This window comes from Odontesthes bonariensis, chromosome 16 (assembly GCF_027942865.1).
Source record: "Odontesthes bonariensis isolate fOdoBon6 chromosome 16, fOdoBon6.hap1, whole genome shotgun sequence".
Lineage (NCBI taxonomy): Eukaryota > Metazoa > Chordata > Actinopteri > Atheriniformes > Atherinopsidae > Odontesthes > Odontesthes bonariensis.
In genome coordinates, this window is record NC_134521.1 from 38,112,950 (window position 1) to 38,257,128 (window position 144,179).

Sequence of the window (144,179 nt, forward strand, 5' to 3'; positions counted from 1 at the left end):
CTTTGATTTTATTACCACATAATGACAAATCTCACAGGATTCATTCATTGTTGCATCTTTGAATTTAAAAGTGGATGGATGGATGGATGGAAGGAAGAATGGGTGGATGGATGGAAGGATGGATGGATGGGCGGATGGATGGAAGGGTGGGTGGATGGATGGATGAGTGGATGGATGGATGGATGGAAGGAAGAATGGGTGGATGGATGGATGGATGGATGGAAGGAAGAATGGAAGGATGGATGGATGGATGTGTGGAAGAATGGATGAATGGGTGAGTGGATGAATGGATGGGTGGGTGGATGGATGGATGGATGGGTGAGTGGGTGGATGGGTTGGTGGTTGGATGGGTGGATGGATGGGTGGGTGGGTGGATGGATGAGTGGATGGATGAGTGGATGGATGAGTGGATGGATGGGTGAGTGGGTGGATGGGTTGGTGGGTGGGTGGGTGGATGGATGAGTGATGAAAGATAGTTTAATAAGGTATAAGAAAGCCCTTCGTAAAGCTAGAACTGCTTATTATTCATCATTGATAGAAGAGAATAAGAATAATCCCAGGTTTCTCTTCAGCGCTGTAGCCAGTCTGACAAAGAGTCCGAGCTCTGCTGAGCCAGTTATTCCTTTAACTCTCAGCAGTGATGATTTCATGAGCTTCTTTATCAATAAAATTGTTTCTATCAGAGAGAAGATTGATGGAGTCCTTCCCACTATTATCAGTGATGTATCATCAAGTACAGCAGCTTTAGAAGTATCTTTAGAACCTGATTTGTATTTAGACGGCTTCTGCCCAGTTGATCTCTCTGAACTAACAACAGCAATAGTCTCTTCTAAACCATCAACTTGTGTTTTAGACCCAATCCCAACCAGACTGTTCAAGGAGGTTTTCCCATTAATTGACACTTCCATATTGGATTTGATCAATCTGTCTTTGTTGACAGGATATGTACCTCAGACTTTTAAGGTTGCTGTAATTAAACCTTTACTTAAAAAACCTACTCTTGATTCAGAAGTGTTGGCTCATTATAGACCTATATCCAATCTCCCTTTTATGTCTAAAGTTCTTGAAAAAATAGTTGCAGCTCAGCTTTGTGATCATTTCCACAGAAATAATCTGTTTGAAGAGTTTCAGTCAGGATTCAGAGTGCATCATAGCACAGAAACTGCACTGCTGAAAGTTACCAATGATCTCCTCTTAGCCTCTGATAGCGGACTTGTGTCTGTGCTTGTCCTGTTGGATCTCAGTGCTGCATTTGATACGGTCGATCACAGTATCTTATTACAGAGACTTGAACATGTTATTGGGATTAAAGGAACTGCATTAGGCTGGTTTAAGTCATATTTATCTGATAGATTTCAGTTTGTTCTTGTAAATGAAGAATCTTCCTCACACACCAGAGTAAGTCATGGAGTTCCCCAGGGTTCTGTGCTTGGACCGATTCTTTTCACTTTATACATGCTTCCATTAGGTAACATTATTAGACAGCATGGCATAAATTTCCATTGCTATGCTGATGATACTCAGCTGTACTTATCTATAAAACCAGATGAACCCAATAGGTTGGTCAGACTACAAGCATGTCTTAAAGACATAAAGACCTGGATGACTCAGAACTGTCTGCTTCTAATTTCAGACAAAACTGAAGTCGTTATCTTTGGACCTGAGCGTTTCAGGGAGAAATTGTCTAGCTATATAGTTACTCTAGATGGTATTTCCTTGGCTTCTAGTTCTACAGTGAGAAACCTTGGAGTTATTTTTGACCAGAACTTATCATTTGACTCGCATATAAAACAGGTTTCTAGGACTGCCTTCTTTCACCTTCGTAATATTGTTAAAATCAGGAACATCTTGTCTCAGAGTGATGCAGAAAAACTGCTCCATGCATTTGTTACTTCAAGATTGGACTACTGTAATTCTTTATTTATGGGCTGTCCCACATATTCTCTGAAAAGCCTTCAGTTGATCCAAAATGCTGCAGCCAGAGTTCTGATGAGAACTAACAGGAGAGATCATATTTCTCCAGTTTTAGCTTCTCTTCATTGGCTCCCTGTTAAATTCAGAATAGAATTTAAGATTCTTCTCCTCACATATAAAGCTCTTAATGACCGAGCTCCATCATATCTTAAAGATCTCATTGTAAGATATTTTCCTAACAGAGCACTTCATTCCCAAACTGCAGGTTTACTTGAGGTTCCCAGAGTTTCTAAAAGTAGAATGGGAGGCAGAGCCTTCAGTTATCAGGCCCCTCTCTTGTGGAATAAGCTGCCAGTAAATGTCCGGGAAGCAGACACCCTTTCCACTTTTAAGACCAGGCTTAAAACTTTCCTTTTTAGAAAGCTTATAGTTAGGGATGGCTCAGGTAATCCTGAAACATCCCATAGTTAAGCTGCTATAGGCCCAGACTGCTGGGGGGCCTCATCTGTCACACCTTTCCTCACTTTACTCTCTTTATGTATATGTGATATTATTGTGGTCATTAACTCGTGTTTCCCTGTTCCAACAGATATCCTTTGAATGGTGTTACAGTGTTTGTTGTCCCCTCTTTTCTGTCCTCTCAAACCCCAGCTGGTGGAGGCGGATGGCCACCCTTCCTGGTTCTGGTTCTGCCAGAGGTTTCTTCCTGTTCAAAGGGAGTCGTTTCTCTCCACAGTCGCCTCAGGCACGCTCAGGCCGGGAGATTGGACTGAAGACAAGTTTCAGTGCAATCTGTTGGTTTCCTTAGCTAGGAAATTGTTTTTTAATTGGCTCTATATGAATGAATTGGATTATTTTTAAATTAATTAATTGGATTTCATTGGATTATGATTACAGTGAATTGAACTCCAATTGGCTTGAATTGGACTGTATTATTTAAGTACCTTGAGATGACATTTGTTTTAATTTGCCACCATGTAAATAAAACTGAATTGAATCGATCAGCCTGTAAGTAAGTCCCCTTTGTTTACTGTGGGTTAGGTCAGTTTGATTTTGTTGAATTTAGTATGGAGTTACTTTGTTGGTTAAATTGCTGTAATGACTAAAGTTCAGTTTTATTAATTCGACCTAATTTAAGGGCCCCATGTAGTTTTTTTGGGTAAATAAAACCCATTTTTCTTGGAAAACTTGCTGTCCTCATGTCTAACCAGTGTGGTCTCTCACATAGACAATAGTGTTTGTTCATGAAAGTACCAGGGATTTAATCATTGTGGCAACTTTAATACATTCTATTGTGCTGTTTTAAAGGAGAAGGTGGGAACTGCTGGTTGTGAATGTCAGTGCTTGAATTCTTAACCTTCATATATGACCTGTATGTGTCATATATGTCCCAGATTTACATTGACCATTGTAATATAACTAATAATTACTGTTAACTGTAATCAACTGTCCTTGGACACTTATTAACTTTCGCTAATAACTTAACTAACCCAGCTCCTGTTTGAACCCCAACAATCCAAATACTCTGGGTGGCAGGGCAATAAGAAGCAAATAGACCTCCCCTCAGGGCTGAACCTGGCATCCCATAACACCAAAGCTCCATGGCTCGCAGAAATCTGTCAGACTCTTTCATGGATGTCTGCTGCCATGGTCACTGGTTCCTGTTCTAAAGTATGAAGAGCTGAACAGGCCCTAACATGACACACCAAATGGACCACCTGCTAACAGATGGAACAGTAGAAGCTAGAAAAATATCACAGGCTGAAGGAGGAAATTAAAAAGCCGACTGGCTCGAGCAGATCCTGGAAACCAGGAGATCAGAGATCTCTGTCCAGAAGACCGCGGTTCTAAGCTGAGAGACGCCATATAACAGAAAATATGTTTCCCTCTTTGGGATTAAGAAAGCATTATTAATTTGATTCAGAAATGGTATGTTTCCACAAATGTAGTTTTTATTCATATTTACATACAATCAGGATGTGAAAATGTTCTGTGTAGAGACGAAAGTTTGCTATTCTGGAACATTTAGAAATCATAAAGTAGCCTTCAAAATTACTTATTCAAATCGTAACAAATTACTAGACAAAGTAGTAATGTGTGTTTCCGGGAAAGATTTAGAGTAAGACCTGTTAGTGCACAAAGACGACACTCGTTTTAAATGAACTTCAAACTTTACTGAGCCATATTCACAAAACCACCATTACAAACTCTCGGTAGGAACGACTCCCCCCCCCGGGCGCACATGCGCATTAACAGTTAACAAACTCCCCCTTTTTCTTTAAAGAAAATAAACTCAAGTATAGTACTGTTCAAAGCACAAAAAGAAAAAAATACTGCCTTCATATTTTGAGTCCATTAAATTTTTTCTTGTTCTTTTATTCCTTGAGGTGCCATACGCCTTCGCTGAAGGCCTTTAGGAGGAGGAGAGCTGACGCTCCTTTCTTTGTCAAGCAGTCAGCAAGCTGGTCTTTGGTCGCTGACCACATGATGTGTCGAATGATTCCGGACTTGACAAATCACTGAACACGACAAGCTGTAGGGAACTGTCTTTGCCAAGGTGCTGGAATTTCAAAATCACTTCATCAGATTTGAGTTTCTGTATCAGTTTGTTTATAGAGTGCAGACTTTGAACAGTAGCAGCTTTCATACTGGATGCTAAGATGGACACATCACACATTGCATCTGGCCTTGTTTGTCTTGCCACCCACAATATTTGGCCAATTTTTGATCTAAGCATGTCAATTTCTTGATTTGTTAGGGGAGCATCTCGCTCAGCAGCTCTAGCCGGGTTCACAGGAATGGGCTGGAGATTCTTGATGTACATGCTCTGCTGTACCTGTACTGTGTCATTCAGAGAAGAGAACTCCATTCCAATATAGCTGAAGGTGTTGTGCTCTTCCCGTCCAACTTGGAAAGCTGTTTTTAACTGTGGTATGACTTTTGTGGCGAACCTTTCAGAACCTCCCCAGATAAAATCATCCACATGACAGCCGAGTACTCCCATGACATTGGAGGAGTCATCTAGCCAGTAGAAGACTGCTGGATCAACTTGTGACACGACTGCTCCCAACTGCTGGATTGTGTCCTTCACTTTATTATACCAATAAAGAGAGGCATCTGCTAGTCCATAGACACACTTCTTCAGTCTCCACAGAATGCCTCGGCTCTGAGCCTCTGGTGGTGGGCGAATGTAGATGCTTCGAGTCAGTTCTTTGCCTTGCAAAAAAGCTGCTTTTATATCCATAGAATTCAATTGCCATTTCTTTTGACATATGACGGCCATGATCATTCTTAGTGACTCTGAGGCACATGTTGGGGAATCTTTTGGAAGTTCTTGAATATGCATTTCCTCAAAACCTCTGGCGACTAGTCTAGCTTTAGGTGTGACACCATCAGCGGTTTCCTTCAGTGTACACACCCACCTTGTGGAGATGCATTTCTGTCCTTCGTCATTCACTTCCTCAAAGACATCATTCTTCTTCCAGTTGCATAACTCTGCTTGTTTTGCAGCATCAAAGATCCCGTCATCGACCATCAGAGTGTCCTCTATACTGCTTTCCTCACATAAGACAGTGTGCTCTGCTGGTACTGTTTGAACATTGTCCATTTCACCCAGATTTATTGAGCCTGTGGAACCAGCAAGGTCCCCAGATCCACTGAACTGTACTTTGTACCAGTTTCTGTGTTTTCCAGTGGCCTTTCCTGCACGACTTAGAATCGTTACTGTTAATGTTTGTCCACTTTCTCTATCTGTATATGTCACTGTTTGTCCAGCTTTTAGTCGCACATCTCCATGTTTTGTGAGTGTGTCAGTCTGTACTGTGTCAGCATTCGGTCTGTTTTCAGGAGCAAGTGGAGCGGCTTCAGCATGATTTTCTGGTTCTGGTGGATCATGAGTATTGGTCTCTTCTCCGCTGTCAGTATTGTCATCCTCGTGGTTAAGTCCAGAATCCGGCAATGTTTGTTTGTCAGTCACCTTTTGCTGAATGTCCATATCTTCTAGCACTGTTTGTTGGGCATCAATCTTTCTCAGTCTGGTGTGATGCACACGAACATAGGTGCCCCCGTGCCTGACAAAGACTACCACACCATCTTGGCCGATGACCACCCCTGGACCTTTCCACTGTGGGAAGTCAGCTCGTTTGTAGTATACTTTGTCCCCAGTTTCGTATCGATCATCATTGGCTCTCAGTTGTTTGCGAAGGGCTCGTTTGATCCTTTCAGAGCACTCCGCTTCTGTGAATGCTTGGCGTGCTGCATGTAGAGTTGTAATATGCTGAGCCATCCAGGTATTCATTGTAGGACTTTCAAGTGCTGGTGGTTTATCAGTTAGAACTGACGGCATGTTGGGATTTTGTCCAAACACCAGTTGGTGTGGGCTGTAGCCATGCACATTGTGCAATGAGTTCTTTGCCATCAGGGCCCAGTCTAGAGCCATTGACCAGCTGCATTCATTTTCTTTTTTCACCTTCAACAGGATGTCGGTGAGGGTGTGGTTATGCCTTTCCAAAAGGCCATTGCTCCATGGGCTATAGGCTGCAGTGGTTTTTAGTTCAATGTTGAATTTTTCAGCCATATCTCTCATTTCTTCATTGTTAAATTCACCACCGTTGTCACTAAACAGCTTATGTGGGGGTCCATGCACACTTATCCAGCAGTGGATGAGATGCTACACGATGTCTTTGGGTTTCTTGGTTGTCACAATACTCCCTGCACTGAAACGTGTGAAGTGATCAATGACATGGAGATACCATACCCCTGGTTCCAACTCATGTAAGTCTACAGCGACTGTCTCATTGTAGGTTGAGGCCATGGGTAGGCCCACTGCAGGCTTTGGCTTTGGCTTGCTGTATCGTATGCATGTGTCACATTTGCTTACAATGTCATTGAGAATTGCAAGGCAGTCGTCATCATGGTTGCCTGCGCAGTCCAGCAATTTTTTCAGCTTTTCTACAGAGGCATGTCCAAATTGTTTATGTAGTTTTAACAGAACCTTCTGTTTTTCCTGTTTTGTCATATTTTCAGTCACAGTCAGAACTTCTTCATCATTCTGGATGTCATTGTCTACTGAATTATCGTTTGCTTTTATGTTAACACAATAGTGCCCTGAGGAGGTCAGCTCAAGTTTCACTGGCTGCTTGAACATAGTGGCTTTATCATTCTCAATGTCCAGGACTGCACCTGCTCTTTTCAGTGATGTTTTGCTCAAAAGCAAGGGAATGTCGACTGGCACAACTTCTGTTTCTATATGGCATTTAGTCTGACCGATCACAGCGAGAATTGTCACACGCTTTGTGGAATGAACAACTCTACCATCTCCAAATCGGAATGCTTTGGTACTGGTGTGGGTCTCAAGCTCACTCTGCTTCAGTCCATCAACATAGTTGTCAAGCCATTTTTCTCCACAAACCGTTCTGGTGCAGGCAGTGTCAATGACAGCTGATCCTAAAGCCTCCACCATGAATATCTCTGTTTCAGACAACGTTTCCTTTGACAACAAAGTGATGTGACACTCATCAGTATTTTCTGTGTGGCTCTCAACATTTTCTGTTAATTTTGCCTGTTCGTTTTTGTGAGGACAGTCCTTTGCCCAGTGGTAAGTGCTCTGACAGATAGCACAATGTGATCTTCTTCCATATTTGTCTAATGGGTTTGACCCAGGTGGCACAGGAATTTGACTTTGAGAACTTGACTTTTTTCCAGTAAATCTGGTGAAGTACGCACAGTCAGGATCACTTGATGCACTAGCACCATCTAGCGGTGAATTATCGCCAAATATCCTTTTCAAAGCTGATTTCATGGCACTGAATGTTACATTGGAGCAAGCGGTAAGAGCCAATTGTTTGTCTTTAACTGAAAGTCCAGCGGTATCGAGTAATTTAAATGCGAGAACAGCATCAGGTAGTTTCATGTTCAACTTACTCATTTTGTTGTATACTCGTTCGAATGCAACGATGTAATCCAACATGGTAACATTGCTCTCTCTTTTGATTTTGTCGAACTCCGTGTAGGCATCGTACTGACGGTCTTTTTCCTCTTTCAAATACACCGTGTCCAATTTCTCCAAAAGCGTTGTTAATCCCTGATCTTTGTTCAAGTCATCCGCGGATATTTCCAGTGCTATACTCCTCACTCTTCCAGTTAGCGATAGGGCTACCGCTAGCGCCTGTTTCTTCTGGTCCAACTCGGTAACTAGCTTCCAGATCTTGATTTCATTCTTCCAACTTTCATAATCCGACTTGTTTTCGTCAAACGGAGGCGGCACTTTGTAGCTATGTGCCGACATCCTCTGCTACCAATGTTAGTGCACAAAGACGACACTCGTTTTAAATGAACTTCAAACTTTACTGAGCCATATTCACAAAACCACCATTACAAACTCTCGGTAGGAACGACTCCCCCCCCGGGCGCACATGCGCATTAACAGTTAACAAGACCCCCGTTATGGAGAATGCTGGCTGGAGCAGAGCCTGTGAAGTCGGAGTTAAATCAAGAAAAAGGAAGCATGTTACACATTCTGTACAGTTAGTGGTAGCCTATAGTAACTGTTTCTAAGACAACAAAATATTGGCAATTCATCTCATGAAGCTTTTTTAAAACATTTTTTATCACAGCAAACGTTTGAATCACATCAGTTTGTTTGTGAACTTAAAATCTCTAAAATATTCTTTTGTTAAGTTTCCATTTTTTTGATATTGCCAGTATAGCTCTTTCTGTTTTAGAAAAAACAAATGCATGTTGGATCTCTGCCTCCAAAGCTGGAGGTGCACTGAAGCTGCACGCCTCCCAGAAGGGAAGACGATGCATCCAGCATAGGGAAGAAGGAAAACAATGGGCCTCTTGCAAGATCATTTTCATTTTCATATTCTTATTCTAAATTTCTTTTTTTCACATGGTCTCGTACAAACACGCCACATCAGATTCAACAAAGCTGTTAATTCTGTCACCTGTAGTTCGTAATGTCACCGAAATAAAGAAGAAATGGTTTGATATGAAAATGGCTTTTAAAAAAAAAAACGTCTCGCCATGGCCAGGCGCTCGATGACTGCAACTAAAGCCGTGCAATCAGTTGTTGCCTCATCATGATGGCACTTTGATGGGGCGGTCCATGAGGGGGGTCTTCTGGCATGTTGTCTGGCTGGGCTGGTTCAGGTGGAGACCCTCGTTCATGGCAATATTGTGCAAAACGCAGCATGCCTTCTCTGGGCTATAGAGCAGTTTGCCCCCCCCTCGCTGTATGGAGACACACCCACCTGGCCTTCAGCTCACGGGGGCTTTGATGCGTATATGTGTGCATTGCTCCGGTTATGTTTGGCAGTCCAGCCACGGCATGAAAGTTCCTCTTAATCTGCACTTGTTGGACAGCGGTGTATGGGAATGTGATGTACCACGGGTGATAAACTGATGAGAGCTTTGATGACCAAGGGGAGCGCACGACTCACAGAGGACTGGGACACCCCCGATCTGTCTCCAATCTCCCTCTGAAAGGTTCCAGTGGCCAAAAATCCAAGGGTGGTGAGGACCTGGACCTGTGGTGGAACTGGGTTTGATCTCTCTGGAGTTGTGGCTCTGCTGCATATGTACAGCAGCACAGTCCTTGTTTTCATGTTACACGTTACTTCAACTTCTGCACACATGAATTGTTCTGGTTCATTTGACTTAAAAAAGAGGTTTGAATACTTCTGTCAAGTAAAGCTAACTTTCAATTTCACAGTGAATCAATAAAATCTGTCAGTAAGATGAAAACATTTTCAGTGTGTAAGATGAAAACATTTTGGTCGGCTGGTTAAGCTCTAATGACTAAAAGTGTTTCATCTAAAGGAAAAAAAAGAATGAAATGTTTCAATGCTGTGAAATAACATGATTTCTGAAACAGAGCGAGTGGGGGGGCACTTCATCTCAAAGCCACTCTGTACATAGTCAGGTTGCAGATAAAGTTTAATCAATGACATCGAGGAGGACAAAATAACTTTTCCATTTGCATCCTTTGTGGATGTAAACTGCAATCGTACATGTTTGCCTTTAGATTTAAAACCTGAGCTGAAAGCATCTGATCTTTCTGAACAGCAGGAGGAAAAGCAGCCAGACGCAGCCCCCTGTGACCCATCTTCACATCACCAGGCGAACCTGGCCTCTCCTGTCCAGCTCGACTAAACCGAGGTGCTGCAACACCTTCAGCTTGGCTTCGCTAACCTTCAGCTTCAACTGCTTCATCTTCTGCAGGCTGAGGGATCCACTGCAGAAAGAGAGGAAAAGACCATCAGAGTCCCACACTGGTACATAAGAGCTTCTATAATGCAAACCCAAAAGAGGCATAAATCTGCTCTAAAATATATATTCTTTTATTTCTATATCCATGTGGCCAAAACCAATTCATTCTCAGAGGAGATGAAATAAACTGAGGTGCTCTGCAGTGATGCCTTAAGGGGATCATCTGTTCAACATTATTTAACATACTGATAAAAGTAAAATCATTTTTCCTAATACTGAAACACGTAAATGTGAAATAAAGAAAGAATGTAGTACAATTGAACCTGATTGTTACACGTTTTCATTCTCCCAGTTGGCCTATAAGCTAACTGATGTCAAACATCATTCAGTCTTTCTTCTTCCTGCATTTGTTTTCTTTGCCAAAAGGTTTTGGTTAAACTTTCAGTTTTTGAAAAAATGTTGCTGTCGAAGAAAAAAGCAGATTATCTTTGTGACCCCAAGGTTATCATAAGACGGACTATAATAATGAAAAAGTCCTCTGAAATAACAGAACCTGTCATGCTAATGTTTTACACCTCGGGTGGTTATTTTCCAGCACCGACCTGCTGCCCCTGCTCAGATGCTGCTGCAGCTCCTGGTAGAACGCATTGATGTCAGCCAGCTTGATGTTAGAGCGTACACTGAGAGGAACCGCTTCCAACAGGGCTGCACTCACTTCTTTATGCTCACAGCCTGAGGACATGAGGACATGGACACACTCGTCAGGCTCAAAGACGCATTGCCATGATGGAAAATACAAAAACCGAAAAAGTATCTGTGAAAAAGAAAAAGATCCCCCCTATCAAAGAACAATTGAGAACTGTTGTTCAAGAACACTTAAAGATTACAAGGAAGTCAGGCTAATTGAAGGCAAAATACAAAGAACTTGGGGGTAGACGGACACTTTTGCACAGACTGACTTCAGTGACTGACTCGTATTGAAAGGTCTGCTCCACCACTGCCTGAAGGATTTCCCCATTTGTTGTCGTCTACAGGGGTGTGTATAGGAGAAATAACTGATCTGAAATACCAGAGCACTGATCAATTCAACCCAAGTGTCCTTTAACAACGCATCTTAGCACCAAAGCTTCATCTTAGTCTGCTAACTAACTGCTAACTAACTGCTAACTAAAACACAAGGGTTATATGGGAAACCTATCATCACTGGCTGCGTTCGAAAGTGCATACTTCTCCTACGAAGGCTAGGCGTCCACTATTCCGGCACGTCAACGTAACTCGCCGGATTGGATGCCTAGTTGTCGCCGTGTTGCTACTACAGTGGGTGTGTGGGGCGTGTAGAATAGCTCCGGGGGAAAGTAAATAACTTGTGATTTTAACCAACCGAAGTTTCTCCCTCTAAAAATTTGAGTTTGAGGGAAATGAATGTGTATAAATCGTCAGCAATGGAACATTATTTCGTATTTCACCATGGCTGTGGATCTGCGAGCGAGGAGAGCTGCTGTGCTGCTGCTGCGACACGGGAGAACACATGATCTACTGTCATTGGATAACGCACTCCGTCTGCCGTGGCAAATTTGCATAAAGTTCGGCCGAGCCCAACTTTTTGACGTGCCGCAGGTCCGCCGCTCGCCGTGCCGGAATCCCAGCATGCTTTGCGAGCACGGCGACAACGATCGGCCGGATTTCATTGAAAATGAATTGAATGCGTTGGATACGGCTTGACGTGCCGGAGTAGTGGACGCCTACCGTAATCCTACTAACTTTAACTTTTTTAAGTTCCCGGATGCATACTAGATTCTCTGAAATGTTGGGTATGCATCATGAGGTTACTACTCATACTCAAACTACCCAAGATGCAACGTAACGTGACGTCGCCGATCGTCATTTCCTGTCAAAACGGCAGTTTCAAGCTAGCTACAACGAGGGTAGGTTCACTTCCTGTTTTCAAAACAAAAGCACCAATTGTATCGTAATGGCTTTCCCTTTCCCTAATGATAAAATGATTTTGTGAAAATAACCGGAAGTGCGTTGCTCACTGCGGCTAGCTTTAGTAGCGCCGAATTCGTGGGAAGAAAATTGTAAACAGCCGGTATTTTGTCAGGTTTTCAACACGTTGGGGATCTAAATGACTACTTTCTCGCCTGAAAATGTTTCAAATGTTGCTAAAGTTATATATTTACTGAGTTTATAGCCCGAGCCGAAATCAGCTTCAGGCCGGCTGATTTCGGCTCGGGCAGGAGCGAAGTGCACTGTGTGTAAACGCTCTGCATACTGTCTGATCGATGAGTATGCTGTTTGCAAGTATGTAGTAGTCGGTTTCGAACACAGCCACTGTCAATGAAACCCTTTCAATTCTACCATTCTACACCTCAGACTTGAAGAAACTATAAATCTGAACCAAAAAAAGATTTGATTTTTGTTGACATGTATTCTCCTACGTAGAATCGCCACCTTAACGTGGTGGAGGGGTTTGAGTTTCCCCACGATCCTGCCAGCTGTGTTGTTGGGGATGTTAACCCCTGGAAGAGTCGGGGCCTGAAGGTTGTCGTTGCATGTCGAAGCGGTAACCGGAGCCCTGGTTGGTGGATGCCAACGGTGAGGGAAGCCGTACAGCTGAAGGTACAGAGTGGCTAAAAGGGCTGCAGCATTGGTGGTTACTGAAGTTAAAGGGGAACTGTGGTATTTTCAACATTAAAGGGGAACTCCGGGGCATTTGAAGCGCAATCCCATTGCTAGAGGTTGTCAAATACTGACAGTAGGACACAGACTGGTGCAAATCGGCGCTCCCTGTGCGGAGATTGCGCTGTTTGCGCAGCCTGTCATGCGAGGCTAATACGTGGTGGCTAAGGGGCAAGTGCTAACCCTTCCACGTAAAACAACAACTTGCACACTGCAGAAACGTCACAGCACTTTATAAACCATCCGACAATAAAGTCACAAGCCTTACCATCAAAACCATATGCATGGTTCTCACATTACTGGCATGGGGACGTTACAAAACAACTTTATAAACAGCATGTCACTTACCTCTTGTCGGCAGGCGCGCGCATGTGAAAGCCCAAAAGAGTCGATGGACGATAATCCCATATACAAAACAATTATCTTCTCTAGAAAAACTGCGTTCAAGTATTTAAAACATTACAACAATACATGCCCAGTAATATTGTTGTAATGTTTTAAATACTTGAACGCAGTTTTTCTAGAGAAGATAATTGTTTTGTATATGGGAGTATCGTCCATCGACTCTTTTGGGCTTTCACATGCGCGAGCGTACAAACAAGAGGTAAGTGACATGCTGTTTATAAAGTTGTTTTGTAACGTCCCCATGCCAGTAATGTGAGAACCATGCATATGGTTTTGATGGTAAGGCTTGTGACTTTATTGTCGGATGGTTTATAAAGTGCTGTGACGTTTCTGCAGTGTGCAAGTTGTTGTTTTACGTGGAAGGGTTAGCACTTGCCCCTTAGCCACCACGTATTAGCCTCGCATGACAGGCTGCGCAAACAGCGCAATCTCCGCACAGGGAGCGCCGATTTGCACCTCTCTGTGTCCTACTATCAGTATTTGATAACCTCTAGCAATGGGATTGCGCTTCAAATGCCCCGGAGTTCCCCTTTAAGCCTCTTTTCTGAGTCGTCTGCAATGTTTTAGAACCCCCCTCACCGCTTTTTTGATGTTTACTGCTGTCTCCGGTATTTGCCTAATTTTGATTCTTCTCAACCTGCTTCAGAACGGCAAGTCATGTGCATGTCCAAAAAGGTCCGTAAAAGCACCATAAACGTCCGTTTTCAAAATAATCAACTCACCGGAGTGGTTACTGGTGTGCACTGGTAATCCATATCAAATTTCGTTGCGAAAAGTTGCTTCTGTCGTGTTTTATTTGACATTTTGTACTGGATGTTCGTTGATATTACTCCGCCACCGCTAAGAAAATAGTGCGAGCATGAACGAGCTGCCAAATAAAACACGACAGAAGCAACTTTTCGCAACGAAATTTGATATGGATTACCAGTGCACACCAGTAACCACTCCGGTGAGTTGATTATTTTGAAAACGGACGTTTATGGTGCTTTTACGGACCTTTTTGGACATGCGCATGACTTGCCATTCTGAAGCAGGTTGAGATGAATCAAAATTAGGCAAATACCGGAGACAGCAGTAAACATCAAAAAAGCGGTGAGGGGGGGTTCTAAAACATTGCAGACGACTCAGAAAAGAGGCTTAATGTTGAAAATACCGGAGTTCCCCTTTAAAACTCGGGTGTGGAGGAATTCGGGGGAGACTATGGAGAAGGACTTTCGGTTGGCCTCAAGGGTGTTCTGGCAAACCATTTGACGACTCAAAAAGGGAAAGCAGGGACCTTCCCAGATTGTGCTTGACCTAGGTGGAGAACTGCAGACCCGAACTGAGGTCAGCAGTGGAAGGAGCACTTTAAAGGATCTCCTCAATCCGGCTCCACTGAGGAGGCAGAGTCTGAGGACTTGGGAGAAGACTTGTCCATCACCTTGGTGGCAGTCGTGAAGGTCGTCAAAAAGTGGACGAGATTCGACCTGAGATACTAAAGGTTTTGGACATGGTGGGGCTTTCTTGGCTGATACGCCTCTTGAAGTCGCATGGAGGTCTGGGTCAACGCCTACGGAGTATCACACCGGGGTGGTGATTCCTAATTGTAAGAAAGGGGACCAGAGTGTGGGGATCCCACTACTCAGCCTCCCTTGGTAAGTTTACTCCAGGGTGTTGGAGAGGAGGCTCCAACCAATTTTCAAACCTTGTGTTCAGGAGGAGTAGTGTGGCTTTCGCTGCTTTTCTGGTCCCTGTACAACCAAAGCCAGGACCGTCAGTCTGGTCCCTGTACAACCAAAGCCAGGACCGTCAGTCTGGTCCCTGTACAACCAAAGCCAGGACCGTCAGTCTGGTCCCTGTACAACCAAAGCCAGGACCGTCAGTGTGCAGTGGAGCGGTTCGTAGTTGGGATCCGAGGCCACGGTTCTCAAAAAGGTGGAATGTTCTCTCGGGGTTGGGGATGGCAGAGGAGTTTAAGTATCTGGGCATCTTTTTCAGGAATGACGGCAGGTTTGAGTGAGAGATGGACACAGACTGGGAGAAAGGGGGAGGAGCTCCAACATCCAGAGGGAACTCAGAGTGGAGCCACTGCTCCTTCGCATCGAGCTGAGGTGGTTCAGGCATCTGGTTAGGATGCCTCCCGGTTGCCTCCCTTTGGAGGTTTTCCGGGCAGGTCCTACTGGGAGGAGGCCCCGGGTTAGACCCAGGACTTGCTAGAGGGATTATATGTCCGTTCTCGCCTGGGAAGGCCTCGGGATCACCCAGAAGGAGCTGGAGAGTGTCGCTGGGAGGAGACCCGACCTTGGATAAGTGGATGGATGGATGAAGTGTATTGAAAAGGATGACATGGAAAAAGCAAGTAAAGACTGCTCTGATTCTGCTAGGGAAACACAAGCCTGTGGTTTTACTGTGATAAGAAAACAAAAAACTGCATTTAAACCCTCATATTTGAGTAAAAGCACGTAGGAAGAATTTCATAAAAGTGAAATTCAAATTTCCTCACAATTCCACAGCTAAACATGTAAAATGTGTAAAACACTCACTTTTTGGATGCTGTTTGCCAGCAGCTGGTATAGCAGGAGACATCTGTAAGAAAAAAAATAAGCCACCAATCAGTGGTCACCGTCACAAAATGTGTTTATTGACATTTACAACATGAGTTTCTGAATGTTGTTGCAGTGCAGCCCAGTAATGTGGGCAAAGGGTCTTAAAGATGGATTTTAGTTTAATAAATTTCAGATTCACATTTATTTTAGTCACCAGGGAACTTTTCATTACAGTAATCAGATGGTATCACATGCTGTCAATAGGAGTGAGACATGTTGTTTGTTGCTGCCAGCTGCATTTAATGCGCTTCTGAAGTGGGAATTCTGAAGTTGAAATCAGATAATGTTCAATCTTTGCACATTTATTTACAGAGTGGAGAAAGAAACGTATTGGTTTGCTTTGTTATGGAGCTGTGAACACAACTGAAAAAACAAACAGATATTTTGTGAAATGTTTATAAGACAAAAGGAAATATTTCACATCAATATGGGAACCTGCCTTTTTACAGAATCGCATGAAATGCAAGTTTGGGTGACTGAAAATTGCAATGATGAATGTGAAAAAGATAAATAACGAGGTTCCGTGGTGAGGTAGTGTCTGAAAGCTGTGGAAACATTGGGCCGCATGCAACAACCACTCGTACAATCAGATTTGCTCTCAAGTCGTGCGTTCGTATTTTGAGTTTAACTTTGGGTTTGAGGTGGCTCAGTGGTTACAGTCCGCTGTCCAAAAACCAGAAAGTTGGTAGTTTGATTCCCACTCTCACCACTCAAAAAAAGATTGGTGAAACTGACAGCTTGTCACGGCTGAGAATGAAGGCTAAATGTAACTGCAGCAACGTTGCTACTTTACGGTCGCATTTTTACGTCACTCGTAAAGACTCGTTTACGGCAGTGCTAAGGGAGCATGCACGGATACCAGCAACATGACAGAGGCAGAGAGGACCATGGGAAACACAACGGAAACACAACCCAGGGAACTCCATAGTTTGGATTTAAAAAGTCAGACACCGACCAGACAACGGTAAAAATGTGCCGCCAACAAGTCGGCACCAGCGATTCGATTGCTGCGTGCCGGGCAGACATCTCGGGTGGATGTCGATGCTCCACCTTAAGCTCAACCTGAGACTGAGCTGGTGTTTCTCCCGGGGAAGGGCTGCCCGTTCAGAGACCTGGCCATCACCATGGATGACTCCGTGGTGACATCAGCCCGGACCGCGAGGAATCTGGGTGTGACCCTGGACGACCAACTGTCGTTCTCGCCAAACATCGCATCAGTGACCCGTTCCTGCCGATTCCTCCTCTCCAACATCCGGAGGATTCGCCCCTTCCTCACCGACAAGGCAGCACAGGTGCCTGCGGCACAGGTGCCACATCTCCCGCCTGGACTACTGCAACTCGCTCCTTGCTGGCGCCCCGGCTTCTGCCATCAGACCTCTGGAGCTGGTTCAGAAAGCTGCTGCTCGTCTGGTGTTCAACCTCCCCAAGTTCTCCCACACCACTCCCCTTCTCCGCTCTCTACACTGGCTCCCTGTAGCCGCTCGCATCCAGTTTAAGACTCTGGTGCTGGCCTACAGGGCAGTGGAAGGAACAGCTCCTTCATACCTCCAGGCTGTGGTCAAGCCCTACACCCCCGATGTGATGTGATGTGATTCCAGGTTTCAGTCAGGCAGAGAAAATCCAAACTATTAGAGGAAAAGAAATCCTTGAGGATAAAAATCTTATTTGTCACAGATGTGGTGTTAACTAATCCCGGCCTGACGGGCCCAGCCTGCAGCAGGGAACAGCCAGCCAGGCCTTCAGCTTGGTCAGACCCCCGCTGCGGATACCCCGGCTTCCTTCCAAGAGGTGGGTCTGTCGGAGTAGGTAAACTGGCACCTCAGCCAGGTACGGAGGCACAGAATTTTGTTCATTATTACCAAACCTGATCAATAAGTCTGCCCATAGACAGTGTGGAACTGACATGTTGACTGAAACGGATTAAAAACAGCAAAACATACACAGAGTAGAGAACGGCGCCATCTTAGCTGGGGCTTACCTCTGCTGTGGTGACGGCTGAACCCAGCAGAGCTGCTGACTCCTGCTCCGACTCCGTCAGTGAAACAACCTGAAGAATTCAAACACTTTACAGAGCTGCTACATCTTGTTGTTTAATGATGGCCTAAGACATTTGGTTTATGTGGGATTAGTTTTTAATGTATCACAATTATAAAACAGGTTTCTAGGACTGCCTTCTTTCACCTTCGTAATATTGTTAAAATCAGGAACATCTTGTCTCAGAGTGATGCAGAAAAACTAATTCATGCATTTGTTACTTCAAGATTGGACTACTGTAATTCTTTATTATTGGGCTGTCCTACATATTCTCTGAAAAGCCTTCAGTTGATCCAAAATGCTGCAGCCAGAGTTCTGATGAGAACTAACAGGAGAGATCATATTTCTCCAGTTTTAGCTTCTCTTCATTGGCTCCCTGTTAAATTCAGAATAGAATTTAAGATTCTTCTCCTTACATATAAAGCTCTTAATGACCGAGCTCCATCATATCTTAAAGATCTCATTGTAAGATATTTTCCTAACAGAGCACTTCGTTCCCAAACTGCAGGTTTACTTGAGGTTCCCAGAGTTTCTAAAAGTAGAATGGGAGGCAGAGCCTTCAGTTATCAGGCCCCTCTCTGTGGAATAAGCTGCCAGTAAATGTCCGGGAAGCAGACACCCTTTCCACTTTTAAGACCAGGCTTAAAACTTTCCTTTTTTATAAAGCTTATAGTTAGGTCTGTTGAATCTGATAGTGTGTCTGCTAGTGTGTCTTGTTCTGCCTCCACCTCTGGCACCCTCTATACTTTCATTACCCCCTACCCGAACCAGGGTTTGCATCCCCACCCCGCTGTGACTGGTGTGCAGTTGGTGAGAGGCTGAGGTAGCTTGTGGCTGTAAAAAGATGGTTGTTGTGGTGTGAGGAGCAGATCTATATAGGGAGTATAGGGAATTACTCACTGAGTCTGGTCCTTTACTTTATTTTATTATTTATTTTTTCGTTAGCACAAGTTTCTTGTGTTTACCTTGAATAGGGATGGCTCATGTGATCCTGAAACATCCCATAGTTAAGCTGCTATAGGCCTAGACTGCTGGGGGGCCTCATCTGTCACACCTTTCCTCACTTTACTCTCTTTATGTATATGTGATATTATTGTGGTCATTAACTCGTGTTTCCCTGTTCCAACAGATATCCTTTGAATGGTGTTACAGTGCCGCCGTCGCGGTGGCCCCCTGCCCCCCTCCCCACCCCCCCCACCCCCCCCCCCCACCCCCCCCCCCCCTCCCTATCCCCCCCCCCACCCCCCCCCCCACCCCCCCCCCCCCTCCCTATCCCCCCCCCCTTTTCTGTCTTCTCAAACCCCAGCTGGTGGAGGCGGATGGCCACCCTTCCTGAGTCTGGTTCTGCCAGAGGTTTCTTCCTGTTAAAAGGGAGTCGTTTCTCTCCACAGTCGCCTCAGGCACGCCGCTCAGGCCGGGAGATTGGACCGAAAAACAAAAAGTTTTCAGTGCAATCTGTTGGTTTTCTTAGCTAGGAAATTGTTTTTGAATTGGCTCTATATGAACGAATTGGATTATTTTATGAATTATGATTATTATTAATTAATTGAATTCCAATTGGCTTGAATTGGACTTACTATCTAAGTGCCTTGAGATGACATTTGTTGTATTTGGCGCTATATAAATAAAAATGAATTGAATTGAATTATGATGCATCTATTTTCGCAGTAAAAAATCTCTCGACTTTGGTTTTGTTTGCAACAAGGAGAGTCAAAAAGATAGAAATGTTTTTGCAAAGGTTTCATAATGGCTGACAAAGAAACCCCGACAGCATTCCCAGCTGGGATCTGCTTCATGGAATCATTTCTTCTCAGCTCATCTGTAATATTGTAATATAGTTTAGTAATTATGTAATATAATGAAAACATTCTAAAATACCCAAAACATTTGGATATTCATTTCTAACCCGACCCCGACTTGTTTGGAGAGCTGCTTGGTCTTCCTGGTGTGATGCCTCTTCAGAAAAGCTTTGACAGCTCATGGGACACTCACACAGGTGGACTTCACTTCACTCATTATGGGACCTTTGAAGGTAACTGGTTCCTTTAGCTTGTAACTTTTTAGGGGCTTCATGGTAAAGGGGATGGAAACATACGCACATGCCGATTTTCAGTTTTTTTGATTATCTTTTTAATATATTTTTTTCTCATTTCATTTCACCAACATAGACTATTTTGTGCAGATCCATCACATAAAATCAGATTAAAAACATTTAAATTACAGGTTGGAATGTAACAAAATGAGTAAAAAGCCAAGCCGCCGTACACACACATTTACGTGTTAAACAGAATTCATCATCACTGTTGGTACCTGGAAATCAGACGTCTGGTGGCAGTGTTGGATCACCTCGCTGACAGCACTGAGGTTGCTCCTGATGGAGTCCATGGACTCCTTCTGGGTCCTGCTGATCTCCCTCACATTAGAACACAGAGCAGAGTGTTTGGCCTTGATCGTCTTCAGATTTTCTAGCATCACGACCATGTTGTCCTGCAGACAAAACGTCCACTGTCAGTGTTAGTGGAAGCATTGAGACTTCTCTCCTGTTTTTATCCATTTCCATTCTGAAAATGTGTTCCCGTGTGCTACATATTCCCTCTAAGTTAATAAGATTTCAATCAAAACGGCACCTTTAACGTTTAAAATTGCATAAAATGCAGTCATTTTTCATGCATAATCCAATAAGTTTGATTTGAATAGCGTAAAATATAAGATATATATAATATAAAAGTGTGTCAAATACAGTGCTGGAGGCACGTTAAACGCTACTGTGTCAAACTGCCTGAAGAAGTCCTGCTTTTTATGGCATTTTTCCATAGTTTATGAGCTCTTCTTATCGTTTTGGAACAGCATATAAATTCAAAGAGAAGCAAACCGAAGCTTCGAAGACTTAACTGGCACTAGGAAATTTGAGCACATTACGCCGATTTTAGCATCTCTCCATTGGCTTCCCGTCCATTTTAGAATTAATTTTAAAATTCTTTTATTTGCTTTTAAAGCCATGAATGGCCTTGCACCAGTGTACCTCTCTGAGCTTCTGCAGCCCTACGCACCCAGTCAAACCCTCAGGTCAGCTGACCAGCTGCTCCTGAGGGTTCCTAAAACAAGGCGGAAGCTCAGGGGGGGCCGAGCATTTTCTGTTGCTGCCCCTAGGCTCTGGAATGAGCTGCCGCTGCACATTAGGCAGGCCCCTTCCTTGTCCTGTTTTAAAAGTCGTCTTAAAACACACCTCTTTTCTTTGGCTTTTACCACCGTCTAGGTTGTTTATTTTATGTGCAAAGTTTTGTTTTACGATGTTTTTATTGTGTTTATTTTAATGTACAGCACTTTGGTAACCTTTGTGTTTATTTAAAATGTGCTTTATAAATAAATTGATTGATTGATTGATTGATTGATTGATTGAAGCAATGCATTGCTGGGCTGTACGGCTCGGCTGTTTTAGAGAATTAAATATGAACCCTCCATTTAGCAGAGAATGGGATTTGAGTTTCCCTGGAACTGATCCACAAGAAGAGTCCCACTGGGAGGAGGCCCCGGGGAAGACCCAGGACACGTTGGAGAGACTATGTTTCTCGGCTGGCCTGGGAACGCCTCGGGGTCCCCCCAGAAGAGCTGGAGGAAGTGGCCGGGGACAGGGACGTCTGGGCTTCTCTGCTTAGGCTGCTGCCCCCGCGACCCGACCCCCGGAAAAGCGGAAGACAATGGATGGATGGATGGATGATCAACAAGAAAAAATATTTTCAGCTCATATTTAAGTGTAAATTCATGCGACTGTGGAACCAACAGGTGGGTTTGTGGAAGTCTGAATGTTTGGACACATTGTAACTTTGTTGCCTGTGGAACATGCAATGACAAAGTTTTCAGATTACTGAGCAGGTTTTATTCTGTGCACAGAAAGCAGCCGTTCACTGATGATGGACTGTTAGTTATATTCGACCACTTTGTTTTAGGCTACGGCTACACGGAAACGAAACAAGGTTTTTTTTTAAAACGGGTACGAAAATTCTTGCAACCACACGGCAACGCTGCTGCAAAGACTCAGGTCCAGACGAAAACGGATGAAAACGATGAAACGATGCAGTACACACGCCACTGTGTCACGCCACGCTGTGAGACAATAGAGAAGTCTCACAGCGTCAACGTTTGACTGACGCAAAAACATTTTCGCTGTAATAATGGAAACGAAATGACCTCGTTTTCAAACTTTCCCACTCTGGAACTCGTTCTCAAAAACTATCGTTTTGGGGTAGTGGGAACGCCGGCTCCGTGTGGCCGCGACAGCGAAACGATAAGAAAAAGTATCGTTTACAGTGAAAAACGTTTTCGTGTAGCCGCAGCCTTAGTTTTCTGTGCTTGGTGGTTAATGTGAATGGCTTAATGGTGAACATTTATCATGTTTTCACACATCATGCTTGAGTACTTTGTTTCTCGGCACCCATTGAACTTTAATTACTACGACTGTGTGGTGTGGAACCTGCAGACTGTCCCACTCTGGGATGGTTTCAGAGCACCTTGAGTGATATTCACAACAACAAAGTATAATCTGTTAGTGGACAGCAGGGAGTTTTTAGCTCGAGGCACGAGTGGTCTGATAGGAGAAGGGGTTACTAAGGGTTACCAGCCATCACGCTCCTGATAAGCAGCTTTTAACTGAATGGAGAAATGACATCACCTCAGCAGAACAGCCATTCTCTGCAGTGTTGTTGATGAAGTCCAACCTCAGCCGTCTCTCAATGTATTCCAGGTCTGCCTCCGACTTCAGGAACTGGAAAGACACTCAATGTTAACCTGGAAAAGGGTCAATGACAGACAGCTCGGGGGTAATTCACACGTCTGTGCACCCCTCATCCCACAGACAGGAGGATTCTGGGTAACCGAGGCGGACAGGCGTCCATGCAGTGCTCTAAAAAGGTGAGTTAGCATTTAGCCTCTGGAGAAGTCACCCTCCGGTGGGGAAAAAATAACGTTTACAAGCTTAGTCTCCTGACAGCAACATCATCATTGATGTCACTAACTGTCGCGCTCATGTAAGGCTCCGGTGTGTTGCCGGACCGAAGGTCCGTGGTTGTAGCAAAGTACCCAACAGCTGTGAGCACCGTCTCCAGGTGTCCCCACGGTTAGCATGCAGCATAGGTGTCCCCACGGTTAGCATGCAGCCGGCCGTGTGAAAGGCCTTTAGATGCAGCGGCATCATGTCCCTTAGACACATTCTACAGTCCAGCAGGTCGCCTCGTGAAAGCGGTCTTTGCCGTTTTCAAATGCTTTGACAATACTATTGCACTACTAACCATCAGACACAGTAGTGCAATGAAGTCAGAGCACCTGCCAACGGCTGAAGCTTCACCCAATGAACAATCTGCAAAAGTAGTGATTCAAAATGATAAAGCTCTGAGGAAGAATCAGGAAGTCAGGGATGGACAGCAGTGTGACCCAGCAACACTTTGATCTTAAATCAGGTAGGGCTGTCGCGATAACCGCAAAATGCAATCACCGCGGTGCTGAGAGGACCTCCGCGGTGCGTGTCCAGGCCACCGCCACCACCGCCCACCGCACGCCCCCTTGCACGCGCAGAACAACTCGAGAAACTAAAAGAGTTTTTAAGACTGCACAGTAATAATTATACATTGTATATTCCCCGCAAGGCAGGAGAAACACATTAACACAGCTTGGTGCCGCGTTTCTGTCGTCATCTTTGCATATAGGCACCGCACACGCACACACGTCTGCATGCTACTCATTGTGGTCTCATTCTCCCTCAGCAGCTGATATTACAAGAATATGCCTACTCAGTGTCGTAACAATAGAAGTTAAAATAAAATGCAGTGGCCTACCTTTATCTCGGCTTTACTCCTCTGCCTAGTCCGGACACTTTATGGCTTTGAATCTTCCCTTATTATCCATGTTTAACGTTGTAAATGCGACCGTCTAATATCAACAATAAACTAGCTTCCACAGAACCACAGCTTGGTGTGCACATTTGCTGTTGGGAAATACCTGATCATTTCAACAAAACTGTGTAGGTGAAACGTATTCTCAGAGTAGTTTGTGAATTGTCTGTTCGCGGAAACAGTTAAAGTTCAGCTTGGGTTGGTTGGTCGGCGGCAGTCTGTTTAAAAAAAACTGTATCCCGGACACGTGAGCTCAACTGCTGCACTGATCTGCTTCGTTTTTCTCCGTCATTACTAAACGAAACGTGCGCAGGTCTGCAACAATGTTGATATTTGCCATGTGGCACTGACAACAATGCAGACCTGGGGTATGCGCTGCTTGATCTCCGCTATGTTGGTCTGTGAGCGAGTAAATGACAGGCAAAGCAAAGTGAAATGTCAGAATCGCTGGGAAAAAAAGACGGATTATGCGCTCGATTTTCATCTAACATTGCGTGTCGTGGAAAGTAGCCTAATGAACAAAAATGCGATATCACCGCATACCGCGCTGTTGAGCGGCTATGAGTCACCGCGGTGGGAATTCCCTCACCGCGACAGCCCTAAAATCAGGACCTGCGCTCTGCCCACCCCCATGGTTTAAAGTTTTAGAGTGTAAAGTGAATATCTGATCACATCATAATCACATACTGCTGGGCAACAGCCCTCTGTGAGGAAAAGGGGAAACTCCAGGAGGCCCGGGCAGTTCTGGACACCCGCACATCTCACCAGACCTCACTGAAGACCCCGAGTAGAGCCATACAAGACCGGGTGGAGAGACTCCCGGTGTAATATATCCAGCTTCCAGCAGAAAAACTGAACACTATGGGAGGCCGCATCGTTCAGCTGGCTGAGCGAGCATCATGGGCTGTAGTCCAGCTCCCAGTCTTTCCATCTACTCCCAAATAAAGGCCAGGAGCTCCTAAAAGACCTTTAAAAAGGAAAAACTGAATACTATTTATTCCTCTGAAAATCAGCCGTGCTGTCAGACATTTAATGCTTACAGCAACCGGCAGGAAAAATAAATTTAATCTCCCTACAGACTGCTGCACCACCCGAGAGACATGAGCCTGTTCTATAGACATGTACACACCGACCACCAACCCCCTGACCATCTGACCACCTGACCCCCTGACCAGGCCAAGGAAGCATATCCAGGGTCTTTCAAGCTTTTCTACTTGGTCTCAAAACTGAAATCTATTGTTTTCATTGAGCTTCGTTTCAACATTTCACGCTGCAGCTGGCCCCGGTTTGAGTCCCGCATCGGACGGCCCTTTGCTGCATGTTGTTCCCCCTCTCTCTGCCTTCACTCCAATACATAAATGTATCACTGGAAGATGGCCCCAGTGTGTGTGGCCTGTCAGCTGCCTTACGATTATTAAGGACAGTGGTACATCCCTGCTGAACACCAAACACTCCTCCATCTTTGTTTTGCTGCTGATAATCTGAACATGATGAATTGCCTGCTCAGCTGTTCTGAGCCACGGTTCAACCTGCTCAGAGGCAGCGTCACCGTCCCTGAGGCAGCTGCGGCCGCCAGCAGGTAAAGCAACAAGTCTGTCCGGCGCTCCCTCCCTAACCCTAACCCACCGTCCTGACTGAACGCCAGCAAGCGAGCGATAAAAAGTGATTAGAAAGCAGACTTTTCAATCAGCCTGTCCTGACATGCCGCAAGCGATGTCGCTCCGTCCAGCGATGACACCGAAAAAAATATCGCCGGCGCTGTCTCTATGTGGACGACATTTCGTCGAGTTGCGCCCCTAAACACTTCTTATTGGTTGAAATCAACACGCTGCTTCCTGTTGACAAGCTAGTTAGCAACAGGTTAGCATCACTCGAGGAGAAGCTGATCTTTACCGTGGAACAGCACCCAATGGTTCATGACCCCCAACACCACAAAGATCTGAACCGAAGGGAGCCAGAGAACTCGGTATTCCAGGTGAGTACTTTCTGAAACAATGGAATCACTCCCAACAAAATCGTCACGCTGCATATCAGGACACCCTCGCCAAATTTTGTCATATGGCGTCAGTTTCGCTGGCTTTGAGTAAGGATGTGTCAGAGGACGCTTCTAACTAAAATGTCTTCATGGCCTTGCTCCATCCTACCCTCCCTCCCGGTCTATGAGATCGGCTGACCAACTCTTGGCTATTCCAGGAACAAGGCTAAAGCTGGGGGGGGGGTTTAGCTTTGGTGGTTGAGGCCCCAAACCTGTGGAACGGGTGCCAACACATTTCAGGCTTCATGACCTGTTTTTAAATCTCCGTTAAAGACACAGCATGAGTTGTTGCTTTGTATGTGGGATTTTGGGTCTTTTATATCTATTCATTTAATTTATTCTCGTGTACAGCACATTGGGCAACGACTGTTGTTGTTATCAAATGTGCTTTCTAAGTAAATTGGATTGAATTGGATGTTGATTCAGCACCGACTGCCCAAGCAGGACAGCTCGCCACACTTTGAGCTGGCGGGGTAAAAAGGGCTTCAGGCTGACAGCATACAGGGTGGGGATGCCTACAGGGTGGGGATGCCTACAGGGTGGGGGTTCCTACAGGGTGGGGATGCCTACAGGGTGGGGGTTCCTACAGGGGTGGGGATGCCTACAGGGTGGGGGTAACTACAGGGTGGGGATGCCTACAGGGTGGGGGTACCTACAGGGTTAGGGTTCCTACAGGGTGGGGGTTCCTACAGGGTGGGGGTAACTACAGGGTGGGGATACATACAGGGTGGGGGTAACTACAGGGTGGGGGTACCTACAGGGTTAGGGTTCCTACAGGGTGGGGGTTCCTACAGGGTGGGGATACATACAGGGTGGGGATGCCTACAGGGTGGGGGTACCTACAGGGTGGGGGTACCTACAGGGTTAGGGTTCCTACAGGGTGGGGGTACCTACAGGGTGGGGATGCCTACAGGGTGGGGATGCCTACAGGGTTAGGGTTCCTACAGGGTGGGGGTACCTACAGGGTGGGGGTAACTACAGGCTGGGGATACCTACAGGGTTAGGGTTCCTACAGGTTGGGGGTTCCTACAGGGTGGGGATGCCTACAGGGTGGGGGATACCTACAGGGTGGGGGATACCTACAGGGTGGGGGTTCCTACAGGGTGGGGATGCCTACAGGGTGGGGGATACCTACAGGGTGGGGGTTCCTACAGGGTGGGGGTTCCTACAGAGTGGGGATGCCTACAGGGTGGGGGTTCCTACAGGGTGGGGGTACCTACAGGGTTAGGGTTCCTACAGGGTGGGGATACCTACAGGGTGGGGGTACATACAGGGTGGGGGTTCCTACATTGGATGGAAGTGGGACACAATTCAACAACAAGTAGATTTTTTCCATGAGGCCTAAAATCTTCACTTTAGGTTCTCACATCAGGAACTTGTTCTAAAGATATTTTACATCTTTTTAAGCCACTCTCACTTTTTGTCTTTGAAAAGATGTCATGGATTAAAAATTGTGTTGCTGCAGTTTGGAGGATAAAATGACTTCTGCTCACATCTGCACACATGTTGACATGTTGACTTATTGATTTTCTCTCAAGTATCCGACAATCTGATGATCATACTTCGTCAACTAAACGCTTTTAATTTTCTAACAAAGCCAGACATAAAAGTTTCAATACATTTTGGACGATTTATTCGGACACTGAACAGATAATGTCAGATGAGCCGGTTAGATTTCAGCCTGAAGAAAACTCCCTTTCAGATCAACACAACTCGGCCATGTATCTGGCTCCGTTGTACAACCCGGAGTTTCAACTGTTTACAACTTAAACTAAAAAACAAACCCCACGTATGCAAAAAAAAATAAAAAATCGATGATTAAGCAGCTTCTGGTTCTCAAAAATGGTTAAAGATCGCCTTCAAACCAGGTTAAAGCGGATAATAAAGCCATTTAGCGCTCAACTCACCATCGCCTCAAGCTTCTCAACGGTTGTCTCCATGTTGAATAGTTCTCAACATGATACGGGCTCTGTGATTGGCCGCTTGTAAGGGATGGCGAAAGCCAATTGGTCATCTGCGTGTGAGCAAACAGTCAACTGCTGCATTCACAACAACAAAGATGTAGGATTTTTTTAACTCCCATCAAGACAAGCGAATGAAAGCATGTCAGAAGGTAGAACTATTCACTCATGGGGGGAACCAGGTTCAACTAGTAGCCTGACACTTTAGTTTGGATTGCATACTTCGAAGGAAATGGGTTGTACGGAGACTAGCCCTTTAAAGTCCATACCAAAAATTGGTGAAGACTTTGGCGGGTTTTGTTGGAGCACTTGAAGTAGCGTCATCTCGGTTCGCTCAAACAGGCTTTATTGTCCCGTTCCCCCCCAGGACTGTCAGCATAAAGTATCAGGAACGCAATGGAGCTGCTCACATTAGCAACCTCTGGCCCATTGACCGCCGGCATAGGCTCCAAAAAATGTAACACTATCAAAACTCAGTACAAATGATATTTGAACCCAAAAATAGTTTAAGACCTTTAACATTACCATCAGGAGCAGAAAAACCCGCTGGTTGCTACTTTCATAGGTTTTATTCACAGGAAAATTCTCCTATGGCCCCATTCCTACTTACCACTTAATTCCCCTTTCAGTGCCTGAGGTCACGCTCTGAGCTTTTGGCTCACACCAATGCAAAGGACACATGTGTAATTGGCTATGATTGGTAACTGGTAAACTTAAAATGATAAAGCAAAAATATGAACTATTTTACTCGTAATTTGTTCATGATAATCCTGTGCAGAATCTCTTCTGGTCCGATCCTGTCACTGCTGGGTGCTCTCTTCTCCTTCTGGCTGAACATCAGTGTTACGTCTGAAAAACATTCAGTTTTCTTAGGTTACTGTGTCCTAATGAGAGCTTACGGGCCTTTACCCCCTTATTCACTAACTAATCTTCCTTTAGGACCACTCAGCACAGAATTCAGACCTATTTCTTGACAGTGGTTGAAGGTTGTAGATTGTGGGGAATTGGTGGTCATTAGGCCGACTCCTGTGTTCCACAGAGAGTTATTTTATAGTACTTAACTTGCCTTCTTGTTTTTTTCAGTCGTTGATGTTCCTCACCCTGGATTCCTATTGTAAGCACTTAGCATTCATTGTTTAATTCCTGTTTCCCCCAACTGCCTGCTCACCCTGCCGCCGACTCAGAACCACAGCCAGTATCCTCCCCTTCCATTCTGGACTCCCACCTGGACCAAGTAAGAACTGATCATTACCTTTGCCTGGACAAATGACCTTATCGGCTCCTCACTAACTGTCTCCCTCCTCTCTCAGATTTCCACGTTTACCCGGATCCTCCCTCTGGCTTCCAACACCACACACCTGTAAATAAACCCTGTTCTAACTCTAATTCTCCCGGCGTTCTTGGGTCCTTTTTGTGAGTCACCTAGCCGTCCGTGACAGTAATCAAAGGCTAATATATATGAATAAGTGGGATTATGCTACCAAAAAGAGTAAAACAATTTGATTAAAACTCTTGCAGCTCCAATTGAGGCCAGACGGCACATATTACCAAAATAAGTTGATGTAACCATAGTGATCCTGCCAAAACAGCTGGGAGAGAGGACAGAGCCAGAGGAAATGAACAGTTTCATATATAGTTTGTATCTATGTCCATTTTAATTTTCTGGAAGATGGCCACCCTTCCTGGTTCTGCCAGAGGTTTCTTCCTGGTTCTGGTTCTGCCAGAGGTTTCTTCCTGTTCAAAGGGAGTTTTTTCTCTCCACAGTCGCCTCAGGCACGCTCAGGACGGCAGACTGGATCAGAGAGAAGTTTCAGTGCAATCTGATGGTTTCCTTAGCTTGGCTACTTTCTTTTTTTAATTAGAATTATGAATGAATTATGAATTAGACTAATTTGGAATTTAAAGACATGGATTTAATTATAATTGTATAATAATGAATTGGCTTGAACTGGACTGTATCTTTGACGTGCCTTGAGATGACATTTGTTGTGATTTGGTGCTTTATGAATAAAGATAAACTGAACTGAGTGGTGTTAGATGGACTTGGAGAGGGGCAGTATTTTCAATGATCCGGACGTCATACTGGTCAATGGTAGGGAAGAGAAAAGTCATCTGCGAGGTGAAGCTGTCGATCTACTCTCCAACCCTCACAAGCTGTGGGTAGTGACTGAAAGACTGTGGAAACAAGGGCAGATGTTGGCTTGCTCCAAATACCCAACTATGTGTTTTCATGGACCAAAAAAAAAGTGATTTTTTTTTTATAGTTTAAAATACATTGTAAAACTGTCACGTTCCATGAGAAACAGGAGGCAGGCAAACATTGGAACAAAATAATCTTTTAATATAAAAAACAAACAAGAAACAGAGCTCCAGTTAGAAAAACGTGCCCAGGGTACAAGGGGAGCTACCCCAAAAACCAAGGACCGTATATACTGGGAGGGGTGATTAGGAGCAGATATTATTATGGGGGTCAATTGACAAGAGATAGTTGTGTCTCAGTGATGGACCGGCGACCCGTCCAGGGTAAACCCCGCCTCTCGCCCAATGACCGCTGGGATAGGCTCCAGGCCCCTGTGACCCCAAGTTGGGTTTAGCGGGTACAGAAAATGGAGGGATGGATCGGTCGACAAGACAAAAGCAACTCAGCAAAATGAGAGGAAACGGCAGGAAAAAAACAAAAACTTGGAAACAGAACAGAACCAAGGACTGAAAATCAAACAAAATACAAGAGAAATAGCTGAAGCAGGAATATTAATGACATAACATACATTATTATCAACTTTTTCATCACAGTTTGGGATCAGTCCTACCAGTGATGTATCATCTGTAAAATGAATAAATGCAGTCTGATATATGGAGTTAGTTTCACAGTTATCATCTGTGTGAAACACTTTCCCTTAAAGGTCTTGCTCAACTTTTTGGTGGAGCAGATTTGAATCAGTAGAACTTGTTAAAAGTTAGTGTAAGCAAACCTGACTGAACCTGTACTGGTTCAGCGAGGTCTAAAGTGGAAAGTAGTGTCTTATGCCATTGGCAAATATAAAGTAGAAAAAGATAAAAGTAGAAATGAACACATTAGAGAAATGCTGAGACATAATTGTGCAGCTTACAGGTCTTAAACTGGTGACTCCTACAGCTACAGATGATGATGTGAAACTAAAAAAGCTCATCCAGCAATTTCTGATCAAAGTGACCTTAGGATAAAATAATAAAATCAAGTAAGGGGACTCCCTACGTCTGTTCTTCACAGCTGATGAAAAGTGTGAATGTTTGCAAAGAAATGAAGAATCCAGCTCACACAGAGCACACCAGATACACACAACTGACACGTTTTATTTGGCCATATTCACATAGATCCTGCAGGTAGCTCTTCAGCCTTCAGCGGTGACCTTAAAAATACAGTAGACACATTTACAGAGACTGCTTTTACTTAAAATACAAAGGTCCTCAACGTACTAACAATAAAAACGGAGCAGGAGATTCTTTCTTACTAAAGTCATGCTGCTGAGTTTTAGGAGGATATCTTCAAAGTGGTTACATGAAAAACTGTCTGTACAGATACTTAAAGGGGCGACCAATGGTTGTTACATTAAGGATGGAGGACTACTTCTACTGTTCACCATGCAACATGAGTGTGGACCTGCTGATGGAGGGCTTTAATCCTGAGCAGTCTGCGGCTGCATGGCAGGAAGTCCCAGCTTCTCACACTGCGTCAGCTTCAGGCTGAGGTGCTGAGCGACCTCATTGGGATCCGTGTACAGCGCTGCAGGAATGTTCTGAACAAGGACGCCACAGCCATGTTAAAATATACACCTACATATGTATACATATACTTTATAGTAATTACCAGGAGTTGGAACTTTTTAATGCATATTTTGCAACATTATTATGATAAAGTTCAATGCTATATGTATTTCTATATTAAAACAATAAGACATAACACTAATCATAAGAAAAGTCTATAAATTAAATGTCCTGGTTCCAGACTTTAGAATGGTGAAACAGCTGCAGTGAAACATGTCTTGTAACTGGGTTAGGGTTATGATGCACCATCGCTCACCTTCAGTTGGGATATTTTGCTTTCCCTTGTGCTAAACTCTCGTAGCATATAATCCCTTCCAGCCTGGAAGCAAAAGCATCATAATGTTAGACATTAATTGGTGCATTAATTGGTGTCGGTAGTGCATTAATTACTGCAACATTTACTCTGGCTCGTACAAATCAACTTGCCTCATGATACAGTCGAGTGTCGTTTATTCTAATCAACACTCCATCCACACGTAAGAAGAAGCGCATCAACACGAAGAAACTGGTGGGCATCACCCTCTGCATCAACACAAGTACAGCAGGTTACTTTATTAATTTATCATATTATTGTACAGCCTAATGAAAGACATAGTTTGGGAATCAGGATCTTCACTGTGAATAAATAATAATAATTATTAATTAACTTATTCTATCGTATATCTATTTTTTTTTTCTTCAACCACCGTTTAACTGTCACCATGTTGTCTTGTATTTTCTACTGGCAGGTTAGTGCTGTTACTGTACGTTACGTACTGTTACTGTACTGTTACGTACTGTTACGTACTGTTACGTACTGTTACTGTACTGTTACGTACTGTTACTGTACGTTACGTACTCTACGTAACGTACTGTTACGTACTGTTACAGTACGTTACTTACTGTACGTAACGTACTGTTACTGTACTGTTACTGTACTGTTACGTACTCTACGTAACGTACTGTTACTGTACGTTACTTACTGTACGTAACGTACTGTACGTAACGTACTGTTACGTACTGTTACTGTACGTAACGTACTGTTACTGTACTGTTACGTACTGTTACGTACTGTTACTGTACTGTTACGTACTGTTACTGTACGTTACGTACTGTACGTTACGTACTGTTACGTACTGTTACTGTACTGTTACTGTACGTTACGTACTGTTACTGTACTGTTACTGTACTGTTACTGTACGTTACATACTGTACGTTACGTACTGTTACGTACTGTTACTGTACTGTTACTGTACGTTACGTACTGTTACTGTACTTTACGTACTGTTACTGTACGTTACGTACTGTTACTGTACGTTACGTATTGTTACGTACATTTTTTTTTAGGTCTGGTCTGCAGGTAGGTCAGTACATGAGTTCCAAAAAGAGTTTAAACTTCTGATCCACCTGACCCCAGAACAGTTTCCCACTCTGCCTCTGTCCATCTTAATGAGCTTTGGTCCAGAGAAGACGGCAGAGTTTCTGGATCATGATCACATGTGGCTTCTTCTCTGCCTGATGGAGCTTTAATCTGCATCTGTGGATGTTACGGTGAGAGCTGCCTGAGAGCTGCCTGAGAGCTGCCTGAGAGCTGCCTGAGAGCTGCCTGAGAGCTGCCTGAGAGCTGCCTGAGAGCTGCCTGAGAGCTGCCTGAGAGCTGCCTGAGAGCTGCCTGAGAGCTGCCTGAGAGCTGCCTGAGAGCTGCCTGAGAGCTGCCTGAGAGCTGCCTGAGAGCTGCCTGAGTCAGCTTAGCTAACATCCTCCTCTCACCCACATCCTCAATGGAGTCCAGGGGACGGTCCAGGACAGAGCTCGCTCTCCTGATCAATTTGTTCAGTCTCCCTCTGTCTCTGTCCGTACTGCCCCCTCTCTGTCCGTGCTGCACCCTCTCTGCCCCCTCTCTGACCGTGCTGCACCCTCTCTGCCCCCTCTCTGTCTGTGCTGCCCCCTCTCCAGCACACCACAGCATAGAAAATTGCTGAAGCTACCACAGAGTGGTAGAAAGTCCTGAGGAGAGTCCTGCACACACCGAAGGACCTCAGTCTCCTCAGCAGGTGGAGGCGACTCTGGCCCTTCTTGTAGAGGGCTGGTGTGTGATCAGTCCAGTCCAGTTTATTGTTGAGGTGGACGTCCCAGGCAGCTCTCAGGCAGCTCTCAGGCAGCTCTCAGGCAGCTCTCAGGCAGCTCTCAGGCAGCTCTCAGGCAGCTCTCAGGCAGCTCTCAGGCAGCTCTCAGGCAGCTCTCAGGCAGCTCTCAGGCAGCTCTCAGGCAGCTCTCAGGCAGCTCTCAGGCAGCTCTCAGGCAGCTCTCAGGCAGCTCTCAGGCAGCTCCCAGGCAGCTCTCAGGCAGCTCTCAGGCAGCTCTCAGGCAGCTCTCAGGCAGCTCCCAGGCAGCTCCCAGGCAGCTCTCAGGCAGCTCCCAGGCAGCTCTCAGGCAGCTCTCAGGCAGCTCTCAGGCAGCTCCCAGGCAGCTCCCAGGCAGCTCCCAGGCAGCTCCCAGGCAGTTTGGGAGGCAGAGCCTTCAGTTATCAGGCCCCTCTCTACCTTTAAGACCAGGCTTAAAACTTTCCTTTCTGATAAAGCTTATAGTTAGGGATGGCTCAGGTGATCCTGAAACATCCCATAGTTAAGCTGCTATAGGCCCAGCCTGCTGGGGGGCCTCATCTGTCACACCTTTCCTCACTTAGCTCTTTTTTCCCCCCCTTTTATTTCCTCATACGACATCATTCTTGTCATTAACTCGTGTTTCTCTGTCTCAGCAGGTGTCCCTGGCCTGGTGTTACGGTGTTTGTTGTCCCCTCTTTTCTGTCCTCTCAGCCCCCAGCTGGTCCAGGCAGATGGCCGCCCTTCCTGGTTCTGGTTCTGATGGAGGTTACTTCCTGTTCAAAGGGAGTTTTTTTTCTCTCCACAGTCGCCTCTTGCACGCTCAGGACGGGAGATTGGATCAAAGAAAAGTTTCGATCTGTTGGTTTCCTTAGCAGGGTAACTTTTTGGGGTTTTTTTGTAGCTTTTTTGGCTAGGAATTGGACGAATTTGGAATTGAATTATCTTGATTTGATTATGATAGTATTACAATTACAAAGGTTTCCCACAGTAATCCCTTGTCCATGTGGTCATATCAGCTATTGATGAATCACGGTTCTTAATGCAGTGCCATCAATGTGTGTCCAGCTTAGGCCTTGCATAGATGCTGCTTTCATACCAAATCACGGTTAGAATCACCTGTTTCAAATAACAACTTTTTAATAACATTAGATCTAAATTGCCACAATCCCAACTTTTATGGATTGTGCTGAAAACCTGAAATAGAAAATTGAATGTATATTCACAAATAAATGTGATTGGTGAATAATCTCTTGGCTTCATGCTGTCTGTAATCAAATAAAAGTTCAAAGTTAATGTAGCATCGCAGTTCCTGCATTTTCACCTTTTATGTTTTGGGGTTGTATCCCTCCTTTGACATAGTACAAACAGTCCCACAGGTAAAGAACACTCACAATTTTGACACTTAACATTGAGACTCCATGGTCATGTAGCTCATCTTCGAACAGCAACACTTCATCAAAAAACAGGATGTGTTCACGAGCTTTCAGCTTCTCTATGTCAATACGCTCGGGGGTCTCAGTCACCTTAAGACAAACAGAAATAAACATTCTCTTTGGGTCTTTCACATCCTGAGAACATTTTACAGTTGATGGTGCTGTGTTCCTTTAGCTAAAAAAATATGACCCACCTTTATCTGCATACCTTCTCCTAACAGAGTTCCTCTGTAGTCTGTGGTGTATGTCCAGTCATACGGTCTCATCACCTCTTTGGAGAGTTCAGAGTCAGATCTGAAATGAGAAATTCATACTAAGGTAACACACTTAGTTATCATATTTCAAATATACACAAATACGAGGTAGTTACCCACACCAACTCAGGTGATGTCTGAGGCTTCAATTGTGTGTGTGTCTATTAAATAAACTGCTCTAAAAAAAATAAAGGGAATAGCTAAACAACACAATCTAACTTCAAGTCAATCACACTTCTGTGAAATCAACCTGGATCCTCCTGGGTCACCTACGACCTCTGGTGGGCACACATCTGGACCCCCTGCAGTTTGCTTACCGGCCTGGTGTTGGGGTGGACGGCGCAGTAATCTTTTTACTGCACAGATCACTGCTTCACCTGGAGGACAGCGGGAGCACTGGTAGGATCATGTTTTTTGATTTCTCCAGTGCTTTCAACACTATCCAGCCATCACTGCTCAGGGTGAAGATGGAAAATGCGGGAGTGGACCAACACCTGGCTGCATGGACCACAGACTACCTCACCAACAGACCACAGTATGTGAGGCTACATAACTGTGTGTCTGACGTGGTGCTCTGCAGCACAGAGGCCCCTCAGGGTACGCTGCTCTCTCCTTTCCTCTTCACCCTGTATACTTCACACACAACACCACACACTGCCACATCCAGAAGTTTTCCGATGACACAGCCATTGTTGGATGCGTCTCTGAGGATAACGAACTGGAATACAGGACGGTCATCAAGGACTTTGTCAGCTGGTGTGAGCTGAAGCATCTTCAGCTTAATACCAGCAAAACAACGGAGATGGTCGTCAACTTCAGGAGGGAAACACCCCACTTCACACCGGTGAACATCCAGGGATTGGACATTGAGATGGTGGAGAACTACAAATTCCTGGGTGTTCACCTCAACAATAAACTGGACTGGACTGATCACACACCAGCCCTCTACAAGAAGGGCCAGAGTCGCCTCCACCTGCTGAGGAGACTTGTATTTTCTACTGGCAGATTAGTGCTGTTACTGTACGTTACGTACTGTTACTGTACTGTACTGTTACGTACTGTTACTGTACTGTTACGTACTGTTACTGTACGTTACGTACTGTTACTGTACTGTTACGTACTCTACGTACAGTTACTGTACGTTACTTACTGTACGTAACGTACTGTTAATGTACGTTACGTACTGTTACGTACTGTTACGTACTGTTACTGTACGTTACATACTGTTACTGTACTGTTACGTACTGTTACTGTACTGTTACGTACTGTTACGTACTCTACGTACTGTTACTGTACGTTACATACTGTTACTGTACTGTTACGTACTGTTACTGTACGTTACATACTGTTACGTACTCTACGTACTGTTACTGTACTGTTACTGTACGTTACGTACTATTACTGTACTGTTACTGTACGTTACGTACTGTACGTAACGTACTGTTACGTACTGTTACTGTACTGTTACGTACTATTACTGTACGTTACGTACTGTTACGTACTGTTACTGTACTTTACGTACTGTTACGTACATTTTTTTTTTAGGTCTGGTCTGCAGGTAGGTCAGTACATGAGTTCCAAAAAGAGTTTAAACTTCTGATCCACCTGACCCCAGAACAGTTTCCCACTCTGCCTCTGTCCATCTTAATGAGCTTTGGTCCAGAGAAGACGGCAGAGTTTCTGGATCATGATCACATGTGGCTTCTTCTCTGCCTGATGGAGCTTTAATCTGCATCTGTGGATGTTACGGTGAGAGCTGCCTGAGAGCTGCCTGAGAGCTGCCTGAGAGCTGCCTGAGAGCTGCCTGAGAGCTGCCTGAGAGCTGCCTGAGAGCTGCCTGAGAGCTGCCTGAGAGCTGCCTGAGAGCTGCCTGAGAGCTGCCTGAGAGCTGCCTGGGACGTCCACCTCAACAATAAACTGGACTGGACTGATCACACACCAGCCCTCTACAAGAAGGGCCAGAGTCGCCTCCACCTGCTGAGGAGACTGAGGTCCTTCGGTGTGTGCAGGACTCTCCTCAGGACTTTCTACCACTCTGTGGTAGCTTCAGCAATTTTCTATGCTGTGGTGTGCTGGAGAGGGGGCAGCACAGACAGAGAGGGGGCAGAGAGGGTGCAGTACGGACAGAGAGGGGGCAGTACGGACAGAGACAGAGGGAGACTGAACAAATTGATCAGGAGAGCGAGCTCTGTCCTGGACCGTCCCCTGGACTCCATTGAGGATGTGGGTGAGAGGAGGATGTTAGCTAAGCTGACATCCATCATGGACAACTCCTCCCCCCCCCTCCATGACACTGTGGGGTCCCTGTACAGCTCCTTCAGCAGCAGACTGTTACACCCACAGTGCAGGAAGGAGAGGTTCCGCAGGTCCTTCATCCCGGCTGCTGTCAGACTTTACAACACTGATCATGTTGTTGCCTTTCCCATGATAATCATACAGAGATTTTTCTTTACCCGTATTATTTATATTTTATTCATTTCAACTTCACAATGTGCAATATTATTTATACTAGGTCACTTTACTTTTTGGTCACTTTACTTTTTAGTACTTGCTTTTTCTCTTTTAAAAAAATGTTTATCTTTTTTAATTTCTTGTTTCATGTCTATTGTTGCTGCTGTGACAAGTGAATTTCCCCGTTGTGGGATAAATAAAGTATAATCTAATCTAATCTAAAGTACAATCTGCTTTGCAGCATCTGTGCTGGGGACTGCTCTGGAGCCCCTGAAGCTAATTGTCAACGAAGAATCCTGCACAAGGTGATCAGAAAATGTACAAAACTGCACATCCTTTGTACAATACAGTGATGAAACAACAAAATTTGTTCCATAAGAGGATTCTTAAGCTTGGCTGCAACACAGAACGGTACAAAAGGTCATTCCTGGCAGCTGCAATAACCATACACATACGACATATCACTACTGACTATTACTTTAATTCATTTTATACAGTGACAATATAATTTCCCTTCAGGTATTAATGATGCATCTTTCACTTTAATCCAATACATACACACGTGCACACACAAACACTGTAAGAGTTTGTCAGTCTTGCCTGCTGTCCTGCCATTCTTGAGCACAGGCCACCTTGACGGCATCTTCCATAATGTTGACTCTCTTAAGGGCATCTATGGCATTGAATTCAATGCCATAGCCATCTGTGTGTTGGATGCGCAGGATGTTGTCCCCAAACAACATCTCTGGAAGGGAAGGCATGTTCATATCTTCCCCTAACCTGGAAAGGTAGATATGAAACAGTTGGTATGAATTAGTCTGGTTTCCATCTGGTACTGACATGCATCTTCAGTGATCTGATCACTAAACTGACAGTTCTTCATGCAGATGTGAATGCACTCAGTATCCATCAAGGATCACCGAGATCGCACCACAGCAGAGGATGATTAGAGACACATAGGGCCACTTTTTTAACAGTGCAAATGAAAATGCAACCATGAAACGAGCACCTTGTTAACAGTCTTTCCACCACAGAAGTGGCAGGGGTTCCTCAAGGACCATTTCTCTTGAGTTGGGTAAAACTGAGTTCAAACACAGTGCATATATCATTCACAGAAAACCTCCACATTCTATTCATCTATGCTGCAACAGTTAAAACATTGATAAAAAGCTTTGAGTGCATCCTGTGGCTACTGCCTCTTATTAATTTAATTTAATTTTAATTGATGAGTCTGAGCAATGTGGAAAAGAGGAAGGAATTTAAAATTTATTGTAAAGAAGCTTCAGGAAGCAATTTCAATTGTGGAAAATTGGTCATATAAATGGGAATTTAGGTTTTCTGTGGATAAAATAAAATAATGTTTTTTACAAGGAAGAGTTGATGGAGAAATTAAATTGAAATTATATGGTCAGGAATTGGAAAGAGTTAAGCAATTTAAATTTCTTGGGTTATGGTTTGATGAAAGAATGACTTGGGTGTACACATTAAGAAAATAATAGATAAATGTAGGACGGTTTTGAATATAATGAGATGTTTAGTTGGTACTGAGAAACAAAACATCTCCTATAGCAGCATTGAAATGGGTGAAATGCCTCTTAAAAGTAGAAGGGAACAATTATCCTTAAACTATTGGTCAAATTTACAAGGACAGAGAAAAGGATGGAGTATCGATATATACTGGAGAAATGCTTGCGGTACTTTTAGCAGTTCAGTGGATAGAAGAGGTTAAACCATTAAAATCAATTATATGTTCAGATTCTAGTTCTTCATTATTTAGTCTTCAAAATAGTAAGTCAGATAGTAGACCAGATATATTAATTGAAATACAACAAACTCTTTATAGAATTAGTATGATGGGGCTTATAGTTAATTTTATATGGGTACCAGCGTATTATGGAGTTAAGGGAAATGAAATGGCAGATAGAATGGCTAAACAGAATGTAAAACGAGTATTGATTGATATTAATGTAAGACTGAGTGTAAAAGAGGTAAAGGGTATTATAAAACAAAAACTGGAAGAGAGATGGCAAAAGTTATGGGAGGAAGAAAGAAAAGGACGTTGGTTGTATTAAATACAAAGGAAAATAGGGAAAATGAGAAGATCAGAAAGAAGTAGGAGAGAAGAGGCAATTATAACAAGACTTAGAATTGGACATACTAGATTGAATAAAAATTTATTCATGATAGGAAAACATCAGTCAGGGAAATGTGAGTGTGGGGAAGATGAGACAATTGAACATGTTATTTTATATTGTAGGAATTATCAGGCTCAGAGAAATAAGTTGGTTAGAAATCTTAGTAGGATGAAAATGAAATTGGATATTGTTGATTTATTGCAAAAATAATTAGGAAGCAGAGGATATGAGGTTATTTTTTAAAACAGTGCAAGTTATATATATATATATATATATATATATATAATAGAATTTAGTTTATGTAAATATGTAAGAGTGTATAAATGTGTGTATATGAGTAGGGTCTATGTATTTGTGTAGGCATATGTAGATATATGGGTGTATATGTGGAGATATACCGTATATATATACACACACACACACTTGGGTAGTTGTCATGTGATCCACACTCGTTACCAGTTGGTGGCGGTAATGCTTCCATAAGTTGTTTGCCAACCGCCATAAAGAAAGAAAGAAAGAAAGAAAGAAAGAAAGAAAGAGAGAAAGAGAGAGAAAGAGAGAGAGACTCATTTACAGATGCATCTTACCTTTCAATGTCTTTGGATTTCATGATATGGTTTTTAGCAGCAGTCACGTTCCATGGTCCAAAAGTGAAGTCCTGTTTACTGCTCTTGAAGCCGTGTGACATCATCGTGGTCAGAGGATCAAACATCAACTACAAGAAAGATCATGGGCTTATAATCACAGATTACTTAAATATTATTAACATATACCTTTTCATTCAAAATGATACCCGAGTGTGGGTCCTGGTAGAATTAGGTCAGATTTTACATTTGGAGTCCAGGCAGTCTAACTTAGTTTACTCATTTTTTATAAATTTCCATTAGCTAATATTTTCCTGCTGCTCAGCTTATTCTTGTTTTCTTGCAAAGGCGAGTCAGGATTGATAAGGTGTTGACATCAGAGCTCTGAGCAGGTCATTCAGGCTTTTCTTCCATAAAGTGGTATGAAGTAGGGCTAGGCGATATGGGGAAAAAGTCATATCACGATATTTATTAAATCAGTTGATTAAGATATATATCGGGTCCATAACTTTTAGCATCCACTTGAACCCCTTATTTTCCACTCTGCTTATTGGTAGCATGTCTTTTGCAATACAGTAAGTTGTTATCGGGGAAGATTAGCACTTGTTCCGGGCCGTGTTTGTAAAAGTTAGCATTGTCTGTCTGTCAAAAGATGGACGAATGTAATCTATCTGAATCAACCATGTTTGATATCTCTATTGAGGAAAAGTTATTCTTTGATAGCTATTGTTTTTGTTTTATCGCCCGGCCCTAGTATGAAACCAAAGCCCAGAAAACACCAAAGCTCTGGTTCCAGCACTAAAAAAATGCTGCTACATCAGCATCATCAGATACAGAGCAAAGCACTGCTCATGTTGGGATGTTAGCCTAACATGCTGTTTTTGGGTGGTGGGAGGAAGCCGGAGTACCTGGAGAGAACCCATGCAAACTCCCCACAGAAAGAACCAGCTGGCATTTACTTTGAGGTGACGTGCAAACCACCACACCACTGTGCAGCCCTAAAATTAATATTTAAAAACAAAATATAAAAATGAAATTCAGTGAAAAAGCAACCTATGTCCAAAGGAAAAACTTTAAGAGACCTTTAAAAATCCTGCAGCTCACATGACTTAAAAAGTTACATGAAAGTCTGGCTTCTTGAAAGAGACATTTAACCACCTTGGATTGGTAGCATGTTTGTAGGCATATCAGCACACGTTTGTATATTTTTGTCAGTGTGATTGAATGCTTTCTTTAATATACATTTTAAATACAATCATTAAATTGTTGAAGTATCTTCATCTATAATCTTATCTATGGAAAACAACTAGTATAACCCTGTATGAGCTGAATCTGACAGGCAGCCTTCTGTTGGCATCAACTCTAAAACGGATCTATTGTTGTGATGTGTGACCTGTTGAATTATGTTGGAAGAAGTGACATTTGTCTTCAAACAGCATAAAGTTTTGGCCAGTCTTTGAACACCAATCATCATTGCTTTTGATGCTGGAATAATGGCACGTGGCTTGATTTCGATGGGTCTAAACTTCAAATGATGAAGATAAATGCTTCCTCCTTGATTTTTCAGATTGAGCTGGTATTGAATTTTTTTATTATTTATTTCACTGAGCTACTGCACTGATTTTTTTCCATGTTTCCATGTGACTTCATATATCACAATCTTCTACTACAGGAGCCTGAATATGATGGATAAAACTATCTGGATCCCTTTGAACCCGACTTAGACTCATTCTTGGCATTTCAAAGGAAAAATCAAAAAGCATCATGCCGTGATGTGCATGTGACTGTACACTGAACAAACACCTTTTAACCCCACCTGTCCTCCCTTCTTCTTACTCTACGGACTTGTCTCGTCATCACTCAATTTTTTCTTTTTAAAAAAAAATGTTGCTCGCACTTTGGAGCCCTGAAATGAAAAAGAACTGAAGCTTTGTTTTCTTTGCCAGACCGTATGTCCATTCTTTTAACTCCTCACATCCACCACAGTTCCATTTAACACAATACTTCATCTGTGCTTGCTTGATTTGATTTGATTTGAAGGAATGTGGCAGTGTGGGGAAGGTTGAGGGGAAAATACAAACGTTTTTCTGCAGTGGAAAACAACAATGACCGTTCAACAAGCTTTAAGATTTCCAGCTGCTTTCATCCAGCTGTTTCACACAACCAATGCATGCACACCAATATGAATTGTTAATGTTATGACATGCTGTTTGGAGTTTTACGGTACACTGCAGTTCATGTACTGTCCAGCTAATATTGGGTTGGGTTAGAAAGCGTCATCACTTTAAGACACCGATGAAGACATTAGTGTTACGTAGCTCATGTGTGAAAAGCTCTACCCATGCTCTGCATCGAAACACAATAAAAAGCTACAGCTAGAAACATTTGATTTTTGAATTTACACTTTTTGAATGAACTACCATGTTTTCTTAGTGATTTGTTTAGTTCAAAGTAAGGGTGATGCAATTCCAATAAGAACAGCTTACAAACTGTGTTTTGAACAGGCATCTGTGCAGTCACCTCAGCTCATGAAACAGCAGACCAACACAAAGGGTTATCACCACTTAACCTAACATCTTGGATGTGTTGAATTAAGGAGACCAATTCATTCCTTTTTTTCACATTTGGTCACCACAATCTTCTCCACCTCAGACATCCAAATTAAGGAAAGTTTGAATATGCTAATGTTATAAATAAACATTTAAATATCATGTAAACGGCCACATGTATTGAATAAATACATGATGACATAAGAATATTATCACTGATAATCTGTGAGTATCATTTCAATGTTTTATCATTAACTGGGCTTCTTGGTTTACTTACATCTGTTTGCTTGGAAGATGAAGAGACTAATAAGAAACAGAAATATGATGGCCCAATCAGCTTGGCTTATTGGAGGACACAGCATCATAGAAGCAGCCTGTCCCATCAGTGTTCTTTTGCCCCATGGGGCAGAGTTAAAGCAACACTGTAACACAGCATGGAACCTGCTATGGACAGACTGGAAACAGTTTGAGCGAATACAAAGTTCCCCTCTGGTTCTGCTGCAGCATGAATATGAGGAGTTGTGTCCTCCCACAGGGATTTACTTCCTGATTTCATGTTCTTCATCACGTTTCTGACACCAGAAGGTTACCATTATAATTTGGGAGTTCCCACAAACCATATTAACATATACAACTTCAGTTAGAAACCAAATTATTTAGAATTTAATTTATCTCAGTATGTTAAAACATGATACAGACATGCCAAAATAGTCTCATGTCTACATTCCTCTAGTATAAGAGACAGTTCAGCTCCATCCAACTAACTATAACTATAACTATAACAATCCAACATGATGTGCTGACCGATGAATGGAATATGAACATGGCGGCTTTAATGAGGACGGCTCAGCGGCATCTGTCGGTTTTCATGACAGATGCTGTAGCAACCAGCAACCAGCAACCAGCCACACTTTCATTTCAAGGTCGCCGGTTAAGGTGGACGCAGGTTAACACCAGGCTGCTTCTACCATGTTGTGTCCTCCCATACACCAAAACATCCACTCCACGTCTCATCAGAAGCCACAGCTAGCTAAACGTTAAAAGCATTCACCAATTATGAGAAACTGTGTGTTGCAACTGACATTAAAAGTGACATAAACTAAATTAAAATTACCTCAGTGCTGTTATTCTCCGTTATCTGTCAAAGAGGCTAGTGGAAAGCGTCACTAAAAACTGTTCGGTTGTACAACAAACACTCATTCTTCTTCTACTGCTTTTCTTCTTCTTCGTTGTCTTCTTCTTCTTCGTTGTCTTCTTCTTCTTCTTCTTCTTCTTCTTCTCCTTCTTCTTCTTCTTCGTCTTCTTCGTCTTCTTCTACGGCAGTTGGCATCCTTTTGTTGCATTACTGCCTCCTTCGGGTTTTCAACGGTTTTTCTCCCCCCGGATTCATTTAGAGTGAATCTTTTAATAAGAACGGAATATATTTTTTGCTTTGTTTTTGGGGTAATTTTTTCCCTGTTTTTCAGACAATTTTTTTCCTGTTTATCAGAGTAATTTTTGTCTGTTTTTCCTAGTAATTTTTTTATTTTTTTTATTTTAGTTTAGAGAGCATTTAAAACAATAGACACATTCATTCCTTTATTTAGAGCTCGATTTAATGGAAGCAAACATAACCGACTTGTTTAGTTTAATAAAGTTTTACTTTGGTGGTCCTGTGATGGACTGGCGACCCGTCCAGGGTGGACCCCGCCTCTCGCCCAATGACCGCTGGCATACCCGACAGTTGGATTAAGCGGGTATAGAAAATGGATGGATGGATGGAAGTTTTACTGCAGCTTGAGTTTGTCAACTTTACGCAGACACCGGAAGACTTTGCGGTTAGAAGGAAAGCTCGTTCAGATCTCTGAGACATAACAATGTTTCTCCAGGATCATCTGGACATATATGGCATATACATATGGTGTAATGATCCCTGGATAAGTGGGTATACTCTCAATTTTAGATAGAGTGACATGTAAGACTACTCTATTTATTTTACCCAAAAATCTGTCAGTAGTATTTACTCACTATTACAAAACTATCATGACCTGATCAGGTGCAGTTTGTAGGTGTTACTGGTCACACAAGCAGCCTGCATGAATGTAAAATATATTCAACATGAGGCAAACATGGTGTTTCAGGTCATTTTTCAGTATTTATTTAAATAAAATACTTAAAATCTTACAGAGGCTACAGTCCTCGCTGCAGCTGGCCCCGGTTCGAGTCCCGCACCGGACGGCCCTTTGCTGCATGTCTTCCCCATCTCTCTGCCCCCTGCTTCCTGTCTCTCTCAAACTGTCTATCCATTAAAGGCATAAAAAGTCCATAAAAATAAAAAATAAAAATAAAATACTTAAAATCTGAAGTTGACAATCATTCCCTTCCAAACATCAAAACCAAACAGATAAACTCAAAAGTGCACTGTCGTAACATTGAAACTAACTATTTAAATTTATTTAAACAACAATTATATGGCATACAATTGTGTTTTATATTTAACGGGGCCTAGTGCCGTGTATAAACATAGCTACTCTGTTATTGTACATTCAATACTAAGCTATTCAAATAATACACAGGTTAATATATTCATGTTTTTATTTTAAACATGTGCAAGGTACAGGGTGGCCGTGCCACTGCCATTTATAAACAAACATCTTGCATACAACACTGAGCTATTCAAATAATCCACAGATTTTAACTTTAAAATGCATGTAGATGGGACAATGAATCCTCAAACCATCTGTGGATGGCACACGTTTGCACACAATTTGTGAGAAAAAACTGTTTGAAAAAAAAAAAAAAAAAGAAATGTTAAAAATCGTCTAATCAACCAAAGATTTCGCGACCCCCCTGCAGTACCTCCGCGGACCCCCTGTTGAAGACCTCTGCTCTAAATCATAAAAAAAATTCTAAATTATAAAAAAACACAGAATTCTAAAATGACTTCTTGATCATTAAAAACTTTTTAATTGGACACCTTCCACTGCAGACATGTGTGGTGATACAAATGAGATTTGCCCTGAACATATCATATGTTGCCTTTATAAGATACTCCAGTTCCAGAGCTGAGGCAAGAGTGCTCCTCATATTCACAACTGCCCCTCTCTGTGTGGGACATTTTGACGTCATTGCTATCCCTAGAACAGTTCTCTAGTCTTTCACTAGACAGAGTTGCTGGACACAGCTCCTCTTTCTGTTCGAATTTGTAGCAGCAGTGTGGGCCCATAGCTTCACTATTCAATGGCGATGTCTCAGGGTTTACAGCATCAGATTCAGGGTTCACATCCTCCTCTGCAAACGTTCTGCAGTTACGGATGATGGGTGGCAAAGGGATGCTGCGTGCCAGCTCCTCGGTGTGCCGGGCAAACTCCATGGTCCTGGACTGCATGACTTTGGCAAGCTCCAATGTCTTAACTGAAGTGAGGATGGGGATGCGTTTGGCTATTTCAAATGCCTTCTGCAGCTTCTCTGTGCCCTCTGTGCGAAAGAACTCGTTGATGGCATTGTCTGTTTCCTTTAGATGGCTGCTGACCATGCACAGCCGCGTCACATTGAGGATCATGGTGATGGTAAAGGCCAGCAGACACACGATGATGTAGTAAAGTCCCAGACCACTGTGGGTGTAGGCAACACGCAGTGTGACTGTGTAGTTTTTAGTATTGGAAGCAACACAGGTGTAGCGGCCACGGTCTGCAAAGGAGACCCCAGTGATGTTCAGGGCGCTCTCCTCTGTGATCTGCCACTTCCCACCTGTAGTCAAAATGCATAACACACGAGAATTTTAAGAAATTGACATATGAGTTGTGTTTGTTTAATTGCAGAAAATTCTCAATTTCTAGTACAAGAAAGGTGACAGCCCTTATTATGTATTATTATGCATGAGTGGCAGCATGTTGAAGAGGCTCCAATCGTACTGTGTTGATCTTTACATCTTTGGATTCTACTTTATTCAGTAAATCACTCATTTTAAGAGATTTATTCGAATTGGCGTGAAAACGGTACTGCCTGAGTGATTTTTCAAGACTTTTATGATGAATAACCATGTCAACAGAGCAGTTAGTTGGCAGGAATATTGGAAAAGCAGAATTGTTTTTTTTCTTTTACATGACTATAAGATCATATACTGAAATCCAATGCTTCTCTACCCGGCTTTTAGGCATGTATATACATACAGACACAGCAGAAAAAGAGGCAAAAGTAAAGGAGATTCATACAAGTGTCTTGTTGACAACATCACTGGGTGCATGCCTATAGAGTTGGCAACACTGATTGGCAGTCACAGGATTGTAATAAACTTTCTCACATACATTTTCATTATTTGAAAATTCTTGTTGAATTAATTTCACAAGCTGCCATATGTAGAAGAACTGACAGCTACTGTACAAGACAGTTTCAGGAATAGTGTCAGGATCTTATCATTTCTTTGCATGTTTGATTTTAGATTCCTTTTTTTCTTTCACTGTACAAAGTACAGCAACATTTTGCACAGTTCTTGATGACGGGACAGAGCTGATTGCCTGAAGGGAGTTTAGGTTCTTCAGTGTCTGATATTGGTGTGTTGAACAAGTGTTGACACAACAGAGTGTGTTCAGATAGAGAATTCTTCAGCTTGGCTGCTACATACAATGATAGCAATAACCATACTCAACGACAGGTTATGATGATTAATGGGCAATAAAACAACTTACTGCAATATTATAATTTCCCTTTGGGATAACTAATATACTTTTTCATTTTCATTTAATTCTGAGTTTTTATTTCCTTCTTACAGATGATGTGGTCCTGTCAGCTTCATAAAAGGCAGACCTCCAGCAGGCATAAGGGTAGTTTGTAGCTAATTGTAAAACAGCTGGGGTTAGATTTAGCACCTCCAAGTGTGAAGGCATTTACACTTGGAGGTGCCTTACCCAGTTGGAAAAGAGCAGATTGCATACTTCAGGTTGAGTGAGTCACTCTTCACCTTAAGCAGAAGAGTATGAGCTGCATAAATTCAGACATGTACACCATCCTAAAACATGCTTATCGCTCTGTCTAGTTCACCTTATTCCAACCTACAGGCTGTGGGAGAAGGATGTCATGACATGCTCATGACTTCTGGCCTAGTTACATTCTGGGCCTTGTTGACTGGTTCATATGAATATTGTTGATAGTTAGAATGAGCGTGTTTATGATAAACTGCGAAAGCTAGGCGCCTCCAGAGAGGGCCACGTACACTTGTTATGATAAAACTGTATAAAAGGGTGTCACAAAATGAGCTCGTCGGACATTTTGTACATTCTGTATGCACATTTGCTGTGACGGTTTGTTCAATAAACTCCCCAATGGACGGCTGACCAACGCGGGATTCGACTCTAATTTCTCCACAACATAATGGTGACCCCGAATTCGTGAGATTTTGCATCTGGATCCCGGCGGAGCGTGTCCTCTGTGCCCCGACAACCGACATCAGCTGTAACAAGCCGGCAGGTGGGATTTTGTTCCTACCATTACGCAGTTGATCTCTGTTAGTGGAGCACAGCTGACGGCTTCTTCCGGCTTCCCCAAATTTAAAAGAACACAGGAGAGAGACGGATTCTGCACACGGTAAGCTCTTCCATTGTTTACTTCTGCGCAGGGGGGCTGCTGAAATTGTTTGGGAAATTTTGGGCCAAGAGGTGCCATATGTTTGAATTGGGATAAAATTGGGTAAACAGCAGCTTATGTGAGTTGTAAAGCAGACAGCTGTGGTCAGTTGGTCTGGCTTGTGTGGTTGTATCGTATTTTTGGGGTAAGTAAGAAGGACTATAGTCGCTGCGCTCCGGCCAATTGTGAATCGGATGAATTCAAACTGGATTAATTAATAGCTGTAAAGAAGCGGGTAGGTTGTTGAGCAACCATCAATGGTACCTCTTGCATTCTATCAGCCATCCTTCAATGCATTGGGGGGAGGAACACTGACGGGAGTACGGGGTACACTAGACTCATTAAACATACGTGAAAATTATTTTCACTAGTCAAGGAGTAAAACGAATACTGATAATTGATTGACTGGCGAACATTAAAGTTCAACGATTGAATCAATCAGGCTTTCAAAAAAAACTCTGAAATGAAAAAATCCAGTTCTATGAGGAGCACATTTTAAGTATATATGTTTATATCATTTTATATATCTGCTTAGAACTCTTTGGAGTTATCCGAGACCTCAGTATAAAGACATTTTGAGAAGAAAATTCAAATTCGTTTATGAAATTGGCCACAGGAGATTATTATTGAGAGGTCACAGCGAAGCTGATAAGTACACGTCAGCATTTGTTGCTTTGGTCAAGAAACCATATCACAAGGCTTGTAGGGAAAACACATTTTGTATTCCATATATTGCCGACACACACATCTCCTGAAAATTTAAAAGTCTAAATGAAAGAAATTGATAATTTAAAAATGTGAAGATTTGAACGGTGACTGACAAAACTTTGATCGACTGACTTGGTGTGAGTGCGTGGGACCGGTCTCTGTTTGTGTGTCAATGTGTGTGGAGTCCTGCTAGTTTGTGTGAATCAAGAAAGAGAAGAAAAGAAAAAAGGTTCTGACTCATATCATCCCTTGACTTTTGAGCATTCGTAGTATTTTAAGTTAAACTCAGATTTGCTTCATTGTTATAATTTGCTTAATTGTTATAGTTGCCACATTAATAACTTGGGGAGATAAGGTGTTGTTGCAGTAATGTGCTGTGAGTTTTAAACGCTGAGTGTTTATTTCTTTAAGATTCTGTATTTTCGTTGCGTGCATCTTGTTATTATTGAATACTGCTGTGATTGGTGTTAAGTTTCTAAAGTTCTATTCTCAACAGGCGAGTGAAGGTGTTTTGGCTTTCAGGGGGACAGAGGGTGCTGCGCGTTCACGAGGCTGGTGTGAAGGAGCGTGCTCTGTCCTTGAGAGTTTCCTGCTGCTGCAAATGTTCGTGTGTGATCACATTTTCTTTCCTTGTGTCTTCCAGGGGCACTTTATGGTTGAACTGTAATAATTATTAGTTTTCTTTAGGTAATGTGCTAATTGCGGAGTTGTTATCAGTCGAGTAATGAGGGTTTCGCAATTCTAGAGGAGAGTTTCTGTCTCTAGTCAAGTTGAATGTGACATTCCTGATAAAGAAAGTTTTTCGCTTATGCATTGTTTCTGTATCTTTTGATTTGTAGTTTCCCTGTCCACAGCGTGTTAAATTGTATTTCTTTCTCTTTCTTAACAAATGCCATTTCGAGGTGAAGAATAGTGCAACTGTTATTTCTGTGTTAAATTGTATTTCTTCTCTGTCCAGCTGAAAGTTTGTATTTCCTCCTTTTTCTCAACTTGTAACAAAAAGTGTGACAAACGCCATTTTGAGTTGGGGTGTGGTTCAATTGTTATGTCTGGTTCAATTGTTATGCTTGGGAGGAGTTAATAACAGTCTAGGAAGTAGATGTAATGGTGTGTTCATATTTGATTTGTTAGAAATTCACGTGGTTCATTGGAGGCAGGCTTAGAGGTGTGTTCATATTTTATTGGTTAGAAGTTACGTGTCTCAGACGTGTTTCATTGGAGATAGATTTAGAGGTGTGTTCAGATTTCATTGGTCAAAAAAAAAAAAAAATAAATAAATAAATAAATAAATAAATTTATTTCATTGGTCAGAATTGACGTAGCTGTGACGTACATTGGATCATCTGGATTGGTGGAGGACATTGTGTGTGGATTGGATCGGCAACATACGGATGTGAGCAAAAGTTGGGGCAACGCCTTTAGCCTGAGTCACTTCAAACAGAGTAAGCATTAACTGAGCTTTCGATTAGCAATAAATTAACATTGGGTAGCATTAGCAATACAGCAAGTATTGATTACCAATAATTAGTATTGATTAGCAATAACTAGCATTGTTTAGCATTGATTAGCGTTGATTAGCAATCAACAGTATTGATTAGCAATAACTAGCATTGATTAGCAATCACTAGCGTTGAATAGCATAATTAGCATTCAATTAGCATTGGTCAACAAGGAAGCTAGTATTGATTAGCAATAAGTAGCATTGATCAGCAATAGTTAGCATTGGTTAGCATTAGTAGCATTTGTTAGCATTTCGTTAGCATTTCGTTAGCCATAATTAGCATTGATCAGAAAGACATTTAGCATTGATTAGCAATAGCAATAAGGCAAATATTGGTTTAAATCTTAATTAGCAAGAGGTTAGCATTTATTAGCAACAGCTAGGAAGCTAACATCAATTGGCATTGGTTAGCAAACATTAACATTAGCAATAATAGTAACCGAACTCCAAACCGGAAGTCAAAAAGCTAAATGAGCCTAACATTGAATTAACATTGGTTTAATTTAAAAAAAAAAAAACCAACCTAGAGCATAAGCTTTCAAAGCTAATGTAGGCTAACCTTAACATTAGCATTGACAACATCCAATCCAATAATTAGCTGCATCTAAGCTAAATTTAGCCGAGCATTAAATTAGCATTGATTAGAGTTAAATAATTAGTTAATTTAAATTGACCTTCAAAAAAAAAAAAAAAAAAGGGGGGAATACGAATAATAAATAAGGAAAATTTAGAAAATAGATAAGTAAATAAAAATAAAAAGTCAAAAGTCAATAGAAGGGAACTAACTAGGTGAAACAATGGATGTAACACCAACAATAATCATCAGCGCCAAACATCCTGAACATTCCAAAGATATTAAAAAGATATCTCTAAAATGGGAAAAACGAACAAAAAATAACGTCTCACCCTGGCCAAAAGGTGGCACTTTTAATGGAGCTACCTGTAAGATTATGGAACAAAGGATTAAAGCTTACAAACCAAAGGACAAAAGCAAAAAGAGACAGGAAAAAAGAGAGCTTGAATTAAAAGTTTTACATTTCTTTGAAAATGCAGAGCTATTTCCAACACTGCCAGGAGCAGCAAACATACAAGGAGATTCTGAAATAAAAGATTATAAAATATCTCATGAACGTCCAGAACTACAAATAGCTACATCAAGCAGTCATGGAGCTCCTGAGCCAGACGCCATCTGTAATTCAGATCAGGCAAGGGGACAGCTCCCACAATACCAAAAATCACCAGAACTGGCACCTCCAGTTCAAAAGGCATCTTCTGAAGAACATAAGAGTCCAACAGCGTCAGCAGCGAGTTTGATAGAAATGACACAGGGACAGTATGTGCCGTGGCAGACGCTCGACCTGGCGGGGCTGGTTGCTCGATTGCCGGACATTCACACAGGTGCAAGTAGATGGATAAGAGCTTTTGAACAAGAGACTGTGCATAAACTGTTGTCTGTGGGACACATTAAGGTAGTGTGGGCACTGTGTTTTGGAACTTCTACCATGGAGGGCATTTTGAGACACAGTGAGAATGACTGGATGTTGAGCCACCGAGCTGATGGAACTGATTTTAATGCATATCGAGCTGCACTCTGGAGAGCGTTACGAGCTGAGTTTCCTGTGGGAGTGAACCTCGAAGCATTAAAGGGGGAGCCACTGTCAGGAACAGAGAGTCCGGTTGTGTACATTGCACAACAATTGAAGAAATGGACACAAGAGTCTGAGGAAGAAATCGAGAAGAGCCCAGCTTGGGTGACATTGTTCAGAGTTTCCATCAAAGAGGCTCTGCCTGCCCCAGTTCAGGGGCGGCTGGAGGATGTGGTGGGGTTGAATTCAATGTCACATGGACAATTCCGAGACCACGTGGGGCATGCAGTAAACAAATACAGAAAAGAACTGAAACGGAAGGAGCAGGAGGAGGATATGCAAAGGGAACTTGCACGGTTGCAGTTAGAAGAACTGCAAGCGAAGCAAGAAGTACAAGATGAGGCCATGACAGCGGGGGCCGCTGAACAGCCATTACAGGGGCAAGTCCATCGTCGACCCGGTCAAAGGTCAAGAAGAGGTGCACCTGGAGGACGAAGGTCCTCGGGGGCATGTTGGGCCTGTGGCGAGAGGGGACACTTTGTTTACAGCTGTCCGAGAGCACCGAGAAACCCGAGTGTTCGGCAGGACCGTGGCCAGTCCCTGCGGGGCGGAGCAAGTGGCCCGGCAGGTCCAAGGCGTTCCTCTGGCAGAGGAATCCCAGTATTGGTTTACATTGACATATAGAGGTAAGAAGTACACTTACATCGGACGTACTCAAGGTGTTTAAAAACCGCCCTCAGGTGTGTCATTATTACAAAACAAAACAAAGTTTTTAAGTTAAATGTGTCACGACTACTAAGTTTCTAAAACTTGAATTTAAATAGGTCACTGTTACTAGGACACAACAAAACAAAGTTTCTGAATTTAAAATTAAATGTGCCACTATTACGAAGTTCTAAAATTTGAACGGAACAAAGTTTCTAATTTAAATTTTAGCATTGATAGCCTAAATTAGAGTATCTATTTATCCCATAGGGAATTACTGATATCTCTCCATCCCACTTGGAGAGAGTAAGAAAAGCGCCATGTCCAAAATAAATAAATAAATATCTAATGAATAAATAAGTAAGATTAAAATACAACAAGTATGATCTTCTTTTGGGAGGATTATGCAATAAAATGCGCTTCCTCTGGAAGGAATCATGAAAGATCCAAAGATCAAAGGTTGAAAGCACAACTGGAGAGGACAACCGAGGCTAAGTTAGCCTTTGAAAATTTGAAACGAAATTAGCAAAAGTCATCCAAAACGGCCAACACTAGTCTATGAGAAGCCATTTTTCTTATATGTCTCCAATAAAAACCATAAGATTTCAGAACTAATAAATCAGAGTAGGTATATTGTGACTCAGGCAGGATGTTTGCAGGTTGTGCATCTTTTGACACGTTCAGATGTGAGAATACAGAAGGGTACTACATCGGGATCTGCGGATGTCATTCCACGTGAGTTTGAAGGAGAACCACATGAGCGTGTGTCAGAAGCTGTGAGATACATTAAACTGAGACCTGACTTAGGAGCAACTCCACTTGTTCAGGCTGATGTCACTTATGTTGTGCATGGTTCATGTTGTGAGATCATTTGGGTGATCATGCAGGTTTTGCAGTTGTGAAACAGGAAGGTGGAAAACTTTGTGACGGTGAAAGCTGAGAAGTGTGAACGGCCATGTTCGGCACAGTTGGCTGAACTGAAGGCATTAACGGAAGCATGTTGACTGGTGGAAGGTAAGGTTACGAATGTGTACACAGATTCTGCATATGCTCATGATATTTGGTATTTGTTTGAAGCAGTTTGGAAGCAGAGAGGGTTCAGGAGGTCAGACGGAAGTCCAGCGCGACAGGAGGTCCAAATGAAGGAGCGGATTGCAGTCATGAAAATTGAAAATTGGCAGTGATACAGTGTCAAATAATCGTAAAGGTAACAAAATGGTCGGTAAAGGTAATAACGTGGCTGATGAAGCAGCGAAAGTAGCATCAAAGTGCCAGCTTGCTGTTTTGGCACCAATGGTGTTACTGGAGCCAGAGGTCGCGCCATCACAAGGATATTGGTCATACATATTGGATAAATAGTCGTAAATTTTTTTGGTAAGAGAATTGATTCATCTGTTTATCATTCCATCAGAGATTAGCTCAAATAATGGTTGAGAGGTTGTTTAGAAAAGTGCAAGAGGCATTCTGCAGCAGCTGCGAATCAAGCAGCGCTGTGGGGCCGTTTATCATCCACAGAGTTAAGGGATGGTTGAGAGAATCAATGGAACCTGGAAAGTGAAATTGAATTGAATCTGTGCTTCAACTAAACTAACTAGATGCTTTGCCGCTTGCACTAATGAGCTTTCGTATGCAGACTCATAGAGTCATGCACTAACACCGCATAAAATGCTAACGGGTCGACCCATGCCGGCACCTCAGTTCCCACTTGAGCAGGTGCAAACAGAGTTGAAAGCTTACATGAGGCAACTAACTGCAATCCACAGAACAATCTATCTACAGGAGGAGTTCAGAGACTCGAGTCTCAAACAGCTGGTTGAGAGGCCAGTGGTGCCAGGCGACCAGGTGCACATCGAAGTGTTCCGAAGGAAGTGGCTTGTGCCAAGACGGAAAGGACCGTACACAATGGTGCGAGCAACATCAACAGCAGTTCAAGTGGAAGGTAGCAACACATGGTACCATTTGAATCACTGCACTAAGGTTCGGGCTAAAGACACAGTCGGAGTTATGTCCGAGGGAAAGGATGAACAAAAGGAAGAGGTTAAGATTTCTGACACTGTGAGCATCCAGGTGTGGGTGTTGGCCGACAGCATGGGCTCAGGGGAACGAAGCCTGGAGATGTTGGACGGGATCCCGCAGACAGGAGAGGCTGGAAGGGTCCCGTGATGAAGCCACCCCGCAGGGAAGTAGCCAGCCTGGGTCAGATGAGTATGATGCAACAATACACACCCACTCAGACCATGCCACGCCACGAACTTTGCCAGCAATACACACTAGAGCTAGTCGTGAAGAGGTATCTGCTAAGCTTGAATTTAAGTTCATGGAGTAAACGATTTGAGGAGGGGTGGATCATGGGTCCGGTGGAGGAGACGACCAAATCACCGCCTCTGGACGCCACGACAAAGGGGCAATCTGGTAAGATCATGTCAGATCGGGTCAGAAGTAGTTGTTCACAATGGTTGTAAGAATAGAAAGATTTTTTGGGGAAGTCTAGGGGGATTTGATACCATTAGCACTACAGGACAGAATAATCATGTTAATCAAAGAACAGACGGAGTGTACATGCACAGGTAGAGTCAGGAAAACAGTGTAACTGTGGAAGAGGGTTTAAGGCAGCACAGAATATGTGGTATAGATGGGCATGGTACACTACGAGAGAACTGACAGCGACGGAGTGTCTCATATGCGCAGACGCTCCAGGAGCATTGCCTGTTGTTGTTCCAGAGCCACACACCTTCAGAGACGGTGCAGTGGTCCAGCAACGGGAATGCAGAGAAGGTAGGTTCACATCGGCAGAGGATAAATGGTTATTGTTTCCTATGTGGGGTATTAAGTGCAGATTGATGTTTGGGCCAAATAAATTACATAGTTATTTTCAAAATAAGGGAGGGCCACAAATTGGAGTCTTCTTGTGCTGAATTTAATCTGAGTACATCACAGGATGGGCCTCCCACTGATTATAGAGTAGATTACGATGGTGAGTTTGAATGCTTTTGGAACTCGCGTAGGTAGTACTACTGTTAAATGAAAACAAGATTTATTGGGATTTATTTATTTGGATCAAAATGTGAAAATATAGAAATGATCATTTTAACTCTATATCTTTTTGGGGATCAGACACACCCAGTGGCTGAGAGTTACTGGATGTGTGGAGATGATGTTTTGTTAAATGTGCTACCCAACAGGGAGATAGGTTTTTGGGCACTGGTGAGGAGGAACACATCAGTTGTGTTAGTGTATGACAAGGTAAAAGAGATGCGAGGTTTGGTTGTGGAAAAAGGGAGAGTTAAAAGATCTAGTGATGGCTACATCAGGGATAAGCACGTTTACTTGGATGCAATAGGGCAGCCGAGAGGGATTCCTTTGAGCTCAAAGCACGCAGGGAGGTTGCAGCTGGATTTGAGGCTGGTTTGCAGGGGATCATATTTAACAAAATGGGGAATGGACTAATTACATATAATACAACCAACAGGGAATTCTTAGCTACACGAGTGAAGGGTTTGCAGGCTTTGGAGAACAACTACATGAGACGAGTATGATGGCTTGGTAGAACAGACAAGTTTTAGAATGGATATTAGAAGGGAAAATTGGTGTTTGCCAGATGGTTGGGGAAAATGTTGTACATTTATACCCGGGAACACTGCAGCTGATAGAACGTTTACAACGGCCGGGAAGGAGTTCAGAGAACGGAGAGAGGAGCTGACGTGTGATGCTGGTGGAGGTGAACGGTGGTGGACTGGTCTGTTTGGGATTTTGGGAGAAGGGGGAGCGATGACAGTTAAGGCGGGAATAGCAATATTGCTGATAGTGAGAATGGTTTCCCTATTGGGGTGTTGCATTATACCCATTCTGAGAAGGTGTTTGCTGCAAGTGATGTTCAAACAAACAGTGGAAGGAATCAGGAGGCAGCTGACCTTGCGAGACCAGGTCTGAGGACCAACGCATGGGAAGAGCGGGTCAACGAATGAAGGTTACCAACGGACGGTTCACAAGTTTCTTTCTTCGAGGGTGGAACCAAGTATAGTCTGACAGGGAGAGGAGATGCTGAAGATCTCTTTGATTGGGAGTGACGTACTGGCGACCTCTCCTCCCAGAGTTAGCTTAGCAGTTCCAGACCCAGCCGGACGGATGGTCGGCCAGAAGCAGATGACACCAGAGTACAGGAGATGGGACGGGACTGGAGGAGCTGCATTACATTGCATTTTATTACTATTGTTGTGTGATAATCCATAATTTTATGTATTGTACTTGATACAAAACGGTGATTAACTGATTTGAAGGTGGTGTATTCAGTTTATGTGTATTATCAATCAAAACTGATCACTGATATGTCCATTGCCAATTGTGTCAGTCAACTGTTCGGAGTGCGACCTTGGTAAAGTGGTCGGTCGCCAAGTGGGGGGGGGCCGTAGGTGAATTTTCCCAAGATAAGAACATGAGTTACGAAAGTAGCAGCCGGTGGGTTTTTCGCACCTATGCACTGCGAACAGTGGACAAGTGTGATGGCAATGTAAAACTTGTAGTGTTGTTGAAACCAATATCGTGTAATTTAATCTAATCATTTAATGTGATTCGAGTAGACACATATATATATTCCTTTTCATTTATTCAAAATGGTTCCGTTGATTGATATTGTAGAATTATTAGAATAATTTAGTGTTGATTATGTTAATTAATTCTTAATTAACTATGTGGGATGATTTTCTTTCATTTTAGATTATTTCTTTATTAAATCACTGATAAGTGATTTCAGGGGGGACTATGTGGGAGAAGGATGTCATGACATGCTCATGACTTCTGGCCTAGTTACATCCTGGGCCTTGTTGACTGGTTCATATGAATATTGTTGATAGTTAGAATGAGCGTGTTTATGATAAACTGCGAAAGCTAGGCGCCTCCAGAAAGGGCCACGTACACTTGTTATGATAAAACGGTATAAAAGGGGTGTCACAAAATGAGCTCGTCGGACATTTTGTACATTCTGTATGCACATTTGCTGTGACAGTTTGTTCAATAAACTCCCCAATGGACGGCTGACCAACGCGGGATTCGACTCTAATTTCTCCACAACAAGGCGGAAACTAAAACCTGCTAAGCCTGTTGTGAAAACAGTGACGAAGTGGACTAGGGAGGCTAAACAGGAACTCCAGGGCTGTTCTCACTTCACTGACTGGAGTTTTTTTAAAGCTGCGGCCACCAACCTCAATGAACTAACAGTCACTGGGACATCGTACATCAGCTTTTGTGAGGTTGTATGTACAGTGCACAGTGAAAATGAGTACACCCCTGTTGAAAAGTAACATTTTGAACAATATTTTAATACACACACAAGTTATTCCCAAAACGTGCATAGAGTAAGTTTAATACAACATCTGTTCAGCTTACAACAGAAAAGAAAGGTCAATAATATAACTTAAATGACCTATTTGTCCATTTTTGTGAAATTATGCTGGTGCAAAAGTGAGTACACCCCTATGTTAAACTCCCTGAGAATGGGCCGTGTTGGCCCGAAATGTCATGAAATGAAAAGGCATTAAAAGGGAGGTCATCGTTGTGCGTTTCATCCTTGCCTTACATTGAAATTTTACATTTTGAGTCTGCACCAGGCTAAAAGAGACGTGTGTGAGATTTGACTGAAATCCTATGGAGAGTATCATGATCTGCTTCAGTAGTCACAGTACATGTTGACAAGCATGTTTCTTTTGGTGAAATTCAGCTTCCTACTGTTGATGGCATCCATACAGCCCCAAACCATGTCACTCCCACTACTATGCTTGACTTTAAGCATGGGGCACTTTTCTTTGTACAAATCACTTTTTACCACCACACAGGCTTGACACCATCGAAAGCAAATTTGTTTATCATTGTCTCATCAGAGACAAACAAACTAAGGATATGGATTGCTGGAACCATGTCCTGTGATCTGATGACACCAAGATGAACAAATTTGCTTTAGATGGTGTCAAGCCTGTGTGGTGGTAAAAAGTGATTTGTACAAAGAAAAGTGCCCCATGCTTAAAGTCAAGCATAGTAGTGGGAGTGACATGGTTTGGGGCTGTATGGATGCCATCAACAGTAGGAAGCTGAATTTCACCAAAAGAAACATGCTTGTCAACATGTACTGTGACTACTGAAGCAGATCATGATACTCTCCATAGGATTTCAGTCAAATCTCACACACGTCTCTTTTAGCCTGGTGCAGACTCAAAATGTAAAATTTCAATGTAAGGCAAGGATGAAACGCACAACGATGACCTCCCTTTTAATGCCTTTTCATTTCATGACATTTCGGGCCAACACGGCCCATTCTCAGGGAGTTTAACATAGGGGTGTACTCACTTTTGTACCAGCATAATTTCACAAAAATGGACAAATAGGTCATTTAAGTTATATTATTGACCTTTCTTTTCTGTTGTAAGCTGAACAGATGTTGTATTAAACTTACTCTATGCACGTTTTGGGAATAACTTGTGTGTGTATTAAAATATTGTTCAAAATGTTACTTTTCAACAGGGGTGTACTCATTTTCACTGTGCACTGTATATTAACAAAGACATTTCACACATACAGCAACAACAAACCCTGGTTCACCCCCAAACTCAGACACTTCTGTGGGGACAGAGCCCTGTACAAACAAGCCAGGAACAAAGAGAGTGAACCCTGAAAAGCTGAGGAACAACTTCTCTGCTAACAATCCACCGTCGGTGTGGAGAGGCCTGCTGGATATCACCAACTACAGACTATCCTCACAAGTGACCTGCTGACCCTGCAGTTTGCCTACCGGGCAAACAGATCAGTGGACGATGCAGTTAACATGGCTCTGCATTACATCTGCAGCATTTGGATCGTCCTGGGTCTTATGCACGGATCCTGTTTGTGGACTTCAGCTCAGCTTCCATCATCCCTCAGACCCTCTGCTCAAGACTGTCTCAGCTCACTGTGCCACCTGTAAGTGATCTACAGCCCGGCAGGAGCCAGCAGGTAAGGCTGGGACACTTCACCTCAGTTCAGACCATCAGTACCGGTGCCTCCCAGGGATGGGCCCTCTCTTCACTACTCTTCTCTCTCTACACCAATGACTGCTCCTCCCTTTGTGAAGCTGCTTAACTTTGCTGGCGTCACCTCTGTCATCGGTCTTATACGTGACGGAGACGAGTCAGCATGTGACAGCAAGTGGATCAGCTGGTGCTCCGGTGCAGTCAGAACAATCTGAACACACTCAAGTCGGTAGAGATGTTTTTGTGGATTTTAGGAGACATCCCCCATCTCTGCCCCCCCTCACAGTCCTCAGCAGCCCTGTGGCCATGGTGGAGAGCTTCAGATTCCTGATCATCTCTCAGGATCTGAAGTGGGAACTGAACATCATCTCCATCCTGAAAAAGGCCCAGCAGCAGATGTACTGATGAGGAAACTTGGTCTGCCCCAGGAGCTGCTGCTGCAGTTCTACACTGACTCATCGAGTCCGTCCTGTGCACCTCCATCACTGTTTGCTTCGGAGCTGCAACCAAGAAGGACAGAACCAGACTGCTGCGTACTGTTAGGACTGCAGAGCACATAATCGCAGCCCCTCTGCCCTCTATCCAGGATCTGTACTGCTCCAGAACTTGGAAGAGGGGAGGGAACATCATGGAAGACCCCTCTAACATAGTCTATGAACTGCTTCTGTCTGGCAGGCGCCTCAGAGTCCTCCAGACCAGAACTAACAGGCACTGAAGCAGCTTCTTCCCCACAGCAGTCACCTTAGTGAACAGTTGAAAAACACTGGTTCATTTTACAGTTTTTATGTATAAATATAAAAAAATGTATTTCCTTTTTTATATTATTTATGACAAGGGCATGTGAGAGACAACAAATCAAAGAATTCCTTGTATGTGTCTACGTACTTGGTGAAATAAAGCAAAGGAAATGTTTTGGCGTAGTCTGTGATTTGTTTTGTGTCGGGGACTTCCCAAACTGAAGTCATTGGTCCTTGGATCAAACTGGACTTTATTCATAAAGACTGCTCGCCCACTCTCCTTCTAGCCAGACCTGCCAGGTTCTGTTGTGATAATATTTAAAAGTAAGGATAACTTTAGTTGAGTTTATGTTAGTTGTGATCTTGCATGCAAGCTAATCATCCTGCTTTTGTTTGACCTGGTATATTAAACATAAGTCACACACTAACATTTGAAGTCTTTGTGAATCAGAACTGGACACAGACGGCTTTAAATGTCCCACTTTGCATCGTCTCTCTGTCATGCTGTAGCATGTTGGCATTTCGCTTTCCCATCGTGCTCACATGTGAGCTACATGTCTGCTGTTGCTTCTCTGGCTAACACCTGACTTAGTGAGCACATGGTCACGGCCGCCCGCCATCATGTGATCTCCTCACCATCAAATGATCGCAGCTGCCAATCCGTCTCATGGTCACTCCCTCATCTCTCATAGACACAGACAGACTAATGGTAGTTTAAACAACAGCGTTTATGGCTGGAAGTATCAACGATTTAATCATTGTGCCAACTGTAAAAAATTCTATTGTACTGGTTTAAGGAAGAAGTTGTTTGTGGTCATTGCACATGTTTACTGTAATAACTACGAGCTGCGAAGATCAATGCTCAGATTTTAGCCTTCACATCTGTTCCAGATTGACACGTATAGGCCAACATATTCTGAGACTGATAATAGGTTTTAGTTATTGGCTTCTGACTTTCATAGGTTATAACTTTCATTTATAATTTTACTGAATACTATTAACTGTCGCTGGTGAGGGAGAAGGAAGTCTCCTCTCTTTGTTCAACCCAGTCCCAGATGAGCAGCAGCAGATGGTCGAATGAAAAAAAAAAACATGAATTTATTTTCATTATCAAAGTTCAAAAAGCATGTTTTGTATGTCTAATATTGCGGGACAGAAGCAACTTCAACTTACGTATTAAGGGTGATTAAATAAAATCCCCAAAACACAAGAGTTTACATTTTCAATGACGAATTGAATGACTTTTTCTTTTTTAAATTCAGAGAGATGTATATGTCAAGGAAGACAACTGCCACTGATGATGATGATGAGAGCTTTTTAAGCCATCATCTGTTCATTAGAATTAGTTACAGTCACACATAGTTTGGTGTCTGAACTGTTCCCACAGCCACATAATGCCATAAAAACTTCTTCATCCTACCTGCTCCATCTTCCAGCAGATGTCCTTTGGAGTTATACCATTTAATGTCCTCGTGTCTTACAGTTATGTTGCACTCAATTAGTATGCTGGACCCCTCCTTCACCATAATGTCCTTGCTGGATGGGAAGGTGGTCATCTGCAGGGATGCAGCTGCCTCTGATTCATTATGAGCTCCATCTGCTGTGCAGCCACTAAGCAGCAGGACTACAAAAAGCATGCATGATGGGCATTTATCCTGAGGTGGTAACATGTTGAGAGGAGTTATGACATCAGTTAACATTCAGACGAGACAAACCTGCAAAACAGGAAGAGTCAGTGGTTATGGCTAATGTTGCAAAGGTGACTGTTGACTTACTTTTTAATTTGGTCCATATTTGCTCCTGTAATCTTTAATAAGCCTTGGTTTATCAATTACACATTTAGTTTTTTTGTTTAAAATATGGATACTTTGTATGCGACTGGGAATACTAAAAAAGAATTAAAAATACCAATCCTTTTTTATCTTAACATGAAGGCCAAGATTTTACCTAAATCTTGCTTGTTTTTTACTTCTAATCTCAAATCTTGAAATATAAAATATTTTAATAATTACAAGAACTTTTAACACCCTTGATTTAATTGTCGTTTCTTTTTCTTACAGCATTTAGTTTTCACAGAGATTAAGCATCATGATGGGATGTATTTATTCCAGTTAAAAACCAATGAAAACATGAGTTACAGCACTTTTCTCCAGAAAACAGAGAAACCAACTGGAACTTTTACAGTGCTGAAAAGCACTAACCTTTTCCTGTGCAAGAAATAAAACTATTTATTTATTATTTAAAATGATTAAATAATAAATTCTTCTTTCCAAGAATATAGAATTAGAAAGGTTGTCCAGCACATATGCCTTAGTTATATAACAAAGGATTTTAAGCAAACCTTCTCACCTTCTGCAGATCAAAACAACGAATCCTCCACAGAATGATACACCTCTGAATCTACAGTTTCATATTTTATATGAAACAAAACACACAATCCGAACGAAGACTGAACTTCTTTTAGGTTTCTTGGTGGTTCATTAACTTCCTGGTTAGAGCACGAGAGCTCTGGTAAGGTTGAGTGGGCGTGGTTCACACGACACGGGTGCGGCACGTGAATCCTTATGATGATAATAATAATAGCATTTAACATAATGATAATATACCTTACATAAGACACAAAGAAATGTTTACTAAAACCAAAAGTAGTCATTGCTGACAGAACTAGATCAAATGTACTTTCTATTATATATACAAATCTGTTGCTGTGATATTCTGATTATGTTTAAGTTGGCTATTCATTGATTAATCACATTTCTATCTATGTTTTGTTAGAAAGAAAGACATATTACATATTTTGAATAAGATATCAACAATTAATACAAGACCAGTAATATAATTTGTTTCTAACCCTTTTAAATTGCTGTTTCCTAAACATTCAAATCATTTTCGCGTTGCCATAAGTCCACTTTCTGTTTCCTCTTTCATAAAGTTTAGTGATGACACACCAGTGCCTACTTTGGTTTATTTAAAAAATAAAATGACTTAGACTCTCACTTTATAAGGTTCCATAACACTGAAAACATTCATAAGGCAGCTCGGGACTCTGTGGCTGGTTGAATAAAACCATGAAAATGTAATCCCGAATCGGTACAAAGACGCTTTTCTCCTTCTGTTTGGTCCCTGTTGAGATTGAGCATCGACGACCTTTATTCTGAAGGTGCCAACCGGAAACCGCATTTTCCCAATATGGCCAACTCAAAGGTTTGTAAACAAAATGTGACGTGGCTAATCCTGTTGGACAAAAAGAAGAAGACCTGATTTACTTTGTTGTTCGATAAAAAAACAGACATTTAATGTAAATATATAAAAGTATTACGGGGAACAACACGGATCCTTCTTCCCTTTATTTCCGTGAAGGAAGCTGCCAGCAGGCTGAGGTAACTTTAAGCTAGCTGCAAGACTTTACACAGCCGTCTTTTTCTGGGTAAATATGTGATTATACACACAAAGCAGAAGGTGCAATGCTAGAAAAACGCTGATTCTTCTCCTTCAGCTCAACTGAGCTGAAGCAACTTGTGATGGTTCATGGAGGCTATCTGATGTTAATAATGCAGTTATTCATTTATGCAGTTATTAAACAGCTGACTAACTGAGGTAAATGTAAGGCATCCAGTTTATTATTCATAGCTCCAATTCCTCTCTTGTATTATGTGTGCCACATGTTTGGGACGTTGTACTTTGGTGCACATATACACATACAGTGAGAATAAAAAGTATTTGATCCCTCTAGCCAAAAGCACTTAATACTTGGTGGAAAAGCCTTTGTTTGCAAGCACAGCGGTCAGAAGTTTGTTGTAGTTAACCACAAGGTTAGCACACATATCAGGGGGAATTTTGGCCCACTCTTCTGTGCAGATCGTCTCTAAATCATTAAGGTTGGTGGGTTGTCGCTTGGCAACTCGGACCTTCAGCTCCCTCCATAGATTTTCGATTAGATTGAGGTCAGGAGACTGGCTGGGCCACTCCGTGACCTTAATGTGATTCTTCTTGAGCCACTCCTTTGTTGGCTTTGCTGTATGCTTCGGGTCGTTGTCATGTTGGAAGACCCAACCACGGCCCATTTTCAGCTTCCTGGCAGAGGGGAGGAGGTTGTCCTTCAGGACTGCACAGTACACGGCTCCATTCATCTTCCCACTGATGTGGTGAAGTAGCCCTGTGCCCTTGGCAGAGAAACAGCCCCAAAACATAATGCTTCCACCTCCATGCTTGACGGTGGGCACAGTGTTCTTGGGGTCATAGGCAGCATTTTTCTTCCTCCACACATGACGGGTAGAGTTTAGGCCAAATAGTTCAATTTTGTTCTCGTCTGACCACAGAACTTCCTCCCAATCACTTTGTGCATCTTTGAGGTGATCATTGGCATACTTTAGGCGGGCCTCCACATGTGCCTTCTTAAGCAGGGGTACCTTTCGGGCACTGCAGGATTTTAATCCATTGCGGCGCAAACTGTTGCCAATTGTTTGCCTGGTAACTGTGGTCCCAGCTGCTTTGAGGTCATTCACTAATTCCCGCTGAGTGGTTGCAGGACGATTTCTCACAGTTCTCATGATCATTGCCACCCCACGAGGTGAAATCTTCTGTGGAGCACCAGGCCAAGGTCTATTGATTGACATGTTATACTTTTTAAATTTTCTCACAATTGCACCAATGGTTGTTACTTTAATACCCAGCATCTTGCTAATGTTTTTGTAGCCCATTCCAGATTTGTGCAGGTCAACAATCCTGTCTCTGAGGTCCTGAGAGAGCTCTTTAGTCTTACCCATGTTGGAGAGTTTGGAATGTGTCTGTTTGTCTGATTCTGTGAACAGGAGTTTTTCATACAGGTGATTAGTAAGAACAGGTGTCTTCAATTCAGGTAACAAGTTGATTGGGAGTGTCTAACTGGTCTGTGAAAGCCAGGACTCCTAATGCATACTAGGGGTTCATATACTTATTTCCCTCAATGAAATACAAATTAATTAATATATATTCTTTAGAGTTATTTTCTGGATTTTCTTTTTGCTATTCTGTCTCTCCATGTTAGAATACATCTACCCTTACAAGTATAGAATGATCATGTCTTTATTAATGGGCAAACCAACAAAATCAGCAAGGGATCAAATACTTTTTATTCTCACTGTATATACAGATATGTGACATGATAGAAGAAGGTTTAGTGCTTTTTGTAAATTTGACCCTTGTTGTGTTGAAGCTGTTTCCCCGTAAAGCGCTTCTGCCTCCACACCATGTTGGAAACATTCTGAGCCAAAATACGAAGCGTGCACATGACGTCATCGCGCAAATGCGTCAGACGTTAGCAGAACCTATAAACGGGATCATTAGGCAGGGGGATTAACGATTCCACGTAATCGGACTACTGGGAGCCGGTACTACTTTGAGAACCGATTCCCATCCCTAGTAGGCCAGGATGCTCTGCACTGTAGATCTGTAAAAGGACACCAGCAGCTTTTCACTCTCTTCATGAAGTGTAGGAGCTGTTGTGCCTTTTTACCCGTTGCTGAGGTGTTTGAGGACCATGACAGACAGTCTGAGATGTGGACGCCAAGGAATTTGAATGCTTGAACTCTCTCCACACACTCGTCGTTTATGAAGAGAGGCCGGTGACCTGTGTTGTTTTTCCTGAAGTCGATTATGAGTTCTTTAGTTTTTGTAGTGTTGAGGATGAAGGGGTGCTGGCTTGTATGTGTTTGACCACCAGTCTCTCAAAACCAGTGGCGGGCTGTGCATTTCACACCTAGGCCTTCAGTCATGCTCCGTCTGAATCAATCCACCCTCAATAACTATTTTATGGCTGTAAAAAACATCTTTTTATGCAGAAATGCAGTATAAAGAGCTGTTCCATTGCAGATAGATGAGTTGTGTAGCCAGAATAAATGCATTAACTGAAGAAACAAACCCGGGGTGCACAAGTCTCCTTCTACTGCAGCAACAGCTGCCACACGCATAAAAAAAGCATCAATAACAACCTTGTATTATTTATTAAAATAGCAACATTTTATTCAACAAAAATCCATCCTCCTTTCTTTCCTCTCTGTCGTACAGACAATCCGTGCGTTTCAGTTCCATCAAGACGTCCTTTTCTATCGACATCGAAGCTATTGCTGAAAGTCGAACATGCCCTGTGGTATTTCTGGCATAAGTTTTAAAGTTTTAAATCCATTTCTTCTCCTCCTTCAGCCATTGTGACAAAACAGCTCTAAAATCAACACAACTATATTTTTGCTGGTGCAGCTCGCTACAGATGCAGTTTGCTAGCTCTGGCTAGTACACTCTCTGACTATCCAATCAAAGGGTATGAATATGTTGACGTTACCGTACACCTGCTAGAGGGCCTTGGTGTCGCCAACTCAAAATCTGATTGGTTGAAGCAACAGTTTAATTGACACTAATGGCCTCCAGGCAGATTTCTTTGACCCTGGCAACAAATGACGGCTGAAATGTGATTGGTAAATGCTTTAATTTAAAAATACCCGTCTGGAAACAGCGCAACCACGGGAAAAGCTATGAAAGGAAGCGGACAGACCATTTGGAATTATTTAATAAGTATTCATGGACAAAATATAATTAACATCAGTCTGTGATTCAGATATTTTTTAGGCCAGCAGAGAAGGCCCTGACAGCCCTGACGGCCCACTACTGGTGGCCTGGGCGAGAAATAAATTGGATAACCCTCGACGGCGGTATCCAGGACGGAAGAATTAAACCAGGTTTCTGTGAAAATCGTGGCGTTGCTGTTCATATGAAACTTTGTTTTCGGTCCAATCTCCCGTCCTGAGCGTGCCTGAGGCGACTGTGGAGAGAAACGACTCCCTTTGAACAGGAACTAGTCCCCATTAAAGCTGATATCGTCCCACCAAAGAAGTTTTACAGTAAAAACAAAATGTAGGTTTTGTGTCACAGTGACATGATTTCAGTTTGTGATGTAGAATGAGGTTTTTTTGTTTATTTCTTTTTTTCTTTATCTTGTCCAAATGAACAAGTACAGAAGTTAATGCTATTCTTCTGATATCAGATCTGACATAGATTACAGGGTACATGTATATCAGAATATTCAGTCAATAAAAATTTGCTTTGATTTGGTCAATGACTTATGTGATTTCCACGTCATTAGGGGACAGTTTCAGAGCTAAATGTACTTCTTATAATGTTAGAAATCTAAAAGCTTTATGCGCACCAGTATCATCTGGCAGCATTCCTTTTTTGTCTTCATGGCAGTCTCTGCATTTTTTATGTAATGCTCTTAATATTTTTTAAACCTCTCCCTTCATACTACCTGCTCTTTTTATGAATGTTATGTCAAGTAATTGATGTATTTTGTGGAAAAGAAATGTCACATAACTTAAAAATGTTAACAAAAAAGAATCAGAACCAACATCCTGCCACCCTGATTGTGTCTAAAGTGCTTCTTAGTGCACCCCTCTGCTGCACATGTAACTAACAGCTGAGAAGTGAAATGTTGTTTCCATGTATACTGAAAATATACAGTTTGATACTGTATCATACCAAAACAACATCAAGGTTTCCAAAGCACTGTGTCAGAACAATTCATAGGGAATTTTATGACTAGCTGTGATTGTCCGTCTTCAATTCTGCAGCCATGTACTGAGACATTTGACAAGATGTCAGACAGCGAAGCTTCCTGTACAGCAGCTGAGAGTCCAAAGGTGGAGCCTGAGGTGGAGCCTGAGATGCATCCGGCCTCTGTGGCTGAAACCTCCGACAACACCTTCCCACGTCTGCATATAAAGTCACCTGATGTGGCCAAACTCGCAGCTGAAGCTGAGACGATACCAAAAGTGGAGGAGCAGACAGCAAAGGTAGCAGTAATAATGTCAAAAAGAGATTCTTTCTTTTGTTGGAATGTATTAGAGATTTTTTTTTAAGCTCACATGTCTGACTGAGAAAACAATGAACAAGCTTTTCCTGTATGTCTTATAACTGGAGAGTAGTCAAAACTTCTAGTTGTCTTGGGCAGGACTCAGAGCAGAGTGCAGCAGATGTGCCCCTGCTGCACATTAAAGAAACATTTAAGAACATCCAAGGTACATGGCCAATATTGCAGAGTTTCTGTATAGATCCAAATCTTTAACAACTATTACATTACTATTACATTACTTATACTATTACATTACTAACATATTCAGCTTATAGGTTTTTACCTCAGCTGTATTCCTCAGACATCACTATCATTACAATGGAAACCTGGCCAAGATAACAAACTTACAATAGGGTTAAATTGCATTAATGCATTCAAAATGCATCATGTCAAATATAAAAAACAACTTTTACAACACAGGAATTCCACTGATATAATAAAGTAGATTATCTGTCTGGTCATCTTGTAATCTAAAGGCCTAAGCTCCGTCATTTAATTCACAAGTTTCAAACAAGCTGCAGGTTGTTATCATTAGTGATAACCCTGATCTCCACCCTAACCCTTGTTTCTCTCACTCATTAAGATGTATGTTTCTTGCTCTGTGTTTGATTTTCTCCCTCCTCCTGCCCTCATGTCTTGTCTTTCAGAATTTAAGTGAGTTGACTGTGTCTCAGAGTGGTTGGGGATACTGGGGTAACTGGGGCAAATCCATCCTATCGACAGCAACAGCTACTGTGGCCACTGTGGGTGAGTGTCCAGCACTACAGCTTCAATCTTTGTTTGCAGTCCAAGTTGTATAAATCAGAGCTGTAATTGTCAGCATGACTGGAGAGTTACAAAGCTTGGCACATTAATGTGAGGTTCGGCCAGTTCTTTGGGTGTTTGGACTGAACTATGAGCACAGATAAAGCCTCATATCAGTAGGACCAAAGCAATCTACTGAAATCATTACAAATTAACATTGGATCACAAGCAAGCAAACGTGTGGATAATCAAGCGTGGATGCTTTGCTTAATGACTCAGATGCACTTGTTTCTCATTAAAACATCATAATAAAGCACAAAGCTGACCCTGCCTTACCACTGAGGGGTGTCTGAGCACAAGTATCTTTTTTAAAATGGTTCCCAATGAGGACAAAATATATGAGGCATCAGTGTCTTTTTTCAGAACACTAACTTTAAAATCTCTGAACGTTTCATCAAGGCACGAGTGTTTTCACCGTTGTTACTCTATTGGCAACCAATCATTTAACAGAATCTGTCACCCTTATAACCCAAGAAAATGGAGGCGATGTCCTGGTTGTGTCATCTGTCACAAGTTGAATCTGATTCATCTGATACAAATGATCATAGTGGGAGAACTTTGTGGATCCTTACCCTGAAGTTGCTGAAAATGTTTTAGTTGCCTTTTTCCTACTTTCTCCTAAAACATATTTTAATCTTTGACTATGTTCAAATTCCTGAAAGCTTTGTTTTTTTCTTTTACAGTTCAGGAATATAAACAGTGCATGAAAGCCAAGTGATTATTAAGTTGTTAAAGCCTTGTTTTAAAAGCCAACTATATCCAACGCTCAATTTCTTTGAAAGACCGCTAACTAAGAAAATGAAGTCATCCAAACATAAACTTGTATGAAACCTCTGCTGGATTTGGAGAGCGTTGTATAGTATAGCGCTCCTCTCATTAGTCCCCATGCCTGCTCATACTTAGAGCTAACATTCATCCTACATCTTGATTACCAATGGACATGGACAGCTCATAATAATAATACATTACTTTTTTTTTTTTAAAAAGCCCCTCTCTCAACACTCAAGGACACTTTACAACACATTAAAAACACAATAAATAAAATAACACAAGTTAAAAAGTCTTAGTACCTTTGTTCACACGTGGAATTAGAATGTGTCTCCACATGTGTCCTGAGTAGGGTTGTTACAACACTAAAATTTCAAAATCGATACCAAAGAAAATATTCGATAGTCAACACCATTTGTAAAGGAGAAAAAAAAAGACAAATTAAGATGAAAATACTTTGATAAACAGCTCTGGATCTTTTTCTACTAGCAGTTCCCAACTGAAAATCGAAATAGCAACAGAAAAAGGAGCACTGCTTCAATCAATAAGACATGACAGCTTGTAGCTTGTATATACTGTATATTTTTTTTTATCTTCTACGTTATATTTTAGTTTATGTTTATTGCTGTTTTGCAGCAGGGATAAGAGGAGAAAATATGGCAGCATTGACAATAAAAGTTGACATGACTTACTGTAGTTTTTACCTAACAGAAAACTAAGGTTAATAAATGTGACCCCAACACATGATCCAGTTTATGTCCTTTGTTTACTCGTCTTCATTCTACATGTTGCTGGTCTGTCCAGGCGAAGGGCTCACTCAGGTGTTAGAGAAGGCTGAGACCTCGTTTGGAATACCGAGTCCAACTGAGCTGATCGCTCGGGTGGAGGAAGAACAGAAACAGCAAGGTAACACACATACACTGAAAATTATTATCTCAACATCCGTACGTTTACCGGTACATTTAGTACGTTTAGCGGTACATTTAGTACGTTTAGCGGTACATTCGTACGTTTACCGGTACATTCGTACGTTTACCGGTACATTTAGTACGTTTAGCGGTACATTTAGTACGTTTAGCGGTACATTCGTACGTTTACCGGTACATTCGTACGTTTACCGGTACATCCGTACGTTTACCGGTACATCCGTACGTTTACCGGTACATTTAGTACGTTTACCGGTACATTTGTACGTTTACCGGTACATCCGTACGTTTACCGGTACATTTAGTACGTTTACCGGTACATTTGTACGTTTACCGGTACATTTAGTACGTTTACCGGTACATTTAGTACGTTTACCGGTACATTTGTACGTTTACCGGTACATCCGTACGTTTACCGGTACATTTAGTACGTTTACCGGTACATTTGTACGTTTACCGGTACATTTAGTACGTTTACCGGTACATTTAGTACGTTTACTGGTACATTTGTACGTTTACCGGTACATCCGTACGTTTACCGGTACATTTAGTACATTTACCGGTACATTTGTACGTTTACCGGTACATTCGTACGTTTACCGGTACATTCGTACGTTTACCGGTACATTTAGTACGTTTACCGGTACATTTAGTACGTTTACCGGTACATTTGTACGTTTACCGGTACATCCGTACGTTTACCGGTACATTTAGTACGTTTACCGGTACATTTGTACGTTTACCGGTACATCCGTACGTTTACCGGTACATTTGTACGTTTACCGGTACATTCGTATGTTTACCGGTACATTTAGTACGTTTACCGGTACATTTGTACGTTTACCGGTACATTCGTATGTATACTGGTACATTCGTACGTTTACCGGTACATTCGTACGTTTACCGGTACATTTAGTACGTTTACCCGTACATTTGTACGTTTACCGGTACATTTGTCATTAGATTCTCCTTCTGTGGGCGAGGCTAGCAGTGAGACAGACAAAGTATCGAGTGATGGATCATCAGCAGTGGGAAGTACGATGGAGATGTTTTCTTCCCTCACTAGCATCGTCCACACCACCGTGAGTAAATGATTAAGAGCAGGAATTACATGTGCACGAATGCTCATTAGTAGTCACTTTCCTGGTAACCTCCAAACCAGCCAAACCTTTGGTATGGTGTTGCTCACTGAAAATAAACTTCTCCACAGGGAAAGACGGTGCTAACAGGAGGTTTGGATGCTCTGGAGTTCATTGGAAAGAAGACGATGGATGTGATCGCAGAAGGTGATCCTGGCTTTAGGAGGACCAAAGGACTGATGAACAGGAACTCCACTCTTTCACAGGTGGGCTTTCAACACAAAGTTAGTCTTAATGGATCTATTGAAGGAGAGAGGACGCAGTGATGGGAATTTGGTTGGTTTACTAGTTGTCTAAACTTCTGTCCTTTTGTTCTGTCTCCGTCAGAGCATGTGAACAGAGCTGAGCGGTAAGAATTACGGCTCCTCGCTCACATGGGTGTTCGTTCCGCCGCTCAGAGTCACACCAAAACGCTCCGCTCAGTTCCGCTCGCCAAAAAAAATGTATTCCACTCCGGTGAAATCGCTCCACGCTCGGTCAAATTTTAAAGAAGGAGCAATTCATCCGGGGACACAACAAACGATTTTTGAAGTGTAGGCTAACAGTTTTGTTAACTGTTGAAGGCACAGGTGATTTCTGGGTGGATTTAAGTATATATTAACTATATATATTAACTCCCTCCATGCTCAGACTATATTTTGCACGCTCCGCTCCGCTCCGTTCACATGCTCTGGTCTACATCTGGTCTACATCTGGTCTATGTCTGGTCTATGTCTGTCTTTTTCAGGTGTTGCGAGAGGCAAAGGAGCAAGTAGAGCTTCAGATGGCAGAGAGGGAATCATCCCATTCAGAGAAGAAGGTGGTCGCTCACTACAATATGCTGTTTGATGAATTTCAAGGTCTGTCGCATCTTGAAGCTCTGGAGATTCTGTCTCAAGACAGCAAATGTAAGGTACAAGTTACTTTATATAATAGTAAGTGAATAGTAACATTTGTCTTAGTCTTAAACTAAAACAAATTTAAAGGAAGCGGTGAATGGTTTGTTATTTTTCTTTTATTTCATTTTTTACTTCTATGGAACAGACATACTGAACATTCAGTGCTTTTCTTTATGCTGGCATGTCTCCTTGCTTTTTTCACTTTCTTTCCTCGTGTACCTTCTCCCACTAAGAATGAGAGAACGATACAAGGAGCTAGGGGTGCGCGATCTGACGATATAAAATCGTGACTGGCGAGGAAGAGTGGAGAATCGCAGGCGATCTACCAAATTAGAGAAACCGTATAGATCGCCTTTGCCAATCAGTGCAATGATTTTTTTTTTTTTTAATGCTGGTTCCCGTCCTTAACCTAACCGACCAATCATAGCGAACTGTGCGTCGTGACACTTTCTTACACGCCTCCATGTTGTGTTTGTAAAAACTTGGACAGCCATGGCTGAAAGCCAAGCCGACGAGCTGGTGAAGAAGAGGAAATCCACCTCTGTAATTTGGAATTGGTTCGGGTTTTCTTTTACCCTAACCCACTGCTGCTGGTCCACATCAGGAATGGGAACAGCAGCAGCGGCACCATCCACAGCACATAGCGGCGCACGGGAGAAACTCACGGCCAGCAGCAGCACTCTCGGGTCGGATGAGGAAACCGCTAGCTCGTAAGCTAACTACGGTGCAAGAGAAAAGGGATGCACCGCGACCGTGACAAACATTACACAGTTGAAAAGTATTCCTTTAGGGCGCTCTGGTGATGGCAGTGTGTGACTGTGGCTGCAGTAAATGAACATGCAGCGTTGCTCATCTGTTGCTAAATGGCATCATGAGGTGGAGTCAAGTCGTCATCAGTGGTTCGTTTTTCTATTTCCGGTTGCTTCACTCTCACTGTGTCAGATGTCATCAATTAGATATTTATTTTCATCTTGAATTGGGTTACAGTTGAATTACATGTGTTGATTGCCAAATTCTTTATTTTACTCCTTAGCTCTTCTGTGGTTCAGCATGTCGACTTAACTCTACTGTAATTGGTCTTTTTTTTTTTGGATGGAAGATCATGATAAAAAATCGAAATCGTGATTTTATGCAAAAACATCGTGATACAACATTTTTTCCATATCGCCCACCCCTACAAGGAGCTGAAACTTCCAGGTGAGAAGTACTTGGCTGCCTGAAGACATACCAGTGCACATGGTTTCCTTTGCACCAGTCTGAGAGGACAATGAAACATGTGCTACTAGTGAAGACTAGAGGATTTCCGCTTTGTGCTTCCTTTCTGAGCCCCTTTAGAAGGCTCATCTCAACTTGTCTCATTGATGTGTATTTAACACATTGAATACCAGCGGTTTTTACAGAATTATGTCGTGGAATCCCAGCGTTCTAAACCATTTTTTGACGTTTTTTGTACAGTCACAGCATATTATGTGATAGGGCCACTGAAACATGTTATGGCTCGTTTGAAAGCTGAGACTTTAAACTCTTTGTGGGTCAAAACTGCGTGTCTCTAGGTGCCGCCATTAGCAAGCTATCCTTAGCTAAACCAAGGCGGGTATCCACCAAAATCAACAACAAACTGAGATATCGGGGCTTTGTGAAACGTGCGCTCTTTCAGCCTGTGGCACTTTAAATACTTACATATCCGGGTCAGAGGATTTGCGTCGTGTCGCATGTTGCAAAGCTAACCTGTTCATAAGACCGCCTCCTTAGACTTGTCGCGTGTCTTCTTCTCCTTCTTGTTGTTTGTTTATGTTACTTTACCGCCACCCTCTGGAAACCGACACGTGCGATTGGACAAAATGCGGAAATGCACAACAATCAATGCAGCGTTATCAAAATTGTTCTTGAGTTGACGCAAAGCCATTGGCGTAATGATCAAAATGTCCAGATGATGACACCAGTTTTTGACTGCCATCTATGTCAGTTCTGTTCATCACATAATTACAAAAATCACACAGAATGTGCATTAGAATGTATAGATTCAGAATCCATAAAAAAACGTAAAAACGTATTTTTACCATGTGGGAGCCAACGCATGGGCAGTAAAAATGTAGTTTTACGTGACTTGGGAGTCAATGTGTTAAGAGACTGGAAAATCATCCAAAATGTTGGAGAGAGAACAATTTTGGGGTCATTGAAGGCAAGAAAACATGAGGGAGAATAAGTTGGCTTAATGAAAAGCACCCAGTGTTTTGGTTTCTCTTGTTAAAGACGCACATGTGATTGTGTGTGATGGTGTGTGCATGTTGTAGGTTAAGTCGGTTCTGACCACTCTGTCAGGGGATGAGCTGGTTCAGCTCAGAGAGGAACTGGAGCAAATCAAGAACATTTTCTCAATGGTGGAGTTTGATGATGAGGAAGTTGAGGAAAAGAAAGGTAACACCTTCATAAAACAAGATGCCAGCTTGATGACTGCCATCTTAATGATTTCATTCTGCATTTCTAATTCCAGATGAAGACGGCTCTGAGTTTGAGAAGGAGTTAATGGTCGCCATTAATGGTCTCAGTGTCTCTGCTACGGCTGACAAACTCAGCAAGGTATAAATAATTAGTCTGTAATCTGGAAAATATTTGTGGTCAGTTTTTGTGAGGTTAGGACAGTCATATAAATCCTTACTCTACTGTGTTGTAAATAAAATAGCAGGAATATGTGACAACATCCAATCATATGTAACCATAGATCACAGATTGAATAGTTGCTTTTTTTTGTGTTGACACCCTTTTTTTCATATGTTTATGCATATTTCCGTGCTCCAACAGGTCTGTATAAGTGCACATAGCACAGTGAGGGACATGACCAAATCACAGGAGGATGCTGAAGACAGTGAGGTGGAGATCAAGAAAACACACTCTTTAGAAGTAAGCCCATATCAATAATTATCACTATTTCATTTTACAATACAAATCTTGTTTGATTTATTCTCTTTCGTGAGGTTAAGTGGCCTCACCATGAATGCATTGGGATGTTTTCTTTTTAAGAAAACCTTACATTTTGGCAGATCTTAAAAGGCTGCAGCTTAAAAGTTGTTTGAGATAAAGAAAACTATTGAGTGTTACCCAAAGTTTATGAAGGTAGTTTATTTAATCACCTGATTTGTATGTGATGGGACACCAGTAGTCATGTTCCATGTGGTATTTTTGTGTTTTTCTGGTTTTGTCTGTTTAGTTTTCTTAGTGCAGCCTTCAGCAGTTCCTCACCTTTCCTCAGTTCCCTCCTGCCGGTCGTCGGCTCCACTCCCTTCACCTGTTTCAATCATCCTCAGCTGTTTCCATTCACTAATCACTCTCCCCACATTATTTAGTCGCCTAGTTCCTTTCATCCCTTGTCAGATCCTCTGTCCCCCCGTCAAACTGTCCCGTCCTACTATCCATGGTTTTCCTTGTCAGTCCTTGTCCATGCTCCTGCAATTATCATTATTTCAGTCTGGTTTTGTTATTTTCTTATTTTTATGTTTAGTTTAGTTTAGTTTTTTCAGTGTTCCAGCTTTGCTGCGCTTTTTGTTTATATCTATAATTAATCCTTTAAGTTAAGTTTAAGTTACTCCTGGCTCTTGCCCCGTGTCTGCACCTGGGTCCTCCGTTACCAAACCGTGACAACCATTTACCTCCCCACCGTGGTTAAACCGCGGTTAAAGGTGCACCGCGGTTAAACGTGCATTCCCCATACAGGGGCAGAGGCTTCTCCATGCAGCCATCCCTGGATGAGCTGGTATGAGATGACATCAGTTATGACATCACTGTTTGGCAGCGTCCATGTCTCCTAATCCACCCTGTTACACTTCATCAGTATTAAAAGAAACACGCAGTCGTCATTACTACTAACACACTTGTTTCCAGCGCCATTCAGACCACTCCTGTGGCCCCTTCCATGTCCACCTGCTCCCCCAGCACTATGATCTCTTTCACCCCTTCACGGCAAATGCGAACCATCAGTCTAAGGGCAGATTGTCACCCCCTGAATATTCAGGCAAAAATTTTAACCAAAACATCTCATGTTGAATATTTTCTAAAAAAAAAAAAAAAAAGTCACATGAATATCTTTGATATAAACACTAACATATAACCACATGACCAAATGATTGTCATCAAAACAGTGTTTCACTTCCTTTAGAATTTCCTCAAATGTTTTGAATGGGAAGATACCTTCATTTGGGGATGTAATTCAAATAATACATTCAATTCAATTCATTTTTATTTATATAGCGCCAAATACAACAAATGTCATCTCAAGGCACTTAGATAGTAAGTCCAATTCAAGCCAATTGGAATTCAATTAATTAATAATAATCATAATTCATAAAATAATCCAATTCGTTCATATAGAGCCAATTCAAAAACAATCTCCTAGCTAAGAAAACCAACAGATTGCACTGAAAACTTTTTGTTTTTCAGTCCAATCTCCCGGCCTGAGCGGCGTGCCTGAGGCGACTGTGGAGAGAAACGACTCCCTTTTAACAGGAAGAAACCTCTGGCAGAACCAGACTCAGGAAGGGTGGCCATCCGCCTCGACCAGCTGGGGTTTGAGAAGACAGAAAGGGGGGGGGGGGAGGGGGAGGGGGGCAGGGGGCCACCGCGACGGCGGCACTGTAACACAATTCAGGATATCTGTTGGAACAGGGAAACACGAGTTAATGACCATAATAATATCACATATACATAAAGAGAGTAAAGTGAGGAAAGGTGTGACAGATGAGGCCCCCAGCAGTCTAGGCCTATAGCAGCTTAACTATGGGATGTTTCAGGATCACCTGAGCCATCCCTAACTATAAGCTTTATCAAAAAGGAAAGTTTTAAGGCTAGTCTTAAAAGTGGAAAGGGTGTCTGCTTCCCGGACATTTACTGGCAGCTTATTCCACAATAGAGGGGCCTGATAACTGAAGGCTCTGCCTCCCATTCTACTTTTAGAAACTCTGGGAACCTCAAGTAAACCTGCAGTTTGGGAACGAAGTGCTCTGTTAGGAAAATATCTTACAATGAGATCTTTAAGATATGATGGAGCTCGGTCATTAAGAGTTTTATATGTAAGGAGAAGAATCTTAAATTCTATTCTGAATTTAACAGGGAGCCAATGAAGAGAAGCTAAAACTGGAGAAATATGATCTCTGCTGTTAGTTCTCATCAGAACTCTGGCTGCAGCATTTTGGATCAACTGAAGGCTTTTCAGAGAATATGTGGGACAGCCCAATAATAAAGAATTACAGTAGTCCAATCTTGAAGTAACAAATGCATGAATTAGTTTTTCTGCATCACTCTGAGACAAGATGTTCCTGATTTTAACAATATTACGAAGGTGAAAGAAGGCAGTCCTAGAAACCTGTTTTATATGCGAGTCAAATGATAAGTTCTGGTCAAAAATAACTCCAAGGTTCCTCACTGTAGAACTAGAAGCCAAGGAAATACCATCTAGAGTAACTATATAGCTAGACAATTTCTCCCTGAAACGCTCAGGTCCAAAGATAACGACTTCAGTTTTGTCTGAATTTAGCAGCAGACAGTTCTGAGTCATCCAGGTCTTTATGTCTTTAAGACATGCTTGTAGTCTGACCAACCTATTGGTTTCATCTGGTTTTATAGATAAGTACAGCTGAGTATCATCAGCATAGCAATGGAAATTTATGCCATGCTGTCTAATAATGTTACCTAATGGAAGCATGTATAAAGTAAAAAGAATTGGTCCAAGCACAGAACCCTGGGGAACTCCATGACTTACTCTGGTGTGTGAGGAAGATTCTTCATTTACAAGAACAAACTGAAATCTATCAGATAAATATGATTTAAACCAGCCTAATGCAGTTCCTTTAATCCCAATAACATGTTCAAGTCTGTGTAATAAGATACTGTGATCGACCGTATCAAATGCAGCACTGAGATCCAACAGGACAAGCACAGACACAAGTCCGCTATCAGAGGCTAAGAGGAGATCATTGGTAACTTTCAGCAGTGCAGTTTCTGTGCTATGATGCACTCTGAATCCTGACTGAAACTCTTCAAACAGATTATTTCTGTGTAAATGATCACAAAGCTGAGCTGCAACTATTTTTTCAAGAACTTTAGACATAAAAGGGAGATTGGATATAGGTCTATAATGAGCCAACACTTCTGAATCAAGAGTAGGTTTTTTAAGTAAAGGTTTAATTACAGCAACCTTAAAAGTCTGAGGTACATATCCTGTCAACAAAGACAGATTGATCAAATCCAATATGGAAGTGTCAATTAATGGGAAAACCTCCTTGAACAGTTTGGTTGGGATTGGGTCTAAAACACAAGTTGATGGTTTAGAAGAGACTATTGCTGTTGTTAGTTCAGAGAGATCAACTGGGCAGAAGCCGTCTAAATACAAATCAGGTTCTAAAGATACTTCTAAAGCTGCTGTACTTGGTGATACATCACTGATAATAGTGGGAAGGACTCCATCAATCTTGTCTCTGATAGAAACAATTTTATTAATAAAGAAGCTCATGAAATCATCACTGCTGAGAGTTAAAGGAATAACTGGCTCAGCAGAGCTCGGACTCTTAGTCAGACTGGCTACAGTGCTGAAAAGAAACCTGGGATTATTCTTATTCTCTTCTATCAATGATGAATAATAAGCAGTTCTAGCTTTACGAAGGGCTTTCTTATACATTGTTAAACTATCTTTCCAGACTAACTGAGACTCTTCTAAATTAGAGGAACGCCACTGTCTCTCCAGCTTTCTTGCAGTCTGCTTTAAAGCACGCAGCTGTGAATTATACCAAGGAGCCAACCTCTTCTGACTGATTACCTTCCTTTTCAGAGGGGCAACATTGTCCAGTGCTGTACGCATTGAAACTATAGTGCTGTCAACAAGAGAGTCAAGTGCTGCTGGAGTAAAGTTTAGGTAGTCGTCCTCTGTCATATCTGCACATGGCAGTGAAGAAAAGGATGATGGAATTAATTCTTTAAATCTGGTTACAGCATCCTCTGATAGACACCTTCTATACGTAAATTTCTTCTCAGAAACTGTATAGTCAAGTAATGTAAACTCAAAGGTTATCAGAAAATGGTCAGATAAGACAGGGTTATGAGGGAACACTGTTAACTGTTCACTCTCAATGCCATAAGTCAGCACAAGATCAAGGGTGTGATTAAGGCAGTGAGTCGGTCTGTGAACACTCTGAGAAAATCCAATAGAGTCTAATATAGAATTAAAGTTCATATTCAGGCTGTCATTTTCAACATCTACATGAATATTAAAGTCACCCACTACAATGACTTTATCTGTACTCAGCACTAACTGGGATCAAAACTCTGAGAATTCAGACAGAAACTCAGAATAAGGGCCAGGTGGACGATACACAACAACAAACACAAGAGGTTTCTGGGATTTCCACTTTGCGTGGGAAAAACTGAGAATCAGAGATTCAAAAGAGCTCAAACTAATCTTGGGTCTGGGACTGATTAGTAACCCTGATCTGAAAATAGCTGCCACTCCTCCTCCTCTGCCTGTGGTTCCAGGAACGTGAACATTTAAACAGTCACAGGGAGTTGCTTCATTAATGCTAACATGATGCTAACATGATGCTAACATGATCCTCCTGCTGCAGCCAGGTTTCTGTAAGACAAAATATATCAATATGATGATCACACATCAACTCATTCACTAACAGAGACTTGGAAAGGAGAGATCTGATATTCAGCAAACCACATTTAATAGTTTGATGTTTTTGTTCAGTTAAAGTTTTTGTTTTAATAATTTCTTTTTGCACAAGAGGATTTGCTCCTTTTGTGTTAATTGATTGGGTGGGTAGCAGCAGGTGGGAAGCTGCAGAGAAGTGTGTAAGACTACAACTCTGCATCCTGGTCTGAGCCCTGGGTTGTCATGTTTTAGGGTGGCAAATAAATTCTTCCATATTTCTAGAAATGAGAGCTGCTCCTTCCAAAGTGGGATGGATGCCGTCTCTCCTCATCAGACCAGGTTTTCTCCAGAAAGATTGCCAATTATCTATGTAGCCCACGTTGTTTGCTGGACACCATCTAGACAACCAGCGATTGTAGGACGACATGCGGCTAAACATGTCATCACTGGTCAGATTTGGCAGGGGTCCAGAGAAAACTACGGAGTCCGACATTGTTTTGGCAAAATCACACACCGATGCAACATTAATTTTAGTGACCTCCGATTGGCGTAACCGGGTGTCATTAACGCCGACGTGAATAACTATTTTACCATATTTACGTTTATCCTTAGCCAGCAGTTTTAAATAGGATTCTATGTCGCCCGCTCTGGCCCCTGGAATGCATTTGACTATGGCCGCTGGTGTCTCTAATGCCACGTTTCTGACTATAGAGCTGCCAGTTACCAGGGTTTTATCCTCAGCGGGTGTGTCGCTGAGTGGGGAAAATCTGTTAGAAGCGTGGACAGGTCGATGGTGAACAACGGGCTTGACTTTAGAGCTATGCCTCTTCCTGACAGTCACCCAGCCACGATGTAGTCCTGGCTGCTCAGGTTCTGCTAGGGGGAGGCTAATGGAGCTAGCTACGCTAGGTGGCTCCACACTGGCAAAAGGGGCCTGGCTCGCTATCGGTTGATTTTCAACAGTGCAGAGCCGAGCTTCCAATTCAGATAACCTCGCCTCCAAAACTACAAAAAGACTACATTTGTTACATGTACCATTATCGCTAAAGGAGGCAGAGGAGTAACTAAACATCTGACACACGGAGCAGGTGAAAGCAGGAGAAGGAGGAAGAGAACCGGTAGCCATGCTACGCTAGAGAACCAGACACCCCGTTAAAAAGTGAGAATAAAGATTAAAGATCTGTAGGAGTGTGTTAGAACAGAACGGTAAGCTATAGAGTTTAACTATGCAAAATTGTGTAAGTTATAGATCGAAATAAAGTGATTATCAGTACTCCAAGCGGAGCAAGAAATTCCACAGTGCACAAGCACGGTAACAGGAAGTGATGCAACACGTCTTACCGCAAAGCGTCACAGCGTCAGCAAGCCCAATTCCACTATTACATGTGTGCCATCTAGTGATTATGAGTAAAAACAAGGTTCGTTGTGCTGTTTGGGAGTTTTAACCCGTTTCATTCAATGTGGTTGCTTGTTGCAATTCAGCAAAGGTGGCATATAGTGCCTTGAAAACGTTTTCCACATTATAACCACAAACTTAAATGTATTTCATTGTCATTTTATGTGATAGACCAACACAAAGTAGCACATAATTGGGAAGTGGAAGGAAAATTATACATGATGTTCAATTTATTATTTTATTTTTTTACAAACAAAAATCTAAAAAGTGTTGTGCATTTGTATTCAGCCCCCTTTGTACTGACAACTCATACACGGGGAGAACTCCACACAGAAAGTCCCCAGCTGGGATTTGAACCAGGAACCCTCTTGCTGTGAGGCGACAGTGTTTCTGTATTTTTGCTTAGATTTTGTTAAATAAATAATGATATGGTGTAATATTCCATATGTTGACGTTATTCTCAGGCTGTATTACCGGATTTTAAGACCTGGTAAGGAGCAGACTGTTTTTATGGTGTCCTAATGAAAGCATAGAATTGAAGGTGTGCTTTCTTTATGTTGAATCTTATCAGGGGGCTCATGCTGCTGCTATTAGCAGTCTTGCGGAGCTGACTGCACGATCCATTGAGCTGTTCCACAAACTGGCTGAGATCATCCTTTTTTCCAGTGACAGCACAGATGCTAGCTTCCTGTCACAGTAAGACAACACATGGATTTTCTGTCTCAACGTGTGGCATCGATCTCCTTAAACACTTCTGTTATCTGTCTTTAGGTTAACTGTTCTTCTGTGTAAAGAGATCTTACTGCTTTCAAAGAAGTTCACCTCCTGCTTGACAGCATTAGGGGTAAGTGGGCTCTATCGTCTCAAAATATGTTCAATAAGATTCTAAAGTCCACTTTTAGTTCTATAGCACAAATATAATGGCAAAAGTCATCTCAGGGACCTACAGAATCTATTTTCAAACATGCATTGTGTTATGGAAAATAAGCATTTAGGGACTCTGGTCAAAATTGTAAGTTTATTCATATGTATTTATATAGAAGTTATATTCAGTGGAGGTTTTGGGAACTTGATCCCCGATCCCCCTAAACATATTTGCTTTGCCAAGGGAAGCTTTATGGATATAGAGTTCCCCTTGATGCTTCTTATCTTGAGTACTTCTTGTTTATTAATTTTTGTTAAAATACTTTATACATATCAATGCCAAACCTGACAGTGGGAACAAGAAAAGGTGGAAAGCAGAAAAAATAGAAACGAGACAGAGATACGAAGGAATAATATAAGAAAACAATAGTTCAAGAAAAACCGGAAAACCAGCCGCTCCCTCTGAAGAGAGACTGAACAGAAAATAACCTCCAGCCTCTGTGGGGAAACCAGGCGGAAACCCTTCAGCCTACAGGAAGACAAATGGAGAAAAACTCAAACAGCAACCACACCAGCAGCAAGAACCCAGGAAGCCCACCAAAGGGACAACTGCGCATCCACCAAAAAGACACCAAAGGAAAGCCCTAGACAGAGTTCACAGCCATGGAGCAAAGGCCCCAGGGGGCCCCTAACCACCACAGACCCCAAACCAGCAGACCAACTCCTCATCCAGGGCTCCTCACACGGGCAGCGCCCAGGAAACAGGGGTCTAGGGAGAACCCCCCTTGCCCCCCCCCGGCTCAACAATGTTGAATGAAAGAGAAACTAGTTGGAACTAAAATTGGAGGGGGACAAATGTGGCAGAATCCGTTTGTAGACATTGGAGCACACCCACATGCCCAAAGGCACTCAGTGTCTAGAAGTGAGCAGTTAAAATTGAGGGGCAGGCAAACATGCAGCCCATGAGCCCCTACCTGCCAGATGCACCCAGCACGCCCATCCCCCAAAGCCCCCACATGTACAAAGTGTACCTGTGTGTGGTGTCAGTGTGTGATATGTAGCAATGTCTTTGGTTTAATTAAAACTGAGTCGGTGGCAACAGAGTGCAGCACAGGGAACCGCCCCATCCACCTCACCCCCCAGAACATACAAGCCCCCCAAAACCCTGCGTGTGTTTATAAAGGAGCCAAAGGAGAAAGGGATCCATGTAGGAGCGTGAGGAAAGAAGCTCCCCGTGGAAAGTGAGCTACGTGCCTGGCTACAGAAGGCCCCCCCTTTCCCTGCGACTCGCCACTGGGCCGGAGGGCTCGAGGTTCACCAGGTTTGGGGCCCGCAGTGACATCATCCTGAGAACTAATGCACACCCAGGAAAGCACCCACCCAGCCCATCCCGGAGGCACACCTGCAAAAAAAACCAACCAAACAAAAAAAACATCACAACAATTGAAACCATAACATCACACACCCAACATTTGCAGGCCCACTCAACCCCCACCCCAGCATGCTGTTTCGTGCTCTGAATCATGATGCTAATTTCACCCCAATGTTCTCTTTTACAGTCAAATGAGAAGGGAGACATCCTGAACCCTCTGATAACAGAAGTCTTTCTAGAGGTTTGTCATTACTGCAGCACAATGAATATAGAGTGAGATTGTATCTTCTTCAGAAAGTGACTAGTTTATCACAAAAGTTGATGTGTCTTTACACATCAACTTTTGTTGGTTTCTAGTAAATTTGACCATCCAATATTTAGTTTTTATAGGCCTCGGTCTGTGTCTAAAACCAGCTAATCAGAGCAGGGAGTAAATATGTTATCAATAAATAAGTATTTTTACTACGGAATCTGTCAAGTCAACTTTATGGGTCTAAAAGTTGTATTTTACAAAAGTGTACCTCATATTATAAACCTTCTCCTCACACAGGCGTCCAACAGTGCATCTTACATTCAAGATGCTTTCCAGCTCCTCCTGCCAATACTGGAGATCTCCCACATTCAGAGGAAAACTGAAACCTCAGAGCAGTGACCAGATGATGTCACTTCTGCCCTCTACTGCTGCCATGATGACAGGATAACGGCTCACGGCAGAGACCTGAAACACCTTTTCTTTTCTTTTTTTTAAAGAAAATAAATCAACTTTAGATCTTCGACGAGAAGTGGATTTCTTTTAAACATTGTTAATTTGTATGCATTGTAGTTTTATTTCTAAAGCACAGTAGGTAGATTCATTGATGTGCAGAACAGAGATCTTGTTTCTTAGAGAAACACAGAATTCTGAAGAACTTGAAGTCACATAATGTTCTGCATTTTATTCAAACAGTCTCAAATCCTCTTCAAAAAAAAGTTGATGCTTAAGTAATCCAATTAGGCTTTATCACTACATGGGTTTTAACTAAATAAATGATAAATATAACTTACATTTATCATATACCTTATATTAATATCATATTTGCCATTTACGTTAAATATAACGTATATGGCAAACACAAAGCTAATGATAATGCATAAGACTAGCAACCTGTCCAGGTTTGCCAGTTAAAATCACCACTTAAGCCCGATTCGCACGGGATAAATATTACCTATGTATCACTGGTAATTCGCATCTACCCCCGCACCTCTGTATTTTTTTTGTGGCGCATTCGGACGGGACAAGCAAAAGTCTGTAATTTACTCAAATCACAGACATAAGCAGATATTCCGTAATTGTGGTAACTTCCTGTTTTGCCCCGTTGTACCTGGTTGTACACATAGGTTGAACACATAGGTTGAACACACAGGTGTGCGTTCACACGGGACTTAAATTACCACAGGACGTCTGTGTTTCGCCGAAACACAGTAGGTAATTCGCGGCGGAATTATTACCCCACAAATCACGGACATGGCGCATTCGCACAGGACTAAGAACTCAGACATTCTCCGCAATTATTCCGAATTTACGGGGGGTCCATAGGTAATACAAGTCCCGTGCGAATCGGGCCTTAATGTAACATAAATGATTTTGGACTGGGAGGAAGTGTACCCACACATGCATAGGGACAATATGCAAACTCAACAAAAGGCTCTAGCCAAGATTCAAAACAGGAATCTTCTTGCAACAGGGAACTTTCTTGACCTGTGAAATGATAACACTAACCACCACACCATCGTGCATTCTATCACAATAACACATACAACTAGAAAATTTCTGAAGAAATTGATGGGTGCCAATCTACTGCCCGCCCTTTAAAAAAGTTTTAGTTGAAGTTGAGAGTCTCCTGTCACATATAAACTTTGAATGAGGTCTCTGTGATGTCGTATGGCTGAGTTATGAGAACTCCAAAATAAGGCAGTTTTTGGCATTTTTGGTTCATTAAGTGCTTTTCAATCAATTTTCCCATTGAATTTTGGGCCTCTGCGAGAAACTCTAACCCTAAAAAAAACCTCTTAGAAAAGTGTCCGTCTGCCAGAAATGATTGTACAACCGTGTACGGTCTGCTTTGGAAAGTATTTCATGTACATTTATTTTATTTTAGTTCATTGGTTTTTTTAAAGTAATGCTAAATGTGAAGATTATGGAGATCTTATAAGAATAAAATAAAAGGTGTTTTGATTTTTTTTTTTTAGTCGCTAAAAATATGCGTCACAACCGCCGATGTGCGACACCCGCCGGTGTGAGATTTGTTTAGATATTTATTTAATTAATACTTCTAAACAAGTACATACAAACCGCAGAGCAGTTATCAATACATAACACATACAACAAAAAGATATTTCCTTTTGCTGAAAATACCAGATAAAGAGCGCAGCTCAATAGTTTTAGCTGCTTTTTTGTTTTTTTTCAGTCAGAATTTATGTATTACTTAGCTTCATTATCAAAAATCAAGAATAATAGTTTAGACTGACTATATTTGGCTTTGTGAATGTGGAATTTTGCTATTATGATTATCAAATGAATCACATACAGTCATCAGTGAAACCAAACAATACATTTTTACAACACAGAGAAAAACCAGAGTCAATATTATCAATTATATAACGAGACACATCTTTCCAGAATCTGTTAGTGTAGGGCAGTGCTACCCAGGCTCCGCCCTCGCAGTGACGCAACACCTTCGGCTCTGCTACACTTACTCAGGCAAACTGCTCGTTCAGGTGGATTCGAGTTCCCGAAAAAGTGGGAACTCCACCCACTTTGTCGGGAAGCAATCAACTTTGAGCAGCGCCAACGGCCCAGGGTAGAGGCGTGTTCAAGGTAGTGACGTGGTAGAACTGCCACTCAACCCATGGATTGTACACGGAAGCGCCTGCGCTTCATTCAATATCAACATGGAGCAGCGTCAAGCTTTTGACACTGCTGTAGATGCTGTAATGAAAGTGTTCGACGGGAGATTCTCGTTAAAAATCGAGCAAAGAACAGCCCTTGAATCATTTCTTGACAGGAAAGACGTTTTCGCCTTGCTCCCTACTGGCTTTGGTAAGAGTTTAATCTACCAGTTAGCCCCGCTGGTAGCTAAATCATACGTCAGAGGAAAGAGTGGTGTGATTGGCTTAAGCTTAGGCACAGCCTTTTCTGGCCACAACCAGTAGCAACCCGAGGGAGGCGGGTTGACCAGGCCATTTCGAATCGTATTCGTTATTGTCTTGGTCAGACCAGAATCTCGAAGAGATTTGAAAGTCTATGTTAATCAGGCTAGGGCAGTGCTTCTCAAACACATTTTTTTTGAGTGCTCGTTGAGAGGTCTTTGATCGTGTCGCTTTGACGCTTTGCTTTGCGGTAAGACGTATTGCATCACTTCCTGTTACCGTGCTTGTGCACTGTGGAATTTCTTGCTCCGCTTGGAGTACTGATAATCACTTTATTTCGATCTATAACTTACACAATTTTGCATAGTTAAACTCTATAGCTTACCGTTCTGTTCTAACACACTCCTACAGATCTTTAATCTTTATTCTCACTTTTTAGCGGTGTGTCTGGTTGTCTAGCTTAGCATGGCTACCAGTTCTCTCCCTCCATCTCCTGCTTTCACCTGCTCCGTGTGTCAGATGTTTAGTTACTCCTCTGCCTCCTTTAGCGATAATCAGGGTGCGATTTGCCGGGGGGGGATGGGGGATGGGGGGGATTATCCCCCCCTCTGGTTTTTATCTCTGCTGGAAAAAAGATCCTGCTAACAACAAAATAAACCAACAAAAATGTTGACATGACAGGCAGTTGTGACAGTTTTCTATAGTCTACATAGGCTACTCACTTTCAAAATGGCCCGACGTGGCTGCAGCTTTGATGTTCACGAAGGTCCGCGGCAAATTGTATACAATAACAAAGTTGCGTTCTATACGGAAATTAGCATGCATTGCTAAATCAAACAACCTGCGAAAATGAAACGCCAAAGCAGTATTTCGTCCTTTTTTGGTGGACCATCAAATAAAAAACAATCAACCCCCCCCCCCCCCAACATCCGCGCTTAACTGCAGCACACCTGATGAGGGAAATGCCCAGGGTGAGCCCCGTAGGCCTACAGAAGGTGGCGATGTTGATCGCGAATCTGACATCTCGCAGCATGCGGTTGGTGGCTGCCTGGACCTGGCGCGATTCGCGAAGTGGCAAGAGGGTCGTGAGTGGCTCACCGTTTCAACTGATGGGTCAGTAAAATGTGCAGCTTGCGCTGAAGTGAAATCTTTAGGCCCCAACACAGACGAGCGTCTTCACATTGATCCAGCATTTGTGAACGGCATTAAAATCAGCTCAGCTAAAAAGCTGAATGATAAAGTTAACAAGCATGGAAAATGCCATTCACACGTCAAATGCCTCGAAATTCTCCAAAAGAGACGTGATGCTGCATTTGAAACGGCCAATAATGTAAGCGCGAGTCTGTGGAGGAAGAAGAATGAGGAGAAGGTACGGGCCACAGCGTACTGTATGCGCACTGCGTAGCCTACATGATCTGCCAGAACGACCTCTCGTTCAAATTGCTGCCACAGGTGGTTGAGCTGCAAGAGCTGAATGGAGTGGATCTAGGCTCAATGCTGCACTCCGACAAAGCTTGTCGGAGTATGATGGCGTTCATAGGGCAAAAAATGGCAAGCCAATTGGTAGAATTTGTTAAAGAAATCACCTGCCAAATTCAGCATCCTTATAGACGAGAGCACGACCGTCTCAAACAAATCGTGTCTCATCGTTTACATCCGCATTCCTTTTGATGGAGAGGTGTGCAACTTCTTCTACCAATTAATCGAGATGGAGTCATGCACGGGTTCTGCCATACGAGACGCTGCTGAACACCCTGGAGAGAGATGGCATCAGCAAGGAAATGCTGCGCTCCCGGCTGATTGGGTTTGCGACTGACGGGGCTGCTGCTATGCTGGGTCGATACAAGGGAGCTGCCACTCTCCTGCGTGATGACATCAACCCTGGCCTCACAGTAATCCATTGCATGAACCACAAACTGGAACTTGCAGTACACGATGCAGTGAAGCACACCACAGACGCAAGTCATTTCCAAATGTTTACAGATTGTCTGTATGCATTTTTTTTCTCAGAGTCCCAAGCACACCCGAGAGCTTGAGAACGCCGCCTTCAATTTGGGAATGCATGCTCGCAGAATAGGCAGGGTGTTTGATGTGCGCTGGTTGTCTTCATCATGCACATCCGTGACAGCTCTCTGGGAAAGTTATCCAGCTTTGGTGCGTCTCTTCTCTGCGCTGGCCGCGGACACCTCAAGATCCACCACAGAAAGGGCGAAGTGTCAAGGAATTCATTCCCAGATGACTCGGTGGATCTTTCTGATGGAACTGGCGCTGGTGAAAGATGCACTGGAAACTTTGAAAGCCCTGTCTTTGTTCCTGCAGAGGAGAGATGCCACTGCAATCCAGGCCACGGCAGAGGTGGATATCGCAGTGAGGGCCCTGCGCGCCATGAGGCTCGTTGATGGCGCCAACACCAAAAGCCTGAGACAGGAACTCGACACGCAGTCATTCAAGGGGGTGGACATCTGCCAGCCGAGCGACCGAGAGCAGCAGAGGGCAACTGCGTTCCGAGACCGTTTCTTCACCTCGCTGGCAGATAACGTGGAGCGCAGGATGGACGACAACGGTGTGCTTGCTGCGTGTGCTGCGCTATGCCCCTCAAGCTGGCCGAAGGATGAAGGCGAGCGCATTCTGTTTGGAGAAGACAAAATTGTCAAAATTCAAAACACCCTGGCAGCTGAGATCTCTGACACCGCTCTACTGCTGAAAGAATTTCGACAGTACAAGCTCAAAGGATTTCAAGGAGAAAATCTCCTCAACTTGCTTTCTGTCATCTCCACGCTTCCCGTCTCAACAGCAGAGTGTGAACGTGGATTTAGCGCAATGAATCACATCCTAACTGATGCGCGCAATAGAATGAATGTATCCACACTGAACAGCCTTCTTTTCCTCGCTGTCAATGGCCCAGATGTACGTTCTTTTCCTGCTGAGAAATTCGCAGAAATGTGGATTAAAGAAGGGCGAAACGCGGCGGATAGCGCACCGATGGGAAAGCAGAGAAGGCCACATGAACTGCGCCATCAGAGCAAACTGTTTATTTAGGATTCAGGCATTTTAGTGATTTCTGTCCAAAGGGAGAGAAATATCACAAGCAATCGATGCAAACTTTTTGTGTCAGTGTTCATATTTAGTTAGAGAGATAGATGAATTAGGCTACTTTCTCTGTGTTCATTCTCTTGTTAAGCGTTCATTTTCATCATTTGATATCGTCGGATATTATTTAGCTGTTTCATGATTTTAAAAAACAAAACAAAAACACTAAGTGTTATTCATTTGATATCATCCAATATTGAGCTGTTAGCTGTGTTACCTTCATTTTGTGACGTTTCATGATTAAAAAAAAACAAAAAAAAACATCCCCCCCTCTGGTTTTTTGACAAATCGCACCCTGGCGATAATGGTACATGTAACAAATGTAGTCTTTTTGTAGTTTTGGAGGCGAGGTTATCTGAATTGGAAGCTCGGCTCTGCACCGTTGAAAATCACCCATAGAGAGCCAGGTCCCTTTAGCCGGTGTGGAGCCACCTAGCGTAGCTAGCTCAATTAGCCGCCCCCTAGCAGAACCTGAGCAGCCGGGATTACAATGTGGCTGGGTGACTGTCAGGAAGAGGCATAGCTCTAAAGTCAAGCCCGTTGTTCACCATCGACCTGTCCACGCTTCAAACAGATTTTCCCCACTCAGCGACACACCCGCTGAGGACAAAACCCTGGTAACTGGCAGCTCTATAGTCAGAAACGTGGCATTAGAGACACCAGCGGCCATAGTCAAATGCATTCCAGGGGCCAGAGCGCGCGACATAGAATCCTATTTAAAACTGCTGGCTAAGGATAAACGTAAATACGGTAAAATAGTTGTTCACGTCGGCGTTAATGACACCCGGTTACGCCAATCGGAGGTCACTAAAATTAATGTTGCATCGGTGTGTAATTTTGCCAGAACAATGTCGGACTCCGTAGTTTTCTCTGGACCCCTGCCAAATCTGACCAGTGATGACATGTTTAGCCGCATGTCGTCCTACAATCGCTGGTTGTCTAGATGGTGTCCAGCAAACAACGTGGGCTACATAGATAATTGGCAATCTTTTTGGAGAAAACCTGGTCTGATGAGGAGAGACGGCATCCATCCCACTTTGGAAGGAGCAGCTCTCATTTCTAGAAATATGGATGAATTTATTTGCCACCCTAAAACATGACAACCCAGGGCTCAGACCAGGATGCAGAGTTGTAGTCTTACACACTTCTCTGCAGCTTCCCACCTGCTGCTACCCCCCCAATCAATTAACACAAAAGGAGCAAATCCTCTTGTGCAAAAAGAAATTATTAAAACAAAAACTTTAACTGAACAAAAACATCAAACTATTAAATGTGGTTTGCTGAATATCAGATCTCTCCTTTCGAAGTCTCTGTTAGTGAATGAGTTGATGTGTGATCATCACATTGATATATTTTGTCTTACAGAAACCTGGCTGCAGCAGGAGGATCATGTTAGCATCATGTTAGCATTAATGAAGCAACTCCCTGTGACTGTTTAAATGTTCACGTTCCTGGAACCACAGGCAGAGGAGGAGGAGTGGCAGCTATCTTCAGATCAGGGTTACTAATCAGTCCCAGACCCAAGATTAGTTTGAGCTCTTTTGAATCTCTGATTCTCAGTTTTTCCCACGCAAAGTGGAAATCCCAGAAACCTCTTGTGTTTGTTGTTGTGTATCGTCCACCTGGCCCTTATTCTGAGTTTCTGTCTGAATTCTCAGAGTTTTTATCCCAGTTAGTGCTGAGTACAGATAAAGTCATTGTAGTGGGTGACTTTAATATTCATGTAGATGTTGAAAATGACAGCCTGAATATGAACTTTAATTCTATATTAGACTCTATTGGATTTTCTCAGAGTGTTCACAGACCGACTCACTGCCTTAATCACACCCTTGATCTTGTGCTGACTTATGGCATTAAGAGTGAACAGTTAACAGTGTTCCCTCATAATCCTGTCTTATCTGACCATTTTCTGATAACCTTTGAGTTTACATTACTTGACTATACAGTTTCTGAGAAGAAATTTACATAAAGAAGGTGTCTATCAGAGGATGCTGTAACCAGATTTAAAGAATTAATTCCATCATCCTTTTCTTCACTGCCATGTGCAGATATGACAGAGGACGACTACCTAAACTTTACTCCAGCAGCACTTGACTCTCTTGTTGACAGCACTATAGTTTCAATGCGTACAGCACTGGACAATGTTGCCCCTCTGAAAAGGAAGGTAATCAGTCAGAAGAGGTTGGCTCCTTGGTATAATTCACAGCTGCGTGCTTTAAAGCAGACTGCAAGAAAGCTGGAGAGACAGTGGCGTTCCTCTAATTTAGAAGATTCTCAATTAGTCTGGAAAAATTTTTTTTTTTTTTTTTTTTTTTTCCCCTTGTCCTGTCCAGCATTATGGCAGCAGAATTGTAATCTGAATACCGTTTATGCTAAACACATTTGCTATGCCAAGGGAAGCTTTATGAATGTAAAGCTCCCCTTGACGCCCATCAACTCCTCATTTTTATTTATTTATTTTTGTTACAATATTTAACATGATATGATAATAGTGCCGAACCGGACCGGGGGACAGAGAGAGAGGGAAAGCGAAGAAGAGAAAAAAAGAACAGAAACATGAAGAGACAAACATAAAAAACAATGAAAAATCCGACAACCACACTCAGAAAAGTTTGACCATTGTCTACTTAAAAAAATTAAGGCAACAAAGTGACACTTAATATATTTGAATCCCTTCAATTTTGATTAAAAACTCTTGATTTTAATTAAGTAAATTTAAACAAAACAATTAAATACAAAATAATGAAATTATTGGTTTAAATACTTTGGATTTACTAATAATATGGCAAATTGTCAATTTCACAGGGAAAACCAAGGTATCTCCAAAAATTTATTTAGATTTACAAAATATTTGTGGAAAAAGTGATTTAGATTTACTGATTAATTAAGTGGAATTAATTCATATTTACTAAATATCTGGATGAAATTTATTTCTATTTACAAAATATCTGTATGATATTGATTTATATTTACTAATTTTATGAGTGAAATTGAGGCTATTCTTCTAAATATCTGGATAAGAATGATTTGGATTCAATAAATGAAATAGGTTGTATCAGCTAATAATTGGTACCACATGGCTTAAAATCTATTTAATATTATTTATTGTCACTTTGTTGCCATAATTTTTTTATGTTGAATCTACTTAAAACATGCCTTCTTGTTGCATGAATTTACTGAAGGTCATTTAACAAATTACCATATGGAAAACAGCAGGTAAACATTTATTTGTGAAACTTTGTTTACACATACATTTTCAAACGTGTATTTTTTTGTGTGTAAAATGCCAAAATACAAAATGTTAAAATGGCTGTAAAAACACATCAAAACATCCCTGTGTTGACAAGTACTTTGTTTGGTATGGTTCTTCACTAACTGAAGTGGCACTTAAATTGTAAATTTGTGCAAATTCTCTAACCTCTATTAAAACATGCAACATATGTATCCCTGGTGTACACAACAGAATCACAGCAACAAGTCTCTTAAATGAGTATGACATTTTTTTCTGAACACACCTGAAGAGTAATTAACTGATACTCAGACAATGCCTTGAAGTAAACCATATGACAGTGACAGCTTCTAACTGATGATCACAAATGAGCCCAGCTCCTGAGGATCTAAGAACAAGATCCAACATATGGTATAAGCATGTTTTAAATACATTTAACTGCTGTGGAACTGCAAGACAGTGACTCAAAAAGCACAGGGAAATTATTCTGTGCGCGATACAAACAGTTACCTGTGCCAGTTGTTAGTCCTAACGGTGCGTTCAGACCGGACGCGGTGCGAATTTTCGCGTTGCGTTACTCGCGCGAGTTTTGCCGCGGGTGTAGTTGAATTTACTCGCATTATTCGCGCGAGTAAACAACGAGCGAATTTTCGCTCAAGGGGCTATTTCGCACCATTCCCTCCATTTCATTCTCTCATCAACCATGGCCGATATAAAGTACCATCGCGTCCTTGTACCTGCTGTGGCAGTCCGAGGCCAGGACCCAGTTTGATGACCTGCTCGGGAGGATCGGTGCCTCCCGAGCAGGTCATCAAACTGGGTCCTGGTGAGCCTGAAATGCCGCTGGAAGCGGCCGTCATCCAGACGCAACTCCTGGAGAAGGCGGTGAAATTCTCCGAGCTGAGTGCACATCCAGATGATGTCACTGACCAGACACGACGGCGTGTGCGTTTCCGACGACTCTCGGACTGCCACAGCAGGTACAAGGACGCGATGGTACTTATATCGGCCATGGTTGATGAGTGAATGAAATGGAGGGAATGGTGCGAAATAGCCCCTTGAGCGAAAATTCGCTCGTTGTTTACTCGCGCGAATAACGCGAGTAAATTCAACTACACCCGCGGCAAAACTCGCACGAGTAACGCAACGCGAAAATTCGCAACACGAAAATTCGCACCGCGTCCGGTCTGAACGCACCGTAACAAAATGAGTATGGATAACATATTTTTTCTAAACAAGACTTGAACACTTAACTGCAGCACAGAATTACTCAGCAATCCAGTTTATTTAGGGTCCCTTTCTTAAGCCAGTAACTTGCTCTTGAGGCTGTTCACTTTTGGGGAAAGCTTTGAACAATCCAGTTCGAGGAAGAGTTTCTGAAAGGCTTCAAAAGTATACTTGAGCTCCTTCGGATAGGCAAGATTCTCTGCATATGACAAACCAATGAGCATGGCACAAGCCCTTGGAAAATTACCAAGAACGGTCAGGACCTTTGTTCCGTCTATCACAATTCCAATGTCCTCTGCTGCACCTTCCGACAGTATATTCTGGATGCTGTAGATTTTCATCTCTTGTACAGCAAGGTCCTGTGCCACACTGTCTTCATCTGGATCCTAAAATAACAAGAACATTTTGTATTTTATACTGTACAGCTACAGAAGATGGTCCTAAATAAATAGATATTGAGAGAGATAGAGATATGCCTTTCAACTTACATCATACTCTTTAAAGAGCTGATCGGCAGATTCCCCCAGGTACAGCATCAGACACCGGGTGACCATGTCTCTGCTCATGTTTATAGTAGGATTGTTAGGAGCCTGAAATAACATAAATTAATAATAATCAAGGTCAAGGTTTTTAACGCTAGGGGCTTAGACTTGTGTTATTTTGAAAGAAACCACTGTCAATTATCCTTTATGTACTGTCTGAGAGACCAGTTTTATGAAACACTTCCTGTCTTAACTGAGGTTTTCAGAGAACCAACTATGACTCCAGAAAGTCACTAGTCCTGGAAAAGAAAAGAAACTTCCGTAAAACCAAAACACTTTAAAGCAATACTATGTAACATTTCTACCTTAAAATAACAGCTTGAAAAAAATTGTGCAGCTAGAATGAGTTTTAATATTACGATTGGCCTGTCTCCTATGCCCTTCGGGGGTCTGAGTTGGGAAAAACTGCGCTATGTAACTTTGCTGGACCGGCCCGGTAGCTGAGTGGAAGTACTTCGACTTGCTTTCTGGCACACCTACCGCAAAAACAAATAGACCCCTCTCACGCTCCCAGGTACATTTGATTACTCTTACCTTCGCGGTCGACATAGCTTGCACCTTCTGACTCCTCGCCAGTTCGTCAACAAACGTGAAAGCGAAAGGGTGTTGTATTTACGACAGTGTAACCGTACATTACCTCCAAGCCTGTAGGGGGAGCTCCATAATGGGCTTTTTGAGAAGTTACATTGTATTGCTTTAAATGTTGTGTTTGTCATTGAACTCATGGTGAGCTGGTAGGTGAGTTTTGTCACTTTTGGACAAACTAGCTGCTTCCCTGTTTCTATGTTTTATGATAAGGTATGCTGCTGGTTGTACCTTCAAATTTACGGTAGAGGAAGAGAATCGATTTCATTCTAACTCCATTTTAACTCATAGAGAGACTACCAAAGTAGGCTATTTCCCAAAATGTTGACGTTAAAGCAGCTAGAAAATAAGGGTGAGTGGCAGCTGGTGTTTAAAGAGTCAGACATTTACACTTATACAGAAAATACACTGGTAAGAGCAGAGTAATGTAAAACACTTAAAGAGCACATTGTTTATAATCAGTGTATAAAAATGAAAATATTTTGCATGAGCCAATTGAATGGTCACATTTTTGAGAATGTGTGATAAACAATGTCTAATTCGGTGGCCAAGTGTATGCAACCTGCTGTAATTAAAAAGACACTTATTTAATACACAAAGGTTAACATTTCCTCCTGCAGATTTATATATTTATATGTATGTATATATATATATATAAATTTAAATAAAAAACATAATATGGCCAAACTTTAGGATACCTTTAGTAGGACAGCCTGCAACCTCAATCCCATGGTCCCACCCTTAGAGTGGAAGAGGTTCAGAAGCCTGGGAGAGTGTTCATCACCTGTGTGAAGTTGGCACCCCATATGTTGAAAATATGAATAAAAGCATTTTGGTTCGTTTGTGCATCGTTTGTGCACGATTGTGCAGGCAAAATCAGCGTTTGTGCACAAACCGTCTTGAAGATATTTAACTTTTAAGAGGTTGGTGACCTTAGGTCACTCAGCACCCCATTAACATCCAAATGACTCGAAAATGGTTGGAATCGTTTGTGCAGGCAAAATTAACATTTGTGCACAAACCATTTTTATGTTATTTAACTTTTAAGTTTTTGAAAGTAGGTCACTCAGCACCCCATCAACCTCCAAATGACTCGAAAATGGTTGGAATCGTTTCTGCATCGTTTGTGCAGGCAAAATTAATGTTTGTGCACAAACAGCTATGTCGTTTAACTTTTAAGAGGTTGGTGACCCTAGGTAACCCTAGATCAGTGTTTCCAAACCACCGCCACCATAAACACCGCCTTGTGGTACCTTCAGGGTTGGGACACTAACAAAATGCACGTGACCAAAAAATCAGCCAGAAAGTATGAAAAACGACAAATGGCTTGTCAATGTTTTGGTTATTACCTCTAATTTCTGACCATTGGTTGTTATATTTGCACAACTGTATGCAAAATTCACAATTAGTGTTGTGTCCTGACTGGACAGGCTGATATCACAGAAGTATGATTAATTTGGAGTTGCATTGTGGTGTTCCGTTTATTTTCTGGAGCACTGCATGGCACAATGGAAGCACTTTGAAGAAGCTGTTATTTTTTCATTGTTTATGTTTACGCATTTAAATCAGAGTCAAAAATCCCTGTAGAGCTTCTTTATGTGCCTGGTATGTATAGTGTAGAGGTTACAGAAGAACCAATGTTCCTGAGCCAGCTAAACTAGCAGCTGGGCAGCTTGACCTGCAGTTTGGTCTTAGCAGATATAGCAAGTTTTGAATTATGTCCTTGCCAGTTGGAAGTCTGCCTTTTATATGTAGCCCATGTCACCTAGTGTCTTTTGGCCTGGGATCTTGTGAAAGATGTCTTGGCAGTCATTATTTACCAGAGGTGTAAAAATGTTGAATATTGTAGCACACTGTTGTGATTATATACCCCTATTTTGCACTATTGTGGCCATCAACATAAGTTAGCATTGGTCAACTGATCAAACATTAGTATTTATGCAATCACAAGGGTTGTCTTCATATTTTCAGAGTGGTAAAGCATGATTGAGTGACCTACTTTCAAAAAATTAAAAGTTAAATTATAAAAAAAACTATTTGTGCATAAACGCTGATTTTGCCTGCACAATCGTGCACAAACGATGCACAAACGAACCAAAATGCTTTTATTCATATTTTCAACATATGGGGTGCCAACTTCACACAGGTGTGTTCATCCAGCTTGGACATGAACTTTGATTCCAGGTGCACCGTTGTAATTCTTTGAAACTCATCCTGGATCTAAAAGACAAATGACGTAACCTGTAAACCATATTTGACCTTGAAAATACATGAAAACATGATTCATGAGATGACAGTAATTTAGCATATTTTGTATCAATTAGTTGACCCCTCACAATTGCAAAATAATGTTTCCGATTACCATACACTAACATTCACATACACTCACATTCAATGCCTCAAATAGAGCTGGCCATCTGGCTTTTAAGTCCTCGATGGTGGGTGATTGGTTAACGATTTCATTTCTTCGGTGTGCAAAGGTTTTGGCCATCTTTTCTTTGATCAATTTGTTGTTGTCTCTTTTCCTTACTTCAGTTAGCAAATTAATCCTTTCCTGTTCTTGACTTTCCTCATCCTCTCCTGCTGGGTAAGGTGGGAGGTAGTTTACTTCTGCCTTTTCAAGGTTTTTTCACATTCTTTGCAGATTTCTGGTCTGCAGGGCTCTTGCGCTTCAACGCATTGCACATCACCTCAGGAACACCGTAGCCTCTGAGTTTAGTGCGATAATTTGCCATCTTGTATTTGAGGCTTTGTTGCCAGCCATAATAACCTGAGAATGAGCCAGGTTCCTTCAGACAAGGATATTTCTTGACAAGTGCCTCAGCAACATCACATATCTGTGCACTTGACGGATACGCTGTAAACATATATATCGTTTCAGCCAGCTTCTCCAATATGTCTGTCTTGACCTTTGAGGCAGTCAGAAGTGTTCCATTCTTTTTGTAGTCTTCATCGGCTCTTTCAAGGTACATCTCAGTCTCATATGCAAACTGTGGAATGGGGAACTGATTTGGCCATGGCTGACATCGTTCAGTAGTGCTTCTCTGTCTCGGCAGGATAATGGTGTCCAGTGTAGATGATGTTCCAGCAGAGGACTCTGTATTTGATGTTGATGACTCTGCATAAGATACTGAGTCACAATCTGTTGACTGTTGACCAAAAGAAATGCCCAAACTTTCATCAACTTGCTGCAAGTTAAGAATAATCGGGGCAGCAAAGACAAACTTTATCGTGTCTTTGTGTTTAATTTGGTCAGTTTTATGCAGAGTGAAGTAATCCTCAAATTCTGAGTCCAAATACTGAAAAGTGAACTCCTCAGAAATTCCAAGGTTCTCTTTCACAGTAGTTTGCAGCTCCTCCACGGTCGGTGGGATTCCTGATGGAAGGACCAACTTCTCAATTCGGTCGCCAATGATTACTTGCAGTTTTTCCTCCATCTCTGCCAGCCTGATGATGAGAATATCAACAGACAGAAGCAGATGCTTAGACCACACATGCAGTGAATAATACAATGAAGAACCTAGACTGTGCCACCAGAAAAAAGAAACAAAACAAACTCAGAGAATATTAATGGCAACTGAAATACACTTGCATTTTCAAATAAATACAAATTATATTTCCTAATTCTGGCATCACATGATAAATCAAAATTAAAAATCAATGGAACTCTGCAAATATTTTGTGTATTGCCATGTATGTCATTTGTTATATGTCTAATGTAAATTAATGCTGCTATCATGTGTTGGACCACTTTCAGTTTTATGAATTAAAAGCTGAAAAAAAATAGTGAGTCTTTTTAAAAGTATTTTTGCATTCCATTTTGACATGAAATTATTAACCATTTATATATGGAAATAAAATTATTTATTTAATATTCCCAAATCATCTAACTTTTTAATTAATCAATTTATGTAGGCTTTTTAATATTTGTAGGAACCAACACCAAACAAGTTAAAAATTATTAGTGGGACACTTAAATTACGGAATCCTAACAATATGTATTATAATTATAATTAATTCATTATTAATTAATTATAACTGTCATGAAATTGCTCATAAGAAATTATAATCCCAGTTACATGGACCAGAATACAGACAACATGATGCATGTACAGATGTAAAGTTCAATATAATGTAATTTACCTAAACCAAACAGATGTGACGCTTGAGTGTAACCAAACGTTTTCGTCCCACACTGTATGCAGCCAAGGGGTAGACATCACCAAGTTTCTGCTGCCCCCAAAGTGCCATTTTCCCAGTGTCCTCCAACTGAAAAGATCTTAGATGCTCTTCATACCAGGCAGCAAGTAACTTTACTATGAAATGAACACAGTTGTCCAAAATGGCAATCTGAACAATCTCAGCAAAATCAGGAAGCCCGCCTGTAGACCCATAAGAAAGGATCATCCCAACATTGTACCTTGTTCCATAACAGGTGACAGTCTTGGCTAACAGCACAGTGGACAGGAGTGGTGATGTCTCTTTTAAGGTTTCCTGTATGTCTGGATGCAGCACATTTAAAGGCACCTCAGATATTTTAGCAACACACAGTGCCTGCTTTCCACCATCTGTTTGCAGGTAGTATGCCATCATCATCTGGTGTCGTGTCGAAAGGGTCAACAAGACATTCCTGAAATTGTTCGTGTGTCTCACAACTTGCTTAAAAAAGCTGTGTTTCGCTTCAAAGCGCATTGTCCATACACCAACCAGAGGCCCATATTCTTCGATCAATGTAGGGTAGTGTTCCAAAAAATGGTGCTTGGGTGTCAGTTTCTCTTCTGGAAAAACTGCCAAAAATCTGTCACGATGTTCAGATATTTTAAAGTCCAGGTATGCAACTGTCTCAAGTGTATGAACAGGGGCAACCACCAATTCAGTGATGTCTTTTAAAGTCAGAAGAACCTGCCAAGCAGAATCACCTTCAGGTATCAGTGAACCAACAATGAGTGGCAACAACCGTATTAGGGCCCAATTTTCATCAGCGTTTCCCCCTATAGATTTCCGACGCATGTAATTTTGAGAGATTTCCTGAGGGCTATTGGTTTTGTCTGAGCCCTTATAGGGGAAACATGTAATTAACTCGTTAAGTTGAGTTAAATTAAAGTACTTCTTCTTAATGAAAACCTGAATACACAACGCCAGTTCCCTTGGAACAATCCCTTCAAAGATATCATGAAGTACATCTGGTGGGTACCCAGAGACAAAGTGAAAGTGAGTCAATTTGTCAGTCAGTGGACATGACTGCTTTAAACTGGAATCTTCTCTAACAGTTTGTACATGCAAACTATGGTCCTCCCTTGTACGAGGTGGAAATGCTCCACTTGGCACTTCATGTGTCTGGCACTTGGAGGAATGCCCAAGACAAAACCTACAGGTGTAGGGCCCTGTGAAACTTTCAACTAGTCCACTGATCGAATGTGCACCGAGATTATCAGCTGCAACACAATGTACTGTCCCTTTAATACTTTTTCCAGCACTGGGAATGAAAACCCCTTCCTGTTCTAGAGTGCAAAGATCTTTCAATAGTGGTTCCAAAACTACTTTGTATCCGAACTGTTTGACATCAACAGCTTTACAAAGTAAAGCTAGGTGTATCGAAGTTAATTCAGATTGCAACTCAGATGGCAAATTTGCCAAAATCCAATAAATGGCTGTAATTTTATGTTTTTTCCTTGAAGTCCCTAGCGGGTTACACACCTCAAAATCATCTACATAAAGGATTATTGAGAGTCGTGTTTCCTGTACAGCATAAAAATCATTTTGCCTGTAAAATTTGCCATCAAAAATTGACTTAAAATAACCAGTGCTGTTTAAACACCTGGATAAGATGTCCTTATTTTTCACGGTTTCCTGCAAAGTTTTAAGAATGGGCACATACTGAAAGGTCTTGTTCTTTTGAAAATCAAGAATATATTCAACAGGGTCAACACACAGGAAATTCTCCTTAAAATACCTTCTTCTCCTAAAACCTGAACTAAGAGGACCACCTGCTCCTAGTGCTGTACTAATGGGATGGAAGTTGCACAGTTGTTCTGCCAAGTCAGTAATGATAGCCTGGTCTACAGTGCATTCATTTAATCTCAATGTTGAATCAAGTGTATTTCTAACAACGGCTACAGATGCTGAAGATGAAATGAAGTGAAGGTCTTCAACCAAAGCATCAATGCACCTCACAGATGCATTACAGATGCTCTCTAGCTTCAGCAGAAGCAAGCCAATTCTTTTCAGAACTAGGTATGATGCACATTCGGGATCACAATCTAAACTTGTTCCCTCATCAGCACTGGCCTCTGGTATATCAGAGAGGTCGGCTGTCTGATTATAGTGTCTCTCATACACAGCTTGTTTAAAATCACTCAAAGAATAGGGTTGGTGTCTTCTGCTTTTGTGTTTCAGAAATGTATTGTAAATATTTGTCCGAAAATTGCACCCTTCAAATACACAAAAGACAGTTTCATGGCCTTTCAGATGATTTCCAATGTGCTGAAAGAAGTCCTTCTCAGTAGAACAACTAGCATCACAAACTAAACACTTAAAAGTGGAGATATTTGGCTGTAGACTTTCCTCAGCTGCATGGTATCTGGACAAATGTGTGCGAAGCGCACTCTGTGTTTTGAATGTGCAAGGGCAACTACCATAGATACATGGCTGAGATTGCCCACGACCAAATGTTGCGTGCTGTAGTCTTGTAATGCTTTAGCAGGTTCCCTTTTGTAGCAGACAAAGACTTGCAGATCTTACACTTCCATCCCATAGGCAAAAACCTACAGTAATGAGAAAAAAGGTCCTATTAACTTGTAGTATGTAAAGTGACACGTTAAAATTGAGGACCCTTGATTTTAGTGTTTGTTCTTTTTCAATCTTATACATTTAAATATTTTTTGTCTGTCATCTAAATAATGTTCACAACAAACATGTACAAACCAAATATCATAATGAACTGCATATCTATGAAAAACATTTTCTATATTTTATGCTGCTTTCATTTTAAATTCATGTTGAAACTTCAGGTTAAACTGTATCAAATTTGCTTAATCAGCAAAAGTCGACAACATGGTATTGCAAAACAGTGAACAAACCTTTACACAATATACTGTATGTGAAATGTAGTATAACAGCATGTATTGTATAGTAAGTTCAATACATACCTGTGGTCTTTAAGTGCTGATAGATTCCCTATGCACCTAGAAAGAAATGCATTGCTTTAAGTCATTTGGATTAATTAATATTTTAAGCACAAAACTCAGAAGATGGGATATATGAAAATCAACTAAATAAGCAATTATATTTTACAGTTGCTTTTGTATGTACAGTGAGGTCTATAATTATTTGGATGATAATTATAACATTTGTTTTTTTCCCCTCAGGCTCTGGAAAGGGGTTATGCATGTGATAGACTGTCACACAGTCACCACCTATTCTATGCACAACATGGTAATTTGTTACATACCAGAATATAATTTTCTAAATTGTGACCAAAATTTTACATGCTAATTATCAATGGCAAATAATGTAACACTAAATATGCATTGACCAAGCAAATAGGAGGGCAAATAGAAAAGTGCAAGAAGTATCATTAATTACAGTGCTCTAATACTTGATTCTGAAAACTTATATTCGAAGTACAGCAGTAATTGACAGTAATAAAACTTTGCATTGTCATTTAAGAGGATAATAACAGCAAAAACACAGACAACCTGACACACGTGAATAAATGAGACACAGAATATCAGTTGATGCATCATAACTCAACAGGTGTTCCCTACTTCACATTCAACCAAGGTAGAAAGCAATATAAAGTGTAAATCAAGCTATAGATTAAGCTATGCATTAAAAAAAAAAAGGGTGCTCTTATTAACTGACCTCTAACCAGCGTTCTCAAACGGCGTTGTCACCACGGCCCACAACCAAAAGTTTGAAACACGATCGACACAGAATAAAAGGAGGAGTTAACTTCTTGCCGTGTTGACCGGGGAACTGTGTAACACATTTCACGGAGGCTGTTTCTTCAGGGTTTTTTGGCCTAGCGTGCCGTTTTATTTTCCCAGCATAATACAAAGTCTTTCAGCATGAATGCACGTATTTTTAATATATGACTGTGTCCTGTATCATAACTAAATATCTGCCGTTTGTAACAAACCAAACCGTTTGAAAATCCGGTAAAAATTCGGGCAGTTATGATTAATTTAGTTGGGGATATACACCGTCCTCAGTCGAAATAAATGCAATGGGCGGGCATTGGAGACCCATCCAAGATGGCGGCCGCGCTGATACGTCAGCTCCAATAGGCAGCGTCAGTCAATGAGGCGTCTACGTATATTATGTCTATGATCAAAACAACATTTTCAATGTCTCTATTTCCGCTCTCGGCGTGACAGCAACATACAAACTTTCTCTGCTGGTGAAAAGTGGTAGTGACAATGTCCTGATTCATGACAATTACTGTAACCCTACCAAGTTAAATATAAACAAATAAGCAACAAACAAATATGTAAGGGGGGAGTCTTGCATTCAAACACTACTCCACAACTGGGTGCTATGTACGATGCGATGTAACAAACAAACCAGCCTCTATCAAGAAAACCAGAGCATGACGCATAAAGCATATTATCAGACGTCCGGTCAACATAACGCCGGACAAAGCTTAAAAAAAGAAAGCATGAGAAAATGCTGCAGTTTTTAAAAACGTATAGGAGTCACCGCCTCCAACACCACCTTCACCGCTTTTATATACGGTCGATGCTACCAACACCACCGCCTCCGCGACCTACCAACACTCGGAAAAGTATTAAAGCCGGTGAATGTAGCACTTTTGACAGTTACTCGAGTAGAAGTGTTACTCGAGTACAGTATACCAGATAACACGATGTGTGTAACTATACACTCACCTCTCAGAACAACGTTTGTTTGTCGTCTCGCTCACTGTTAGCTAGCTTGTTAAGGTGGGGGAGGGGGGAGCTCCGGGTGACTTTGAATCACGATATAGACTGAACTTGCCAGTAAACTACTGCCAGTAAACTTGTTACTCGCGGTAACCCAAAACAATGTTCAACTGCTTGGGCATCGTAGCTATAAAGTGTTGTTATTAAAGCCTCTTACCTTGAGAAAATGGTGGTCGACGACGGCTGTGGAAGACATCAACGTCCATGTGGCACAAATATCTTGGGCGGAAGTGTACGGCGATTAAAACCAAGGAGTCCCGATTGAGTAAAATGTATTAATTTTCCGACATTGTTGACTTTACTCATAAAATATAATCAAATTATACTAATTGATTTTCAGCTGATATTATTCAAACAAAAATGAGTAAAATACAATCGGTAGATAATTCAAATTTGATTAAATCAACATAATAATATATCAAACTGCACACAGTCTTTTTTATGTTAAGGTTACTAGTATTTATTTTGTAAATATTAATTGAGCCCAGTCACACTTTTTAGAGTGCAGCTGCTACACCTGTAAAAACAAAACTGAAGACGATTCACGGCTTTTGTGGGGAATCCAACCTTAGAAGCACCAGGAGCACCTGTAAGCAGACAAGCAGAGAATAAACACACAAACAAAAAAAACACAAGCAGCAGCAATCTCATATAATACACAGGTGACCTTAAACCACAGGACAGCACAACAACTGCTTAGTGAGCATAGTGAGCATGCTACTGGGCTAATGAATGTGTGTGTGTGTGTGTGTGTGTGTGCATGAACATGCAATACACATAGATGGTCCCACATAATAACCATGCTTAAATATCAGTGTATAGTGTCACAATCCCCCCCCCCCAGCAATCAGAAGCAGGCCGAGAGGGCCCCCAGACCCAGGCCACCAACAGCCCCCAAGGAGCACAGAACCCGGGAAGCCCACCATAGGGACAACCACGCATCCCCCCAGAAGACAGCAGAGGAAGCTCCCGGACAGAGCCCCCACTAGCATCGGGCAGAGCCCCCCCGGCGACCAGAGGCGGCAGCCTTCCAGCCCCGCCAGGCCCCCGCCACCCAGACATGGGCCGCGCGCCGGAACCGGCCCCCGCGAGCTCGAGCGCCACCAAAACCCCCCGGCAGGGGCCCCGCCCAAAACCCGAGAGGGCCAGGCGCCCCAGACAGCCAACCGCAGTGGGCCAGCGCCTGCCCCAGTGCCCCTGGGCAAGCGCCCCAGGAGTCAAGACGTGCCCACAGGTGGGTGAGGCCGCGAGCAGCGGGGAGAAGCAATGCCCCCCCCCCAATCAGGAACAGCACAAGCAGGCCAGAGGACAGCAGGACCCAGACCCAGACCCAGACCCAGACCCAGTCACCCCATAAATCATATAAGAGAAAAAAAATAATAATAATAATAAAATAAATAAATACATACATACATAAAGAAAAAAAAAACACATCCACAAACACTCGCACAGCACATGCATCCATCCCCCACCTCCGCTGGAGTGTGGCGTAGCGGGCACATCCGGGGGCCAGCAGACCCCGAACCAGCAGGACAACTCCTCCTCCTGGCCCCCCCGCCCCAGGCAGCAACCAGGCAACAGGGGTGCGGGAAGACCCCTCCCTTCTCCCCTCTGGCTCTTTGATATTTTCTAATAGTGAGCATTTAAAATTGAGGGGCAAGCAACCTTGTGGAACTGGGAGCGTGGCCCTCCGGGCAGCCTACATACCCAAAGAGCCCCGCCCACCAGATACCACTCAGTGCTATCGCCCCCCAAAACCTAATATGTGTGTGTGTGTGTGTGTGTGTGTGTGTGTGTCTCATGATTAGTAATGTCAAGTGTAATTAAAACAAGGGCGGGGGGCTGCAGAGTGCAGCAAAGGGGACCACCTACGTGGACCCATCCGCTGCCCCCCACAGAACACACCCGCCCTCAAACCCTACGTGTGTGAATGTGTGCTGTGTACAGGAGCCAGAAGGGCAGCCAAGGAATGGCTGCAACAGGCACCCCTGTTTCCTGGGATCCGCCACAGAGCAGGAGGGCTCGATGTTCACCAGGTCCGGGGCCCGCAGCGTATTCGGTGAGCCACTTGGCAACCCGAAGGCACCCACCCGCCCCACCCCAGACGGCCCCTACAAATAAAGAAAAGAACAAAACAAAACAAACAAAACAGAACACAACAAACAAACAAACCACACAATCACTCCAGTCATAACAGCCTGGGCCTGAGACCCACCATCACCCAGGCCCACCCAAGCCGCCCCCAACAGGGGAGAATTACGAAAGGAAAGATAGTTTAATAACGTATAAGAAAGCCCTTCGTAAAGCTAGAACTGCTTATTATTCATCATTGATAGAAGAGAATAAGAACAATCCCAGGTTTCTCTTCAGCGCTGTAGCCAGTCTGACTAAGAGTCCGAGTTCTGCTGAGCCAGGTATTCCTTTAACTCTCAGCAGTGATGATTTCATGAGCTTCTTTATCAATAAAATTGTTTCTATTAGAGAGAAGATTGATGGAGTCCTTCCCACTATTGTCAGTGATGTATCATCAAGTACAGCAGCTTTAGAAGTATCTTTAGAACCTGATTTGTATTTAGACGGCTTCTGTCCAGTTGATCTCTCTGAACTAACAACAGCAATAGTCTCTTCTAAACCATCAACTTGTGTTTTAGACCCAATCCCAACCAGACTGTTCAAGGAGGTTTTCCCATTAATTGACACTTCCATATTGGATTTGATCAATCTGTCTTTGTTGACAGGATATGTACCTCAGACTTTTAAGGTTGCTGTAATTAAACCTTTACTTAAAAAACCTACTCTTGATTCAGAGATGTTGGTTCATTATAGACCTATATCCAATCTCCCTTTTATGTCTAAAGTTCTTGAAAAAATAGTTGCAGCTCAGCTTTGTGATAATTTACACAGAAATAATCTGTTTGAAGAGTTTCAGTCAGGATTCAGAGTGCATCATTCAATGTAACACCATTCAAAGGATATCTGTTGGAACAGGGAAACACAAGTTAATGAGCACAATAATGTCACATATACATAAAGAGAGTAAAGTGAGGAAAGGTGTGACAGATGAGGCCCCCCAGCAGTCTAGGCCTATAGCAGCTTAACTATGGCATGTTTCAGGATCACCTGAGCCATCCCTAACTATAAGCTTTATCAAAACAGGAAAGTTTTAAGCCTGGTTCTGATGGCCACCCTTCCTGAGTCTGGTTCTGCCAGAGGTTTCTTCCTGTTCAAAGGGAGTCGTTTCTCTCCACAAATAGGCACGCTCAGGACAGGAAATTGGACCGAAAAAAAAAGTTTCAGTGCAATCTGTTGGTTTCCTTAGCTAGGAAATTGTTTTTGAATTGGCTCTATATGAACGAATTGGATTATTTTATGAATAATTATGATTACAATTAATTGAATTCCAATTGGCTTGAATTGGACTTTATTATCTAAGTGCCTTGAGATGACATTTGTTGTATTTGGCGCTATATAAATAAAAATGAATTGAATTGAAAATTGAAAAAAGTGTGGGGCACGCCCCACTGGTGGGGAACCGAGACACATGGCAAGTGGGGCGCGACAAACGGGAGGAAATTTTAAATCTTAAATGCTTTTCTTTATTGACAATAAAGATAATTCACTAAACAAAACACCCACACAAACAAAGTAATAATGAATAGCTAAAATTATGAGAGAGCAAGGTAGCAGGGTTGCGTAACTGTGAGCAACGTGGATAAATTTGTGACTCGGACCAAAAAGGAGCCAGCACCATCACAAACACACAAGACAGAGGGGCCAAGTCGACCAAAAACCGAACCGAAAAGAAAATATGATGAAAGCTATCTTGGTCTAGGATTCACGGTTGCAGTGGTCGGTGCAGAGGAGAGACCGATGTGTGCTCTGTGTCTGAAGCCGTTAGCAGCAGACAGCATGAGGCTGAACAAATTAAGGAGACACCTGGAGATAACACACTAGTGATGTGCGATTCGTGAGTCAATCGTTCAAAACTCGAGATTTTTTTTACTGACTTTAGAACTTGTTTGTACATTCCATGGCGCACACTCTGGGTGATTGATTCAAGTGACTCGAAAACCCGATTCACTTTAGTGAGTGACTCATACAAACTTGAGTCAGTATAAGGAATCGAGTATCCCATCACTATAACACATCCCTGTCACGTTAACAAGCCACTGGATTTCTTTAAAAGAAAATCGACAGCAGGAGCAACGCCTGGTAAAGGCTGCGTCGGTTAACAGTCAAGCACAAATGGCCCCATACAAAGTTACATACAGAATCCCGCAATGCAACTACATGCTTCTCAGCTGTGGCATCTCTGAAAACAAAACACAGATCTCAGCTCAACATTGAGCATGACTTGAGAGTGGCAGTTTCAAGCCTGACACCACGTTTTGAGAAGTTGTGCAGTGCAAAACAGGCTCATTGCAGCCACTAATGCAGGGATACATTTGAATTGTTTTTGTTTTTTGCACAGATTGCAAATGAAACACTTTTATTTTCTCTTTTTGAACTTTGTGTTATTTGATGTTATTGATTTTGATTCATTATAAAATATGATGTTACTTGGTGTTAGTTCAATAAAGTTAAAATGTAATTTGTCAATATTTTTGTTGGGGCAACAAGGCAGGTGGGGCTTGGAAATCCCCACTTGTTCAAAGTGGGTGTGAGGGACCACGTCAAACCAAGAGAAGAGACAGGAAAACTAGAAAGCTGCAAGCAGCTGTGAGCGGGACCGAGGTGTGCGTACGTTGGATGTGCGCACGTTGGGAATGTGCTGGACGCCGTAGTCGCACAGCTCTGCCCACACGCACGATACCCTCTGCGTACGTACGAGCAAGTAATAACCCCAATGCGGAGGGGTTTTTGAAAATTTCTAGGGGGAGCCACTGAGCCATTTTGCTCCGCCAACACACGATACCCTTTACATCGAACGAGGTGGTGAAGGTGGACGTGTGGGGCAAGTTTCATGACTTTGTGATGATGATAAGGCTTTCAAATCACAAACGCCATCACGCGATTTTCACCGCCTGGCCACGCCCACACTGTTCAGAGTTTTGAAAAGTTTTTCAATGAATTTTTCCCCCCATGTCTTAAGAGTAATCTGGCCAAGTTTGAAGCTTGTAGCATTAAATCTGTAGGAGAAGTTTGATCAAATGCGAGGTGTGGGGAAAAAAAGACATTTCCAACCACCATTAGGTGGCGCTGTAGGTGGATGTCACTATTTTATATCTGCACGTTCAGGCTGGGCCCAGCAATCAACTTATGAAGTTTGGGACAGATTGGATAATTTGTGTGGAAGTTATAAGCGACTTAATTCTTCATGGTGAGTCATAACTTTGAGGCGTCGCCACGGCCACGCCCTTTGAGGTTTGAAAAAGTTTCTCCATGATTCTTTCCCCCCATATCTCAAGAGTAACCTGGCCAAGTTTGAAGTCTGTAGCATTAAATCTGTAGGACGAGTTCGATCAAATGCGAGATGTGGAAAAAAAGAGATGTTTCAAACCCCCAGCAGGTGGCGCTATAGGTGGATGTCGTTATGATAATATGTACGCGTTCAGGCTGTGCCCAGCATTCACCGTATGAAGTTTGAGACAGATTGGATAATGTATGTGGGAGTTATAAGCGACTTCATTTTTTGTGGCGAGTGATGGCGAGTCATCAAACTTTGAAGCGTCGTCACGGCCACGCCCTTTAAGTTTTGAAAAAGTTCCCCCATGAATTTTTCCCCCCATGTCTTAAGAGTAACCTGGCCAAGTTTGAAGTCTGTAGCATTAAATCTGTAGGACAAGTTCGATCTTATGCAAGGTGTGGAATCGGGCAAAAATGGCACGAAAACGCACTTTCCATCCAAAATTGCCGCCTTCCTGTGGACGTGTCACATTGGCGGCATGAGACGTTTTTGTGCGTCTGGGCATGATGAATGAGTGTACCGAATTTCGTCGTCCCACGCGAAACTAATCCTATTAAGGGGATCATTTTTATGCATCGTAGGGGGCGCTACAGAGCCAATGAGCGACTCCCAAAAATATAATGTTTAGATTCTTTCATGTCGTCGACTAGCACGTAGCGCTCGCAAAATTTCCTGAGTTTTCGCATACCTTTTGCAAAGAATAATAATAATAACTAGAAAGCTGCAAGCAGCTGTGAGCGGGACCGAGGTGTGCGTACGTTGGGATGTGCGCACGTTGGGGCATGCGCTGGACGCTTGAGCTGCAGCTTTGCCCACACACACGATACCCTCTGCATACTTACAAGCACATAAAAACCCAAATGCGGAGGGGTTTTTGAAAATTTCTAGGGGGCGCCACTGAGCCATTTTGCTCCGCCCACACACGATACCCTTTACATACGTACGAGGTCATCAGGGTGGACGTGTGTGCCAAGTTTCATGACCTTGCGATCATGATAAGGCTTTCAAATCACAAACGCCATCACATGATTTTCACCGCCTGGCCACGCCCACACCGTTCAGAGTTTGGAAAAGTGTCTCCATGAATTTTTCCCCACATGACGTAAGAGTAATCTGGCCAAGTTTGAAGCTTGTGGCATTAAATCTGTGGGAGGAGTTTGAAAAAATGTGACGTGCGGAAAAAAAAAAAGGTTTCCAACCACCAGCAGGTGGCGCTATAGGAGGATGTCACTATGATAATATGTACGCGTTCAGGCCGGGTCCAGCATTCACCGTATGAAGTTTGGGACAGATTGGATAATGAGTGTGGAAGTTATAAGCGACTTAATTCTTCATGGCGAGTCATAACTTTGAGGCGTCGCCACGGCCACGCCCTTTGAGGTTTGAAAAAGTTTCTCCATGACTCTTTCCCCCATGTCTTAAGAGTAATCTGGCCAAGTTTGAAGCTTGTAGCATTAAATCTGTAGGACGAGTTTGATCAAATGCGAGATGTGGAAAAAAAGAGATGTTTCCAACCCCCAGCAGGTGGCGCTATAGGTGGATGTCGTTATGATAATATGTACGCGTTCAGGCTGGGTCCAGCATTCACCGTATGAAGTTTGGGACAGATTGGATAATGTATGTGGGAGTTATAAGCGACTTCATTTTTTGTGGCGAGTGATGGCGAGTCATCGAACTTTGAGGAGTTGCCACGCCCACGCCCTTTAAGTTTTGAAAAAGTTTCTCCATGAATTTCCCCCCCCATGTCTTAAGAGTAACCTGGCCAAGTTTGAAGTCTGTAGCATTAAATCTGTAGGACAAGTTCGATCTTAAGCAAGGCGTGGAATCGGTCAAAAATGGCACGAAAACGCACTTTCCATCCAAAATGGCCGCCTTCCTGTGTACGTGGGACCATGGCGGCAAGAGACTTTTTTTTGCATCTGGGCATGATGAATGAGTGTACCGAATTTCATTGTCCTACGCGAAACTAACCCCATTGCGGGCACCATTTTTAAGCATTGTAGGGGGCGCTACAGAGTCAATGAGCGACTCCCAAAAATATAAAGTTTAGATTCTTTCATGTCGTCGACTGGCAGGTGGGGCTCGCAAAATTTCCTGAGTTTTCGCATACCTTTTGCAAAGAATAATAATAATAACTAGAAAGCTGCAAGCAGCTGTGAGCGGGACCGAGGTGTGCGTACGTTGGGATGTGCGTACGTTGGGCATGCGCTGGACGTTGGAGCCGCAGCTCTTCCCACACGCACGATACCCGCTGTGTACTTACGAGCACAGCATAACCCCAATGCGGAGGGGTTTTTGAAAATTTCTAGGGGGCGCCACTGAGCCATTTTTCTCCGCCCACACACGATACCCTTTACATACGTACGAGGTCGTCAGGGTGGACGTGTGTACCAAGTTTCATTACCTTGAGATGATGATAAGGCTTTCAAATCACAAACGTCATCACACGATTTTAACCGCATGGCCACGCCCACACCGTTCAGAGTTTGGAAAAGTTTCTCCATGAATTGTTGCCTCCATGTCTTAAGAGTAACTTGGCTAAGTTTGAAGTTTGTAGCATTAAATCTGTGGGAGGAGTTTGATAAAATGTGAGGTATGGAAAAAAAAGACGTTTCTGACCACCAGCAGGTGGCGCTGTTGGGGGATGTCACTATTTTATCTATGCGCGTTCAGGCTGGGTCCAGATATCACCGTATGAAGTTTGGGACAGATTAAATAATGTATGTGGGAGTTATAAGCGACTTCATTTTTTGTGGCGAGTGATGGCGAGTCATCGAACTTTGAGGCGTCGCCACGGCCACGCCCTTTGAGGTTTGAAAAAGTTTCTCCATGAATCTTTCCCCCCATGTCTTAAGAGTAACCTGGCCAAGTTTGAAGTCTGTAGCATTAAATCTGTAGCACAAGTTCGATCTTATGCAAGGCGTGGAATCGGCCAAAAATGGCACGAAAACGCACTTTCCATCAAAAATGGCCGCCTTCCTGTGGATGTGGGACCATGGCGGCATAAGACTTTTTTGTGCGTCTGGGCATGATGAATGAGTGTACCGAATTTCGTCGTCCCACGCAAAACTAACCCCAATGTGTGGACCATTTTTAAGTACCCTAGGGGGCGCCACTGAGCCACTTTGCTCCGCCCACATACGATACCCTTCACATACGTACGAGGTGTTCAGGATGGACGTGTGTGCCAAGTTTCATGACGTTGTGATGATGATAAGGCTTTCAAATCACAAACACCATCACACGATTTTCACCGCCTGGCCACGCCCGAATTGTTCAGAGTTTGGAAAAGTTTCTCCATGAAATTTTGCCCCCATGTCTTAAGAGTAACCTGGCTAAGTTTGAAGCTTGTAGCATTAAATCTGTAGGAGGAGTTTTATAAAATGTGAGGTGTGGCAAAAAAAGACATTTCCGACCACCAGCAGGTGGCGCAATAGGAGGATGTCACTATGATAATATGTACGCGTTCAAGCTGGGTCCAGCATTCACTGTATGAAGTTTGGGACAGATTGGATAATGAGTGTGGAAGTTATAAGCGACTTAATTCTTCATGGCGAGTCATAACTTTGAGGCGTCGCCACGGCCACGCCCTTTGAGGTTTGAAAAAGTTTCTCCATGACTCTTTCCCCCCATGTCTTAAGAGTAATCTGGCCAAGTTTCAAGCTTGTAGCATTAAATCTGTAGGACGAGTTCGATCAAATGCGAGATGTGGAAAAAAAGAGATGTTACCAACCCCCAGCAGGTGGCGCTATAGGTGGATGTCGTTATGATAATATGTACGCATTCAGGCTGGGTCCAGCATTCACCGTATGAAGTTTGGGACAGATTGGATAATGTATGTGGGAGTTATAAGCGACTTCATTTTTTGTGGCGAGTGATGGCGAGTCATCAAACTTTGAGGAGTTGCCACGCCCACGCCCTTTAAGTTTTGAAAAAGTTTCTCCATGAATCCCCCCCCCTATGTCTTAAGAGTAACCTGGCCAAGTTTGAAGTTTGTAGCATTACATCTGTAGGACAAGTTCGATCTTAAGCAAGGCGTGGAATCGGTCAAAAATGGCACGAAAACGCACTTTCCATCCAAAATGGCCGCCTTCCTGTGTACGTGGGACCATGGCGGCAAGAGACTTTTTTGTGCGTCTGGGCATGGTGAATGAGTGTACCGAATTTCATTGTCCTACGCGAAACTAACCCCATTGCGGGCACCATTTTTAAGCATCGTAGGGGGCGCTACAGAGCCAATGAGCAACTCCCAAAGATATAATGTTTAGATTCTTTCATGTCGTCGACTAGCACGTGGCGCTCGCAAAATTTCCTGAGTTTTCGCATACCTTTTGCAAAGAATAAGAAGAATAATAATAAACCTTACAGATACAATAGGGTCCTTGCAGTTTCACTGCTCGGTCCCTAACTAGAAAGCTGCAAGCAGCTGTGAGCGGGACCGAGGTGGCGTACGTTGGGATGTGCGTACGTTGGGGCATACGCTGGACGCTGGAGCTGCAGCTCTGCCCAGACGCACGATACCCTCTGCGTACGTACGAGCACGCAATAACCCCAATGCATAGGGGTTTTTGAAAATTTCTAGGGGGCGCCACTGAGCCATTTTGGTCCGCCCACACACAATACCCTTTACATACGTACGAGGTCGTCAGGGTGGACGTGAGTACCAAGTTTCATGACTTTGCGATGATGATAAGGCTTTCATATTGCAAACGCCATCACACGATTTTCACCTCTGGCCACTCCCACACCGTTCAGAGTTTGGAAAAGTTTCTCCATGAAGTTTTGCCCTCATGTCTTAAGAGTAACCTGGCCAAGTTTGAAGATTTTAGCATGAAATATGTAGTAGGAGTTTGATCAAATAAGAGTTGTGGAAAAAAAAAGAAATTTCCAACCACCAGCAGGTGGCGCTGTAGGTGGATGTCACTATGATAATATGTACGCGTTCAGGCTGGGTCCAGCATTCACCGTGTGAAGTTTGGGACAGATTGGATAATGTATGTGGAAGTTATAAGCGACTTAATTTTTTATGGCGAGTCATAAATTTGAGGTGTCGCCACGGCCACGCCCTTTAAGTTTTGAAAAAGTTGGCCAATGATTTTTTCGGCCCATGTCTTAAGAGCAACCTGGCCAAGTTTGAAGGTTTTTGCATTAAATATGTAGGAGGAGTTCAATCAAATGTGAGGTGTGGAAAAAAAAAGACATTTCCAACCACCAGCAGGTGGCGCTATAGGTGGATGTCACTATTTTATATGTGAGCTTTCAATCTGGGTCCAGCATTCACCATATGAAGTTTGGCACAGATTGGATAATGTATGTGGGAGTTATAAGCGACTTCATTTTTCGTGGCTAGTGATGGCGAGTCATCAAACTTTGAGGCGTCGCCACGGCCACGCCCTTTAAGTTTTGAAAAAGTTGGCCAATGAATTTTTCCCTCCATGTCTTAAGAGTATCCTGGCCAAGTTTGAAGTCTGTAGCATTAAATCTGTAGGACAAGTTCGATCTTATACTAGGTGTGGAATCGGTCAAAAATGGCACGAAAACGCACTTTCCATCCAAAATGGCCGACTTCCTGTGGACGTGGGACCATGGCGGCCTGAGACTTTTTTTTGCGTCTTGGCATGATGAATGAGTGTACCGAATTTCGTCGTCCCACGCGAAACTAATCCTATTGCGGGGACAATTTTTAAGCATCGTAGGGGGCGCTACAGAGTCAATGAGCGACTCCCAAAAATATAAAGTTTAGATTCTTTCATGTCGTCGACCGGCACATGGCGCTCGCAAAATTTCCTGAGTTTTCGCATACCTTTTGCAAAGAATAAGAAAGAAAGAAAGAAAGAAAGAAAGAAAGAAAGAAAGAAAGAAAGAAAGAAAGAAAGAATAATAATAACTAGAAAGCTGCAAGCAGCTGTGAGCGGGACCGAGGTGTGCGTACGTTGGATGTGCGCACGTTGGGGCATGCGCTGGATGCCGTAGACGCGCAGCTCTGCCCACAGGCATGATACCCTCTGCGTACATACGAGCACATAATAACCCCAATGCGGAGGGGTTTTTGAAAATTTCTAGGGGGCGCCACTGAGCCATTTTGCTCCGCCCACACACAATACCCTTTACATACGTACGAGGTCGACAGGGTGGACGTGTGTGCCAAGTTTCATGACTTTACGATGATGATAAGGCTTTCATATTACAAACGCCATCACACGATTTTCACCTCTGGCCACGCCCACACCGTTCAGAGTTTGGAAAAGTTTCTCCATGAAGTTTTGCCCTCATGTCTTAAGAGTAACCTGGCCAAGTTTGAAGATTTTAGCATGAAATATGTAGGAGGAGTTTGATCAAATAAGAGGCCTGGAAAAAAATGAAGTTTCCAACCACCATTAGGTGGCGCTGTAGGTGGATATCACTTTTTTGTATGTGCACGTTCAGGCTGGGTCCAGCATTCACCGTATGAAGTTTGGGACAGATTGGATAATGTATGTGGGAGTTATAAGCGACTTAATTTTTTATGGCGCGTCATAAATTTGAGGTGTCGCCACGGCCACGCCCTTTAAGTTTTGAAAAAGTTGGCCAATGATTTTTTCGGCCCATGTCTTAAGAGCAACCTGGCCAAGTTTGAAGGTTTTTGTATTAAATATGTAGGAGGAGTTCGATCAAATGCGAGGTGTGGAAAAAAAAAGACATTTCCAACCACCAGCAGGTGGCGCTATAGGTGGATGTCACTATTTTATATGTGAGCTTTCAGTCTGGGTCCAGCATTCACCGTATGAAGTTTGGGACAGATTGGATAATATATGTGGGAGTTATAAGCGACTTCAATTTTCGTGGCGAGTGATGGCGAGTCATCAAACTTTGAGGCGTCGCCACGGCCACGCCCTTTAAGTTTTGAAAAAGTTGGCCAATGAAATTTTCCCTCGATGTCTTAAGAGTAACCTGGCCAAGTTTGAAGTCTGTAGCATTAAATCTGTAGGACAAGTTCGATCTTAAGCAAGGCGTGGAATCGGTCAAAAATGGCACGAAAACGCACTTTCCATCCAAAATGGCCGCCTTCCTGTGTACGTGGGACCATGGCGGCAAGAGACTTTTTTGTGCGTCTGGGCATGGTGAATGAGTGTACCGAATTTCATTGTCCTACGCGAAACTAACCCCATTGCGGGCACCATTTTTAAGCACCGTAGGGGGCGCTACAGAGCCAATGAGCAACTCCCAAAGATATAATGTTTAGATTCTTTCATGTCGTCGACTAGCACGTGGCGCTCGCAAAATTTCCTGAGTTTTCGCATACCTTTTGCAAAGAATAAGAAAGAAAGAAAGAAAGAAAGAATAATAACTAGAAAGCTGCAAGCAGCTGTGAGCGGGACCGAGGTGGCGTACGTTGGGATGTGCGTACGTTGGGGCATACGCTGGACGCTGGAGCTGCAGCTCTGCCCAGACGCACGATACCCTCTGCGTACGTACGAGCACATAATAACCCCAATGCATAGGGGTTTTTGAAAATTTCTAGGGGGCGCCACTGAGCCATTTTGCTCCGCCCACACACAATACCCTTTACATACGTACGAGGTCGTCAGGGTGGACGTGTGTACCAAGTTTCATGATTTTGCGATGATGATAACGGTGCGTTCACACCAGACGCGGTCGGGCGACGCGATTACATACAAAGTCAAAGCAAAGACGCGATTAGACGCGGATTCGAGCCGGCGGCGCGATGAGGAGCGGTCGGGCGGCGCGGTGAGGAGCGGTGAGGAGCGGTGAGGCGGTGCGGTGATGCGGTGGCCGCCGCGCGAGTGAAAATATGCGATTCGCGCGAGTTCAAAAAATCCAACTTTGGCGAAATATTCGCGCCAGACAGCCTATCAGCGTTGAGATTCTGGACGACAGTGACGTGGAGACAGATGGACAGGCGCTGTCTGTGACATGCAGATGGGACTGCAGATGGAAATTAGCTTCTAAGCTACAATCTGGTGCAGGTCATCTATTTACTTTGTTATTAATGTACTTTGCACATGGTCCCTGACTAAATAAAATAAAAAAATTTAATCACCGCCTTCTCCATGAGTTCCGTCTGGATGACGGCCGCCTCCGAGCAGGCCACCAAACTGGGTCCCGGCGAGCCCGAAACACGCTGGAAGCGGCGGCCACGGGAGGATCGGTGCCGTGATCTCTCGGCGGGACGCCGGCTGCAGGCGCTCCGCAGCTGGGCCGCGGCTCCGTTTCAGCTGCGGGGCGCCTGTGGCATGGTGTCCTGCCGAGAGATCGCGGCGCCGGTCCTCCCGAGCGGGTCGTCGGGCTGGGTCCTGGTGGGCCTGGGGTGCCGCTGGAGGCGGCCGTCATCCAGACGGAACTCATGGAGGACCGGCGCCGCGATCTCTCGGCAGGACACAATGCCACAGGCGCCCCGCAGCTGAAACGGAGCCGCGGCCCAGCTGCGGAGCGCCTGCAGCCGGCGTCCCGCCGAGAGATCACGGCACCGATCCTCCCGTGGCGGCCGCTTCCAGCGGTGTTTCGGGCTCGCCGGGACCCAGTTTGGTGGCCTGCTCGGGAGGATCGGTGCCGTGATCTCTCGGCGGGACGCCGGCTGCAGGCGCCGGTCCTCCCGAGCGGGTCGTCGGGCTGGGTCCTGGTGGGCCTGGGGTGCCGCTCGAGGCGGCCGTCATCCAGAAGCAACTCCTGGAGAAGGCGATGAAATTATCCGAGCTGAATGCACCACCGGATGATGTCACTGATCCAGACACGATGGCGTGTGCGTTTCAGACGAATCTCGGACTGCCACAGCAGGTACAAGGACGCGATCAGCCATGGATAGCCCCTTGAACTATTCACTCGTTTTTTACTCGCGCGAAAGAGGCGTTTGAGGCGATGGAATTTAATTTACACTTGCGGCAACGATCGCGCGATGAAGGCGGTGCGAATATTCGCATCGCGTTTGGTGTGAACGCACCGTAAGGCTTTCATATTACAAACGGCATCACACGATTTTCACCTCTGGCCACGCCCACACCGTTCAGAGTTTGGAAAAGTTTCTCCATGAAGTTTTGCCCCCATGTCTTAAGAGTAACCTGGCCAAGTTTGAAGATTTTAGCATGAAATATGTAGGAGGAGTTTGATCAAATAAGAGGTGTGGAAAAAAATGAAGTTTCCAACCACCATTAGGTGGCGCTGTAGGTGGATATCACTTTTTTATATGTGCATGTTCAGGCTGGGTCCAGCATTCACCGTATGAAGTTTGGGACAGATTGGATAATGTATGTGGGAGTTATAAGCGACTTAATTTTTTATGGCGTGTCATAAATTTGAGGCGTCGCCACGGCCACGCCCTTTAAGTTTTGAAAAAGTTGGCCAATGATTTTTTCGGCCCACGTCCTAAGAGTAGCCTGGCCAAGTTTGAAGCGTTTAGCATGAAATCTGTAGGAGGAGTTTGATAAAATGCGAGGTGTGGAAAAAAAAAGACATTTCCAACCACCAGCAGGTGGCGCTATAGGTGGATGTCACTATTTTATATGTGCACGTTCAGGCTGGGTCCAGCATTCACCGTATGAAGTTTGGGACAGATTGGATAATGTATGTGGGAGTTATAAGCGACTTCATTTTTCGTGGCGAGTGATGGCGAGTCATCAAACTTTGAGGCGTCGCCACGGCCACGCCCTTTAAGTTTTGAAAAAGTTGGCCAATGAATTTTTCCCTCCATGTCTTAAGAGTAACCTGGCCAAGTTTGAAGTCTGTAGCATTAAATCTGTAGGACAAGTTCGATCTTATACAAGGTGTGGAATCGGTCAAAAATGGCACGAAAACGCACTTACCATCCAAAATGGCCGCCTTCCTGTGGACGTGGGACCATGGCGGCCTGAGACTTTTTTGTGCGTCTTGGCATGATGAATGAGTGTACCGAATTTCGTCGTCCCACGCGAAACTAATCCTATTGCGGGGACAATTTTTAAGCATCGTAGGGGGCACTACAGAGCCAATGAGCGACCCCCAAAAATATAAAGTTTAGATTCTTTCATGTCGTCGACTGGCAGGTGGTGCTCGCAAAATTTCCTGAGTTTTCGCATACCTTTTGCAAAGAATAAGAAAGAAAGAAAGAAAGAATAATAATAATAATAATAAACCTTACAGATACAATAGGGTCCTTGCAGTTTCACTGCTCGGTCCCTAATAAACCTTACAGATACAATAGGGTCCTTGCAGTTTCACTGCTCGGTCCCTAATAAACCTTACAGATACAATAGGGTCCTTGCAGTTTCACTGCTCGGTCCCTAATAATAATAACTAGAAAGCTGCAAGCAGCTGTGAGCGGGACCGAGGTGTGCGTACGTTGGGATGTGCGCACGTTGGGGCATGCGCTGGACGCTGGAGCCGCAGCTCTGCCCACACACACGATACCCTCTGTGTACGTACGAGCACATAATAACTCCAATGCGGAGGGGTTTTTGAAAATTTCTAGGGGGCGCCACTGAGCCATTTTGCTCAGCCCACACACGATACCCTTCACATACGAACGAGGTCATCAGGGTGGACGTGTGTGCCAAGTTTCATTAAGTTGCGATGATGATAAGGCTTTCAAATCACAAACGCCATCACACGATTGTCACCGCCTGGCCACGCCCACATCGTTCAGAGTTTGGAAAAGCTTCTCAAGAGTTTTCTTCCCCCCTAGCTTAAGAGTAACCTGGCCAAGTTTGAAGATTTTAGCATTAAATATGTAGGAGGAGTTTGATCAAATGCGAGGTGTGAAAAAAAAAGATGTTTCCAACCACCAGCAGGTGGCGCTATGGGTGGATGTCACTATGATAATATGTACGCGTTCAGGCTGGGTCCAGCATTCACCGTATGAAGTTTGGGACAGATTGGATAATGTATGTGGGAGTTATAAGCAACTTAATTTGTTGTGGCGAGTGATGGCGAGTCATCAAACTTTGAGGCGTCGCCACGCCCACGCCCTTTGAGGTTTGAAAAAGTTTCTCCATGAATTTTTCCCCCCATGTCTTAAGAGTAACCTGGCCAAGTTTGAAGTCTGTAGCATTAAATCTGTAGGACAAGTTCGATCTTATACAAGGTGTAGAATCGGTCAAAAATGGCACGAAAACGCACTTTCCATCCAAAATGGCCGACTTCCTGTGGACGTGGGACCATGGCGGCATGAGACTTTTTTGTGCGTCTGGGCATGATGAATGAGTGTACCGAATTTCGTCGTCCCACGCAAAACTAACCCCAATGTGTGGACCATTTTTAAGTACCCTAGGGGGCGCCACTGAGCCACTTTGCTCCTTCCACACACGATACCCTTCACATACGTACGAGGTGTTCAGGATGGACGTGTGTGCCAAGTTTCATGACGTTGTGATGATGATAAGGCTTTCAAATCACAAACACCATCACACGATTTTCACCGCCTGACCACGCCCGAATTGTTCAGAGTTTGGAAAAGTTTCTCCATGAATTTTTGCCCCCATGTCTTAAGAGTAACCTGGCTAAGTTTGAAGCTTGTAGCATTAAATCTGTAGGAGGAGTTTTATAAAATGTGAGGTGTGGCAAAAAATGACATTTCCGACCACCAGCAGGTGGCGCTATAGGAGGATGTCACTATGATAATATGTACGCGTTCAGGCTTGGTCCAGCATTCACCGTATGAAGTTTGGGACAGATTGGATAATGAGTGTGGAAGTTATAAGCGACTTAATTCTTCATGGCGAGTCATAACTTTGAGGCGTCGCCACGGCCACGCCCTTTGAGGTTTGAAAAAGTTTCTCCATGACTCTTTTCCCCCTTGTCTTAAGAGTAATCTGGCCAAGTTTGAAGCTTGTAGCATTAAATCTGTAGGACGAGTTCGATCAAATGCGAGATGTGGAAAAAAAGAGATGTTTCCAACCCCCAGCAGGTGGCGCTATAGGTGGATGTCGTTATGATAATATGTACGCGTTCAGGCTGGGTCCAGCATTCACCGTATGAAGTTTGGGACAGATTGGATAATGTATGTGGGAGTTATAAGCGACTTCATTTTTTGTGGCGAGTGATGGCGAGTCATCGAACTTTGAGGAGTTGCCACGCCCACGCCCTTTAAGTTTTGAAAAAGTTTCTCCATGAATTCCCCCCCCCATGTCTTAAGAGTAACCTGGCCAAGTTTGAAGTCTGTAGCATTAAATCTGTAGGACAAGTTCGATCTTAAGCAAGGCGTGGAATCGGCCAAAAATGGCACGAAAACGCACTTTCCATCCAAAATGGCCGCCTTCCTGTGTACGTGGGACCATGGCGGCAAGAGACTTTTTTGTGCGTCTGGGCATGGTGAATGAGTGTACCGAATTTCATTGTCCTACGCGAAACTAACCCCATTGCGTGCACCATTTTTAAGCACCGTAGGGGGCGCTACAGAGCCAATGAGCAACTCCCAAAGATATAATGTTTAGATTCTTTCATGTCGTCGACTAGCACGTGGCGCTCGCAAAATTTCCTGAGTTTTCGCATACCTTTTGCAAAGAATAAGAAAGAAAGAAAGAAAGAACTAGAAAGCTGCAAGCAGCTGTGAGCGGGACCGAGTGTGCGTACGTTGGGATGTGCGCACGTTGGGCATGCGCTGGACGCCGTAGTCGCGCAGCTCTACCCACACGCACGATTCCCATTGCGTACGTACGAGCACACAATAACCCCAATGCATAGGGGTTTTTGAAAATTTCTAGGGGGCGCCACTGAGCCATTTTGCTCCGCCCACACACAATACCCTTTACATACGTACGAGGTCGTCAGGGTGGACGTGAGTACCAAGTTTCATGACTTTGCGATGATGATAAGGCTTTCATATTGCAAACGCCATCACACGATTTTCACCTCTGGCCACTCCCACACCGTTCAGAGTTTGGAAAAGTTTCTCCATGAAGTTTTGCCCTCATGTCTTAAGAGTAACCTGGCCAAGTTTGAAGATTTTAGCATGAAATATGTAGTAGGAGTTTGATCAAATAAGAGGTGTGGAAAAAAATGAAGCTTCCAACCACCATTAGGTGGCGCTGTAGGTGGATATCACTTTTTTATATGTGCACGTTCAGGCTGGGTCCAGCATTCACCGTATGAAGTTTGGGACAGATTGGATAATGTATGTGGGAGTTATAAGCGACTTAATTTTTTATGGCGCGTCATAAATTTGAGGCGTCGCCACGGCCACGCCCTTTGAGGTTTGAAAAAGTTGGCCAATGATTTTTTCCCCCCATGTCTTAAGAGTAACCTGGCCAAGTTTGAAGCTTGTAGCATGAAATCTGTAGGAGGAGTTTGATCAAATAAGAGGTGTGGAAAAAAAAAGAAATTTCCAACCACCAGCAGGTGGCGCTGTAGGTGGATATCACTTTTTTGTATATACACATTCAGGCTGGGTCCAGCAGTTACCGTATGAAGTTTGGGACAGATTGGATAATGTTTGTGGGAGTTATAAGCGACTTGATTTTTTATGGCGAGTCATGAATTTGAGGTGTCGCCACGGCCACGCCCTTTAAGTTTTGAAAAAGTTGGCCAATGATTTTTTCGGCCCATGTCTTAAGAGCAACCTGGCCAAGTTTGAAGGTTTTTGCATTAAATATGTAGGAGGAGTTCGATCAAATGCGAGGTGTGGAAAAAAAAAGACATTTCCATCCACCAGCAGGTGGCGCTATAGGTGGATGTCACTATTTTATATGTGAGCTTTCAGTCTGGGTCCAGCATTCACCGTATGACGTTTGGAACAGATTGGATAATGTATGTGGGAGTTATAAGCGACTTCATTTTTCGTGGCGAGTGATGGCGAGTCATCAAACTTTGAGGCGTCGCCACGGCCACGCCCTTTAAGTTTTGAAAAAGTTGGCCAATGAATTTTTCACCCAATGTCTTAAGAGTAACCTGGCCAAGTTTGAAGTCTGTAGCATTAAATCTGTAGGACAAGTTCGATCTTATACAAGGTGTGGAATCGGTAAAAAATGGCACGAAAACGCACTTTCCATCAAAAATGGCCGACTTCCTGTGGACGTGGGACCATGGCGGCCTGAGACTTTTTTGTGCGTCTTGGCATGATGAATGAGTGTACCGAATTTCGTCGTCCCACGCGAAACTAATCCTATTGCGGGGACAATTTTTAAGCATCGTAGGGGGCGCTACAGAGCCAATGAGCGACTCCCAAAAATATAAAGTTTAGATTCTTTCATGTCGTCGACTGGCAGGTGGTGCTCGCAAAATTTCCTGAGTTTTCGCATACCTTTTGCAAAGAATAAGATAGAATAATAATAATAAACCTTACAGATACAATAGGGTCCTTGCAGTTTCACTGCTCGGTCCCTAATAATAAACCTTACAGATACAATAGGGTCCTTGCAGTTTCACTGCTCGGTCCCTAATAATAATAATCCTTACAGATACAATAGGGTCCTTGCAGTTTCACTGCTCGATCCCTAATAAACCTTACAGATACAATAGGGTCCTTGCAGTTTCACTGCTCGGTCCCTAATTATTAGAAAATAGGGTTTTTTATTTAACCAAAAAATCAACTACAAAATACTGAAATGTCAAAGAAACGAAATTGAACTCAGGCAAAAATGTGAACAAAGTAGCTGTACAAACAAACATAACTGACCTAACAAAGAAATGACACACAAGGGTAAATGCTGGCTGATCAGACCAGTAACACGCACATTAGGGGTAACTAAACAAAATACAATCACTAACTACAACAAATACCACATTACAGCCACATTAGTAAATAAACTAACCACCCAAAAATAAGAGCAAAAGTCTTACAATTTAAATACAAAAATCACTTAAATAGGAAAACTTATTTAACTAAAGAACTCAAAATCTCCTCCCCCCTCCAGCAGGAACTGGTGGTTCAGTCCAATCAGTGTTTGCATGCTCAACTCTTGTCAGGCAACTCCCACAGAACAACAGGTAAATACCAGTAAAAGAAACAGAATTAAACAAACAGAATCCACCGGTTGAGAAAGAATACATAAGTAACTAAATGTGCGCGCTTACAAATAGAACAAATGTATTTAACCCAAACAATAAACATTTTATTGAAACTAAAGTGATGTAAGTGATGTGTAAAAGAATACTGCATAAGAGAGTTGCTGACTTTAGAGTGTGACCATGGGTTTGGCCATCACAGTGGGGAATGACCAAAAAAGTTTTGAGAACCACTGGGTTAGGGTTAAGGTTAAGGTTAGGGTCAGAGATAGGAGAAGGAAAAGGAGGGGGATACAGACCCTGGTTAGGGTAGGGGAAGTGGTTGAGGTTAGGGTTAGGGAAAGGGGATGGGGGGTTGTTAGTAAGGTTGGTGGGGTTAGTAAGGGGGTGGGGTAGGGGATCAAGGTTTGGGGGTGGGGGAAAGGGGAGGGGGAGCGAGCAGGAGCGAGGGAGGCCAAAGTGTCTAATTTGATGGAGCGGAGGAATCGTTTGGAATAACCTCTGGATTTAAGGCTGTTAAAAAGGGTGCTGGTGGCTGAATGGAAATCATGGATGTTTGTGCAGATTCGATAATATCTGATGAATTGTGATATGATGATGCCTCTGAATGTGTGTTTGGGGTGGTAGCTGGATTTATGAAGTAATGCATGTGTGTCTGTTGGTTTAAAATAAACTTTGGTTTGTAGAATTTCTTGGGTTGTGTTGGATGGCCTGAAGAATACTGTGGTATCTAGAAAGTTGATGTGTGTGTGTGTGGCTAATTGTGTATTTAACTGTAATGGAGGGATGGTGGCTATTTAAGGTGTTGATGAAATCTGGGAATGTGGAGAGATCGTGGGGCCAAATGCCAAAGATGTCATCTAAACATCTGAGGTAAAGGGTGGGTTGTAGGGGGCATTTTTGGAGGGCTTCTCGCTCCCACTCACTCATATAGTAGTTGGCATAGGAGGGGGCAAATCTTTGGCCCATGGCTGTCCCATTGACCTGTAGGTAGAACTGGTTATTGAAAATTAAATAGTTATTGTTGAGGCAGAGTTTAATTAGTTGTAGGAGTTCCTCTCTTGGGGTCTGGGTGGTTTTGGAAAATGGTGGTGAGTATTTGATGGCCTAATTGGGTGTTAATGTTTGTATAGAGGCTATCAATGTCTATTGTAAAAAGATGTGCTGAGTGGGGGACAGTCATGGACCCAAATGATTTGGAGGAAGTGATAAGTGTGTCGGATGTAACTGGGGTGTTGGGTGGAGAGGGGACCTAGAAAATGGTCGATGTATTGAGAGATGTTGTAGGTGGCACTGTTGCAATCCGAAACTATTGGTCTGCCAGGAGGAACCTCATAGGGAATAGTCCAGGTCTGTGGTTCTTTATGAATTTTGGGCAGTAAATAAAAGTAGCAGGGTCGTGCGTTGTCAGGTCCATATAAAAAGTCTTTTTGCTTGGCTGAAATGTATTTTTTATTTCTTAGTGTTTGAAGAATGTTCTGGAGTTAAGTCTGAGTTTGGGTTTGGATGGAATTAGCTAATGGTCTATAATATTTTTTATTTTGATGTTGTCTGTGGGCTTCTGTGAGGTATTGGTGTCTGTCCATGATTACTATTTTGGAACCTTTGTCAGCGGGTTTGATAATGATGTGGTTGTGGGTGAGTTCTATAAGGGCCCTGCGTTCGGCCCCCGACAGGTTGTCTGCGACATCTGTCGGGAGCCGATAACGCTGAAGGGCCCGTCTGTTAGTCTGGATGGTGGTTTGGGTTTGGTGGTGGAGTCTGTTGTCGTCAGGTTCCCAATGTGAACGGTGTGTGAATGGGGTGTGTTGGTAATCTGTGTCGGGGTGAAAGTAGTCAAGGAGTTTAAGTCGTCTATGGAAGTTATGAAGTCTATGGAGTTCCGCCCGGTCCAGTTTTGAAGGTCGTGGAATGAAAGAGTCCCCTCTCCAAGAGGGATACCTGTGGGGTGGATGGGGTGAAAAGAGTGGCTAGATTAAGAATGTTGGAGGGTGAATCCCACCCCAGGTCCTTGTTGTGTGAGGGGGGAACAGGTGGGGGGTTATCCGAGTTGGTTTTATGCGTTACTGTAAATTTAGCAGGCGGCACCAGTTTTCCAAAATTGTGTTAGCGGTGGTGGCGGTCCAGTGGATGTTGTCTTTTTGTCCTAAATGTATCATGGGGGATTTCTGTGAGGAAGGGGAAGTGCGTGACCATGGTGTTATTGATCAATTTAAGATGTGTGGGTGTGAGGTGAGGAGAGTAGTTGATAACGGGAAAGTAAATGTCGGCATTGGGGAAGGTCGACTTAGCTGTGCGGAAAAGGGTTTTGAGTTGTTTAATGGTGGTCTGTCTGGGGTCCTGATCCTTATTGTTGATTCCGACTGAAATGACAACAATTTTTTCCAGGGTAGCTGTCGAGTTGAATAAGGGGGTTGTTATGGCCAGGGATGCGGTTGATGTTAGAGTCTCCTATTATCATTATAGGTTTCTTGCATTTGATGAACCAGTGTTGGATTTTCCTGGTGGGTCGGGCGAGGTGGTAAGTGGGTCTATACATGAATTGTGGGTTGGTAGAGAAGATAGGAGTGGGGGTGAGGAAGGGTGGTGGTGTACTTGGACCGTAACTGTGCTGGCGCCTTGGGGGATCCGGCTCGGCAGTACGGCCTCCCGAGAACCAGAGTTGGAATTATAGGATGGTTCAGGGTGGGTTACACTGCTGTCATGGGTTAGGGTTAGGTATTAGGAGTCTATACTCAGTGGCTCCCCTCCTATGCGTCGGAACTGCCTTTATATATATGAGAATTTGAATTTTGAAAACGCTTTATTTTACAATTGTTTCAGATCAAGAGAGGAACGTCAGCAACTGAGTATACCAAGGTACAAAAAACTAAATAAAATAATAATAATAAATAACAAAGAAACAAAAACTGTGTCCATACATCTCACAGCAAAGTAGAACAAAATGTTATTTCCTCTTCATGAACAGAGCAGAGAACATCGCCATAACACCATTTGTCAACAAATGCATCAAGGTCTTTCATGTACTTATAGAAAAGAAAATCAATAAGAATTCTGGACTTTACTAACTTTGAGAACACACTTATGGTGTTACAGTTCAAGTTTGTAGCGATCTTGTTTCTTCGGCTGATATATATGGCCATTTTTGCCTGGCCTAAGATAAAATTAATTAACTGGCATTTTGACCTGTTTTTCTGCACATACCTGTACCCAAAGATAAAAGTCTGCAACGAAAAAACTTCACCACAGGAAAAAAACATGGTTGCCAAAAGACTGAACAGAGGAGATAACCTTGAGCAATGCGCAAAGAAATGAAACACAGTTTCCCTATGGAAGCAGAAAGGGCAGTCTTGACTGATTCCCGGGTTTATAATGGAGACAAAAGCATTGGTTGCTATGATGCCATGGAGAACCCTCCACTGCAAGTCGCCTAATTGTTTCCTTAGCGGTGGCTTATAGAGTGCCCTCCATTCAGGTTTTACATTGTCATCCAACATCAGAACATCACGCCACGGGGTGTCGACTCTGACATTGAGCTTTTGCATATTAAAAACAAGTACACAGGCTTTGTACAAAGATTTACCGCAAGACTCAGTTAAAACAATTTTAATTTGGTCTTTGTCCTCTAAGAGGGCTCCTGTGCAACCCTTTATTTTTGGGCAAACAAATAAACGCACAAAAGGATCATCTTTGTTTGGGGAGGCAAGCCCTAAACCAAACTGTCTTAGCATCCCCCTCTCCATTGTTGTCAACAACGCTTTCCATCTTTGTAAATGTTTGTTCACAATCTGTGTTGATCTGAGACCTAAACGGGTCGCTAGTTTTTGGGAAGAGGACAGGTCAGAACCTGCACAGTCCACTAAGTGTCTGAACTTAACAACACCAGCATCACATAGTATTCTTGACAGTGTGGGGTCGTTACCCTCAGAGATGTCAAAACGTGACCCATGGATCAGGGGCTCTTCCAAGAGCCAGTAAAGTGATGCACTGAGACAAGTTCTGTGTATGCTGAAGAAAGTTAAAACCAGGAAAATTCCTCTAAAGAAAGAGGGGAATCTAGAAGTGTCCAGCCTCTTTGGGTCCGTCAGAAACAGGGTGTTGCTCATTCCTAAGCCCTCAGCTGACTGAAGGATCAGACTGACCAACGGCCGCCACAGTAGATCTTTAGGTCCTGTTAGGAAACGTTGTACAAACATTAGACGGAAAGCTGCGACTCTGCTGGATAGGTGTATAAGCCCTTGTCCCCCTTCGTCTTTTGGCAGGTAAAGCATGCACTGGGGAGTCCAATGGAGGTTGTCCCAAAAGAAGTCAACCAGCAACGCTTGAATGCTGGCCAAAAAGTCTGTTGGTGGATCGATACACATCAGTTTGTGCCATAAGGATGACGCAGCCAGGTTGTTGGCAATGACGATGCGCCCCCTGTAGGACAGGTGTGGAAGAATCCATTTCCACCTATTTAGACGGCCTTTGACTTTCTCATAGACCCCCTCCCAGTTTTTCCGTGTGGTATTCTGGTCTCCCAAATACACGCCCAGGTATCTGAGCCCGTCTCTTTTCCATACAAGATCAGCAGGAAGTTTCAGTTGCTCTCCTGCCCAGTCTCCCACAAGAAAAGCTTCACTTTTATTCCAATTCACCTTAGCAGATGATATTAAGCCAAAGAGATAGGTCAGTTCAGTGAGCACATCAATGTCTCTCTGTTTGTTCACCATGACGATGACATCATCGGCATAGGCTGAAATTCTAAAAACAGTTTCACAGTGAGGGACAGAGAAGCCAGAGAGCTTAGTTCTCAAAAGAGACAGCAGCGGTTCTATAGCTAGCGCATACAACATACCTGAAAGAGAACAACCTTGTCGCACACCTCTATTAACTCTGAATGGAGCGCACAATACACCGTTGATCTTAAGTACGCTTTCAATGTTGCAATACATCGTCCTTATCATTTTAATGAATTTATCTTTGAACCCAAAAGCTGCCAATATCTTCCATAGGTAAGCGTGCTCCACACGATCAAATGCTTTTTCTTGATCGATCGAGATGAGACCAGTTTTAAGATCAAACATTTTGGAGACTTCAAAAACACCCCTAACAAGATGGACATTGTCAAAGATGGATCGACCTGGCACACAATATGTTTGATCCAGGTGGACGACTTCTGCCATGACTGTACTCAATCTGCGGGCTAGTGCCTTAGACAGTATTTTGTAAACTGTGGAGAGTAAAGCAATTGGCCGCCAGTTCTTAAGCTCACACAGGTCCCCTTTTTTAGGTAATAGGGTAATTACTGCCCTTCGACAAGATAAGGGTAGTTCTCCTTTTTTCAGGCAATCAGAAAAAACTTCTAAAAAATCTTTGCCAAGTAGTGGCCAAAAGGCCTTGTAAAACTCTACTGAGAGCCCATCAATGCCTGGTGCCCTCCCACTTTGCATTCCATAAAGGGCCTTTTCTAGCTCATCCAGTGACAAAGCCCCACCAAGAAAATCAGATGAACTTGCACTGAGTGTGGGTAAAGTCTGAAAGAAAGTGCTCTCCACTTGAGGGTGGTTATTGTGTTCACGTTGAAACAAAGAAGAGAAGAAAAAAACAGCTTGTTTACGGATTTCAGAGTCACTAGAGATTAAGGAACCCGATTGTGAATCACATAACCCATACATATATCTTTTTTGACTATTTTTTTGTTCAAGGTTGAAAAAGAACTTGGAGGGGGCATCCATATCAGATATGTTCCTGAAGCGTGATCGTATTAGAGCTCCTTGTGCTTTGACTCTCATTAGTTCAGATAATGATGTTTTCTTGGTTTTGTAGATCTCAATAAGGGATCTGCCACCTGTTGGAGTTGCTGAGTTCTGCATATGCATGATCTCAATTTCAAGGCCATTAAGGGACCTAATTAATTCTTTAGTAACATTAAAAGTATACTCTCTACAAAACTGCTTTATTTTACTTTTTGCTATGTCCCACCATTGAGACAATGAAGAGTACATGCTCTTTTCTGCTCTAATAACATTCCAAAAGAAAACAAATGTGTCCCTGAAGTTGAAATCATCTAGGAGTGTGGCGTTAAAATGCCAGTAAGCACTTCTAGGTTTAACGTTATGCATGATAATTTTGCTCACCACTATGCCATGATCTGAAAAGCCAACTGGGTGAATGGAGCAACATCTGAACTTGCTTAGGTGCTGTTTAAAGGAATAAAACCTGTCTAGCCTAGCCAACGACAGCACGTCACCTCTGGAATGTGCCCAAGTGTACTGCCTGACATTTTTATGAAAGTTCCTCCAAATATCACACAGATCATGAGTTGACACAACTTCAATGAGCTGGCGACGTGATTGTGTGTGCGGTTCTGTGTGATTCCGATCTATGTTTTCCTCCGTGCAATTGAAGTCTCCTCCTACAATTAAGAATTCATTATGACTGCAGTCTTTGAGCAATGTATCTAATCTTTTAAGAAAGGTTACTCTTGCCGACCCAGAGGTCGGAGCATACACACATACGAAAACAAACACTTAATTTTCTATCATGGCACGAATTTTCAAAAGCCTTCCGCTGATCACTTCCTCAAAATGTTGCGTCTGAGGAATAAAACTGCGTGAGAACAGTATGGCTACTCCAGCACTGTCAGAGGTGTTGTGACTGAGAAAAGTCAAGCCATCCCATTCTTTGGCCCAATCGACTGCATTTTTTTCATCACTGTGTGTTTCTTGTAAAAAAATTACATCAGCGTTTTTTTGCTTGATCGTTTCGAAAATCATGGCTCTCTTTCTGGGGTCTCTCCCCCCATTAATGTTCAAAGTGGCAACCCGTATGTCAGCCATGGAGATAGGAGGGAGAATAGGAAAAGGAAGACAAACTAGAGTAAGAAGAAAGAATAGCATGTTATGCCTTATCATTAAGCTGTTTTTTGATGGTACACACGAGCTTTTTCAAACGATAGAGTTCTCGGTCACTGAATGCGCCGTCTCTCCTATGGCGGCATACGTCATTTATGAACTGCAAATTATCAACGAAATGATCTTCCACTCGCACTTTTCTTTGTCCCTTGGTTTCTTTCAAAAAGTTACTTATGTCCTCAGCAGTATACATTACCATTAAAGTTCCATCCTGTGACCACGAGCATCTACTCGAATCAGTGGAGTAGCCATCGCTTTCAGAATCAGCGACTGTTTTTACAGTCTGTTTGGCCTGTTTATTGCGCTCTACACTTTCGGAGCCTATTTTCCTTTTGGTTATAGGCTTTTTGAAACCTGTCTCCTCTACTTCCATGTCACTACCATCCGATGTAACGCGAGCAGTTTCACAATCAACATTTGCCCTGGTGTTAAGGTCCGCTAAGATAGTGTTAGTCTCACCTGGAGAAGATGTACCTGCAGCAGAAGACGCATCACAAGCTCCGCGTTCTCCAGGTGGCAGCGACGCGCTGGTTTTCTCCTCACCTGCATTGACAGTTTCTGTACGCTCAGCTACCTGGGCCACAGTAGCTTCAGCGCAATCCGTAGTGGTTAATAAGCCATCATCGCCGGTGGGCACAGGTCAATCAGGCATGGTTTCGGTCCCGTCTGTCCCTGGGTCGACAAGTTTGAGAGCAGTAGATTCCACGGCCACGAAATCAGCCCGTTTTGAGCAATCAGTAGTGGGTTTCTGTGGGCTTATTAGCTTAGTGCTAGGTGTGGGATCGGAGCTAGGTATTACAGAATTTAAGCCCTCTGAGGGGAGCACAGCTCCAGTAGAGGAGACTGCTGTGGACGCGTCTGCGGGTCTAGCCGTAGAGGGGTGCCCATCCCTGGCATCGCCACCTTCGGCATTGTCCTCTGCATTGTGTGCAGGTCACAACGGGCACGCGCGAACTAGGTGACCCATAGTACCACAGCCAAAACATCTGATGACCATGTCCGATGTGATAAAAACTACATAGCTCGAGCCATCGATTTTAAAAGTTAAAGAAAAATTAAGCTCATCACCATTGTTAGGAATCATGTAAACTTGCCGGCGGAAGGATACGACGTGTTTAAGCAGAGGGGACTTGCAACCAAGGGGAATGTTGGATATTTTAGAGACAAGTTACCCTAATATCCTTAGGAAAAAGTTGTGAAAATTATGGAACTTAATATTTGGAAATTAATATTTTCTATAGGGTTAGGATAAGGGTTAAGGGCTGTGTATACTCTCGCAGCAGTGTGTCGCAGTGAGCTTGTCGCAGGTATGACGCAGTTATTTTTGATTTATGCCCAATTTTGAAGCGCGGTCTGCGCTATGTTAATTCCACGCCACAACGCAAGAGGAACAAGCTAGGATTGTGGGTGTGGTGGGTGGCGTGTTTCTCTCCCGGTTACGGAGGTCATTCAACAACAATGGCGACTGGACGAATGCGCACTTTGATTGAGATGCAGCTGATCGATCTAGAAATAGAATAAATATTGCTACTACTGGAGCTGGCAGAGAGGCGAAAGAAACTCTGAGGACTGGTTCTCATCCTTGAACAGAAGTCCAAGGGGATGCTGTGAGGATGTAATACAGGAATTGAAATGTCATTAACATTTGTGGAATTAGCAGATACAAACCAAATTTCAATTATGAGGTTCTATTCATATTCAAATCCCCAGGTGTACAATAAGCCAAAATTGATTTGATTTTAGTCAATTTAATACTTACGTGGGTCGAAGGCTCTGACATTTCAGCAGAAAATTGATGAGGGATGTGATTAATCACAACTGATGCTAGCGGCTTGAAGGCCTGTAGGTACTCAGTCAGGATTCTGCTTCCCAGGATAACATAATCGCGCCGAATTAGGGCCTGGGAATCACCAGACGGTAGGGATTTCCCAATGTCATATTCGGTTAACACCCGAGTTGGCTTGTGTCTGTCAAGATGGGTTGATGGGACTCGGTCTTCCACAGCCATGTGGTGAATCCAGTGGATTGACTTGTTTGTCCGGTGGATAGACTGGTGGTGTGTGCGGCAGAAGAAGTCCAGGTTGTCAAATATGACTGAGTATGTAGACGGTGAAGGTGCTTCAGCTTGCAAAGTCGCGACGCCTAGATCGGCAATGTCAGTGTCTGTTACCGTGCTGCAGGTAAACGGAGTAGCAACACTGTCAGACCCCAGAAGATGGTCCATCTGTAGAGGAGTAGTGGTGGTGCCAGTCTGCTCTGTGACATTGGTACTCTTCGGACTGCTTTGCGTTGCGTTGTCTGTGAGAAAAAAATACAACACAGGGAAAATAAACATCAAATACAGTTACCAATCCTTAACAGAAATGGGACGTTAGTGTGTTGACCAAGCACAGACTGAAAATGGACTGTGAATCTTCGTTTTGACAAATAATGTTAATATTATAAATCATTAGTAAGATCACAAGCAGCTAAAATGAAAGCAAATGTGACAATTGTGAGATCAGCCCTTTCTTACCTGACATGTCTTCTTCCTTGAGGAATATTTAATTTGCTACTTTCAGTAGTTGAAAATCCTGTCCACAGGTCTTTGCCAGTTCCATTTGTTTCCTAAGAGCAGTGCTGTAGGAAGTTGTGATACATAACTTGGAAAGTCTCTTAAAGGCTGCCTTCTTCACTCCACCATACTGTAGGACACAGTTCACATACTGTGAAAAGGCAGACAAGCGGGGGTCTCGGCCTCTCAAAGCTACAGCTGCAGCAGCACAAGCTGGGTTAGGAGACTGTTTTGTTATGCATAAAAAAACTGAAAACAAAAATGGTGACGCGCTGGAAATCTGCCTGTAGTTTTTCGAATGAAAATTGCTTCAGATCTTCTGCTGATGTCTTTGACAGCATGACATCTGACAAAGGACTGCACAGCTTCTTGCACTCTTCCTCTATGATGCGTAAGATGTTTTCAGTCAGAGGTCCTTTGAGTAATGTGTGTCCTGCTATCTGTTTGGCAGCTCGGCTCCAGTTCTGCTTCACCATGGCTTCCACAATACCTGCTGTGTGGTCTTGACAAACTATCCTGTCACCCTTTGGCTTGGACGGATAATGAATAACCACCTGTAACACAACACAAAAGCATGTAGTCAGTGAAAAGTTGTCATGTACAATACATTTGTTGCTTGCATGTATTATGATGTTTGCACTACAATAACAAGCATAGGAAACACATATAATAAAACTAACATAGCACTAATACTATACTACTGACAAATACATAGACAATACAATTTGTGTAAACCCTTGAAGGAACACAAGTGCATAGCAGTAGCAGGGTTGAGTGACTAACTGCATCGAGTGATAGAGGTAGCATTGGCATGTACAGCAGACGCCTATTTTCAGTAAGAAGGCAACTAAAAACAGATGATCTCAATTGGTATGATGGTGCAATATTACTGTCATATTGCATTATCATAGTTTACAGATAGCTATGCCTATGATATTAACGGTCACATATTCAGTAGCTTACTTAAAATGGCAGAGGAAGTAGACGTCCTATCGTCAATCAATATCCAATATGATTACTTATATTGATATGGAAGACAAGTGATCATATTGTGCTTACAAACGAGTTCACATAATCAATTATGTGAGTAACAAGTAACACTTTGTCGTGGTCTGTCAATGCCTTCAGATGCTGGCCTTGGCAATTTTGACGACGGGGGACCAGTTGGTGTTGGGGGTTGGGTACGCAATTTAGATGGAGTCCGGACCCTGTCGCATTTAAGTGTGGCTGTCTGTACACTCGCGGCTGATGTCTCTGTAGAACTAGTTCTAGCAGTCTGATCAGCACTCGGTTCCTCTTCTGCTTTTTGCCATCCTCTTATTGTGGCCAGAGTAGTCTCGTGCCTACCCACCAAGCAAATACATTTCTGGCATATTCAAAATGACTTTTCTGGGATGTTTACTAAGTTTAGATCAAGTTCTGCAAGACGCTGGTCTATCCTCTTTCCGTGCGGAACTCCCACAAATATGCGCTGGCTGTTGCAAATGTTGCCTTTAATCCTGAGATTTTCTTTGCACATACGACAATAATCGTTCACTGATCGCTCCTCGCTCCGTTTCATAATATCTGCCGCCATGGTGTTTGTTATGAAAGGCTAGCTGGTTGCATAGTGGTCCTGGTGTCGCTCTGAGCTACGTCACGGGTTGAGTCATTGGGAGTGGCTGAAGTGGCGTGTCAGTCAAGATGACGGACAGATTCTTCATCCAATCACATGCACGAGTTTTAGAAAAAATAGCCCCATTTGAAATCGTGTCGGTTGTGGGCTCGTCCCAGATGGTATGCGAATACCAGAGGGCGGGAGTCAGGTAAGTGGATCTGTGCCATGGCAGAACGATGTGGTGACTTGTGGTACACTTGGAGCGCTTGAAGAGTGATGGCCCTCAGTAATGACTTTTCCCAACTCTTTCACACTGTGTGTGTTTTTTTTTTAACTTGCTTGTATGTTTTTTAATGGTGTATGATGGTTTGTTAAATGGTTGTTTAAAGACATTTCTGTAGTTTGGCATACTATATGATTGTCAGAATAATAAAAAAGATACATTGTGTCCAGAAAGCTTTGGTTTTATTTCTCAACAGAGCCACACCAAGGTGGGAAAAAAGCAAAAAGAAGATAATATTGTGAATGCAAATAGAAAATTTGAAAATGTACATATACAAAAATATTCAACAGTGCAGGTAATGTAAACAAACTGAACAAAAGTAGTGCAACAACAGTGGATAAAGAGAGGAGTGCAACAACAGCTAATAATAAACAGTAAAACTATGTGTAGTTATAGTAGTAGTGCAGGTATCAAATATAATATATAATATAAATATAATATAACATTATCATGTATCTAGTGCAAAAACCATGGATCTGTACTTCCAGACTTTGGTAGATATTGTAAATATTCAATGCAATGCGACAATTGACACACTATTGGACAATTAAAAAATACACTGTAACAGAATTATTATTATAGAACAAGGTAGGCTGTGTGTGTGTGTTTGAGTGTGTGTGAGTGATGGCGAGAGAATTGCCCGTGGGCAATTAAAAAAAAAAAAAAAAGATTCATGTAGTGTAAAACAGTCAGTTCGGTGTCTGTGCTGCAGCCCGCACCCGATCCACCTGGTTGTACATATGGTTGATTATTGTCCTGGTGACAATGTCCCTACTGTCCACCGGTACCTTCCTCAGCATGTCTGCCATGAACATCCCAAAGGACGAGCAGTCATCCTGCTGCAGACTGCGTTGGAGCATCAGGTGACTTTCAGCCAGTTGCTCCAGGTGTGTATGTATGTCCTGGTCATCTGTGCGCTTGCGCTTGGTTTGGCTGGCTGGCACTCGCTTGGGCGCTGGCCGCACAGAGGGAGCAGGTGAGGCAGGTGAGGCAGGTGAGGCAGGTGAGGCAGGGGGGCGGGCGGGCAGAGGAGTTGCAGGGAGCAGGTGAGGCAGGGGAGTTGCAGGGAGCAGAGCTGAGCTCAGAGCTGAGCTCAGAGGTCGTATCTGTGCTCAGATCACAGCTGGGATCCGTGTCCTGTGTTGTCTGTGTCTGTAAACAAAAAGCAAATCAACAATTGGTCATTGTACAGATCATGCTCCAGTGTACATGTGTAGAATAGCACCAATGCACAAGTACCATTTAGTATATAGTATAAAGTGTCTTTTACGCTCACTTTGGTACTGTCACAATACAAAAGTAGTGACCTGCCCTTTGTTTTAGCGTGCAGGCACAGACACTGCTTAGCACGTGTACACAGCATTGTATTTGGGGAGCTAGGGCACTGTAGCTTTGTATAGCTTTGATCAAACTCAAAACAAAGGGCTTTGGCGCCATGTTCACCAAACATTAGCTAGCGTCAGCACTAGCTACAATGAGCAAAGTTAGCAGCAGTGCTAGCTACGATGAGCAAAGTTAGCAGCACGGTCTGTGCAGCAGGAAGGATAGTACATGTTCACTCACGTTAGCAAGCAAGCTAGCTCACTCATTATACCTGACTAGGCACATGGGTTAAGTACAAAAAGATATGAAGTTTACCTCTGAAGGGAAATTCGACGTTGTTTGTCGATGTTTAACGAAGGGTTCTAGCCAGGACATGAAGATATAGAACGCTGGGACCCTTTTTTCACCTGGATCCCCGCTCTTTTTTGCCCTCATGTCCCTCCGGTGTCGCACAAACTTGTCCCCTGCGTTTTTCCACTTCCTCACCGTCTCGGCCGTATCTAGACCCACATTCGTCGCTATCTCCCTCCATGAATTGCTGGAATATGTGCTGTCCTTGTGGTGTGGACTACGAAAGTCATAAAGATGTGGGTACTTCCTCACTTCTTCGCAGATTCGCTCTTCTAGCTGGTCCATTTTGTTTTCCACAATGGCGGCGGTCATACAAACAAAACAAGCCGGTTAGCAAACCGGAAATACGCATAGTGTAGAGCGGATGTAGAGTTGACCACTCAGAGGCCTCCTTTCTCTCCTCCCTGCGACGATATCTGCGGCACTGTCTGCGGTCAGTTACAATTTTGGGGAGGTGCACCAGAGTGTCTGCGGAAGGGGGGGGGGCATATCTGCGTTAACTGCGACACACACGCAGACGACCTGGTTTCCGACCATAAACTCCGCTTTAGGGTCAGGGTTAGGCACGGGTTCCACCAAGGTTAGGCTTAGGGCCAGATAATGATAAAGGATATGTGTAACATAGTTAAAAATGCATTTTATTATTTCCAAATCGTATTTGTAAGTTTTATTTATCATTTCATGATTATTTTGAGTATTTATGAATTTTATCTCTGAGTTAGAAACAACAAAATTCATAACCCCTCTCTTCCTATACCTCTGCTCCTAAACATGTACACATATAATGTTAACGCCGCCAGGAAGTGTAAACTAGCAACCTAATGCTACATGCTACATGGGCTATACCAACGCATGAATAAATCGCGCCAAAAACGCGAAACAAAATATCCATAAAACTTATATTAATGGTAAAAAGTAACACAAGACAGCTTGGTAACATAAAGTATGTAACAGAGAATAATGTACAACAAATATTGAAATCATAAATGTCTAAATTTACGAAGAAAATAACACAATGTCACTGCTGTATTTTCCACACAACTTACCCTCAGCAGAACACAGCAGGACTGTGAGGGCAGAGGGGCGGGGCTACAGAAGCCCAGGTGCAACGAAAAGGGCAGAGTGCAGGTGCGTAATTAACTCAGGGAAAATGTATAAAATCATGTTAAATGAATATGTTTTGTCACCCCACGCTCTTGTGTTAATTTCGCCACGAGGTGGCAACGTTTTCTTCTTGTGTATTATTTTTTTGTTCTATAAAACGTTCTTATGTCAAAAGAAAATTTAAAGCTCTGTTTTGCTGAGGGAGCTGAGGTGTAGGAAGAGACAGAAGATTATCAATCTCTGTTGATGTCTTCTGCAGTGGCGCCAGCAGAAATAAATCCTAAGGGTGGCTGGTGGGGGCAAGGCAAAATCTTGGGGTGGCATACCCGACCAAAAAAAACCTATTTATTGATTTACTGAATTTACAGTATATTCATATATTAAAACACTGATTTCTTATTATTGCTGTCACACTTTAATAATATTAACTTAATATATTTAGGTTATTCAACATGACAGAATACAATGACTGACATAAATTTGACAAGACTGTAATTGCTTCCTGCAGACTAACAGGCCAGCGTCAGGGTATAGGAGGTACCCTATATCACCACAAGATGGCGCCATTGCACAAAAACCTTGAGCACAGTGTTCTAGCAGTTTAAGATTTATTAGTGCAATTAGTACCTACATTAATTTATTGGTCTTTGCCTTGAAAATCAATGCATTTGAACACACCAAAAATTGTTGTCATTACTCCTTTATTGTACGGTGCACAAATTTCACCTCATGTTCAAAACCATTTCTGCATTTCTGCATTTTTATACAAATAAGAGCAGGATATTTTATGTACAAATCATAGCAGGATTATTGTAATACAAATGAGAGCAGGATATTATATGTACAAATCAGAGCAGGATTATTTTAATACAAACTACAAGCACAGTGCAAACCTCCGCCAAGGCCATGGGGTCACTGACGCCATAACATCTACACACTGTGCCTATCATATAACTTACAACCAGATCCGGAATCCACATCCGATCAATAGAACATTTGACTATGTTACACCCTAATTTTTTTTCAAGTCTTTCTGACTTGTTTTTGTGGAGTTATCCTGCTGACAGACAGACAAACCAACGAAACCGAAAACCTCCTTGGTGGAGGTAATCAGCGTAGGATATTCTATGTACAAATCATAGCAGGATTATCCTTCGGTTCTTGTGCCTTTTCGCAAAAACATCCACAAATTCATCCAAATTTATGGCCTTTGACCGCCTGGATTCAATACTCAGCAATCCTAAATTGCTTAGACGTTCGTCAGACTTTGAGTTTCGCAGCACTGTTTTTTAGGGGTGGGTATTGGCAAAGAAGTCACGATTCGATTCGAATCACGATTCACATGCCACGATGCGATACTATCACGATGCATCACGATACTTGAATTATTGCGATGCATTGCGATATTTTCACTGAACATACTTTAAAAAAAAATACAGCCATTACCAGTGGCTGACTGGCTGTGTATGATCTGGATAGTGTCTTCAATTGATACATAACTCAAAGCAAATCAATTCATAACTGTATTTATTGAAGCAACTTTTGGAGGTATTGCCATTAAAACAAATATGACTGGACATAAATACACAGCAAAAACTGGAGTGTTGAATCAACTCCCACAGAGTCAATTTTAACACTTTTTGCGGAATTATATAGCTCCACACTCTACAGAGTTAAATTAACACTTTCAAAACAGTTAATTATTTAACACTGTACCTAGAGTTACTTTTTAACTCCCTAGACTGGGTTGAATTAACACTATATCGAGTTACATTAACACTATATCAGAGTTCCTTTTTAACTCCCTAAACTGTGTTAAATTAACACTATATCGAGTTACATTAACACTATATCAGTTACTTTTTAACTCCCTAAACTGTGTTAAATTAACACTATATCGAGTTACATTAACACTATATCAGAGTTACTTTTTTACTCCCTAAACTGTGTTAAATTAACACTATATCGAGTTACATTAACACTATATCAGAGTTCCTTTTTAACTCTCTAAATTGGGTTAAATTGACACTACATAGTTAAAAAAAAAAAACAGTACAATACAACCATTAAAATGACAATTCCAAGAAAAATGCATTTTCAAAAATACAATTTATTTTAATTTTTCCCCCAATGCAGTCAGTTAAAACATGAGGGTATAATGTACAAACTTCCATCTGCTTTACCATATGAGCTTTGAATATCAAATGGTTGGTGACATTTGAGTTCAGTCATTTTCATGACACACCTCTCTTCAGTTGGTAAAACTTTGAAGGCATGGTGGTGTTCAACAAACATCTCTGTAAATAGCTTTTTTGTCAAAAAATAAACGTCATCTTCAACCAGAAGTACATCATCTATTTGACAAAAGACTGGCATGTCTTCCTCCATGGAACTGCAAACAACAAGTCCACCTTTGTACTCAACACCATCGACTTTAACCCAACTTGTTGAGAAAACATCTTTGGACAACAGCATTTCACACATTTCACTGTTGACCACATTTTCATCTCTTAAAGAAAATGATTTCATTGGCCCATATTCCTTCTGTTTAAGGGTGAAGGTTTCCCAGTGATAAGCAATGGCCATTTGATGCCTTTTAGCTAGTGATTTGGTTATGTTTTTTAAATTTTTGAAGTAATCTTTAAACATCTTGTGTGTTTTGCTTCGTACCTCATACACCAAACGTACAACAAAGGGCCAATTTTCCTAATAGAAGAGGGGTAATGGATCATAAAGTGATGCTTGGGTATGAGTTTTCTGTGTGGATACAAGCACTTGAATAATTTGTGGTGGTCAAGGATCAAATTTTTTAAATATACAGTCATGCCCAGAGTGAGAGAAGGTGAAAAGACTATGTTCATAATTTTTAACAGTAACAGTAACAAACTCCAGTGTCTGTTCTCTGCAGGAACAATGTCACCAAACAGGAGTGGAATGTTTTTCACAAGACAGAATGTCTGGATAGAGTTCAAGCTGATGCCATTGCCAGCACTGTCCAATACGATTTTCGTGGGGCGGTTCTTTACGGAACTGTCTGTTGTATGGTTGAGCAAGGAGATGGCTTCCTGGTATGCATCCCCATCAAGCTGCTGGTCAACAACAATGGACCTGCGCACATTTGGGCCTCCTGAAAAAAAGCACACAATTCTTTCAAGAAAAAAAACAAGAAACACCCTAGATGAAGTTGTAAGAAAGAAAGAAAAATGAGGGGTACTTAGAGAAAGAAAGACAGTTGCGTAGAGATAGATAGTGCCGTAGATAGATAGATAGTGCCATAGATAGATAGATAGATAGATAGATAGATAGACTGACCTCCTCCTGGGGAAAAGCCAGTGGGGCTACTTGTAGATGCATGTCCTCTTCGAATCTTTCTCTGAATCGTTTTCAGACGCCAAGAAATGTATCCGGTGCTGCTTGCAGCATCATAGAAATGTTCCTAAAATGGAAATACATTCAAAATTAATGTGATGTCAACCTCATAAGCTACTGTGAAATTTCAGAATCTAAATGTTACTGTAATGTAGACAAAACATGAAAATTATGTAAACAGAGAGTACAATAATAATGACTATACATAGCCTTTCTTGGAGTATGGGTCTTTGAGGGACGGGAACACTGTCACTATCCCAAGAGCGTACTCTTCTCGAACAGCTTTGCTGGGGAGTTGCCTGAGAAAAGATCAAATTAGCATTAATACAAGGGCCAAGTAGTTAACTTGTTAATAAAAAAAGGATAGTACAGACAAATAGAACACACATACCCGTGTTTATCAATCATGTGTGCCACTATTATATTGACCAACTTTCTTCTGGTAGCATCTGTTAGAGTTTGTGTTGTGTGATACTCTTGGAGGACCTCTTCACCACCTGAGCTGGTACCAAGGACATCTTCGATCAACTTTGAAAAAGAAGCAAAAAAACAAATGTGATAAACTGCCTTTCTAGAGCTTAAGGATGACAAATGTTGATTTTAAGAAACCTGTGAGTACTTAGCACAACCTTTCTAGCAGATGCTGCAGTAAGTGGGCCCTCAAGTCTTGGTTTCTTCCTAGGAACCTCATCTAGGAGTATAGTTCTTGTACTTGCACCTGAACTGAAGCTTGAATCAGAACAATCGGATGGAGAGGACAAGGAGCAATCGGAAAATTCTAAAAAAGAAAAAAAAGAAAAAGGGGGTGGGGTGTTTATTTGCAGTATACAAAAAGTCATAGAAGATTTTTGATCTAACCAAGCCAACGGCACACCATTGACTCAACTCATTTAATCAATTGATTCTCAGTCTTGATAGGCAATTCAGAAATATTTTCAGAAATTGTTTTAAAGGCATGAATTAGATTAATCAAAAATACATTTGGTATTCATGTTGGATTTGTGTCAGTTAAAATGACATTTAAACCATTTAATAAAAGTCAGGCTGAATGTCCCTGTTGTGTAACCACAAAGAATGATATTGAATATTTGATCCACCTTTAAGTGTATTAAATGACTTAATTCTGAAAACATTAAATTG

At 42.7% G+C, this 144,179-nt stretch overlaps 4 protein-coding genes and 1 long non-coding RNA gene across 6 annotated transcripts; 2 read left to right on the forward strand and 3 right to left on the reverse strand.

Annotated features, from left to right (window-relative positions):
• Positions 1 to 9,834: 9,834 nt before the first annotated feature.
• On the reverse strand, positions 9,835 to 27,707 carry ska2 (spindle and kinetochore associated complex subunit 2). Its single transcript, XM_075487054.1, has 7 exons — positions 27,656 to 27,707; positions 22,498 to 22,590; positions 20,139 to 20,315; positions 17,773 to 17,841; positions 15,732 to 15,774; positions 10,728 to 10,857; positions 9,835 to 10,150 (listed from the first exon to the last, which is right to left on the reverse strand). The coding sequence occupies exons 1-7, from the start codon at positions 27,686 to 27,688 to the stop codon at positions 10,024 to 10,026; spliced, it is 672 nt and encodes a 223-aa protein (XP_075343169.1). The 5' UTR covers positions 27,689 to 27,707; the 3' UTR covers positions 9,835 to 10,023.
• LOC142401587 (uncharacterized) lies at positions 22,521 to 29,180 on the forward strand. Its single transcript, XR_012773162.1, has 3 exons — positions 22,521 to 22,736; positions 28,894 to 28,943; positions 29,020 to 29,180. It is a non-coding gene; the product is annotated as an uncharacterized LOC142401587 (long non-coding RNA).
• Positions 29,181 to 30,025: 845 nt separating this feature from the next.
• tiprl (TIP41, TOR signaling pathway regulator-like (S. cerevisiae)) lies at positions 30,026 to 44,457 on the reverse strand. Of its 2 annotated transcripts, XM_075487056.1 has the most exons (9): positions 44,118 to 44,457; positions 40,458 to 40,585; positions 38,336 to 38,515; positions 35,225 to 35,324; positions 34,989 to 35,120; positions 31,940 to 32,035; positions 31,770 to 31,832; positions 31,350 to 31,485; positions 30,026 to 31,098 (listed from the first exon to the last, which is right to left on the reverse strand). In XM_075487056.1, the coding sequence occupies exons 2-8, from the start codon at positions 40,580 to 40,582 to the stop codon at positions 31,366 to 31,368; spliced, it is 816 nt and encodes a 271-aa protein (XP_075343171.1). In that variant the 5' UTR covers positions 40,583 to 40,585; positions 44,118 to 44,457; the 3' UTR covers positions 30,026 to 31,098; positions 31,350 to 31,365. The 2 variants fall into 2 exon arrangements, with proteins under 2 accessions (XP_075343171.1, XP_075343170.1); XM_075487055.1 differs by having other exon boundaries at positions 30,026 to 31,485; positions 44,118 to 44,456.
• A 655-nt stretch (positions 44,458 to 45,112) lies between these two features.
• On the reverse strand, positions 45,113 to 63,366 carry LOC142401589 (microfibrillar-associated protein 3-like). The gene is made up of 3 exons (XM_075487057.1): positions 63,186 to 63,366; positions 62,257 to 62,551; positions 45,113 to 46,732 (listed from the first exon to the last, which is right to left on the reverse strand). The coding sequence occupies exons 2-3, from the start codon at positions 62,534 to 62,536 to the stop codon at positions 46,011 to 46,013; spliced, it is 1,002 nt and encodes a 333-aa protein (XP_075343172.1). The 5' UTR covers positions 62,537 to 62,551; positions 63,186 to 63,366; the 3' UTR covers positions 45,113 to 46,010.
• A 651-nt stretch (positions 63,367 to 64,017) lies between these two features.
• fam114a2 (family with sequence similarity 114 member A2) lies at positions 64,018 to 85,277 on the forward strand. The gene is made up of 14 exons (XM_075487058.1): positions 64,018 to 64,216; positions 68,435 to 68,656; positions 69,363 to 69,462; positions 71,092 to 71,193; positions 72,177 to 72,295; positions 72,424 to 72,558; positions 73,080 to 73,244; positions 75,525 to 75,648; positions 75,725 to 75,810; positions 76,033 to 76,131; positions 82,837 to 82,961; positions 83,037 to 83,109; positions 84,689 to 84,742; positions 85,052 to 85,277. The coding sequence occupies exons 2-14, from the start codon at positions 68,459 to 68,461 to the stop codon at positions 85,151 to 85,153; spliced, it is 1,482 nt and encodes a 493-aa protein (XP_075343173.1). The 5' UTR covers positions 64,018 to 64,216; positions 68,435 to 68,458; the 3' UTR covers positions 85,154 to 85,277.
• The last annotated feature ends 58,902 nt before the right edge of the window (positions 85,278 to 144,179 follow it).

What these genes read in the sequence shown, in the direction of transcription:
- ska2 (XM_075487054.1), bottom strand. Translation starts at nt 27,688, where the DNA reads ATGGAGACAACCGTTGAGAAGCTTGAGGCGATG. An exon ending in AGAATGGCTGTTCTGCTGAG is followed by an intron (nt 20,316 to 22,497) that starts GTGATGTCATTT and finishes TTTTGTCTGCAG; the next exon opens with GACAACATGGTCGTGATGCT. An exon ending in ACCAGACGTCTGATTTCCAG is followed by an intron (nt 17,842 to 20,138) that starts GTACCAACAGTG and finishes TGAATTCTTCAG; the next exon opens with GTTGTTTCACTGACGGAGTC.
- tiprl (XM_075487056.1), bottom strand. Translation starts at nt 40,582, where the DNA reads ATGTTTGATCCTCTGACCACGATGATGTCACACGGCTTCAAGAGCAGT. An exon ending in CAAGAATGGCAGGACAGCAG is followed by an intron (nt 35,325 to 38,335) that starts GCAAGACTGACA and finishes TTCTCATTTCAG; the next exon opens with ATCTGACTCTGAACTCTCCA. An exon ending in CAATGTTAAGTGTCAAAATT is followed by an intron (nt 32,036 to 34,988) that starts GTGAGTGTTCTT and finishes GTGTTGATGCAG; the next exon opens with AGGGTGATGCCCACCAGTTT.
- LOC142401589 (XM_075487057.1), bottom strand. Translation starts at nt 62,536, where the DNA reads ATGTTAACTGATGTCATAACTCCTCTCAACATGTTACCACCTCAGGAT. An exon ending in TCTGCTGGAAGATGGAGCAG is followed by an intron (nt 46,733 to 62,256) that starts GTAGGATGAAGA and finishes TTTTGACTACAG; the next exon opens with GTGGGAAGTGGCAGATCACA.
- fam114a2 (XM_075487058.1), top strand. Translation starts at nt 68,459, where the DNA reads ATGTCAGACAGCGAAGCTTCCTGTACAGCAGCTGAGAGTCCAAAGGTG. An exon ending in AGCTACTGTGGCCACTGTGG is followed by an intron (nt 69,463 to 71,091) that starts GTGAGTGTCCAG and finishes TGGTCTGTCCAG; the next exon opens with GCGAAGGGCTCACTCAGGTG. An exon ending in GGAAGTTGAGGAAAAGAAAG is followed by an intron (nt 75,649 to 75,724) that starts GTAACACCTTCA and finishes TTCTAATTCCAG; the next exon opens with ATGAAGACGGCTCTGAGTTT.